Source organism: Globicephala melas, chromosome 17, assembly GCF_963455315.2.
Source record: "Globicephala melas chromosome 17, mGloMel1.2, whole genome shotgun sequence".
Classification (NCBI taxonomy): Eukaryota; Metazoa; Chordata; class Mammalia; order Artiodactyla; family Delphinidae; genus Globicephala; species Globicephala melas.
The window spans coordinates 64020575-64159712 of record NC_083330.1 but is presented as its reverse complement, the minus strand read 5'-3'; the positions used below and the strand labels follow the sequence as shown (position 1 = coordinate 64159712).

Here is a 139138-nt window from a genome sequence, read left to right as displayed (position 1 = left end):
ATATTGTATTTAAAGCCTTCTAAAACTCAACTCAGATACCTTAATTAGTAGATACTGTCTTTTGTAATGCGTGATGCAATGCAAGTCACTGAAAACGTTTAAGTACCTGTATATTCCTGGATTCGCATACACACACACGTACTCATTTTTAGTGAAGTTTATTATAACTTATTCTAGATGCATTTTTTATAACTAGGATTTTATTTTATATTTATAGCTTCTGTAATAAATTTTAAAGGTGAAAATTGCTTCTCAATGTTGTTTCTGTTTCTTAATTATTTTAAAATAATTCAGTGCAAAACAGTTGCAAAAATCTGTTTTATTACTGTGCATAATTTAAAATGCTGTTGACGCTGAAATGTGTATATTCTTTAGCTACAAAGACTAATCTGCTTCCTGTCCTTTTCATGACATACTGTCTGCAGACGTGGGAAGTAATATATCTACATTCCTATGTAGACTTTCAAAACCATGCTGAAATTGCAAACCTAGAATTTTTTTTCTCATTTTTTTGCTTAAAAGTGCAATCAGGCTATAGTAATTAGGCAAGAAAAAGAAATAAAAGGCATATTCACAGATGATCTTATATATAGAAAATCCTAAAGAATCCACAAAACATCAGTTAGAGCCAATAAATACCGCAAAGTTTCAGGATAGAATATCAGCATAAAAATCAGTTGTATTTCTGTATACTAGCAATGAACGATCCAAAAAAGGAAACTAAGAAAGCAGGTCCATTTACAATAACACCTAAGACAGTGGAAGACCTAGGAATTAACTTAACGAAGGCAGTGTAAACTTGTACACTCATGAGTAAAAAATGTTGCTGAAAGAAATTAAATGAGACCTAAATAAATGGAAAGAGATCCTGTATTCATGTATTGGAAGACTTAATGTTGTTAAAATGGCAATGTTCCCCAAAGCAATCCGCAGATTCAGTGCAATACCTTTCAAAGTCCCAATGGCCCTTTTTGCAGAAATGGGAAAGTCAGTCCTAAATTCATAACGGAACTGCAAGGGACCCTGACTGGCCAAAACAATCTTGAAAAAGAAGAGAAAGTTGGAAGACTCATACTTTCTTTATTCCAAAACTTACACGAAGTTACATTCACAAAACAGTGTGGTACTGGCATAAAGGACAGACAAATTTAAGAGCTAAAACTATAAAATCCTTAGAAGAAAACATGACCTTGAATTTGGTGATGATTTCTTAAATATGGCACAAAAAATACTCTAGCAACTAAAGGAAAGTTGGATAAATGATATTTCATCAAAATTCAAAACCTTCATACTACTTCTGCAGATAGTATCTATACTATAATTATTATATAATTATGTAATTTAATATGATACTATCTTAAAACTCAACAAGAAAAAGACAATCCAGCAACGGATGTTTCTGATGACTTAACAGTTTTGAGGAGTACTGGTCAGGTATTTTGGAAGATCTCCCTCTGTTGGAATTAGTCTGTTTTTCTCATGATTAGACTGGGATTATGGGTTTTGCAGAGGAAGATCACAGAAGTAAAGTGATCATATCAAGGTTACTTACTATCATGGTGAGTTATGACTGTTGATTGACCTTGATCACCTGGCAGAAACAGCGTTTCTCAGGTTTCTCCATTGTAAAATTACTCTTTGGGTACTGTGCTCTGGAGGAAGGTCACTGTATACAGCCCAGTCTTAAGGAACGAGAAGTTATGCTCCCCCTTCGCCTTTTTTTTTTTTTTTTTACTCTTTCTATCAGGGATCCCTGTAAGTGTACACCGTGGGATCAACTGAGATTATTTCAGTCTCACTTATCTTCTCTTCAGTACAACCTCCCTGCCACATAACACACAAAGAATACATTTTTGCTCAAAGTAATGCAATTGAGAGATTTCCCCATAATAAGAGGGACTTTATTAGGACTTGAGTGTAAGGTAACTACTTGCTGAGAGATACTATATGTGGGGGTAAAAACTCTATTTATTTTTTACTGACGTAGAGTTGATTTACAAAGTTATGTTAGTTTCTGGTGTAAAGCAAAGTGATTAAGTTATATATATATTTCTGTGCATCTGTGTTTCCTTTTACCTGGTGCCTGGAAAAAATTCATATTTATAGTTTTTCATATAAATTCATATTTCATATAAATAAATTCATATTTATAGTTTTAAAATGTATTTATATATTATTATATGTATTAAATATATATATAAGCAGAGAAGGGCAGAAAATGCTCTCACCCCTTTCCTTCCAGAGACCTTTCCTAGAAATTGTGCACACTTCCCTTTTTTATCTCACTGGCTGGAACTTAGTCACATGGCCCCATTTTGTTGAGAGAGAGAGAGAGGGAGAGGGAGGGAGAAAGGAAATAGCTGGAATTCCAGAAGCTATCTTGGACTGTGAGGTGACCTTAAAGATGGCAAGATTCAGGGACTATAATATTTTTAAATTCAGGACTTGTTGCTTATAGGAAGTAACAGCTGAAAAAGTAAGGAGCCACTGAGTCCTTGAGCACACAAGTGGCATGGTCAAATGGACTTGAAAGCTTTTCTTAGATGGTCTAGAAAAGTGACAGGCTAGAGGCAGGAAAGTCGAAAGAAAGACTTTAGAAGGCATATTTGTAAAGGCTTAGTAAGACCTTGATTAGTAGTACAGTGCATATTAAAGATAATTCCATAGTTGTATACATAAGCCCCCTGGGGATTGGTGGGGATATTCACAGTAATACAGAAAAGTTGCCAGTTTCAGAGATGAGTTGAATACAATTAAAAACATTTTGATTTTCAGGTAATATGGGGAGGCAGAAGACAGTACAGTCTTTTTATTTTTTTTTTAACATAGTTGATTTTTTTTTTTTTTTTTTTTTTTGCGGTACGCGGGCCTCTCACTGTTGTGGCCTCTCCCGTTGCGGAGTACAGGCTCCGGACGCGCAGGCTCAGCGGCCATGGCTCACAGGCCCAGCCGCTCCGCGGCATGTGGGATCCTCGCGGACCGGGGCACGAACCTGCGTCCCCTGCATCGACAGGCGGACTCTCAACCACTGCACCACCAGGGAAGCCCTCGAGAGTACAGTCTTTGTAAGTCCATATTTTGAACATAATTGTGGCAGGCTGAAAAACGGCCACCAGAAAGATATCTTCATCCTAATCCCTGGAACCTGTGAATGTTTCCTTCTATGGCAAAACAAAAAAGGAAAGGGTTCTTTAGATATAATTAAGGATCTTGAGATGGGGAGATTATTCTCGATTGTGTGGACCCTAAATGCAATTATGTATCCTGATGAAAGGGAGACAGAGGGAGATTTTAAAGAGAAGGCAGTGTGACCATCAAGTCAAAACTTGAGACATCAGGGACTTCCCTGGTGGCACAGTGGTTAAGAATCTGCCTGCCAATGCAGGGGACACGGGTTCGAGCCCTGCTCCGGGAAGTTCCCACATGCCGCTCTGAGCCTGCGCTCTAGAGCCCGCGAGGCACAGCTACTGAGCCCACGTGCCACAACTACTGGAGCCCGCATGCCTAGAGCCTGTGCTCCGCAACAAGAGAAGCCACCGCAATGAGAAGCCCACGCACCACATCAAAGAGTAGCCCCTGCTCACCGCAACTACAGAAAGCCCGTGTGCAGCAATGAAGACCCAGCGCAGCCCAAAAAAAAGAAAGAAAGAAAGAAAGAAAGAAAGAAATTGACATCATGTGGCCACAAGCAAGAAAATGCTGGCAGCCAGCCACCAGAAGCTAGACAAAGCAAGGAACAGATTCTCCCCGCATTCCTCTAGAGGAGTGCAGCCCTGCCAACATTTTGATTTTGGCCTACTGATATTGATTTTGTACTTCTTGCCTCCAGAATTGTAGGAGTTATAAGTAAATGATGGTGAGAGGGGCTTCCCTGGTGGTGCAGTGGTTAAGAATCCACCTGCCAGTGCAGGGGACACGGGTTCGAGCCCTGGTCCGGGAAGATCCCACATGCTGCGGAGCAACTAAGCCTGTGCTCAACAACAAGAGAAGCCCTCAGTGAGAAGCCCGCGCACCTCAATGAAGAGTAGCCCCCGCTCGCCGCGACTAGAGAAAGCCCTCACGCAGCAATGAAGACCCAACGCAGCCAAAACTAAAGTAGAATTAAAAAAAAAAAATGATGGTGAGAAAGAGCAACTCATCTCCCCTTGAGATGCGTCTTCCTCAGAAGATGAGGTGGTCATAGGAGAGTAAGATGAGGAAGGAAATTAAAGAGGTTCTGAATCAATTTTATATGAAGGGGAATTTCTCACCTTGGAATAGGAGTGCTACAAGTTTCAAAGCAAAAGGAAGGAGGTTTCTGCATTTTAAAAAAATGTTTGTTCAGGGAGAAGGGCATGATTGGAATAGGGCATAGCTGGCTGCTAAAATGCTTCTTCCAACTGCACTCACTAAGGGGACGAGTGACTGCCTTTTTGCTGAATCAAATGTGCACTTCTTGGTCTTTTTCTTACTCTACTTCTCAGCACCATTCTATGTGATAGAACACGTATATGTTTTGAAACAATTTTTTTCTCCTGCCTGTTGGACACTACACCCATGTGGTTTTCTTTCCAGATTCCAGAGCTGCTCCTTTTTTTTTTTTTTTTCCCTTGTGGTGGCCTTCTTTCTCTACCCTTACTCTTCATGTTCTCTAGAGCTTGGTGCCAGGCTCTCTTTTCACTCTGCACTCTTTCTCCACATGGTGTTCCTTGCTCTTAAGGCTTTGAATATCACCTGTATACTACCAACTACTCCCAAATTTATATCTCCAGGCCGTATCACTTTTCTGAACTAAAGACCAATATTTCTTAATCTTTCCCTGAAACCTGCTGCTCCTCCAGAGTTCCTTTTATCAATAAATGCCGCTAGCATCCATCCCAATGCCAAAACCAGAAACCTCAAGCTTCCTTCCCCTTCAGCTTCCAGTCCATTGCCAAGTCCTGATTTTCTGCCTCCCAAATATCTCTCAATTCTTTCCGCTTCCTCTAGTAGCTCTCTCAACCCACTGAAATCACACGCCTGTACTACTGCAAGAGCCTCCTGATTGGTCTGGCTTCTAATCTTGCCCCCTGCCATCCGTTCTCCACTCAGTAGCCAAAATATTCTTTTAAGGAACTCAAATCTGATACCATCATTTTTTCATACTCAGTGTTTCCCATTGCAGATCTTTGTTATGGCCCCTGCCTGCCTCTCAGCTTCCTCTCTCCACTCCTCCCCTGGCTCACGACACTTTAGCCACAATTAGACTTTTTTCACTTCTTTTTTCCTACCTCTGGGCTATTTCATGTATTGTTCCCTTTGTCTAGAATGCCCTTCCCTTCCCCAGTGCATGTCTAACTCCTACTCCTATCCTTTACTTCTCAGCGTGAAAGTAACTGTTTTAGAGAAGTTTTCCTGACCCCCCTCAATCTAAATGCAGTTTCCTATGTTAATCTATCATTTAATCTCTAATAGTCTTACATGACACTTGCAATTTTTGCTGTATATTTTCTACTGTTTATTTAATGTGTATCTCACCACAGATCATAGGCTTTTTAAAGTCAGGAGCTAAGTTTGTTTCGTTTTTATGATTATAGATCTAGCACTTACATAATAGGTTCATGGTTGACAATAAATAATCAGTTGACTTAATGATTGTGTAATGGATAAGCAGAGCAGAAGATCTGGGAGCAGAATAGGAAGATATGAAGTTGTTAGAAATAGAGGCCCAGGGGGGCTACGGTAAGGGGAAGCCTACGCTTCAGAAAAGGAGAGGGATCTAGCTAATAGCATCTAATTTTTAGAAAGATAAAATCAGGTTTATATTTTTAGAAGCTGCTTCTGTTAGATTTATCCAATTTCAAGGCTATAAAAAGAGCAGATTTTCACTTCAATTTGCTGGTAGTTAATTGTCCACATATTGGGCACCCTCATGAGATTGAAACCCATCTAATTAACGATTGTATATTCTTAGCTTTGCATAGTCAGAATAAAGAAACTGAATACAGAAACTGAGGTTTAGATTAGGTAATTTATTCAATTTCACACGTAAGTGGGAGAAGCAGGACTCCACTAGGTCTGTTTGATCGAAATCCATGTTCTTAGTCACTTTCCCTGAACACATACTGTAGGTGCCCTACTCATAGGCTCTTGGCATTCAACATTCTGGTATATGCCATGGTTGGCAACCTGCAAATATCTATAACCCCACCTGAGGGTGTTCTCATGATCCATGCTGGATGTAGGCTGGAAGTGACAGGAAGTTAACATCCCTGGGAATAGCTGCCAGCCACACAAAAGTAGGAGTCAGTGAATAATACCCCAGCTCCCTTGCCCCTTGGGTGGGACAACTCTGAGGTGTGTTCTACACTTTGTCTCTAAGTTCTCCATGGAGGTTGAGCCCTAGGTCTCAGAGCAACAACCTGCTTGAAACTGACTCTGTTAGCTTTCTTCCCTTCTCTGTCTCACTTCACTCCCCTGCCTGTACTTCTTGGCATCACCTCCCAAATAACCACTTACATCCTTTACTCCAAGTCTGCTTTAGGAAGAATCCAACATAAGACACTCGCTCCATTTATAAAGTAAAGGAGAAAATGTGAAATGCCCCAACAATAGCTATAAATTTTTTTTAGTTTTCTCCACTATTATTGAACCTCACAAACCAACATTAATTTCCTCAATATTTATTGTGATAGCCTAAACAATTTTATTTTCAAATTCCTTCCCATTTTAAAGATTGTCTTAGTTATCTTGTAGCAATGTTAAATTATGTTTTTACTCTGTTTTTAACAGGAAAAATCTGGAAGCTTCATGTTTAGGCTATGTAATTTTAGTATGCAAAGGTTGGAATTGAAATCACTATATTTGAGCAATCAACCCTGCCAACATCCGAGCTCTGGCTGAGAGTCAGAGAATAGCACTTAACATGCAGTGAGAGGACTCTTGGAATACTACTACCTTCAGAGCACATGCCAAATCAAAATGATTTAAACGTCCAAAAGATATGGGACTAAAACATTTAATGGATCAAAAAGTGCCAAACGTGGGTACCCTGGACATGCAGACATTGTGAGCTACAAGTACCATTGTGAAACTTCAACTGGCTTAAAGATTGACTTGGGGAGAAGGCGGGTGTTGCTCATTGCAATAGATAATGTATTCATGAAATAATTTGGAAACTGATTACATGTGATGAATCCTAATTATAGCTATTTACTGTGGTGAATATTTAAGAAAATCAGGGTCTTAAAAAAAGACACTAGCATCTGCTTTAATTATTTAGGAAGAAAAATAAGTTACCCCCCAATCTTATGTTCTGTAATTATTTTTTACATTCAGTTTACGTGTTTTATATTTAGGACCACAGCATATGTCCCTTTTCTGTTTCTTCCTTAAATTTTCCTTAAGACTCCTTCCCCAACCCATCAAGGAGAAAATGTAAATTACCACCATCACTCAAATAAATTCCCTGGTTTCTTCTGAACCTTCACCTCACAGCTGTTGCATGAAGTATAATCACTAAAGTACTAGCTAAATGAAATTGTCTATCCAAAATGACAGTTTTCTAATATTCTTATACCAAATAACTTTTCAGGAGAAGAAACAGATTATTAAACACATTTTTTTTTCCATCTAAAAATAGCTGATCTGGAAATACAACAAAATGCTAATAGTGGTTAGGAAGGGAGAAGCATGAATGAATTCTTATCTTTCTTAAGTTTCTGTGAAGTGATTATTTTATATTGTCCCGCTACTGTCTTTGGGCAAATAGTTCTCAGAAAAGTTGTTAAAAGTCTGCAGATCTTATCTGTGTGATCAGAAAGGAGGTATTCAACCTTTGGGTACATGCATAATATAAGCATAGCATTATATCACCTCGCTGGCTGCAAACTGCATACCTCTCACCCAGCTATGAAACAGGAGGGAAATGTGAAAGGAAGAAGTAAATTACAAAATACCTGAGCTACAAAGTAACTGAAAAGTTAACAATGAGAAATCCAAGCTAATTGGCCTACATTTTCAATTTATAACATTCATAATTAAAATGAGATAATGATAGTTAAACTACATTACAAATGACAAGACACAAAATGAAGATGTTATTAGGATTTTTTTTTTTTTGAGTGGTTCTGAATATTCTTCTATTAGGATATTTTAATTGTAGTCATGAGGGCAGGGACTATGTGTCTTGTCCAATTAATATTTGCTGAATTTATATATTTATGTATGTATCCTAATACCTATAAGATATTTGCTGAATTTATATATTTATGTATGTATCCTAATACCTATAAGGCATTAGGGAGATTTTTTTAAAAAAGAATGAGATATGGTCCCTGCCCCCTAAGGAATGTGTAATATGGTGAAATTACATGTTAACACACCCAAATTGCCTCATACCTCACTAAAGAATATGGGTTTGCCTTTACCTTATCCTCCATGGCACAGAAGCACAGACTGTAGGCTTCACTGTGCAGTGGAGAAGCAGAGACTGTGGAGTCAAACATGGGCTTCAATCTTCTTAAAGATGTTCTCCAAAAAAGAAGCCTTTTGTTACAGTAACATGGCAGAGACATTTACCGCTCACCAAAATGTCCTTGTGCTCCCTCACATTTCCTGTGACTAGGGCTGATCAAAGAGCTCTAAGCAGAAGTGCTATGTGTCACTTCTAAACCAAAGCATTTAATAGCTGGCAGAAATCTCTCTTCCCTCTGCCTCGGCAACCTAGAAGAAGGGTATTCCAAATGATATAGCCAAAGAGAGGAAGCAGCCTGGATCCCTGAGTCACTTTTTGGTAAACATTGCCCCGGAGAGTCACTAAGAGCTATAAGAAAACTTGATGAATAATGAATAAATCATTATATGTTAAACAGAGGGTATTTGGGTTTGTTACAGCAGCATCGCCGAGTCTGTTCTGATAAATAGAGATAATACGTTCACTTGATGATTGGTGAGCCAGTGATGGAAGAATCAGTATGAAGGCAAGACTATGAGATCTGATTTTTAAAAGCAGCCAAGGGATTCCCTGGTGACGCAGTGGTTAAGAATCCGCCTGCCAATGCAGAGGACAGGGGTTCGAGCCCTGGTCCGGGAAGATCCCATATGCTGCGGAGCAATGAAGCCCATGCACCGCAACTACTGAGCCTGCGATCTAGAGCCCGCGAGCCACAACTACTTTAGCCCGCACACTTAGAGCCCGTGCTCCGCAAAAAGAGAAACCACTGCAATAAGAAGCCCGCGCGCCACAACGAACAGTAGCCCCCACTCATTGCAACTAGAGAAAGCCCTCGCGCAACAACAAAGACCCAACACAGCCAAAAGTAAATATATAAATTTGTTTAAAAAATTAAAAGTAGCCAAAACTGCTGTGTCTTTCTGTGCTGATTCACTTCACAACAGTGAAAAAGGCCTGAACAACCTCCAGACCTAGACAGGCCCCTGTTACCCAATATTTAAACCCAAATAAACTTTTGGCCTCCACAACTTTCGGGATTTTATCAAAGCAAACAAAGACCCAACGCAGCCATAAATGATAGGTAGACAGGTAGATGGATAGGTGGATGGATAAAATCATTAGAGAAGTTTTGTTTTGTTTTGTTTTGTTTAAGTTATTTATTTGGCTGTACCGGGTCTTAGTTGTAGCATGCGGGATCTTCCTTGCAGCATGTGGAATCTTTAGTTGTGACATGTGGTGTGGGATCTAGTTCCCTGACCAGGGATGGAACCTGGTCCCCCTGCATTGGGAGCACGGAGCCTTAGCCACTGGACCACCAGGGAAGTCCCTGTGAAGCTCTTTTTTTTAAAAAAAAAACAAACACTGGACACATGCATGTCTTTTTTTTTTTAACAAATTAATTTTATTTATTTATTTTTGGCTGTGTTGGGTTTTCATTGCTGTGCACAGGCTTTCTCTAATTGCATCAAGTGGGGGCTACTCTTCATTGCGGTGCACAGGCTTCTCATTGCAGTGGCTTCTCTTGTTGCAGAACATGGACTCTAGGCATGCAGGCTCCAGTAGTTGTGGAGCGCAGGCTCAGTAGTTGTGGCTTGCAGGCTCTAGAGAGCAGGTTCAGTAGTTGTGGCGCACAGGCTTAGTTGCTCCGCAGCATGTGGGATCTTCCTGGACCAGGGCTCGAAACTGTGTCCCCTGCATTGGCAGACAGATTCTTAACCACTGTGCCACCAGGGAAGCCCTGGGAAGCTATTTTTTTAAAAAAATAATACCTGTATCCCACCCTAAAACAAATAATCAGAATCTGTGGAGGTGAGGCTGGGGCAGATGGTTTTTAAAAGCACCACGTGATTCTGTTGTCCAACCAGGGTTGAGAACTATTGCCTTAGGCAATGTGTAGGCAAAATATTTGATTACACATAATTTAAAATAAAGCCTTCATCATTGGGCTTCATCATCATCTTAATAATAAAAAAAAAAACTTCAAACAATACAGAGAATGGCCACTTTTTCACAGACTTGGAGCTTTAAAAAAGGCTTATTTATAAATGACAGACACGGAGTCAATAAGTAGTTACTAGATGCTGTCGGGACTGAAGGACCTTCTGATAAGCCCAGCGATGTTGCAATGGAAAGAACAGGCTTGAGATACCATTTATGTTGTTTATAGTGATGACTGTTTTTCTGCTGTTATGGGCTGAATTGTGTCTCTCTCTGAATTCATATGTTGAAGTCCTAACCCCAGTACCTCCTAATTTGTATCTGGACGTAGAGTCTTTGCAGAGGGAATTAAATTAAAATGAGGTCATTAGGGTGGGCCCTAATCCTATATGATTGGTGTCCTCATAAGAGGAAGTTGAACACAGACACGTACAGATGGAAGATGATATGAAGACACTGGGTGAAGATAGCCATCTGCACGTCAAAGAGAGAGACCTGGGACAAATCCTTCCCTTACAGCCCTCTGAAGGAACCACCCCTAACAACGCCTTGATCTCGGACTTACAGCCTCTGGAACTATGAGAAAAATAAATTTCTGTCACCCAGCATGTAGTACTTTATTACAGCAGCCATAGCAAACTAATATACCTGTGTCATAGCTAAAGTGTGTGGTAGGTTTTTGGTGAGTGGGTGGGAGAAATAGCCACCATGCCTCTGTTTTATTAAGAGATGTTCAGAGAGAAGATGGGGTTTTTGTAAGGTTCTTGAAGTTGAGTACTTCGAATATTTGATAGGAAGGTAGTTTTAATTAGAGAAGGCCAGGAAATGTGAATCATTGTGTCTTCTGGCTCAAAGCCTCTGTTGCCCACATAAAGCTGCCCTTTTCCCCCACAAGAGTGCCTACCCCTCCTGCCATGGCAGATTGGACTAAGCTGACCTTTCAAGAAAAGATGTGCTGGACCAATCAGATTCTCTCTTTAGATTTTGGAATTGCAACACTGAGAACCAGACCATTTAGCTCTAATGAACAGAGTTGAACAGTCATATTGGACTCCCTGGCCAAGGCCACTTGGCTGGGCCATATTCTAGAAGAGTCTTAAAAGGTGAGTCGAGGGAGGAGAGGATAAAGTAGACATGCAGGGACAAACAGTAGATTTGACTTCTTTAGCGGAGCTAGCTTGAATGGGTTTCTGTACCACAAACAGAAGAGTGTTAACTGGAACATCATGAAATCAAGAGTGAGAACCTTGAGGCCAAAGCCCTGCCCTGAGGGGCCACCAAAAAATCAGCCTAATCTCTCTTCTGTGCAGATACAGAAGATTTTCAGGCTGGAAAAACCCTAGAGGACAGCATCAGCAGCATCATGGCTACTATTTTCTGAGAAATTAAGATAAGCCAGGCCCTTTGCATGAACTATCAGCTTTTGAGATAGGGCATGACAACAGATGAGTAAAAACAGAGAGGTTAAGAAACCTGCCCTTAGTTGTATAGTTATTGTGGTAAATTGAATACAAATATGGCCACAATTTGCCCTTCCTGTATCCTCCCCCTTTGCAATGTGACTTTATAGCTGCTGTCATCAAGAGGAAGAATCTGGGCTGGCCCTGTGACTTGCTCTGGGCCAGTAGAATGTGGCATAAATGACATTGTCAGTTCTGAGGCTAGGCTTAAGAGGTCTTAATGCTGCTTCTTGATTTCTTAGAACCCTGTACATGTGAAGGAGTCCAGGCTACTCTAATGAAAGGTGAGACACATGTGGTCCAGTAACCCCTGTGATCAATAGCCAGCCGACCACTGGAGGTGTGACTGAGGCCATCCTAGATGAGTCAGCCCCTAGATGATCCCCTGACACTCGGCCGACTAACAGACGTGTGAATGAGGCCAGGCAGCTCTGGGACAACCCACCTGCTGACTGCGGATGCATGAGTGAGTCCAGCGAAGATCAGCCGAGCCACCCAGCCAACTTCACAGAGTTATGAGCTAAATAATTACCTTAGACTTTTAAGCCACTAAGCTTTGGTGGGTTTGTTATGCAGCAACAACTGCTGGTGCTGAAGGTCTGGGACCTGAACAGAAGAGCATCTGACTTCCACACCAGTGTATGCTCTCAAATCCTGTGCACACTGGAGCCTGGCCAATGCATTACCTTCCTTCTGAGAAGCCCTATATGTAGCATCTTCATTAGATTGCAGGATTGGTCTGAGTGAGTTCAAAACCCACTTTACTTTGCAGGTTACTGGGCAACTGTCTGGGCAGATTAACTTGTCCAAACCTTGGCTTCCTCATTTTGTTAACTGCGAACAATACCAACTACCTCACAGAGACACCAGGAAGGTAAAATGAGATAGTACATCTAAAGTGTCCAGAGTTTAGCAGGCCATGAGGTTTCCTGGAAGATGGAAGTTTGCAATGGGGGTGGGAGCATCAAAAATTTCTTAGTAGCTGCAGTAGAATTTCACTTTCAGTGTTGATGTTCAACCAACTGGCAGTTTTAGGAATGGAAATCTCTTCTTAGAGATACTGACTCTTGTGGGGGGAACTTCCCTGGCAGTCCAGTGGTTAAGAATCCATGCTTCCACTGGTTTGATCCCTGGCTGGGGAACTAAGATTGCACGTGCCGCATGGTGAGTCCAAAAAACACAAAAAACAACCGACAGATACTGACTTTGATATAGCTTGTAACCCTTAATTCTAAAAGAATGCAGTAAGTTTTTCCCCCAATTATAAGCTTTTTTCTAGCTCAGCATTTCTCAAAGTAAAATCTACAGGTCACTCACATAACAGTCACCAGCTGCCTGTCAAATGCAGATTTACAGCCTCATCCCAGACCTACTGAATGAGACACTCCTGGGAGCAGGGTCTGAGAATCTACATTTTAAACAAAGTGCCCCGATAATTTCCATGCACATTAAAGTTCCTCTGCTAAGACTTTTTTTTTTTTTTTTTGCGGTACGCGGGCCTCTCACTGCCGTGGCCTCTCCTGTTGCGGAGCACAGGCTCCGGACGCGCAGGCCCAGTGGCCACGGCTCACAGGCCCAGCCGCTCTGCGGCATGTGGGATCTTCCCCGGTGGGGGCACGACCCCGCATCCCCCGCATCAGCAGGCGGACCCCCAACTACTGCGCCACCAGGGAAGCCCCCTCTACTAAGACTTTAAAAACAGGGACGCAATGCGAACACATATATATGGAATCTAAAAAAAAAAAAAAATGGTACTGATGAACCTAGTGGCAGGGCAGGAATAAAGACGTAGACATAGAGAATGGACTTGAGGACACGGAGGGGCGGGGTGGGGAAGCTGGGGTGAAGTGAGAGTGACATCGACATATATACACTACCGAATTAAAATAGATAGCTAGTGAGAAGCAGCAGCATAGCACAGGGAGATCAGCTCGGTGCTTTGCCATGACCTAGAGGGGTGGGATAGGGAGGGAGGGAGGGAGGCTCAAGAGGGAGGGGACATATGTATGCATATGGCTGATTCATTTTGTTGTACAACAGTAACTAACACAGTATTATGAAGCAATTATAATCCAATAAAGATCTATTTTTTAAAAAAAGTTACATTGGAAAAAAAAACAAAAACAGACGCATTGCATGTTCTCACTCTAATATTGCTTTCTAGTTGGGTGTTCCCCTAGGGTTGTTTGTGTCCTAAGATTTTAGGTCAAAAACTAATACCTTTTTTGCAGAAGTAGTGTTGACATAGCCACTAACTTTTTGGTGGAAATAGAGTACACACCAATGAATGACCCAACCCAGATGACACCATGATTTTTTTTTTTTTTTTTGCGGTACACGGGCCTCTCACTGTTGTGGCCTCTCCTGTTGCGGAGCACAGGCTCCGGATGCGCAGGCTCAGCAGCCATGGCTTACGGGCCTAGCCGCTCTGCGGCACGTGGGATCTTCCCGGACCGGGGCATGAACCCGTGTCTCCTGCATCGGCAGGCGGACTCTCAACCACTGCGCCACCAGGGAAGCCCCGACACCATGATTTTTTTAAGTGTATCAACATATTACTCTCTGAATAAATACTGGGAAATCAGTTTTTCTTGTTTTGCATCTATAATCTTTATATATGGACTTATGCTAGTTACAGAAATAGGGGAGGAGAAGAGTGGGGAGGGCATTTACCAAAATACTAACTTGTTAACAAAATTAACTTATTTTTACTGTTCTTATCAATTACATTATTATTTTCACAAAACAAGCACTAAGAGGAATAGGAAATGACTTGACCTTAAATTGACTTTGAAAGTTTGTGCAGTCTGAACTAGCTTTAAGCAGGAATGTTTTTGTTCACCTTCTGAATGCAGCCATTAGAGGGACTTCCCTGGAGGCGCAGCGGGTAAGAATCCACCTGCCAATGCAGGGGACACAGGTTCGATCCCTGAACCAGGAAGATCCCACATGCTGCGGAGCAACTAAGCCCACAACTACTGAGCCCACGCACCGCGTCTACTGAAGCCCGCGTGCTCTAGAGCCCATGCTCCGCAACAAGAGAAGCCACCACAATGAGAAGCCTGCGCACCACAACGAAGAGTAGACCCCCGATCGGCGCAACTAGAGAAAGCCCGCACGCAGCAACAAAGACCCAAAGCAGCCAAAAAAAAAAAACAAAACAAAAATCGTTTGAAAGTAGCCATTAGAGAGAGTAGTGGGAGTATTTGACTAGGGCTAAATTTTCAGGTTCACCTAGCTCTAGTTAAAAGTGTCTCAGTTTGATGTCTTTTTGGCTGATCTGTTTCATGGTAGCATGTTTTTTAGAAACCTTTTCACCAAAAGTAGAAAAAGGAAAAATAATAACAGAAGGAAACAACTTCAATAAGTAGTGGTGGAAGTCTATTCCTCTTCAGATGACACCAGTGCTTAGAACTTTTGATTCAGAGCTTTTCATTTCCTACAAATTTTTTTTTTCACTGTTCCAAAGGTAGAAGTGGCTCTGAATAGCAAAAATTCTGTGCTTTTTAAAACCTGCTGGACAACTTCTCATCTCTAAGAGTACTGAAGTTTTGCCACACCAGACTGTGTATGACAAATCACAAAACATATGCATAAAGAAATCTAGACTCTTCTAATTGTGCCGATCCGTGGGTAAAAAACTTACTTCTGGAGCCACACAGCTGTTGAAATCAGTCATATTTACAATTTTTACAAATGAGTTTATTTTAATAAAAACAAGTTACTCTGTGAACATGATCTCTAAACAGATTTATGTGGGCTGGCACAATCTGCTATGCTAAACATATATTCATATTGCTTAGGTCTGCAACCAGTTTTTTGCTTTGGGGGTTTTTGGGTTTTTTTATTTTTTTTGTTTTTTTGAGTGGTGATGATAACAGTCTTGCTTTGTACAAGGATACAAATAATTGGCAGCACTTCAGCTAAGGACACTGTTCTCAGCACTGAGCTGTTGAAATTGTTTTCCTGGACAGAACTGCCCTCTGGGCATGGCCCTAAATTGGGAGGACTCTGGGCTGCTGGCACTGGGCAGTGAACCAGGCAGACAGCTTATAGACAGAAGAAGATGACTATAAACTGATGCTAAATAAGAGGAGGGGGAGGGGGAGGGGAGGGGGAAGGAGAGGATGGGTCGGAGGAAAGGAAGAAAGGAAAAAAGGGTGGGAGAAGGAGAGAGAGGAAGGGAGAGGTGAGATTTACATTCATTAGTCCATACCCTTAAGGGGTCTCTATGTATTTCTCCTTGATCTTTCTGACTGCCCACATTGCTTGAGGTTTTTATGCTCATGTATTTTGCTTGGTTGTTAGACTGTAATCTCCTTGAAGACAGAAATATTGCCTGACTCAGCTTTGCATCTACCACAGTGCCTGGTGCTCAAAAAACTAGTTGTTAAATGCATGAACAAAAGAATAAATTTCCATATCTAAAGTCTTTCCTTTCCTTAGAGATAAATCCTAAGCAGTTCTCAGTGGGCACAGCAGTGCCCCTAGGGGGCATATTGAAATTTTGTTGGGGCAGTTTTTGTACTGTAGTTCTCGTATTGGTGCCAGTTTTTCCATAGTGAAAAACACGTTATTATTTTTATTGATATTAGAATAGTATTTTTAATAAATTTATTTATTTATTATTTTTGGTTGTGTTGGGTCTTCGTTGCTGCTTGCAGGCTTTCACTAGTTGCGGCGAGCGGGGGCTACTCTTCGTTGCGGTGCGAGGGCTTCTCTTGTTGCCAAGCACAGGCTCTAGAGCGCGCGGGCTTCAGTAGATGTGGTGCGTGGGCTCAGTAGTTGTGGCTCGTGGGCTCTAGAGCGCAGGCTCAGTAGTTGTGGTGCACGGACTTAGTTGCTCCGCGGCATGTGGGATCTTCCCGGACCAGGGCTCCAACCCGTGTCCCCCTGCATTGGTAGGCAGATTCTTAACCACTATGCCACCAGGGAAGCCCAATATTAATACAGTATTTTAAAAGACATTACTTTCGCTTATTTCACCTTTGTATTATTAGAATATTACAGTGTTTTCTTGCAGATAGTTTACATTATCAATAAATTTAATTCCGGGAGAGTAAAGTGGTGTTAAATTTTTGTTGTGTTGAGTAATATACAGGGTGTTGAGTATGGCAGGATTGAATACTTACGTTTACAAGACTAAGCTTTGCTTGCTTCTGCTTCCACACGTTCTAGGATTCTAGCACGAAACATGCAAGTAAAAGGAAGCTTGTGTACATTGATTTCAACCATCAGGCTTTCACTTTAAGCAACTCCATGTTTTAGGATTCAAGTGGCTCAGTGGAGCGCTGTTGTCAAAGCACAGAGGGTCCGTGACTGGGATGGGGGCTGGGAATGAACATCAGGGCACCAGAGAGTTCTCACACGTCCTGGCCCGTGAATCTATGCAGAGTAGCTTGAAGGGTGAGACGTTTTCTTTTTGCTTTGGTCTGTACTTTTCTCCATTTTAAAAATGATGGGGGTGGGGGCTGCAGAGGGAAGGAGAGAGGTGGGAAGGGGCCATTTTCCCCAAAGCCTGGGTCCTCCGCTGGCCTCTGCGGGGCTGGTTCACATTGACGCCATCTGGATTTGAAGAACACAGCTTGAAGAGAAAACCCTCCAGAAGAGTGACTCGTAAGGGGGAAAAGGAAGATTTTCGGAGAGCAGAGGGCGGCTCCGTCTTGCACCGCGGTTCGAAGTGAAGTTGAACCGAACTTTTGCTGTCAGCGAGTGGAGCGGCTGCTTTTGGTGGAGTAGGAGGCGAGAGGAGGCGGGACGGCAGTTGACAGCAGGTGGGGCTTCGGGGTAGAATCGAGAAGGGTCTCAGGAAGGCGGGGCTTCTGTTGACAGTGGGGGCGGTCTCCCACCTAAAGGGGCGGGGCTTGGATCGTACTGCCGCCAAATGGGGCTTATGATGACAAGGGGCGTTTCTCAAGATCTGTTGGTGACATTAGAAAAGCGGAGCGCTCAAAGGGCAGGGCCACAACTAACTGAGGGCCGGGTGCCTTCTGCATTGACCTGAGTGAAGACCAGGCTTCTGCCAGTAGCGGGCGGAGCTATCACCGGCAAGGGGCGGGGCCACTTCGAGACCTGGAGAAGGCGGGGCTTCTGTTGACATAAGGCGGGGCTTCCGTAGACCTGGGCGGGGCTTCTGTTGACAGAGGGGCGGGACGGTTCCCTACCTCCCGCCGTGAGGCAGAGGCCTGCAGAGGGCCGGGTCGGACCCCAGGGAAGCAGGAGGGTCCGGGAGTGGAGAGCCAGGCACGGAGCGGGGTGGGGGCGCGCGGAGGGCGCGCGCGCGGGCGCACGTGGGAGGGCGTCGCCTGGGCCGGCTCTTCCCCTACCCCCGCTCCCGCCCCCGGTCGGCTGCTGGGGCGCGCGCCTCGCCTCGCACCCCCACCCCCGACTCCCTACGCTCCGCGGAGTTCGCAGAGCTTCCGAAGCCGTGAGCCGACCCGCCGAGCGGTTCCGGGTGTAGGGTTCACAGGTCAAAGTTGACTCCCTGAAGAGTGCAGCCGGTTTGAAATGCAAGATGGCGGCGGCGGGGCTCTGAGAGGTACGGCGGCCCCTGCAGGTAGCTGCGCGAGCGGGCTCCGCGACCAGCGGCCCAGGGCGTCCGGGGCTACGGGTGGGGACCGGCGGCGCAGAGTCCGCGGCGGGCCGGACGGGGGAGGGCGGCCCCGGGGCAGAGACCCCGGAGAGCTAAGCGCGCTCGGCGCGGCGGGTGGCTAGGCGGATGGGCGCGGGGCGTCCAAGTGGCAGGGACCCGGCCTTCCTGGGCCGGGATCGCCGCCAGGGGACAGACCCTGAGCCTCCTTTGCGCTCTCGGGGTCTCTGCGGCCGCGGAAGGAGCTGGGGTGGGCTCTGTAAGGGGAAATTTCAGCCCTCCTGCCTACGAGAGGGCTGAGCAACTTGGGATTGTTGAAGGAAGTGAGGACTGGGTCTCCCTAGAAGGGGGGCAGGCGCCGCAGTGATGGAACACCCTAGCAATGTTGAGGGTCCTGGGGGAGGTCGGGAGCCCTGCCCTGCAGGGGCGTGTGGCCTCGTGGGGACTTAGTCTCCCTGAGAGTCAGGAGAGATTCTCTTGCTGGAGCTGAGCGCACTGGTATTGGGGTTGGAGCCCGGAGAGATCCTTCGGGGAAGGGCTGTACCTCACTTCGGGTAAGGCTGGGCACCCATTTCGGGGCAAGACTCAGAGCTGAGTCCTTAAGAACTATATTAGCTTTTGAGGGAGCCCTGGGACTTAGGGAGAAGTTGATTAGAGAGAATGTAAATGTTATCCGTCCCTTTCAGGAGGGAGAGAGGGAGGCTGACCATGGACCGGTCCAAGCCTTAGGGCCTGAAGGGAACAACCTCCCGGTCTTTGCAGGGAATGAAGGGCTAGGAAGGAGCTGTGAGAGGAAGGGAGTCTAATGGCAGCAAAGAAGAGCCCTGGCGGATGCTCTTTCCCTGCGTATTTACACCAAAGTTCTAGGAAACAGGACTTGAAATTCTTTGTTTCAATACGTCTCTCCCCACCTCTCTGTGGGTAACACTAAGGGAAAAGCAAAACCCTGGAGAAGAAGAAGGAAAACAAAAAAGATAAATTAAAAAAAATACAAGAAAGAAAGAAAAAAATAAAATAAAGAGAAGAAAAAGGTTCCGTTGGATATCCTTAGCTTATGTTAGCGCAGGATCCAGCTCTCTGGCAGGTTTCAGTGAGAGACTCGGGTAGGAGAATTAGGAAGCGGGAGAGGGGATGGATAGAGGAGGCATATGGGGAAGAGATTGGGCAGAGCGGGAATTCCACAGGGCTTTTCTGTCATCTCACCCCAGCTCTAAAGAAAAACATGAGAAGAGGCTAATCTTTGTGGGGAGAAAAAAATGTCAGGAAAACTAACTGATAGAGAATTTGTAATGTGTTTAGGTTGGGATTGCATGTAACTTGAAACGAAGAAGCAATTCTCTTGGAGAGTGAGAGGATAGCAAAAAAGGGAAAATCACAGGATTGGGAAATAGAGTAGTTCCCAGTTAGGGAGGAAGAAGCAGCTTTATCCCAGGAATAGTGACTATTTGTTGGGTTGGAGTATATGTTTGTGTATAACCTACATGAGTGCACCTTAAGATTTGTCGGTATTGGTCACTGTTTCTCAGTCTTTGTCTGAAAGCTTTAACTTGTGTTATATGGTGCTACGTGAATTATCCTTGCTTCTGAAAAATCATCCTGAAAAAGTCGTTTGTTTTTATGCCAGTGGTGAGGATGAACAGGATTTGGTGTTAACAAAGATACTGACCCTAGCATATCTCATAGATTTTTAAAAAAAATTTCTTAAGTAGAAATTCTGACTCTTGATTTTAAGCAAAAGAAATGTGAGTGCTGCCAAAAACAATAATGCTGTAACAAGATATAAAAGAAAAAGGGCTTTCATGAATATTTTTTCCTCTTAGTTTTTCCCTTCTTACTCTAAGCATTTTAGGGCTAAGCAGACTAATTTTGTGCAAAATAAGTTGTCAAACTTTGGGTCCTTTCAATATAGAATTGATAGCATTTCATTTATCAAGGACTCTTTTTGTAGAAGAATCTCTTCAAATGCTTTATTTAGTGATCAGGATTAAAATGAAAAAAAAAAAAAGAATTAAAGGAAGACTTGGGTAACTGATGACAGCTCTGATTCATATAGATTTCTTGAACCATTCTAGTATTTTTTAAAACAGCTTTAACGTCTTCAATAGAAATGTTTTTAAAAACACATTTCAAGTATAAACTAGTTTAGAGCTGCATGTTTGGAACATTGTTATTCATGTGTGCTGTTCTTTGGTTTCCCCAAAGTGCACGTAGGTCTAGTTTTATATTCAATTCTGACCAGATTAGGCTGGATGAACCAGAAAGGCATTGCTGCCAGATGGTTTGAAAATATGCTAAGGCTGAAAACATAAATGTGCCTGTGCTGGTGAGCGCTCATTAGTAGATGTCTCTCCCTTATAGTGAGCTGATTATTTCACTGGATTGGAGGACAGTTCACGAATGATGCAGCAATTATTTCACCTTTAATGATACTTGTGTTATAAGTTCTTTTTTTCAATAAATGTGAAAAAAAGTTTTACAATTATTTTATTTATGAACTTGATAGCATAGGTGAGGTGGCTCATTTTGGAGATTTTCTCCCTTTTGTTATTATATTTCACATTGAGACTGAAAGGTGATGTTATGATATACTATACATTTTCCTTCTTGTAATGGTAAATAGGCACAAAAATGTGATATTTGGGACTTACTTAAATGGAAGTACTCAAAATTACTAAAATGATTACAAGCGTAGCTGAGGAAATAACCTTTTTATGTACATTGCAGCATTGTGGATTTGGGCTCAAAAGACTCTATTTAGGGCTTCCCTGGTGGCGCAATGGTTGAGAGTCTGCCTGACGATACAGGGGACGCGAGTTCGTGCCTTGGTCCGGGAAGATCTCACATGCCGCAGAGCGGCTGGTCCCGTGAGCCATGGCCGCTGAGCCTGCGCGTCCGGAGCCTGTGCTCCGCAACGGGAGAGGCCACAACAGTGAGAGGCCCGCGTACCGCAAAAAAAAAAAAAAAAAAAAAAAAAGGCTCTATTTATTTGAATATTAACAGTTTTGAAATTTCAGTGCCTAAGCTAGTTTTTAATCTAATATCATATTCAGTCAATTCAGGGAGGTGTCCAGAAATATCTATTGCACTGTTTGTGGTAATAGCCAGTATAGCACATTCACTTTTATGTCTAAATTTTTTCTAACTTAAAATCCTCTTAAGTCATCCTATGTAATTTCAAAAGTAATTTAAATTACATTTATTTGAAGAGAAAAAAAACTATGGCACTAGCCTTTGCATAATAGCCAGTGTTTCCCTAATATGATTGTATACTGTTGCTCTGATATATTAATAGTTGTAGTCCGTGAGTAACCAGATTTGCATGACTCAGCTGCTGATTAAATTACTAATCAGGATATACATTTGCATTTACATTTTGGAGATCTGTGTTTTATACAGTTAATTTTTTTTAATATAGATTTATTTATTTATTTATTTATTGGCTGCGTTGGGTCTTCCATGGCTGTGTGCAGGCTTTCTCTAGTTGCTGAGGGCTTCTCATTGCGGTGGCTTCTCTTGTTGCGGAGTACAGGCTCCAGGCGCGCAGGCTTCAGCAGTTGTGGCACACGGGCTTCAGTAGTAGTGGCTCGTGGGCTCTAGAGCGCAGGCTCAGTAGTTGTGGCACACGGGCTTAGTTGCTCTGCGGCATGTAGGATCTTCCCGGACCAGGGCTCGAACCCATGTCCCCTGCATTGGCAGGTGGATTCTTAACCACTGTGCCACCAGTGAAGCCCTATACATTTAATTTTTTTTTTTTTTTTTTTTGGTACGCGGGCCTCTCACTGTTGTGGCCTCTCCCGTTGCGGAGCACAGGCTCCGGACGCGCAGGCTCAGCGGCCATGGCTCACGGGCCCAGCCGTTCCACGGCATGTGGGATATTCCCGGACCGGGGCACGAATCCGTGTCCCCTGCATCGGCAGGCGGACTCTCAACCACTGCACCACCAGTGAAGACCTATACAGTAAATTTTTAAAGTAAATATTTATGTAGGTTGCCAGGTTTTGGTCTTAAAGGGTACTTAATCTTTTCAGTTTATATAATCAGTATCCCATAATGTATTTGAAAGGTATAAAGATGGTCTTATGTACCTTTGGTCTGAACAAATATGATGATATGCTTTGGAAAACAAGTATATATGAGCAGTTTAAGAGTGACGTTTTTTCAAGGGAGTAAAAACTGAGTAAACCACTTTTTATACAGGATTTTTGTTTTCAGTTTTAAATTTAGATTTTTTAAAAATCATTTTATCAAAGCTTATGTAAAAAATTAAACCATTAAAGTGGTAGACATATCATATACATATTTATCATTTAAAATAAAATAACTTTGTCATTAAATTTTAGTGATTTAATATTTCCCTTAGGACTTCTGACTCCCTTTTTCCCCTTCCTAAAGGTCTTTCTCTTTTTTTGATTGTTGTGAGGAATGAAGGGACATAGGAATATTCTGATATTTCTAAGCACTTCACTCATAATTATGTTTTTCTTCTTTACTAAGTTTATTCCCTTTTACCTTCCGATATTATGAAAAAGAAGTTTGTTAAAATTTGTCTGGGGGCTTCTCTGGTGGCGCAGTGGTTAAGAATCCGCCTGCCAATGCAGGGGACACTGGTTCGAGCCCTGGTCCGGGAAGATCCCACATGCCGTGGAGCAGCTAAGCCCGCGAGCCACAGCTACTGAAGCCCGCGGACCTAGAGCCTGTGCCTCACAACAAGAGAAGCCACCGCAATGAGAAGCCCTCACACCGCAACGAAGAGTAGCCCCCACTCTCCACAACTGGAGAAGAGCCCACGCACAGCAACGAAAACCCAATGCAGCCAAAATAAATAAATAAATAAATAAATAAAATAATAATAAAAAAAACTTGGCTGGGCTTGGACTCTACTTGGGAGTGGGGGTTGGAAAAAAAGAACACTCACTGTATTACTATGATAAGATTTATATCAGAAGTTTGTGAGTTCTATGAAACACCCCTTAAAACGTGTCATATATTAGTGATTTATCTTGAAGCTAAGGTCAGAGAAACTATGTGCATGTTGGGGTGGGGGGTATAAATTATGATTGATTAATGTCTACCTGCTAAAGCCAGCCTATTCTATCATTGCTTAATATGCTCAGAGGTATGAAATGGAAAATAAAATGGATTGTTTTGTGGACTTTTAAAATATTTTATAATGTTTCAACATTTAGCAAATTGTATGTGTGTGTGATAAGAACTCCTAGGATTTAGTCTTTTGACAACTTTCGTATATAACATAGAACAGTGTTAATTATATTTATCGTGCTGTACAGTACATCCTTAGTACTTATTTATCTTATAACTGCAAGTTTGTACCTTTTGACCACCTTCATCCAATTCCCCCACCCCCCAGTCCTGTATCCTGCCTCAGTAACCACAAATCTCATCTCTTTTTCTATGAGTTTGTTTGTTTTTTGAAGTATAACTGACCCGGAACACTATGCTAGTTCTCAACATTTAGCAAAATTTAAACAAAGACTTTCTTTGTTGTATAACTTAGTTAATACCTTAAATAAGAGTCAGAAAAATCTAATTGCAGACTTACCATGGGCCAGGAAATAGTCCAAGCACTTTACATGTGTTATTTCTTTCAATACTTACAGCAACCCTATTAAATAGGTACTATCATTAGCCCCATTTTACAGATGACGGGGCTATGGCACAATCAGGCTAAGTGGCTTATCCGGGACCACACAGCTAGTAAGTGACAGAGCTGGGACTTGAACCCATGCACTCTGGTTCCAAAACCCAAATTCTTCATCTTTATTTCCAGTCCGTCCTCTACTGCCAAAATAACTGATCTGTTTTATTACATAATGTATATGGTTGAGATGACTTATTTAATTTTCTAAGTTCACTCTATTCCTAAATTTTAAAATGATACTTTGAATTTGAGAGGTGTCCTAAAGTACTCCCAGTATCAGGACCTGAACTAACATCAGGCAAGTATGCTTTTCATCCAGAAATGCCGAGGAACTCATTTGTTGCTCCTCTAGTTGCCTTGTGCCTTTGCATGTCTTGGCAGCTCTTCTCAGAGACTCTGGTTCAGTAAAACATCTTGCAATTACTGTGTGATTTAAGAATTGATTCAAATAGGTTACCAATTTCCTATAATATTAATAATTCATTTTGGAAAATAACCTCCCCGCTTTGACAGCTGTTTCCTATCCTCTCTGCTAGTCCACATCTTGTAGATGGATGGCTAAGGAGTGTCCAAACAAGGAGATACCAGGAAATGAAATTGTAGAATCCCAGGCTGCAGACAGAACAGGATGCTCCACTGGGTCTACCAAGAAAATGCTCTTTTGCTTTTCATGAAAATAGTGTAATTATTCAGCCTAAGCTTTAACTTACCCTACAAGTATTTTACTAAAGAACTGGTATATTTACATGATTTCTCGATTTAAGTGGGCTCTTCATAAGCAATGCTAGAATAGGCTGGCTCTAGCAGGTAGACATTAATCAACATGCACCCCAACACCCATCCCAACATGCACATAGTTTCTCTGACCTTAGCTTCAAGATGAGTCACTAATATATGACACGTTTTAAGGGGTGTTTCATAGAACTCACAAACTTCTGATATAAATAATCTTACCATAGTAATACAGTGAGATTGTTCGTTTTTCACCAACCCCCACTCCCAAGTAGAGTCCAAGCCCAGCCAAGTTTTTTTTCTTTTTTTTTTAACTTTTGGCTGCGTTAGGTCTTCGTTGCTGTGTGCGGCCTTTCTCTAGTTGCGGCAAGCTGGGGCTACTCTTTGTTGTGGTGCGCGGGCTTCTCATTGCGGTGACTTCTCTTGTTGTGGAGCACAGGCTCTAGGTGCGCGGGTTTCGGTAGTTGCAGCACGTGGGCTCAGTAGTTGTGGCTCGCGGGCTCTAGAGTGCAGGCTCAGTAGTTGTGGCGCACAGGCTTAGTTGCTCCACAGTATGTGGGATCCTGCTGGACCAGGTATCGAGTCAGTGTCCCCCGCATTGGCAGGTGGATTCTTAACCACTGCGCCACCAGGGAAGTTCCCAGCCAAGTTTTAACAAACTTCTTCATAAAAGTTGTATGTAGTAATAGCAGGAATCAAAGGATAAGGTACTGAGGGAAATCATCTTCCTTAATATTCATTCACTATGGTTTTCAGAGTTTCTCTGCTTAAAGAACAATTATAAAAGTGCTTCAACCGTTCAAAAGCATTATTTACTTTTATTTAATAAGACAAACAATTATAGTTTTTACTTAATTTTCCTGACTGATTTAACAACTGTGAATAATATACCACAACATTTTTAGACACAAATCTGAGTTTTCAGAGAATTTTCAGTTTGCTTGATTTTGTACCATCTAATGCTTCACAATGCACTGATTGAAAAACCATTCAGTAGTAGCTTTCTTGCAAAAATGAAATAACCACCAGTCATTCTATTAGATATACCATATGTTTAGGGGTAGAATACCACTAATTTATTTAAGTAGTATTGGCATGTCCCCAGCATTAATGATCCACTTCATTCCAATTAATATGTAGTAGATTAGGGTACAAATATCACTAGGCTTACATGTAAACATACAAACACACACCTCCTCCCAACTCTTAGTTTAACTAAGTTGTCTATCGTAACTTTTGTATACTAATTTTTTACAATCCCCAATTTCTTCATCTCAGCTTTCATATTATAGACTGCATATATTCACCTTTTGAAAACTTTTATTGAAAATAGTACAATAGTGACTTGGTTGTTTTATAAAATATAAAGATATTTTGAAATGTAGTTTTCAGTTTTGAATTTCTTACTAAGATTGAGTTTGGCATTTCGATGATTCTTTTAAAAGTTCTGTGAGGAAATGAAATTTTTTAAAAATTACATTTATTTTTAAAAAGCCAAAGCGTAAGCTTAAAGTTTCCGAATAAGACTGAATCGTATCTAGAATAATAAAGCGATATTACTTTTTTTGTAGGAGATGGCAGATAGGTACTTTGGACCTGTTGGTAATGATGGCCTGAGCTAAACATCTCCTAATTTGAGGGGACACCCTTCTGTGTCAAAGAACAGAATGCGAAGGAAGCTATGGCAAGTATGTGTTTCATCGTTTTGGTATGGTAAAAACTCAGATACTGAATGTGCTCACTTAATATAGTGATACTATATTTGGCTAAAGTTTTAAAAGCTTTTCTTAAAAAAGCAGCAGATATATTCTTAACCCTTTTTCAAGAAATGTACTTTCGAACTTGAAAAATATAGAAGTATTGTCTGCTTTAATTTCAAAGGAAACAGCATCACACTTCATAATAAATCTATGTGGTATATTTAGAATTGAGTTTTCAATCTATTCAATACATTTGCTGACATTCACTGTGTATCAGGCACTGTACCAGGTGCTGTGGTAATAGTGGTGAAACAGACAAATGAAGGTCATGAGGGTAGAGACCTTTTCTGTGGGGAAATTGATCTAGAAATTTTACTGTTCTTTTGCCTATATCCAGAAAAATACTTCAAGACTTACAAGAACAACTTCTGAAAATATGTTTTCAGCATACAGTCCTCTAAGAATAATTACAATTATAAAATTTAAGATACTAATAATTAAATACTTTGATTTAGGTTAGGCATACCACTATTTAAATATTTGAATATATTTTTACTTAATTACTTATTATATTTTATTTACCTGATATAACTTGGCTTTTATAAGAAGCATTAGATTACATACTATACTGTTGGAAATATTTATTTAGTCCAATTGTTATTGTATATGATTCCAGAAAGTACTAGGAAAGATTCCATAACCATTAATTTGGTGGTTCACTTTCATTTTTTGTGTTCTTACAAGTTGACATTACCAATACTAATTACTGTTATCCTTCAAAGTATTTTTTAAATTAATTAATTAATTTTATTTATTTACTTTTGGCTGTGTTGGGTCTCGGTTGCTCCGCGTGGGCTTTCTCTAGTTGCGGCGAGCGGGGGCTACTCTTCGTTGCTCTGCGTGGGCTTCTCATTGCGGTGGCTTCTCTTGTTGCAGAGCACAGGCTGTAGGCGCGCGGGCTTCAATAGTTGTAGCACGCAGGCTCAGTAGTTGTGGCTTGTGGGCTCTAGAGCGCAGGCTCAGTAGTTGTTGCGCACAGGCTTAGTTGCTCTGCGGCATGTGGGATCTTCCTGGACCAGGGCTTGAACCCGTGTCCCCTGCATTGGCAGGCGGATTCTTAACCACTGCGCCACCAGGGAAGCCCCCTTCCAAGTATTTTTAAAAATTGAATGATTATATCCTGAGTGAAATAGTTAACAGTTACTTTATTTTATAAATGGGGAAGATAATGGACAGATGAATGGCTTTTCAGCCTTTCAATGATAATCTCACTTAGAATCAAGAATAGCATTCTTGTGTTAGATTGTCTGTGAAAGATTTGATACGCTTCCTTGAGAAAAGTAGGGGAAAATTATTTTCAGCCGAAAATTACTTTTGGATCATATTCACAAACTTGAATAATAAAGACAGGAGATTTCATTATAGGGCTAGTTTGTATATCACTCTCATTATGTTACATACCGACCTACATGCCAGCAGAAGGTAGAACACCAGGATGTTAGTGTCCTAGAGACCATTCAAAAAGACATTTCACTCCTCAATTCTGGGGTCAGAGCTTACCAGGAGAAATCTGTCTAGCTTAGATTCTTCTTTTAATCTTTAGCAGCGTTAAAGTTGGCTTTCTCGGGTAGAAAAAAAAACAGAGAGGATAGAGTTTCTAACCCTTTAAGCCTTAATTAGCATTAGCAAAGGGATCTTCTGAAATTAGATAATCTTTGGCCACAGTTTCTTAGATGCTGTTACTTGGATCACATTCACTCCCGTCTGTATGCACCTTGATACTTGAATTTTTATTATTTTGAGACCATTTTGGCAATTTTCTTGAGACTTATCTCTTAGGTAATAATTCTAGGTTACAGTAATTTTTACAAACGTTTGTTGTGGGTACAAATTTGGGTTGACAAATCGCTCATTTAATTTTTTTTTGAGAACTTGACTCTTGTTTCTAAATATTTTTATATTTTAGCTTTGAAAAATGCCTCAAGTTTGTAAAGACCAAAGAAAAATTTTGTAATTAAAAAAAGTATCCTCTTGGACACTTTTTTTTTGAAAAAACATGGTAGATAGCATTTGTTTTAATTTGAGTCCATTATTCTTTGTTCCTACTGTTATTTCAGGCATTCTGTGATTTTGGTGGATTTGTAACTTTTAGTTTGAATACAAACATGTAAAAATAAGTATTTTCAGCTGGCTAAACAGAACTCTGACTCAGAGAGGGAGAAGTGAAACTAAATAGAATACAGAGTCCTAAGAGTTCTCAGGATAGGTATAAATACACATTTCAAAGGATTCTTAGTTTGTATATTTTAGTTGTCCTAAGAACAGTTTTACTTAGTTGGTACTTGGTCAAAACTAACACAGTACTTAAAAATCATAGTTATCTTCTAAATGTTCTTATTTGACCCAGAATTGGCCTAAAAACAAAGTTTGTTTTTATTCGCATAAAATCTTACCAAAATAACATGGCTTTGTGGCTAACTAGGCCAATAAACTGTTAATCATTTAATTTAAAGTACAAGACAGTCAGAAAAATAGAGGCTTGGAAATTCAGTGTAGCTATGGACCTACTTAGTTATAAAATTTTTTAAACTTTTTTTTTAGCACTAAGCATAGAATTTGAAACAATTCACTAACTTTTTATAGTGTATTACATTGAGAACCTGTTTTTAAATCTCTTTAAAAATATAGAATATCATTAAAATATAGTTTTCTCTTATAGAGAAATAATGATTCTAAGTTCAAATTTGCATTTGCTATCTTTATAAGAACTGTGCCTTTTCTTCTGAATTCTACTGCAGGACTAATTCTTTGAATGAATTTATCATCCTTGTTTCATTTTTATATAGTCTACAAATTTAGATATACACTATTCACACATAAAACTGATTTGTTATGGTAGAATTATAGATATTGGTAAATATTTGTTGAATATCCATTGCTGTGTTTTAATAAATAGAATGTTTTATATTTGAGCATGTTTTCGTATTCTAGGGACTAAGGTCATTTTATTAGTAAGGATTTTACCAGTGAAAGTACTGTAAAGCGAGCACAGCTGTTCTTTATAGCTCCTCTATAAATGAGTGCTTAATGAAGTAGAATGTAGGTTATAATACACAATACACATATATTTTAAAGCTTGTTTTTTCCCCAGCAAATATTATTGGAGTCTTAATAGGCGCTGTTTGGCCCTGAGAATATAGTGGAGAGCCATGTAAGAAGAACTACTCTTAGAACTGCTCCAGATTTTTATTCTGTGATGAAATAAATTTTGCTTTCACTAAATGCTTTTCTGCAGAGAAAATTTCGTGTAATTATTTTCATGAGTTAAGAATCATGAATTGATTAAGGAGCATCCTACCCTCCGGAGAAGAACCAGTGCGCAGATAGAACCATGGAAATTGGCTTGGCCTATATCTACACCCTGGAGATTATGTGTGGTCTTGCGGGCTCTTAGAACCAGTCTGACTTCTCTACCGTGGGGCAGCAGTCCCCAAAGACGTCTGGAATACCCCTGAATGCTGTACACACTCAGATTCTTCTTCCTCCTGAAAAAACCTTTATGTAGCACATGTTTTTGCTTTAAAAATAGAAAGTAAACTTTGTTTCCAGCTTGAGACAAATGACCATAGAAATATTTTAGTCTGTTTGCAGTTTTAAGGCCTTGAAACTATTGTTTGTTGTATTCACAGTAAAGCAATATCATAACAATATTAAAGAAAACTTGTAAATACCACACATAAAAAAATTTCACCCATAATCTCATGTGAAAATTTCATTTTTTATGTTCTCATCTAGTCTTTGTCCACATCCATACATATTTTCCCATAGTTATTTTATAATCAATATACAAATTTTGTTCTGATTTTTAAAAATTTAACAGTAAATGGATACTTTACCATATTCCTTAATTACTTTTTTGAATATCTTTTTTTTTTTTTTTTTTTTTTGCGGTACGCGGGCCTCTCCCTGCTGTGGCCTCTCCCGTTGCGGAGCACAGGCTCTGGACGCGCAGGCCCAGTGGCCATGGCTCACGGGCCCAGCCACTCTGCGGCACGTGGGATCTTCCCGGACCGGGGCACGAACCCATGTCCTCTGCATCGGCAGGCGGACTCTCAACCACTGCGCCACCAGGGAAGCCCTGAATATCATTTTTAATGGCAGTGTAATGGATTTGATCATTTATTTTTTTAACGTATTTCTCTACTGAAAGAGTAACTGAAAATAGCATTCAAATATAATTATATTTACAGTGCTGGATGCATTTAGAGCATGATTTTTTCTTTTATTGGCAGACTTCACTTTAATTATGTTTTAACTGCAAAGCCACCTAGCTCCTCAGTTGTGCAACTAAACTCTAACCCTCTTTTATAGGTAAATAGTGCAAGCTTCTGCAAATTGATTTTAAGCTTTTTTGAGTTGACTTTCAAAGGGAGGATGAGATGCCTGTCAGCTAATAGAAATTTCTATATGGCAGTTTTCCTGTTTCAGCTCCACTGCACTGTAATGATGAAAGGAGATGAATTGAAACCACACCATGGAAATTCTTATTCTGTATTTTTAACCCCTTTTGCTTTTTCGTTCAACTTGTGTGCTGATTATGATTATTATTATCAACTTGTCAGCTGATTATGTTGCTTGAGAGATAGAAAGAGAATAATAGTAAATAAATGGTATTTATTTATTCCGAAAAGAATTTTTCAGGGACTGGGGGAAAAAGCATTAGTTAGGCACCTGCTGTATATCAGAGTGTGTGAAGCATTTTTATTTGATCAGCCTCTGAGGTAGGATACCAGTATTCTTATTTTCTCCAGGGCAGCCTTCTCTGCTTCTTTTCTAGAAGCCTCCTGTAGTGTGCTTATATAGTTCCCGATACTTCCTCTCTCATTGCGTTGATCATAGTTAGTCTAAGTAATTGTTTACTGCCTGTTTTCCTTGCTCAACTGCTAGAATCTGGCAGACCAGAGATGATCTGTCCTGGTCACTGCTGTAATCCAAGTGCCCAACACAGTGCCTGGCACGTGGTTGACCTTCAACAAATAGTTGTTCAGTGGATTTGTTGAACTGAAATTTTGGTTTTATAGGTGAGAAAACTGAGGTTGACATGAAGTTGATATTGGGTAACTTTTCCAGTCACCTAACTACTAAGTGACAGAGGAGACTCTAAAACCTGTGGTTTTACCCTACACCACAAAGCCTCTGTGAACTTATCCCCCTGGGCCTGGGTTTCTTCTTCCATAAAAAAATGGGACGATTGGGCTTCCCTGGTGGCGCAGTGGTTGAGAGTCCGCCTGCCGATGCAGGGGACACGGGTTCGTGCCCCGGTCCGGGAAGATCCCACATGCCGCGGAGCGGCTGGGCCCGTGAGCCATGGCCGCTGAGCCTGCGCGTCCGGAGCCTGTGCTCCACAACGGGAGAGGCCACAGCAGTGAGAGGCCCGCGTACTGGTAAAAAAAAAAAGGGACGGTTGTGCTGAGGTCCCTGCTTACCCCCCAGAACATGACTTTATAATAAGGACCACGAGGATGCCCTTGTTTGTGCTTTGATTTATTTTTAGGTTATATCATAATAATAGAATTGAGCCATTGGACCAAATCTTGAGGCTCTTTTGGAAACTCTTAGTCTCCCTTTGGAAATATGTTAAATAATATATTGACTCTGGTTTTGTTAGCAAAATGTGAGCAAACAGTTTTAGAAGTGAAGAGGAAAGAGTATTTCTCAGGTCTATGTAGTTGAGTATAGAAGTAATCCAGGTTGAGGCAACCTAGGCTACTCAAAATAATCAGATTTTTAGTCTTTTGCATTACTGAAGATTTTTTTTTAAGCCTTTCTTTTTTTTTTTTTTGCGGTACGCGGGCCTCTCACTGTTGTGGCCTCTCCCGTTGCGGAGCACAGGCTCTGGACGCGCAGGCTCAGTGGCCATGGCTCACGGGCCCAGCCGCTCCGCGGCACGTGGGATCTTCCCAGACCGAGGCAGGAACCCGTGTCCCCTGCATCGGCAGGCGGACTCTCAACCACTGCGCCACCAGGGAAGCCCCAGTATTTACATTTTTAAGGCAAAGACTTCAGACACATCTCAGAACCCATCAGAGGTGGAAGTAGGGATTGTGGGGTCCGTGGGATGGGGTCAGGAAGTAGTTTAGCTTCTATACTTCTCCGACCAGTGGCTATATTATTTAATCAGTTTTGCACTTAGGCTTCTCATAGAATTTTGTTTGAAGAAAGGGCTGTCCTGCTTACAACAAAAAGTTTGAAAACCACCATTTTCAGGAAATGTAGTTTCAAGAAAAACCCCTCTATCTTTGACTTCTGGCTGTTAATATACCCTAACTAAATATAATCTAAGATTCTATGAGAATAACAGTCACAAAATAGCTTACTCCCCTGCCTTTCAGCAATTCTCCTTCACTGTTAAAAATGTGGGTGCTGCTCATTGGTTACTGTTCTGCTTAAAGTCTTATTTGAGGAATTCCCTGTTTCTAATGAGGAAAAAATGATAAAAACAGTGGTGTTCCTTATTGAACTGAGTAGGAGAGATGGTATTATCTTAGTTTATAACATTTAGTTAAGAAATCATTTTAAATTTCAGTGATTTCTTTATGTTCCCTTAGAAATCAAAATTGTTTTTTTTTTTTTTTTTTTGAGGTACGCGGGCCTCTCACCGTTGTGGCCTCTCCCACCGCGGAGCACAGGCTCCGGACGTGCAGGCCCAGCGGCCATGGCTCACGGGCCCAGCCGCTCCGCGGCATGTGGGATCTTCCCGGACCAGGGATCGAACCCGTGTCTCCTGCATCGGCAGGCGAACTCTCAACCACTGCGCCACCAGGGAATCCCCAAAGATTTTTTATAGAAAAAAAAGAACACTAACACTTTTGAGAGTGGGGTTTGGATTGTTGATACCATTATTATTACTAAGCTGATGCTCTTTATTTTGTAATATGGGAAATCAGGACATTTAGTCTGACTTTTGGTCCAACTTTCCACCCGTTGCTTGGATCCATCAAATGGATATGTAGTATATATTTGAATAATCCCAGTGAGGAGGATCTTACCACCTTCAAAGGCAGGACATTCTCTCTTTGGACAGCTCTGTTTCCTAAAAATGTTTCTCCCTTTACTGAGTCATGGAGACCTAGTTTTGCTATAATCTTTGAAATAAACTTTTTCTCCTCAGTTCAGCTAGGACAAGGATTATGCTAGTAAATGAAAATAGTTCCAATTCGTGGTACAAAATAAGTGATACCACTTACTGTATTCATTTTCATTTGGTTTAGAATTTAGAAGCACGCCAACTTTGATTTAGCATGAAAATTGTATTTTAACTATTTTGGGTGCAAAAGTATTAAAATGTATTTGTATGAACATAAGTCACTTTTTCTTGATGATTCAAGGTCTTTCTTGTGAATTTCAGCTACATTTTCCATGGTGATGCCCTTAGGGCATTTTGAATTTTACAGGACTCTTCCTATTCATTCTAGTTCAGGTTGGGAGTAGTTTTGTGTGTGTGTGTGTTGAGGGGGGGTGGATCTTAGTTCCCCAACCAGGGATTGAACCCCGGGGCACAACAGTGAAAGCGCTGCAACCTAACCACTAGACCACCAGGGAACTCCCTAGTTCAGGTTAATAAGCATTTAGAGTCTCTACTTCCAGGCTTCTGTATGCAAAAGGAGATATAGAAATGTATGAGAAGTCAGCCAAGATAGCTCAACTGGGAGAGCTTAGATTGAAGACAAAGGAAGTTGCCTCCATCCAGAGTTTCAGGAGCTTTGCTATGTCTCAAAAAAGCTATTACTTTAAAAAAGAAGGAAAAAATGAATAAGGAAACTGGAGGTTTCGGGACAGAAGTGTAACATTCCTCTGGTACAATATGGTAAGTTCTAGACTAGAAAATAAGCCGGGGAGGAGGTTGGGCCGAGCTAAGGGGAGAAGGTGATCTATCAGGCAGATTTATAGAGAGGTCATCACACCCAGCGCACAAACAAGTGTCCTGGCACAAGGAATGGCCTGCACTGAGAGTCCTTAGAATAGCAATCGTTTTTGCTCTGTGCCTAAAACATAAAGAAATAGGAGATGGTAGGAAATTGAGGTTGCAGCCAGGATGTGAAGAGAACTACATGTGGCTTAAGGAGTTTGAACTTCATTCTTTCAGCACTGGGGACCCATCATAAGCTTGAAGTCAGGAGACTGACATGATTAGATATGTTTTACCAATTTTGATAGCATTGTGGAGAATGATTAACATAATGTTTCTGAAACTTTGATCATTTATATTCTGCCTTTGTTGCTTTTGCCATACTTGGGCATGCTTTGGGGATAAGACAGACCAGGAGGAAGAAGCGGGCATAACTGATGGATTGAATTTCTTATACACTTAGTGGTCATAGTCTTGAGTATCTGTGGCTGCTTTTATAGTTTTAAAGTTCCTCCCCTGTTAACAGATTATCATTTCACACTGATATTAGTATGCCTGCCGAAGCAGACTCTTTTTCCCCCTTCCCTTCCAATGTATAGCTGGCTAGCTGAAAAATCCAAATAAACAAGCCCGTGGGCTGACCCATGAGGTACAGTACATGACCTAAAGTGAGTTGGCTTGGAGACATCTATTTTGACCCTTAGAGGACTTTTTTCCTGGTCTGGTCTTATTCTACATCTTTATAACTGAGCTCTCCAACAACTTCATGTAAGTGAAATATAACTGTAATTTGCTTAATAGATCATAATCACTCATTTAAAAACATTTTTTAATTTATCTTAATGTAGGTGATTGGAGTTGTGCTTCAAAAATTTCAGCAGTTCAGCAGTATTTTATTTGCCAACCATAAGCTCTTTACTTGATAGCACCATGAAAAAGCTGCTAATGAGACTTGTTGAGCACAAAGACAGACTTGAAGAACCAAAAGCCATTGTTTTCAAATGAAGAATACTGAACAGTTTTAAGCCCCAATGCTTTTTAATCACCACTGAGATTTCCCCCATAACATCAGAATGGCAAGCAGGCGAAAATCCACAACACCCTGCATGGTCCTTGCCAGTGAACAGGATCCAGACCTCGAGCTGATATCAGATTTGGATGAAGGTCCTCCTGTACTTACACCTGTAGAAAACACCAGAGCAGAGAGTATCTCAAGTGATGAAGAAGTTCATGAATCCGTAGACTCTGACAATCAGCAAAATAAAAAAGTTGAAGGTGGCTATGAATGTAAATATTGTACTTTTCAAACTCCAGATCTAAATATGTTTACTTTTCATGTGGATTCAGAACATCCCAATGTAGTGCTAAACTCATCCTATGTTTGTGTCGAATGCAATTTTCTTACCAAAAGGTATGATGCACTTTCCGAGCATAATCTGAAATATCACCCGGGAGAAGAAAATTTCAAGTTGACTATGGTGAAACGAAATAACCAGACAATCTTTGAACAAACAATAAATGATCTGACTTTTGATGGTAGTTTTGTTAAAGAGGAGAATTCAGAGCAAGCTGAATCGACAGAAGTTTCTTCTTCGGGAATATCTATCAGTAAAACTCCTATCATGAAAATGATGAAAAATAAAGTGGAGAACAAACGGATTACAGTTCATCATAATTCAGTTGAGGACGTTCCGGAAGAGAAAGAGAATGAAATCAAACCAGACCGTGAAGGAACTGTGGAAAATCCAAGTTCTTCAGCTTCTGAATCGAATACAAGTACTTCCATTGTAAACAGAATACATCCAAATACTGCCAGCACAGTTGTGACCCCGGCAGCAGTTCTTCCTGGGTTAGCACAGGTTATCACTGCTGTATCAGCTCAGCAGAATTCCAATTTGATTCCCAAAGTCCTCATCCCTGTTAATAGCATTCCTACCTACAATGCTGCATTGGATAACAACCCCCTTTTGCTTAACACCTACAACAAATTCCCTTATCCAACAATGTCAGAAATTACTGTTCTTTCTGCCCAAGCGAAATATACGGAGGAACAGATCAAGATATGGTTTTCAGCCCAACGTCTAAAACATGGTGTTAGCTGGACTCCCGAGGAAGTAGAGGAGGCGAGAAGAAAACAATTCAACGGAACAGTCCACACTGTACCTCAGACCATAACTGTCATCCCCACCCACATTTCCACAGGGAGTAATGGTTTACCATCTATCTTACAGACATGCCAAATAGTTGGCCAGCCAGGTCTGGTCCTTACCCAAGTGGCTGGCACGAATACCTTGCCAGTAGCAGCACCTATAGCCTTGACAGTGGCAGGGGTTCCAAATCAAACAAACGCACAGAAAAGTCAGCTCCCAGCCACTCAGCCTACTGCAGAGACCAAGCCAGCAGCAGCAGGAGCCCCATCCTCTCAGCTTGTAAAAAATGAGACTGCAGTGGCGAACCCTGATGCGTTCGGCGTTCGGGCAAAAAAGACTAAAGAGCAACTGGCAGAATTAAAAGTTAGCTACCTAAAGAATCAGTTTCCCCATGATTCCGAAATTATCAGACTTATGAAAATCACAGGGCTGACAAAAGGAGAGATTAAAAAATGGTTTAGTGACACAAGGTACAACCAGAGAAATTCAAAGAGTAATCAGTGCTTACATCTCAACAGTGATTCCTCCGCCACTATTATCATAGACTCCAGTGATGAAACCACGGAATCCCCAACTGTTGTTACTTCACAGCAGAAACAATCCTGGAATCCTTTTCCAGACTTTACTCCCCAAAAGTTTAAAGAGAAGACGGCAGAGCAGCTTCGTGCCCTACAGGCAAGTTTTCTCAACAGCTCCGTACTTACAGAAGAAGAATTAAATAGGTTAAGAGCGCAAACCAAACTTACCAGAAGGGAAATTGATGCTTGGTTTACAGAGAAGAAGAAATCAAAAGCTTTAAAGGAAGAGAAAGGAGAAATAGAGGAAAGCAATGCAGGTAGTTCCAAAGAAGAAACTGGAGAAACTTCTCCTGGAGATGAGTCTAGTGCACCTAAGTCAGGGAGTACGGGCAAAATATGTAAAAAAACACCCGAGCAGTTGCACATGCTTAAAAGCGCATTTGTCCGAACACAGTGGCCGTCGCCAGAAGAGTATGACAAGTTGGCTGAAGAAAGTGGGCTTGCTAGAACAGACATAGTTAGTTGGTTTGGGGACACCCGTTATGCTTGGAAAAATGGAAACTTAAAATGGTACTACTACTATCAAAGCGCCAATTCAAGCAGTATGAACGGTCTGTCTTCTCTTAGAAAAAGGGGGAGAGGGAGACCCAAAGGAAGGGGAAGAGGAAGACCTCGCGGGCGGCCCAGAGGAAGCAAGAGAATGAACAACTGGGACAGGGGGCCGTCCCTCATCAAATTTAAAACTGGAACTGCAATACTTAAGGATTATTACCTGAAGCACAAATTTCTTAATGAGCAAGACCTCGATGAACTTGTTAACAAATCACATATGGGCTACGAGCAGGTCAGAGAATGGTTTGCTGAAAGACAGAGAAGATCAGAGTTAGGTATAGAATTATTTGAGGAAAATGAGGAGGAAGATGAAGTTATTGATGATCAGGAAGAGGATGAAGAAGAAACAGATGACAGTGACACTTGGGAACCCCCACGACATGTGAAGCGGAAGCTTTCTAAATCAGATGACTGAAATGTAAGTTGTAAAGCTGCGTGTGCATTCACCAACCACATACATTTAGCACAGTCACCTCGTATTTGTCATCGTCACTTTTGACGGATTTTTTCTAAAATAGTTTCTCTTATGCCTCATAAGAGGACTAGGTGCCATGAGTATAGCCAAGAGATACGATTATCATGTGTAGTCTGATTCTTGTGATGGTTATGTTTATTATGTAGAGTTTAATGTTGCCTTAATTATTTTTTATGTGAAATGTTCTTTACTTTGTTTTAAGGGAAAGTTACCCATTCTTGAAGAAGGAAGACTGGTGGGCGGGTTGGGGATTCACACATACTAAAGATAACTAAAATGTATTTCTTGCAACCCTCCTTCACTAAAGCTTCATTTTTTGCCTGTTTAAGGAAAGAATTCAAAAACGAAAACTAAAAAGAAGGGGAAAAGTATACCGAAGGAAAGTCTTACCACAGGGGTGAAGATTGCTCAGTTTTAGGAAACTAGGTGAAAATGGCTATCTCTCTTTCTTTCTTCATTGTATTGCCCCCCAAACTATTAGATTTTTAACTAGAGTTTAAAATGCTTTAAGTATTAAAATTATTCAATTTTTTTCTATTAAAAGCCAAAGGTCTGTTTTAAGCAATATATAAATTCATGTTTGCTTAGGTGGCATCTGTCTTTGAAAACTGTGATATAAATTATTTCTGTTTTAGGGATCAGTGGTAAATAACAGATTTTATATTAAATTAACTCAATTGCCTAAAATGTCTTTTCCTTATTTGATATAAAACAAACCTGCTACCAGCAGAAACACATTATTAAGTTAAAAATATCTCTCTGTAGGCATAAAAGTGCAAGTATATATGCTTTAAATTTGAAAGGTTTGGCCTGTTCCTTAACTCTTAATTCTTTTATAGATTGGATTAATTAAAATTTCACTGTAGTTGCAAATCCAGATACCTGATTTGGAGTTAGAACTTGAATTCTTAATACTTTTGGAATTCAGTAGCATAGTTTGCTTCTTTTCTACTCTCTGTTTTAGAGTGTTCTAGGATAAGACTGTACTTTTTTTAAAAACAGTGCAATTGTCATGAAGTGTTTGTATCTGTCCATCAGTCCAAAAGCACCTTGTTGTCAGAAATCACTGCAGTGTTCTGAAACAGCAGGGGAGGAAAAGAGGCTTAGACCCTCATCATGTGAGCATATTTATTATACTTACTTCCATAGCTTTTTGCATCCCTACCCCATCTGCTACTTTTATGCTCTCTTATTCTACACAGAATTTCTTTAATTCCCCCATGCCTTCCTCCCTGGTTTTATTTATTTTGTTTTAACAATTATTTATAGAGAGCTTAATATGTACCAGGCACTATTCTTATTGCTTGGCAGTAAGCAAGATATTCTTTTTTTCCAGATATTCTTTTCATTAACAGTTTTTTTTTTCAGGCAGAAAAACAGATGAGACTAAAAATGCACCTATTTTAGAATGAATCTCACTCCAGGTTATAGAGCATAATGTATCCTTGTGAGTCACAAGAAGTTAAACAGTCTTGTACGGCTTTATCCTGAAACGCAGCCCTCCATTTCCTTATGTCAGAAATCTTCAGGACAGGCTTTCTTCTGACCCAGATGCAGAAAATATTTTTTACAGGCTTTTTTGTTGTTGTTGCTAAACACAAGAATGTGCACTCGGCCAAGACTGAATCAACAAATTTGTTGCTGCAGTGAATTGTTGTCGTTGTTGTAGTAGTAAGCTCTGCAGTGATTTTGGAGGAAGTTGTAATCTCATTCTAAAAATAATGTGAACTTTGTTGTACAGCTTAGTTTGACCTTACTTTAAGTTTGTGTGGGTAATTCTTAAGTTATATATCAATACGCTAATGGACACTAGGGTCAGAAAATTCACACAAAGCCATGCATGGTTTTTTAAAAATTGTATCGTATATGTTATACATGTACTTTTGTGGTACCTATATTGGCATGCTCTAATTTTAAAATACGCAAAAGTCTAAAATTATAAAACCCATTAATTACCAAGTTATCACTGGCTTAACAAAATAATTTTTCATCTTATAAAAGGATTCACCATAAATTTCCTCTAAACAGTTACTTCTTCATTTAGATACGGTTTAATTTACCAAAAAAAAAAAAGTAACCAAAACCTTTCCAAAACAGCTACTGCAAAAAAGTGATAAACACATATGTCTTTTGCACAAGGTAGCCCCATATATAAAAGTCTTTAGATTTCATAGTCTATTATGAATACAATGAAATATATACTTCCAACTAATATTTTTTTATAAATTATTACATGTAGGTAAAAAATGTCTATAAGCAAATCTGGTATATGCAGAACATATACACTGGAGTTGCACACAAAATCTGCATTACACAAGATACATATGGCAAGTGATCTCAGGATTAATAAGCGAATACAGAGGATGTATTTTAATCGTTTTTGTTTCTAAAAGTGGTAAATGTTAAAATATGGTTATCTTTAAAATTTTAGTTTTTTATTATGTTTTTCTTTTATAGCTGCCTAAAACGTTGGAGGAGAATCAATTCTTCAACTCCAGATGTCTGGTTTACTGTGAATGGGCTCAATCTTTGATGACACTGAAAACGTTTGGGGGCATACACAATCTCAAAAAATAGGATCCAATACCCAAAAACAGTGGGACTCAATGTTGTGTCAAAGTTAAACTGCTGCAGACGGCAGAAGTCCTGCAGCGCACACAGGACACTAATTAAAACAACTTATAAGCAGTCACATTTCAATGAAGTGCATTTTTATTCTGATATGATGGAGACATTCTGATTCTTAGACTTTCTGAGGGGGTTTAATGACCACTAGAGCTTGTCCTCATATTCTGTTCAGCTTAATACTGTATGTCTCGTAAGATGGGCCTTATTGCCTGTATTCTTTGATATATGATTAAGATTATAGCTTTGAGTGACCAAACATTTTACAGAGTAAAACTTGTTTGAAGCAGGAAAAAGAAAAATCTGATTTATTTCTATGTCTCATTTCTCAGGCCCTGCACTAAGATTAAGGAGTTGTGCGTGGGTTTATGTAATTACAGCGTAAGTGAAAAACAGGCTGTGGACATATTGGAGCAAGAAGGTTTTGTGGTATCATTGGCGCTGAATGATTGGATCTTTCATTGAACACATTCATGGATACCACTATTACTACTTGTAATACTCTGTTACTTTTTTTCATTAGAAATTGAATTAGCTTTTTCTTAAACGGAACATAATCAGTACTGAAGAAGGGAAAGAAACTGGCATAAGAATTTGGATAGGGTGAAACTCTGAAATAAATATTGTACCAAAAATGTGAAAAAGAACCATGTAGTAAATATTAACTTAGTGTTTTCTTACAATCGTATAGAAATCAGAAATTTTGTACAGGTGACAGATCAGAATTTTCAAGAATTATCTTTTGGTGAAATTCTACTTTGTGTAACAACTTCAATGAATAAAGAAAAAAATTCTGAACTGATCAGAATGAGGTAAAACTTAGCTTCTCACTTATGAACATGGCAGTGTTCACTGTTAACTCTTGCCATTTCAGGAGACTGAAAGTTCCTCCTAACTCAAACTTTGTAACGACCGGTGCTGTTCATTCGTGTTGAGAAGGACCCTTTCCTTTGTGACTACAGGACCATTTTTCAAAATGTGCTTTCTTCATAGAAGAAATGTTCAGTTTCATTAGCTTTGGATTTTAAAATGTTTTTCTGAATGACCAGATGTAGTGGGCTTGGCCAGTTTATTTTATCTAATTTAATGAATAATAAATATTAAGCTCTTGTTTTTACCTAAATGTTTGTCATCTAATGAAAATGTTATGAAAAAGCCTTGACTATGCATGCTGCTTTCATTTTTATAAACTTTTCATTTTTTAACTAGAGCTTTATTAGTAATTCCAAAATGCTGCAATTTAGCTTATTTCTTCATTCAAACAGCTGGCTTTGTGGGTGGCTTTTTCATACTACTGTTAACTTTTTTTAAGAGAAGCAATGTAAAGACAGTAACGATTTAATGCACTAAACTGTTCTTTCTTTTACACGTTTAAAAACTTCTTAAAGCACTCTGTATTATAATGATTAAATTGCTCCCTTTTTTAAATCATTGCTAATGTGGTCTGAGTTTTGTTTGACAATAATTTTAATGTTTTCAAAATTTGAAATGTCAAGTATTGGAAATGAAACCTTTGAATATATTTATATTATGTTTCCCTTGCAATATGTTAACTTTGTATAACTGTAAATAACTATTAGTAATTTTTCCCCAGTCTCTTAAGACTTGACACTTAAATCTGCTCTGATGTTTGCTAGCTTTTAAATATATTTATTTGACAGAGCAAAGAACCCTCTTCTCCTGGTTAACTGTGTCCTTGAATACAAAATAAAAGTTAGCAGTGATTAGTAGTTTTCAGTGATTTTTTTTTCATTTTATTAACTGAATTTTCAAAAAATCATGGTAAAATATAACAAAAGTTGCCATTATATCCATTTTTAAGTGTACAGTTCAATGGCATTAATTATATATACAGTGTTGGGCAACAGTATCCACTATTTCCAAAACTTTTCATCATCCCAAACAGAACTCTGTAACTGTTAAGCAATAACTCTCCATTGCCCCCTCCCTACAACCCCTGGTAACTTTTCATCTACTTTCTGTTTCTATGAATTTGCCTATTCTTGATATTTCAAATAAGTGGAATCATACAATCCTTGTCCTTTTATGTCTGAATTATTTCATTTAGCATAGTGTTTTCAAAGTTCATTCATATGGTAGCATATAGCAGAATTTCATTCTTTTTTTAATAAATTTATTTATTTTTATTTGGGGGGCTGTGTTGGGTCTTCGTTGCTGCGTGCGGGCTTTCTCTAGTTGCGGCGAGTGGGGGCTACTCTTCGTTGCGGTGCGTGGGCTTCTCATTGTGGTGGGTTCTCTTGTTGCAGAGTATGGGCTGTAGGTGTTCGGGCTTCAGTAGTTGAGGCATGTGGGCTGAGCAGTCGTGGCTTGTGGGCTCTAGAGCACAGGCTCAGTAGTTGTGGCGCTCGGGCTTAGTTGCTCCACGGCATGGGAGATCTTCCCGGACCAGGGCTCGAACCCATATCCCCTGCATTGGCAGGCATTCTTAACCACTGACCACCAGGGAAGCCCTCATTCTTTTTTATGGCTGAATAATATTCCAGTGTGTATGCCCACGTGTGTGTGTATTCATCTGTTTATGGATGGACACTTGGGTTGTTGTCACCTTTTGGCTAGAAAAATGCTACAGTGAACATCAGCATACAACTCACAGTGTGAGTCCCTATTTTCAGTTCTTTTGGGTATGTATCTAGGAGTGGAATTGCTAAATCTTATGGCAATTCTGTGTTTAACTTTTTGAGGAACCATCAAACTGTTTTCCACAATTGTCTGTAGCCATTTTACATTCCACCAGCAATATACAAGGGTTCTAATTTCTCAGTATCCTCACCAACACCTTTTATTTTCAGTTTTTAAAATTATTGTTATCACCATCCTAGTAGGTGTGAAGTGATATCTCACTGTGGCTTTGATTTGCATTTCTCTAATGATGTTGAGCATCTTTTATGTGGTTAACGACCATTTGTATATCATCTTTGGAAAAATGTCTGTCCGAGTCCTTTGCTAAGTTTTTAATTGGGTTGCCTTTTTGTTGTTGAGTTTTAGGAGTTTTTCATATATTCTGGATGTTACACTCTTATCAGATATACGATTCGTAAATACAGTCAATCCTCATTTACAGATTCTATATACGCAAACTTTACTCGTTAAAACTTAACTGTAACCCCCGAATCAATATTCATGGCACTTTAGTGCTCATTCATGTGCTTGTGCATAGTGGCAAAAATATTTGAGTTGCCCAGTGTGTACATTCCCAGCTGAGGTCAAAAAAGGTGACGTTTTGCCTCTTGTTTCAGCTCTCAGACTGTAAAGAAGCATCCTTTTTGTAATGTTTAGTGCCACTTTTGTGTTTTTTGTTGGTGATTTCACTGTTTAAAATGATCCCCCAAGTGTAGTACCAAAGTGTTGTCTAGCATTCCTAAACTCAAGAAGGCTGTGGGGTGCCTTGTGGAGAAAATGTGTGTTAGATAAGCTTCATTCAGACATGAGGACTAGTGCTCTTGGCCGTGAATTCAACGTTAATGAGTAAATAGTATATATCAATATATATTTAAAAAGGTGTCTTTAAGCAAAAACACATGAAGCAAGGTTATGTATTGACTGATGAAACTTATGACCAGAAGATCCCAGGATCTTTTTAAATTAGTTAATTAATTTATGGCTGCGTTGGGTCTTCGTTGCTGCATTGGGACTTTCTCTAGTTGCAGCGAGCGGGGGCTACTCTTGGTAGTGGTGCGCGGGCTTCTCATTGTGGCGGCTCCTCTTATTGCGGAGCACAGGCTCTAGGCACACGGGCTTCAGAAGCTGTGGCATGAGGGTTCAGTAGTTGTGGCTCATGGGTTCTAGAGCGCAGGCTCAGTAGTTGTGGCGCACAGGCTTAAGTTGCCCCACGGCATGTGGGATCTTCACCAACCGGGGCTCGAACCCATATCCCCTGCATTGGCAGGTGGATTCTTAACCACTGCACTACCAGGGAAGTCCAGATCCCAGGATCTTAACCCTAGGAGCATCTGTTCAGTATTCGTGGTGACTTTATAGAACATAACTACTGTAAGTAATGAGAATTGACTGTACTTTATCCCCTTCTTTGGGTTGTCTTTTTCACTTTATTGATAGTGCACACAGAAAAATTGATGCACGCACAGTTTTAATTTTGGTGAAGTCCAGTTTATTTTTCTTTGTTGTTGCTTATGCTTTTGGTGTCATATCTAAGAATCCATTGCCAAATCCAAGGTCATGAAGATTGACCCCTATATTTTCTTCTAAGATTTTATGGTTGTAGCTCTAATATTTAGGTTAATCCAGTTTGAGTAAATTTTTGTATATGCTGTGAGGTAGGGGTCCAACTTCATTCTTTAGTATGTGGCAATCCAGTTATCCCAGCACCATCTGTTGAGGCACCTATCTTTTCCCCTTTGAATGGACCTGGCGCCCTTGTCAAAAACCAATTGGCCATATATGTAAAGGTTTATTTCTGGGCTCTCAGTTCCACTCCATTGGTCTATATGTCTAGCCTTATGCCAGTACCACACTGTTTTGACTATTTTAGGTTTGTAGTGCATTTTCAAATCAGGAGTACGAGTCCTTCAGCTTTCTTGTTTATCAAGACTGTTTTGTTTATTCGGGGTCCCTAGGAATTCCATATGAATTTGAGGGTTGGTTTTTACATTTATGCAAAAAAAGTTGTTGAAAGTTTGAATTATGAATTATGGAAGGAATTATGTTGAATCTTTAGATTGCTTTGGGTAGTACTAACATCTTGACAATATTAAGTATTCCTATATATGAACACAAGATGTTTTTCCACTTATTTAGGTCTTATTTAATTTCTTTCAGCAATGTTTTGTAGTTTTCAGTGTACAAGTCTTTCTTTCACCTTCTTGGTTACATTTATTGATAGGTATTTTATTCTTTTAGGATGTTATTGTTAATTAGAATTGCTTTCTTAATTTCCTTTTCAGATTGTTCATTGCTGGTATGTAGAAACACAACAAATTTTTTTTGTTGATCTTGTAACCTGCAACTTCTCTGAACTTGTTTATTAGCCCTAGTAGATTTCTTGTGGATTCTTTAGAATTTTCTATATATAGGAAATTCTAAAGAATCATAAATAGATGTTGTTTTACTCCTTTCCAATTTGGATGCCTATTATTCTTTTTCTTCTCTAATGGTTCTGGCTAGAACTTCTAGTACTGTGTTGAATAGCAATAGTGAAAGAGGGCATCCTTGTCTTGTTCTTGATCATAAAAGAAAGCTTTCAGTCTCACCATCAAATATGATGTTCTCTGTGGGTTTTTATTAAATGCTGTTTATCATGTTGAGGAAGTTCTACTCCTAGTTTTCTAAGAGGTATTTTTTAAAACTTATTTATTTAATTTATTTATTTTTTGGCTGTGTTGGGTCTTCGTTGCTGCACACGGGCTTTCTCTAGTTGCGGTGAGCAGGGGCTACTCTTCGTTGCAGTGCGTGGGCTTCTCATTGTGGTGGCTTCTCTTGTTGCAGAGCACAGGCTCTAGACGCACGGGCTTCAGTAGCTGTGGCTCACGGGCTCTAGAGCACAGGCTCAGTAGTTGTGGCGCACAGGCTTAGTAGCTCCGTGGCATGTGGCATATTCCCAGACCAAGGCTCGAACCCATGTCCCCTGCATTGGCAGGCGGCGCCACCAGGGAAGCCCAGCAGGCAGATTCTTAACCACTGCACCACCAGGGAAGCCCTCTAAGAGGTTTTATCATGAAAGAGTTTTGGCTTTTGTCAAATGCCTTTTCTGCATCGATTGAAATGAGCTTACTTTTTTTTAAATTAAATTTATTTATTCATTTATTTTTGGCTGCATTGGGTCTTAGTTGCTGCACGCGGGCTTTCTCTTTTTGTTTTTTTTTGTTTTTGTTTTTGGTGTTTTTTTTTGCGGTACGCGGGCCTCTCACTGTTGTGGCCTCTCCCGTTGCGGAGCACAGGCTCCGGACGCGCAGGCTCAGTGGCCATGGCTCACAGGCCCAGCTGCTCCGCGGCATGTGGGATCTTCCCGGACCGGGGCACGAACCCGTGTCCCCTGCATCGGCAGGCGGACTCTCAACCACTGCACCACCAGGGAAGCCCCACGCGGGCTTTCTTTAGCTGTGATGAGTGGGGGCTACTCTTTGTTGCAGAGCACGGGCTTCTCACTGCGTTGGCTTCTCTTGTTGTGGAGCACAGGCTCTGGGCACGCAGGCTTAAGTAGTTGTGGCATGTGGACTCAGTAGTTGTGGCTCGCGGGCTCTAGAGCACAGGCTCAGTAGTTGTGGCACACAGGCTTAGTTGCTCTGCAGCATGTGGGATCTTCCTGGACCAGGGATCGAACCCGTGTCCCCTGCATGGGCAGGTGGATTCTTAACTGCTGCACCACCAGGGAAGCCCTAAGCTTACTTTTTTCCCCTTCGTTCTGTTAACATGATGTAGTACATTGATTCATTTTCTTTTGCTGAGTCACTCATATTCCTAGGATAAATCCCACTTGGTTATGGTGTGCCATACTTTTGATATGCTGTTGTATTACGTTTGCTAGTATTTTGTTGAGGATTTTCACACTTACATTCATAAGGGATATTGGTCTATACGTATCTCTTCTTGTGATGTCTTTATGACACATGGTAAAAGTATGTTTAGTTTTGTAAGAGACTGCCAAACTATCCTCCAAAGTGGTTATACCATTTTCCATTCCCACCAGGAATGAATGAGAGTTCCTGTAGCTCCGCATTCTCACCAGCATTTGGTGTTGTCAACATCCTGGATTTGGGCCATTCTAATAGGTATGTAGCGGTATCTCACTGTTGTTTTAATTTACATTTCCTTGATGACATATGGTGTTGAGCATCTTTTCATGTGCTTATTTGCCATCTGTATATCTTCCTTGGTGAGATTTCTGTTAAGGTCTTCGGCATGCTTTTATTTTTATTTTTTTTGTGGTACGCGGGCCTCTCACTGTTGTGGCCTCTCCCGTTGCGGAGCACAGGCTCTGGACGCGCAGGCTTAGTGGCCATGGCTCATGGGCCCAGCCGCTCTGCGGCATGTGGGATCTTCCCGGACCGGGGCACGAACCCGTGTCCCCTGCATCGGCAGGTGGACTCTCAACAACTGCGCCACCAGGGAAGCCCTTTGGCCTGCTTTTAAATCAGGTTGTTTGTTTTCTTACTAAGTTTTAGGAGTTCTTTCTATATGTTGGATAACAGTCCTTTTTTAAAAAAAAATTCTATTTATTTTTTGGCTGCATTGGGTCTTCCTTGCTGCATGCAGGCTTTCTCTAGTTGCGGTGAGCGGGGGCTACTGTTCGGTATGGTGTGCAGGCTTCTTGTTGCAGTGGCCTCTCTTGTTGCAGAGCACGGGCTCTAGTTTTGTGGGCTCGGTAGTTGTGGCTTGCACGCTCTAGAGCGCAGGCTCAGTAGTTGTGGCACACGGGCTTAGTTGCTCCGCAGCATACGGGATCTTCCCGGACCAGGAATCGAACCTGTGCCCCCCCTGCATTGGCAGGTGGATTCTCAACCACTGTGCCACCGGGGAAGTCCCTGGATAACAGTCCTTTATCAGATTTGCCTTTTGCAAATATTTTCACCCAGGTTATGGCTTATCTTCTCATCCTTTTGAAACTGTCTTTCATAGAGCAGAAGTTTTTAATTTTAATGAAGTCCATTTCATCAATCATTTCTTTCATGGATTATGCCTTTGGTGTTGTATCTAAAAAGCCATTGCCATACTGAAGGTCATCTTGGTTTTCCCCATGTTATTTTCTAGGAGTTTAATAGTTTTGCATTTTACATTTAGATCTATGATCCATTTTGTGTTACTTTTTGTGAAGGGTGTAAGGTGTGTGTCTAGATTCTTTTTTTTTTTTTTTTTTTTTTTTTGCCTGTGGATGTCCAGTTATTCCAGCACCATTTGTTGAAGACTATCTTGAAATACAAAGTACCTTAGTGGAATTAAGCTCTCTTTCTCCTTGACTTCCTTTGCACTTTATATATCTCTTAAGGGGTTCATTACTTTCAATCTTGTATTATATTCAGGCCCTTGTTCATTAACTGTTTTTTACACAGGTACACAGCTGCTTTGACTGAAATAATACATTTATGTTATTCCTTCTGTCTGGCTTGTTCTTCTGACGTCACCACCACAGTTGCTGCCCCCTTGAGGCCTCCCTCATTCCCTTCCTGCTCTAGTCAATACTGACTGCTCCCCCTACATCTACCCAGCAGGTCCTAGTTGACTCTGTATGTACATCTATTTCACTAGCTTATAGCACTTTGAAGGCAGAAACCACATTTAAAAAAAAATTTTTTTAAGCTAACATTTATTGAACACTATGTGTCAAGCACTGGATTGAGAGAGTTACATGATTTATTTCAATCCATGGATGATCCATGAGGTAGATATTATTATTACCCCCACGGTATAGATAAGGAAAGCAAGCCTCACAAAGGCTCAAATTCACATACCTAGTAAGTGTTGGAGGCATAAAACATGAACTGTCTCCAGAGCTCTCACCCTTAACCACTGCCTCTAGTGCCTAGCCTTGTCTTCACAAAATTGTTGCTCAGTAAATGTTCATCAAATTGCACTGAAGATTGCAAGTTTGGGAGCCAGGAGAGAAAAAAGCAATGCCGGCTGGTTGTGCACATAGCCGGTGTTGGCAGGCAGTGTTTGTCTTTGGGGCAACAGCCTGTGATACTGGAATGAAATGATCTCAGCAAGAGACAGTACACTCCACAAGTCCTGAGAAAATTTCATTTGGCTCAGGAGTTGCTGACCTGAATAAAAGGGCATGAAATTGAGTTTTGTAGAGGGAAAGAGGAAAGAGGCCAAAATTCAGCTACAGAGTCAGATCATATGACAACCGAGGGAGTGATGGCAAAATAATGCGACATCATGGGCACCAGACACAGTAAATACAATCAAGTACAGCCAAGAAGCTTACGGGTACTGGCCACTTGCCAGATTCTGCTCCCCCAGACCACTGTCTCCCAAAAAGAAGTGTCATCTGGGACCTACCGGGCTGCACTGAATCGATCTGGTTGTGCCTTACACACACACACACACACACACACACACACACACACACACACACACACGCATAATGATTGATTGCTTAGAATGGGCTCCTCTAGGATTACCTTTTTTTCTCTAAGTTAGTTTTCTCTTTAAATTTTAACCTTCAGTTTTGAGTCACTTAGTTGGCTGCTGCATCAAATGATTCTTCGGCTTTATAGGGTCTCCCAGTGATGCCCGATGGGATCAGCACAGCCCCAGGTGCTAGTTGCTAATGCCTATAAAATACCACCCACCCCCAAAAAGGAGAATCATTTAACAGTTCTTTGGACTTCGTCTTCAAAAGTAGCCAAAGAATTCAAGTGACACGTTATCCCAGGAAATCTTTTGCAATCAGTGAACTTACGGTATAACTAAGAACATTCAGAATACTACACACAGAGTTTAGTTGATCTTGGTATAGTGGTAGGACAGCAGTGATTATAAAATGAAAGTAACATGTACATGCTCTGTTGGGGGAGACTAAAGGGAAAGAGGTGTTCGGCCTAGAAAAACATTTCTCAGTGGATTTCCTATGAAGTCAATGTGTCTTGGGTTTAACTTTGAAACAAATTTAAAAATTTAAAAACTGAAAAAAAAAAAAATACAGCCAAGAAGCTAGTAAGATGCAATACTTGAAGTCTGGGATCATTAGATCATTCGTTCTTTCAATAAACATGTGTTGTGCACACGATTTGCTCCCTGCCTGGCTACCCACCCTCCCGTCTCAGGCCACACAGCAAGCTCTGCTGCACGCTCGCCCGGCCTCGGCGCCGTGGCTCGCCTCCCACTCATTCTTGCCTTGCAGTTTTTCAGATACTCTTGCTCCAGATGTCCTCTTGGCCAGCTCCTTCTCTTCACTCCAGGCTCAGCTCTTCAGAGGCACCTTCCCTGGCCACCCTACATGAAGGAGTCCCTTATACATCATCCCTCAAATTTTCTTTGTAGCACTTAACATGGTCTAAAACTACCTTGTTCGTTTACTTCCTTGTTTATTATTTGTCTGCCCACTACAACTGAAGTTCCATGAGGGCAAGGATCTCATCTGTCTTATTTATCACTGTATCCTCCACTCTGAAAACAGTCCTTGCTTATAGCAGGTACTCAATACATTTTAGTTGAATCAATGAATGTACCAACTATAAAAATTTACAGAATATGGGAAATAAATGAGCAAGCTTAATACAGTAATATAAATTAATAAATACTTGAGAATTAGTGGGCTGGAACTCATAACAGTAATGGAAGGGTATGCTTTGCTCAAAAGAAACCAAAAGAGATGGAAAAGGAGGAAAAGCAATATTTACAAATATCCATGGAAACTGAGAAAGGGAGGTCAGAGGTAAACTGCTTGGGTAAGAAAAGGAGAGGAAGAGATGTGATTTCATCATGGAAGATGTTTTACACCTGCTAAGCCCTGTTATTCTCTATCCTAGCACTTTGCCACAACCTGTAATTAAATAATTTGCTTGCTTACATGTTTATCACCTGTCTTCCCCACTTTAATTTAGGCTCTTTAAGAGCAGGAACCATGGGTGGTATCCTCAGCCCCTGGCACAGAGCAGGCCCTCAACAATATATTGGGTGGCGCACAGAATGCAGAAGTGAATACTGTGGACCAAGTGTTTCCCTAGAGGACGAGGGGACAGTGTACAGGGGAGAGAATTCTGTGCAAACAGCTAATGATTAATCCATTTAACAAACATGGAGTGAGGGCCTACTGGGTGCCAGACACTGCTCGGTGCTACACACAGAGAGAATGACGCAGTCCCTGCGTAGAACGAGCTCACAGTCTCCTGCAGGTGATGGACAAGTGAGCAAGGGCCAAAAAGCGAGCTTGGACAAGAGCTATCCGGGATGAGAAGCGCCCTGTTAGAGGAAAGCACGTGGCACTATGTGAACCCAGATAGGGGCCATGTAGCCCAGACTAGGGGATCAGGAAAGGCTTCCAGGGAGTCAGCCAGATGGAGGGCACTGGGAGGGACTTTCCTGACAAAGGAAATGGTGAGCCAAAACCTGGTAAGCAGGGAAGGTTGCAGGATGAGGGAAAGACTCAGGGAGAAGAATCTGGGAGGCAGAATCTGGGTAGGACCAGCCTGGGTGTAGAGCAATGATTCAGTTAAGGGGATGGGGAAGAGGCGGGCGGGGATAAATTTTCAGGGGTGATGCACGTGTTCATCACCTTGACTTTGGGAAAGGTTTCACAGGTGTATACTTATATAAACTCCTCACTTTCAATGTGTGAAGTTTACTGTTCCTCAATTATACCTCAATAAAGTTGTAAAAACTAAAACACTAAAATAATAATAATGAAACAGTATTGGTTAGGTTGGCAACAGGTTGTAGATGTAGGCTTTGATTGCCTAGCTAAGGGGTGCGTAGTTAGAAAGGTGTCAGGCTTTTTCAAAGCACCTCCAACATCTCCTTTGGGCCAGGGAGGAAAGTGCTAACCTCAGACACCCATCCTTGAGGGCTGGATAAGAACTTCCTCAGGCTCCCTCTTGCCTCACAGAAGGTCTGTATTTCTGGGCAACTCCAGAAGTGCTCTGAAGACAACCAGTCTTCCCACCTTTGATTAAAGATGATATTTTGGTGTTCTGCAGGGGAGTGCCTTTGAGAGGCAGAGGTGGAAATTGAGAGGGGCCCGATACTGGGAGGGGCGTGAAGGACTGCAATTGCTAAGTACAGTGAGAACAGTCCTGTCCCTGGAAGCACCCCTAAGAGTGATGTGCTCAGGGCCTCCCAGCCAAGGCCAAGGCAAAGATCCCGGTGGTTGTAAATCCTGTAGACTACGCATCTATGTCTATTTGGCTTCCCTGTCACCTCCCAGCCCCACAGCTTCTTCTGAGCAACCAGCAAAGCACCAGAGCCTTCAGCTCTTTGAATGGAAATAATAACGTCTAATTCAGAGAGAGAGAGACAGAGATTGTGAGGATTAATTAAAATAAAGCTAATAGGTTGCCCATAGCACAACCTAGTTCGTCACAGATGCTCAATAAATGTTCTCCCCTCCCCCACTCATAGAGAGGACATGAACATGTGACTTACAACTGAGAAATGCTCCTGTCTTCTCCTTCTGCCATTTCTATCCATGCAACAGGCATTGATTGAGCTGCTCTGGGCCAAGCCCTGTCTGGGGGCTGAGTTTACAAGAGTGAAAAAGACACAGTCTCCAATCTCCAACAGTCCACGGTGTGATTAATGCCACAGTGGATAGAAGCATGGGGAAATTACAGGAAAGAGGAAGGCGGGCTGCCTCGAGGAGGTGATAGCTACCTTGCCTGGGGAAACTCAATCACACCCTTCTATCTAAATTCAGATTTTTATAGATACAAATCTATAGAAATCAACTTTTATCACTTTTATCACCATCCATACCATTTTAGATGCTTACAGAATTTCCATCTACTCCCTAACACCTGGCATTTCCTAGGTATGTAAGATATATTTAACAGTTACAGAGTGCTCTCCTCTTTTAAAAAAGTATTCCAGGGCCTATCAATTGAGGTGGTGGTTTACAAGCTGGGGTCCCAGACCCCGGGTCCTCAACAGTGATAGGGGTCTTTGAGCTGTTTTCATTATTGCCAAAGACTCAACATCAATCACGTTTAACCTTTCCTCAGGCTTCCCAGGGTCCTTTGGCAGTTACTTCTTCACTTTCATAGAATCCTAACACACAGCGAGGCAATGCTGATAGGCTCAGGCTGGGCAGAGGCTTGGATTGGCTGTTATACAGGATTTGGATTCAATTATTTTTGTAAAGGAAAATGAAGCAAGCATTGGTTAATAAATGCAGTTTTATTGCATACACAAATCCTCCACTACTCTGGGGGAAAATAACTAAAAGGGTTCTTAGTGGTAAAAAAGCTGGAAACCCCTTAGCTCAGGAAGCCTGAGTTCAAAGGGCAAAGAACTCTCTTTTACCCGTAAACTGCCCTTCCGTGACTTCCTGACCATTTCAGCAAAATATCTACCTCAGTTAGTTGTTGGGCCAGGAGGAGGTCAGAACTGGGGGCACCTCAGAACAAGAGAGGGTGGAAGTTCCAAAACCAAGGAGCCTTCAAAAAGAGAAGGCTGGAAAAAATCTCCCTGCCTGCCCTTTGCTTTTCTCTTTGCACTTGGAACAGGAATTTTGAATGAACATGTATTACTCACTCGCTGACAGGCACCTTACATGCATTATTTTAATCAATGCCCACTTCACGGATCAGGTCACACAGTGGGCGAATAACTGAACCAGGACCACGAATCCAGACAAATCTGGTGCTTGAGGCCCTTTGACACTATGCTGTATTGCCTTTTGGTAGGACAAGGGCATATTAGAATTAGGGCAAATAGGTTTACCTTCTTTAGACGTCATTGCTTCTCGGTGACAATATTATGGATACCTTTTTTCCTTCACTTTTCTATAAGTTCTAAATTTTTCCTAAGAACTTTTTCTTAATGGCTTTTCTATGGATGGATTCATCACTAGTTAATGTCTGGAGGCTGTTCTGGTGGAGCTTTCCACCAAGGATATATGAGCTGCTTCTAGATTTGGGGAGTCATCAGCAGAGAGATGGATTCTGAAAAATCAGGGAGTGAATTAGGTTCCCCTAGGGTGAATGTGTGGAGTAGAAATTTGGGTTGAGGAAAGAATCTTGGAAGACAGTTGGTGGAAGAGGAGCTGGTGAGAGTGAGGAGAAACAGGAGGAAAACCAGAGAAAACCTCCATGTCTATTACCTTCTGTGTAATATGGCACAGTAATACTGTGCTGTGGAATACTGGCCGGTATTTTGTCAACAATCTCTACCTTCTTGTCTCAAGGAACACCTTGAAGGTATAAGAATCCTAGTAAATGTTGGTGTTAGAATTCTGGGATTTAGTGTTTTTCTAGGCAGAATTAATGCTCCCTGATGGAGTCCCCAGAGTAAATCTCCATGTCCTCTGTTTTACAAGTGCGTGAATTACTGTACCCTGGTCTTTATTATTGGTGTGTCTCTTCTATGGAGACACGGGGGTATTACTGACTCAATTCTTTTTTTCCCAGCTCTTTGCCATGTAATAATTGATCCTGAGCAAGATACGTAACCTCTCTAAGCCCCAGTTTTTAATGAGAATCATCGTGCCGTTCAGAGGTTGTTAGGAAAGGATACAGTAAAATGGAAGAAAAAAAAAAAGTGCTTAACACAGTGCTAGGAGTATGGTCAATAGTGAAAAACTGGTACCTACCAGTTTTGAACAGCTACCCTGAGGCTAGTGCTTTTTGATGCGTGCACGTAAGGATCGCTCTGTCCATCTCCAGAAACAGAGAAGTCAAGTTCTGTCCTCGCGTCGTGAACCAGATAAAATCTCAGCTCAACGACTCCCAACTTGCCGTGGGCCAAGTCCCGGTCTGGCTCCCGCCCAAAGACTACAAGTCCCAGCATGCCGCTCGCTGGGCCTCGACGGCCCCGCCCCTTCCGCGTTGGCCCGCACGTGGGCGCCGCTCTAGGCACCGCCTCCTCTCGATGCTCCTGTCCTGGGCGCGCAATGGAAACCGGCTGCTGGTTGCTTGGCGGCGAGTTCGAGGACTCGGTGTTCGAGGAGAGGCGGGAGAGGCGGCCTGCACCGCTTGCGTCCTACCGCGCCAAGCTCTGCGAGCCGCAGGTGAGAAAGCGGGGCCTCTCGGCCTCATCCCAGCCCCCGGGCCTCGCGCTCCCGGGTCCCGGCCCGACAGCGCTTCAGACGCCCCAAGGCCGCGTGGCCTACCCCCGAACCCAAACCCTCCCGGCACGAGTCCTGCGTCCACGCGGACTCCCTGGTGTCCCTTCCCCTACTCGAGCCGCAGCCGGCTGGGCCCGGCCCCCTCTGCCCCCGAGGGAATCCCCGCGCCGTCGGCCATCAACTCGCACCTGGCGTCCGGCCTGCCTCCCGGAGGCTCGCTGGCCTCACGCCCCTGCTCTAAAATCTGTAGTTGCTCCCGTGGAACTTCACTGCTTCTGCTGCCGGGCAGTCAGGGCCCCCAGAAATCCAGCCCCCGCCCACTTTTCAGACCTCAGTGTTGTCTGCTCCCTGAACCGTGACGCCCGACCCACGGGCCTGCCCTTGTTCACTGAGTTCCCCCTGCCCATGTTAACCCCGTTCAGATGGTCACAATCGTTCAATTATAGACATTTCTCAAGGCGCACCTTAAATGCCACCTCCTCCAAGAAGTCTTTTCTGATTCCCCCTTCCAACCACATATTTTTGTTTTGACTCCTTTTCCCTCTTTTACCTATTAAAGCACTTGTCAGTATCTCATCAAACTCTTAGACCCAGAATGCTTAATGATCACAGGAGCGTGCGTGCTTAACTTTATGTCCTCCACAGTGCCTGGCAGTTTTTGTTCATAGTGGGAACTCCGTGAATATTTTGAATAAGTAGACTATTAACCTGGTATTCTTTTATGTGTGTAAATCTCATCTCACCAATAATAATTCCTTTTTATCAGGTAGTGTTCCAGGCACTGGGCAGGGTTCCTTGACACGTATTGTCTCATTTTTCCTTAAAACCCTTGTACTTGCAGATGTCAGGCACTCAGAAATTACTGAATTGTATGCTTGCTTTATTGCACTTACATTTTCTCCTTGCCACATGCAGTCTTTCAGAGTGACCTTTAGTACTTGATCGTGTAGACTAAAAGCGGGGAATGGGCTTTCAAAGTCATGGGGTACCGCATTAAAAAGCCACGGGTGTGAGATAGGACCCTTGCGTTCCAGCGTTGGCTTTACCGGTTGCCTTTCAAAGTGTCAGTTCCTTATTTGTCATTTGAGAAAAAATAATGTTTGCTGGCTCACAGGTTTATTGTGAGAGTGGAATGAGATAATACTTCGCCGGGTGTGGTATGCTGTATACTTATAAAGTAAAATCCCCAAATCACTTGTCATTAGAATTTACTTGGTAAATGGTAACTGCTCATAAATTCAGGCCCCATTCAAGTCCTCTTGGTTTCCCCAAGTGTAAAACCAGGAGTTTGGGTTAGAAGATCTGTGTTCCCTGCCTATTTGGTGTGGGACCAGGTGTTTTGCCTTACCAGCACTTCCCTTCTTAGTCTCACCCTTGTTCACAGCTTTTCCCTCCTACTCTTATCAGAATGGGGTATTTAAAGCCATCCCCATCTGCGCTCTTGTGTTTGAAAGCCAATTTTGCTTGATCATTTCCCGGTAGGATGATGAACATTGGATGGAGGTTTGCAGTTATTCAGTTATTGTTCAAGAAGTTGGGATTGGCTGATAATCTAATAGAGTATGTGACTGGAGAGCAATAAAGTGCAAAGGAAAATTATGGGTTCAGTATATAGGCTGTTGTTGGGTTACACAGTACTTCAGGGAGAACAGAAAAACAGTGGTTGCTAGCTTTCTCCACAATGATGAATCAGGTTAAGGAGGGAAACGATTACTAATTAACGGTATTACTAATTAACAGGGGGGCAGTGATACCCAAGCAACTCTTTTAGAAATAGAACCAAGAAATTTTGATGTGATGGTGGAACCATCACAAATGCAGTTACGTTTGAATTAATAATAGTGTGTAACTGACTTCATTCAGCCTCAGTGTGTTTTACTCTGAGTAAAAGGGAGGATGGGGGACTTCCCTGAGGTCACAGTGGTTGAGAATCTGCCTGCCAGTGCAGGGGACACGGGTTCAATCCCTCATCTGGGAAGATCCCACATGCTGCAGAGCAACTAAGCCCGTGTGCCACAGCTACTGAACCTGCGCTTTAGAGCCCGTGAGCCACAACTACTGAAGCCCGCGCGCCTAGAGCCTGTGCTCTGCAACGAAGAGTAGCCCCTGCTCGCTGCAACTAGAGAAAGCCCATGCACAGCAACAAAGACCCAATGCAGCCAGAAATAAAAACATTTTTTTAAAAAGGTGGGGGGGGGGAGGATGAGATACTTTGGAGCTGGAAAACTGGCACACAGTGCTTCTCGTCATTCGTGTTTTCTCATCTTAATGTTCTTTATGCAATAATCAAAAAAGATCTATCCGTAGGGTTTAAATCAGTAGAAAAGTGAATAAAGTATTCCAGATGGGCATTTCCTGAGACTTTTCTCCTATAGCACTTTGGCATTTGATTGCACGGAAGCCACCTTTCAGCCTTCATCTCTATTTTCTCTTTGCGTCGATTCTACTTTTGGCTTTTACACTTTCATAGTAGCACTATAATGACAGTTCTTCTTTTCTGTGTCCTCTCCGTAAAGAGTTGTCAATCCCTATTCCATCCACCCTAAAAATTTCTCTGCAGGAAAACATCTCAGTCTAAAGAACCATCGTGAACTGTGCTAGTTAAATGTAGGTTCCCAAGCATCACAACCCCAAATTGGAAATGCTGTAGATAAAACCATATACTTTTGTGTTTTAGTTAAGAGGTATTGTATTATTGGTATATTTACTACTTGTGATAATTTTCATAAAAACTGGGCCACCGTTAGAATTGTCATTCTTCTTTGTCAGGTGTTTTCCTGAGTCTTATCCTGAAGAATTATGTCTTTTTTGAGGTTTAATCAATTATATATGGGAAATTGCTTCTGAGTAGGGGGTGGAAAAGTGTAGTTTCATTCTCTATAATATGCTGTTTTCACAATTTCTAGTGGTTTTATGAAGAAACGGGGAGCAATGATGATGTTGAAGCTCTGACTATCCAGAAATTCAAAGGGGACCTGGCCTACAGACGGCAGGAGTATCAGGTAGAATTTAACATATAGAAGACTGCACTACTTGAAATGGGCTTTTGTTCTGTCCATTACAGTATATTTAAATAACAGTATACTGAGTTATGAGTGTGTTGTTTGTGAAGATGAATTTAATCTTTTGTGATATGTGTTTGTAATCTTAGAATCCCAAGTTTCTAGCTCTGTATAATTTGTTTTGTTTCCTGTAACTCCAGTATAGAGAGCTTGTTGGGATCCTTGTAGGTCTGTTTCCCCAGGTTCTGTATCTCCTAATTATGTGGGAACCTCTAGCACAGATACCTCATGGGGCCACAGGAACAAAGCACCCGAAAATGTGTAAGAAAAGGAAAGAACTAACAACTAGATTAGTTGTCAGCTTGCTTTATTTAGAGACTTCATGTCATCTTCACAAGAGTCCTGTTGTTATTTTGCTAAGGTGAAAAGGTTATACAGCAAGTTAGTGGCAAACCCAGGATTCACATTCTGGTCTTTTGGGCTCCAGAATGCTTTATTTATAGTCTCCAGCCATTTTTTCTCTACCTTTCAGAAAAAGAGTACTGACTAAAATGCTCAAGTCTTCCTTTAGTTCATTGTAGGCTCAGTTATAACATTACCTTCTGCCTAGGAAACACGTCACCCCCATGACTGAATTCTTTTTCTACTGTGTTTTCTGCCTTTCTTTTCATCCCTTCCCTTCATTTTCCTTTATTTAACAAATATTTGCCAGAAAGCACTGCAGGAGTATTCCAGTATCTCAGAAAAACTGCCATCTACGAATTTTGCCATGAAAAGGGATGTCCAGGAAGGCCAGGCTCGGTGTCTCGTTCACCTGGGGAGGCACGAGGAAGCCCTGGAGATTGCTACAAACTTGGTGAGTGGTTTCTGTGCGTATTTCCATTTGCTTCCCTAGGATGGCTGAATGGTTTATTTTGTAAAAAACAAAACAAAACAAAAGACAACTTGTTGCAGCTAAATCTGTGTGTTTGGATAAGCAGAAGAAAATTGTCAGTGGTGGAAGAACTTTATTATGATGAACAGTTTGGAGGTCTAGACATAATCATTTGCTTGTAATATTTTTTCCTGTGTTATGCTCAGAATTTTTCGTTGCCTGAAAATCTCACTTGCAAAGGTGTTGTTTTTTTTTTTTTTTGGCTGTGTCTGGTCTTAGTTGCGGCATGCAGGATCTTTCATTGAGGTGTGCGGACTTCTCTTTAGTTGTGGTGTGCAGTTTTTTTCTCTTTCTAGTTGTATCACACAGGCTTCAGAGCATATGGGCTCTAGTTGAGGAGCGCGGGCTCAGTAGTTGCGGTGTGCGGGCTTAGTTGCCCCGCGGCATGTGGGATCCTGGTTCCCCGACCAGGGATCGAACCCACATTCCCTGCACTGGAAGGCAGACTTTTTAGCACTGGACCACCGTGGAAGTCTCACTTGCAAAGGTTTTTACTCTTGTTAGGAGTAAATACTCAGAGTGGAAGGATTATGTGATGTGTTTTCTTCTTTAGGTGTTTTGTTGTTGTTTAGATTTTTATTTTCCAAAATTTCTACAATGAATATATATTACTTTTATAAACAGGAAAAAAGTTTACCAGAAAATGACTAAATATCATACTAGGCCAAGCTTAATCCTTTTTATTCTTAAATGGAGTCTGCAGAATTTTTTTTAAGGAATTTAATAAAAGCAGGGTTTTTTGCAATTCTATATCCTGCTTGTTTTTGTTTTCAGATTAAAGCACCTATAGTTTTTAGTGTAAATTTTATATGGGGACAAGTCTAAGTCGACCAGTCCTAGTTTATAGATGACCAGTTTTCTTCCTCAGAGGGACTTCATGAGGCACTGAGGCTCTGATCTTGAATCCTGTGGATCTCGTTGACCAGAGGTCAGCCTGAAGTACGCAGCCAATTGAGTTGTCCTCCTCCGTTTCATTAACTAAGAGAAATCCCACAATTTGCTTGCCGGGGTTCATTGCATAGGACCTCAGCCTCTTGCAGTGAGAGGAACCCTTGGTGGTAATTGTCTTCGGAACATGGAAAACAGCTGTGTTTTGTTCACTCTTTTTCTCCCCTCTACTAATTGTGGGTTAATTCTTAAGCTGGAAGATAAGATTACCCTGTTAAGGAAGCACATGGCATGAACACAGTGAACTTGGCGGGGTTTAATGGTGTTCAGTCTCCCTGGTCTGAAAATTAACAGCAACTTTGGTTCTTTCAGTTGCTTTTTCTAGACATCAGTCACCCATCCTTCCTCACTGTTCTGCTCTCCCATCGCCTCTCTCTTCCTCACATCATCTGCATATCACTGTTGTGCTTTGTCTCCCCCCCCAGACCACCGAAAGCAGTGACAGGTGGATTAGTGTCAGGGGCTGGACTGGCTCTCTGGTTCCTTCTAGCTTAGTGAGTCTCTGCTGTTGTGGCTCAGAGAAGGATTTGTTGCCAGCAGATGCCATCCAGAGCTTGGGATAGTTACCAGGCAGGAGGAAGGACCAGTCAGAACACCTTCACCTCCTCTGTCAGGACTTTGAGAACTGGTCCTTGGGCTGCTGGGCATCCTGGTGGGCAGGAGTGTTGGGGAAGAAATGGCAGCATAGGCTAATAGGTCTCACCCCTTTCTTTGGGTCTCTTCACATGATCTCAGTGGAGCCTGCCCATTTGCATGGTTTTCTCATTTCCTGATGCCCTGTGTTTTGTTTTCTTTTTCCTTACTTGTAGGCCCTCTTCTTGTTACTCGCTCCGGCCCGTTTCTGGGTTTTGTCCCAGTGGTTATTGCCCCCTCGTGCTCTGGAGTGGGCAGGTCATGACCCAGCATTGAACAAAACACAGTGAGTCTTGGAGTGCCCAGCAGGATATGAACATTTTATGCTCACAACTTCTACTGAAGTTTATTCACCTCTCTTCTTAATCATTTTTGGATAAAATTTGTAATGGAACTTATTTCTTTCTTTTTCTTTTATTTTATTTTGGCTGCCAGTGCAGCAAAAAATTTGTTCTTCGTTGCTGTGTGCAGGCTTTCTCTAGCTGCGGCGAGCAGGGGCTACTCTTTGTTGCAGTGCACGGGCTGCTTACTGCAGTGGCTTCTCTTGTTGCAGAGCACGGGCTGTAGGCTCGCGGGCTTCAGTAGTTGTGGCACACGGGCTTAGTTGCTCCACATGTGGGATCTTCCCTGCCAGGGCTCGAACCCATGTCCCCTGCATTGGCAGGTGGGTTCTTAACCACTGCGCCACCAGGGAAGCCCTGGAACTTATTTCTTAAACAAATAGTTTAAACATCTTATAGCGGCTGATAGGCTCATGTGATAAACTGTGGTAAGGAAACTGCTTTTTGACAGTTACTGACTTTTTTTTCCATTTATCACTTCACAAACATTTATTTCAGTCTTACCATGTGTGCAGTTCTGGGTTCGGTGCTAAGGAGACAGAAAACCATGTCCATACTCTGCCCATACATTGCTGACCTAGTGTCTAGTGGGAGAATCCTAAGCCAGCTAACACGCGTCAGCTCTTCTGAAGTACCTTTATTCTGTGACTTCTAGTGGGACCGATCGTAGCTCTGCTACTTACTAGCTGTGTGACGTCAGGCAGCTTATCTGACTTCTCTCTTAGGACTCAGTTGCCTCAACTATAAAATGGGGATAGTGGTAGAGTCTATTTTAAAGGATTGTCTTGAGGATTAAATGAGTAAAGCACTTAGAGTAGTGTCTGGCATATGGTAAGCACTCTGTAAATGTTAACTCTCGTCATCGTCATTGCATTATAGAAGGAGTTGCAGTACTGTGCACACAAACTCGTTTAAATGGAATGTAGTTTCCAGAGAGTTCTTTACTAGCTAGGCCATCAAAACCATGGTCTGCGTGCTCCACCCTACCCCACCACATACTTGCTTCCGCAATCTGAAAATGTTTGTAAACAGTATAGAGCACTATAGACTGTAGAGGAAAGGTGGCGTTTGCTGTAGGTAGTTTATACGCGTTGCTTTCACTATTATAAATAAAAAACATAAAGATGTATTACTCAACAGTTATTAGACATCTGTTATGTCTGAGGTGCTGTGCTCTACTAGGAATTCAGCATTGAACAAAAACTTCTGGAACTTAATGGTCTCTGGGGAAGGACAGAATACTGAACAATAGTAATAATAAAACCAGATCAGATCTGTCATCGGGAAGGTATAGTATGACTGAATAGGTTACATGAGGCTTTATTTCCTGTCTTTTCACTCAATATATGAATACTTAGAATCCTCCTCAAGCTTTCACTCACTGGTCAGCCAGTTTCTTCCAGCTGCATGCTGGGTAGGTTTTTTTTTGTTTTTTTTTTTGCGGTACGCGGGCCTCTCACTGTTGTGGCCTCTCCCGTTGCGGAGCACAGGCTCCGGACGCGCAGGCTCAGCGGCCGTGGCTCACGGGCCTAGCCACTGCGCGGCATGTGGGATCTTCCCGGACCGGGGCATGAACCCGTGTCCCCTGCATCGGCAGGTGGACTCTCAACCACTGCGCCACCAGGGAAGCCCCATGCTGGGTAGTTTTACTCATATTTCTTGCTCAGTTCTATGCAGGGGCTTGATCTGAACACTAGTAGGCCAGGTTTTCCTTAGACTTAAAATGAACTGAATCTCTACAGACTTTAACTTAGAAAAAGGAGGCTTGTTTCCCTAACCCACAGGGCTTTTGCCATTTGGCAAGTTAGGCAAGAGGTGATGGCTCTGATTAAGGAGACTTGAAAAGGATTTTCTGATCAGAAGGAAACCAAGCAATCCCCTCCAGCCAGAAATAATTGGCCCTGCTAATAGTTACCAGAGAGGGCATTTGGATTCAGTTATGCATCACGAAACACTGAGAGCTGCAGGGCCATCCTGTTTAGGATATCTAGGCCAAGTAAAATTTGGAAATAGAGTCCATTTGAATCCTCAAGGAAATTACGATTTGGATTTTTAGAAAGCCTGGAATATTAAAATGGAACCATTAGCACAGGGTATAAAAAAGTTGGCTTGGGTCTTTCAGATATCTGGCTGAAGACAATAAAGATTATAATACAAATGGAAAATAAACCGACACAGAGGTTTTTGGTGCTGAACTTTGCCAGGCCACTATCACCTGGATTATGTGACTGTTGTGACATTAGGGTGTTTGGGAATGACTGGTGATTATTTTGTTAGGTTAGTTTATATTTCTCTAGGTTTATGGTTTTGAACTGAGATCTATTGAAAAATATTTAGTTCACCCTACTTGTGTGGCTACTTGTCATTTATAACATGTACAACTTGGATTTTTAGGCATCTTCATTTTTATATGGGAAACATTCCATAGTTTAAACTTCCTAATCTTTTTTTTTTCTCCTTAGGAGAATAAGGCAACTAACACAGACCATTTAACCACTGTGCTCTACCTCCAGTTTGCTATTTGTTCAAGTTTGCAGAACTTGGAGAAAACAATTTTCTGCCTACAGAAACTGATTTCTTTGCATCCCTTTAATCCTTGGAACTGGGGCAGATTGGGAGAGGCTTACCTGAATCTGGAGCCAGTGCTTGCAGCATTGCTTGCGTCATCTCAGAAACAGAACAGTTTCACCTCGAGTGACAAGGCTATCAAATCCTCTTGTCCCCACTCAGGAAAAGACTGTCTTTTGTGTTTCCCTGAAATGTTGCCCGAGAGCTCTGCGTTATCTGTGGAAACGAGCAGTGGTAATAACCAGAAGAATGAGAAAGCTTTAAAAAATATTCAAAACTGTATGGCAGAAGAGAGAGCAGCAGTGTTGCTAGAAACTCAGATGAAAGCCTGTGCCTCTTTTATACGAACCAGGTAAGCTAAGAGTGAATTAAACACACATGGTGCTAACCTCAGAGTAAAGGTTTTATTTTTCTAATTTTAAGCTTCTAAAAATTCTAGGCCACACACTTAGTATATGTTTTTAAGATTTTTCCCATGGTCTAGATAGAATCCTTTGAATGCATCCTTTTAGCATGTAAGATTTAAAAACAAAACTATGTTTGCTCAAAAATACAACTTGTATCATCACTCAAGATAAAAGGTTAAAATTGGCAGCCATTAAAATTAGGAAAGAAAATTAAATGTATAAAACATTGACAAAGGGGGAAGCGATACATACATATATATTTTTTTAACATCTTTATTGGAGTATAATTGCTTTACAATGGTGTGTTAGTTTCTGCTTTATAACAAAGTGAATCAGCTATACATATACATATGTCCCCATATCTCTTCCCTCTTGCATCTCCCTCCCTCCCACCCTCCCTATCCCACCCCTCTAGGTGGTCACAAAGCACCGACCTGATCTCCCTGTGCTATGCGGCTGCTTCCCACTAGCTATCTATTTTACATTTGGTAGTGTATATATGTCCGCGCCACTCTCTCACTTTGTCCCAGCTTACCCTTCCCCCTCCCCATGTCCTCAAGTCCATTCTCTGGTAGGTCTGTGTCTTTATTCCCGTCTTGCCCCTAGGTTCTTCATGACCTTTTTTTTTTTTTTAGATTCCATATATATGTGTTAGCATATGGTATTTGTTTTTCTCTTTCTGACTTACTTCACTCTGTACGATAGACTCTAGGTCCATCCACCTCACTACAAATAACTCAATTTTGTTTCTTTTTATGGCTGAGTAATATTCCATTGTATATATGTGCCACATCTTCTTTATCCATTCATCTGTTGATGGACACTTAGGTTGCTTCCATGTCCTGGCTATTGTAAATAGAGCTGCAATGAACATTTTGGTACATGACTCTTTTTGAATTATGGTTTTCTCAGGGTATATGCCCAGTAGTGGAATTGCTGGGTCGTATGGTAGTTCTATTTGTAGTTTTTTAAGGAACGTCCATACTGTTCTCCATAGTGGCTGTATCAATTTACATTCCCACCAACAGTGCAAGAGTGTTCCCTTTTCTCCACACCCTCTCCAGCATTTATTATTTTTAGACTTTTTGATGATGACCATTCTGACCAGTGTGAGATGATATCATTGTAGTTTTGATTTGCATTTCTCTAATGATTAATGATGTTGAGCATTCTTTCATGTGTTTGTTGGCAATCTGTATATCTTCTTTGGAGAAATGTCTATTTAGGTCTTCTGCCCATTTTCGGATTGGGTTGTATGTTTTTTTGATATTGAGCTGCTGTAAATTTTGGAGATTAATCCTTTGTCAGTTGCTTCATTTGCAAATATTTTCTCCCATTCTGAGGGTTGTCTTTTCGTCTTGTTTATGGTTTCCTTTGCTGTGCAAAAGCTTTAAAGTTTCATTAGGTCCCATTTGTTTATTTTTGTTTTCATTTCCATTTCTCTAGGAGGTGAGTCAAAAAGGATCTTGCTGTGATTTATGTCATAGAGTGTTCTGCCTATGTTTTCCTCTAAGAGTTTGATAGTGTTTGGCCTTACATTTAGGTCTTTAACCCATTTTGAGTTTATTTTTGTGTATGGTGTTAGGGAGTGTTCTAATTTCATTCTTTTACATGTAGCTGTCCAGTTTTCCCAGCACTGCTTATTGAAGAGGCTGTCTTTTCTCCACTGTATATTGTTGCCTCCTTTATCAAAGATAAGGTGACCATATGTGCGTGGGTTTATCTCTGGGCTTTCTGTCCCGTTCCATTGATCCGTATTTCTGTTTTTGTGCCAGTACCATACTGTCTTGATTACTGTAGCTTTGTAGTATAGTCTGAAGTCAGGGAGCCTGATTCCTCCAGCTCCGTTTTTCTTCCTCAAGATTGCTGTGGCGGGCTTCCCTGTGGCGCAGTGGTTGAGAGTCCACCTGCCGATGCAGGGGACACGGGTTCGTGCTCAGGTCCGGGAAGATCCCACATGCCGCGGAGCGGCTGGGCCCGTGAGCCATGGTCGCTCAGCCTGCCTGTCCGGAGCCTGTGCTCCGCAACAGGAGAGGCCACAACAGTGAGAAGCTCGCGAACCGCAAAAAAAAAAAAAAAAAAAAAAGATTGCTGTGGCTATTCGGGGTCTTTTGTGTTTCCATACAAATTGTGAAATTTTTTGTTCTAGTTCTGTGAAAAATGCCAGTGGTAGTTTGATAGGGATTGCATTGAATCTGTAGATTGCTTTGGGTAGTATAGTCATTTTCACAATGTTGATTCTTCCAATCCAAGAACATGGTATATCTCTCCATTTGTATCATCTTTAATTTCTTTCATCAGTGTCTTATAATTTTCTTCATATAGGTCTTTTGTCTCCTTAGGTAGGTTTATTCCTAGATATTTTATTCTTTTTGTTGCAGTGGTAAATGAGAGTGTTTTCTTAATTTCACTTTCAGATTTTTCATCATTAGTGTATAGGAATGCCAGAGATTTCTGTGCATTAATTTTGTATCCTGCTACTTTACCAAATTCATTGATTAGCTCTAGTAGTTTTCTGGTAGCATCTTTAGGATGCTAAAGATCCTAGTATCTCTATGTATACTATCACGTCATCTGCAAACAGTGACAGCTTTACTTCTTCTTTTCCAATTTGGATTCCTTTTATTTCTTTTTCTTCTCTGAGTGCTGTGGCTAAAACTTCCAAAACTATGTTGAATAATAGTGGTGAGAGTGGGCAACCTTGTCTTGTTCCTGATCTTAGTGGAAATGGTTGCAGTTTTTCACCATTGAAGACGATGTTGGCTATGGGTTTGTCATATATGGCCTTTATTATGTTGAGGAAAGTTCCCTCTGTGCCTACTTTCTGGAGGGTTTTTATCATAAATGGGTGTTGAATTTTGTTGAAAGCTTTCTCTGCATCTGTTGAGATGATCATATGGTTTTTCTCCTTCAGTTTGTTAATATGGTATATCATGTTGATTGATTTGCGTATATTGAAGAATCCTTGCATTCCTGGAGTAAACCCCACTTGATCATGGTGTATGATCCGTTTAATGTGCTGTTGGATTCTGTTTCCTAGTATTTTGTTGAGGATTTTTGCATCTATGTTCATCAGTGATACCGGCCTGTAATTTTCTTTCTTTGTGACATCTTTGTCTGGTTTTGGTATCAGGGTGATGGTGGCCTCGTAGAATGAGTTTGGGAGTGTTCCTCCCTCTGCTATATTTTGGAAGAGTTTGGGAAGGATAGGTGTTAGCTCTTCTCTAAATATTTGACAGAATTGCCCTGTGAAGCCATCTAGTCCTGGGCTTTTGTTTGTTGGAAGATTTTTAATCACAGTTTCAATTTCAGTGCTTGTGATTGGTCTGTTCATATTTTCTATTTCTTCCTGGTTCAGTCTCAAAACGTTGTGCATTTCTAAGAATTTGTCCATTTCTTCCAGGTTTTCCATTTTATTGGCATATAGTTGCTTGTAGTAATCTCTCATGATCCTTTGTATTTCTGCAATGTCAGTTGTTACTTCTCCTTTTTCATTTCTAATTCTATTGATTTGAGTCTTATCCCTTTTTTTCTTGATGAGTCTGCCTAATGGTTTATCAATTTTGTTTATCTTCTCAAAGAACCAGCTTTTAGTTTTATTGATCTTTGTTATCGTTTCCTTCGTTCCTTTTTCATTTATTTCTGATCTGATCTTTATGATTTCTTTCCTTCTGCTAACTTTGGGGTTTTTCTGTTCTTCTTTCTCTAATTGCTTTAGGTGTAAGGTTAGGTTGTTTATTTGAGATGTTTCTTGTTTCTTGAGGTAGGATTGTATTGCTATAAACTTCCCTCTTAGAACTGCTTTTGCTGCATACTATAGGTTTTGGGTTGTCGTGTTTTCATTGTCATTTGTTTCTAGGTAATTTTTGACTTCCTCTTTGATTTCTTCAGTGATCTCTTGGTTATTTAGTAGTGTATTGTTTAGCCTCCATGTGTTTGTATTTTTTACAGATTTTTTCCTGTAATTGATATTTAGTCTTATAACGTTGTGGTTGGAAAAGATACTTGAGACAATTTTGATTTTCTTACATTTACCAAGGCTTGATTTGTGACCCAGGATATGATCTATCCTGGAGAATGTTCCATGAGCACTTGAGAAGAATGTGTATTCTGTTGTTTTTGGATGGAATGTTCTATAAATATCAGTTAAGTCCATCTTGTTTAATGTATCATTTAAAGTTTGTGTTTCCTTATTTATTTTCATTTTGGATGATCTGTCCATGGGTGAAAGTGGGGTGTTAAAGTCCCCTACTATGATTGTGTTACTGGCGATATCCCCTTTTATGGCTGTTAGTATTTGCCTTATGTATTGAGGTGCTCCTGTGTTGGGTGCATAAATATTTACAATTGTTATATCTTCTTCTTGGATCGATCCCTTGATCATTATGTAGTGTCCTTCTTTGTCTTTTGTAATAGTCTTTGTTTTAAAGTCTATTTTGTCTGATATGAGAATTGCTAGTCCAGCTTTCTTTTGATTTCCATTTGCATGGAATATCTTTTTCCATCCCCTCACTTTCAGTCTGTATGTGTCCCTAGGTCTGAAGTGGGTCTCTTGTAGACAGCGTATATACGGGTCTCGTTTTTGTGTCCATTCGGCTAGTCTATGTCTTTTGGTTGGAGCATTTAATCCATTTACATTTAAGGTAATTATTGATATGTATGATCCTGTCACCATTTTCTTAATTGTTTTGGGTTTGTTATTGTAGGTCTTTTCTTTCTCTTGTGTTTCCTGCCTAGAGAAGTTCCTTTAGCGTTTGTTGTAAAGCTGGTTTGGTGGTGCTGAATTCTCTTAGCTTTTGCTTGTCTGTAAAGGTTTTAATTTCTCTGTCAAGTCTGAATGAGATCCTTGCTGGGTAGAGTAATCTTGGTTGTAGGTTTTTCTCCTTCATCACTTTAAATATGTCCTGCCTGTCCCTTCTGGCTTGCAGAGTTTCTGCTGAAAGATCAGCTGTTAACCTTATGGGGATTCCCTTGTGTGTTATTTGTTGTTTTTCCGTTGCTGCCTTTAATATGTTTTCTTTGTATTTAATTTTTGTTAGTTTGATTAATATGTGTTTTGGCATGTTTCTCCTTGGATTTATCCTGTGTGGGACTCTCTGTGCTTCCTGGACTTAACTATTTCCTTTCACATATTAGGGAAGTTTTCAACTATTACCTCTTCAAATATTTTCTCAGTCCCTTTCTTTTTCTCTTCTTCTTCTGGGACCCCTGTAATTCAAATGTTGGTGTGTTTAGTGTTGTCCCAGAGGTCTCTGAGACTGTCCTCAATTCTTTTCATTCTTTTTTCTTTATTCTGCTCTGCAGTAGTTATTTCCACTATTTTATTTTCCAGGTCACTTATCTGATCTTCTGTCTCAGTTATTCTGCTATTGATCCCTTCTAGAGAATTTTTAATTTCATTTATTGTGTTGTTCATCACTGTTTGTTTGCTCTTTAGTTCTTCTAGGTCCTTGTTAAATGTTTCTTGCATTTTGTCTATTCTATTTCCAAGATTCTGGATCATCTCTACTATCATTTTTCTGAATTCTTTTTCAGGTAGACTGCCTATTTCCTCTTCATTTGTTTGGTCTGGTGGGGTTTTGCCTTGCTCCTTCATCTGCTTTGTATTTCTCTGTCTTCTCATTTTGCTTAAGTTACTGTGTTTGGGGTCTCCTTTTCGCAGGCTGCAGGTTCGTAGTTCCTGTTGTTTTTGGTGTCTGTCCCCAGTGGCTAAGGTTGGTTCAGTGGGTTGTGTAGTTTTCCTGGTGGAGGGGACTAGTGCCTGGGTTCTGGTGGATGAGGCTGGATCTTGTCTTTCTGGTGGGCAGGACTGCGTCCAGCTGGGTGTTTTGGGGTGTCCATGGCCTTATTATGATTTTAGGCAGCCTCTCTGCTAATGGGTGGGGTTGTGTTCCTGTCTTGCTAGTTGTTTGGCATAGGGCGTCCTGCACTGTAGCTTGCTGGTCGTTGAGTGGAGCTGGGTCTTGGCGTTGAGATGGAGATATCTGGGAGATTTCCGCCGTTTGATATTACGTGAAGCTGGTAGGTCTCTTGTGGACCAGTGTCCTGAACTTGGCTCTCCCACCTCAGAGGCACAGCCCTGACACCTGGCTGGAGCACCAAGAGCCTGTCATCCACACGGCTCAGAATAAAAAAGGAGAAAAAAAAGAAAGGAAGAAGGAAGAGGATAAAATAAAATACAGTTATTAAAATAAAAAAAATAATTATTAAAAAAAAATTTTTTTAAGTAATTAAAAAACAAAAAACGGACAGAATCCTAGGAGAAATGGTAAAAACAAAGCTATACAGACAAAATCACACACAGAAGCATACACATACACCTTCACAAAGAAAGAAAAAGGGAAAAATACGTATATATCGTTGCTCCCAAAGTCCACCGCCTCAATTTTGGGATGATTCGTTGTCTATTCAGGTATTCCAGAGATGCAGGGTACATCAAGTTGATTGTGGAGATTTAATCCGCTGCTCCTGAGGCTGCTGGGAGAGACTTCCCTTTCTCTTCTTTGTTCTCACAGCTCCCTGGGTTCACCATTGGGTTTGGCCCCGCCTCTGTGTGTAGGTCGCCTTCAGGCTTCTATTCTTCGCTCAGACAGGACGGGGTTAAAGGAGCAGCTGATTCGGTGGCTCTGGCTCACTCAGGCTGTGGGGGAGGGAGGGGTACGGCTGCAGGGCGAGCAGGCAGCAGAGGCCAGCATGAAGTTGCATCAGCATGAGGCGCGCTGTGTGTTCTCCCGGGGAAGTTGTCCCTGGATCCCGGGACCCTTGCAGTGGTGGGCTGCACAGGCTCCCAGGAGGGGAGGTGTGGATGGTGACCTGTGCTTGCACACAGGGGAAACGATATTTTAAAGAAGGAATTTTTCACTCACATTCCACAGAAAGCTACCGAAGAAGGAAATCTGCTCGTGTGTTCAAATCATTATTAATAACACAGATAAACAACGTTTAATTCATTCTACAGGGAATTCCCATGGTTCAGGGACTCCCATGGTTTTGGATCCATAGCGTATAAGAGTTTAGGGAGAGGGGAGAGTACACTGGACCAGTTCTGTAATTTATGAGAGAAACAGACTCTCTTAGGTCTCAGATAATACCAAAAAAACATAGCATTGGGTTTTGTTTTGTTTATTTTTATTTTTTTTTAACTCTGAAGAATTCAAGAAGTATTGATGTTAACAGTGAGTCTTACTGAAAAGTGGTATCTATTTGGCAGATTTTAAACTTCCTTCAGCGGATGTTTATTTAGCATTGCCTATATCACTTTAATTCAGAAGTGCATTGAATGACATCTGGGTTCCAGGCACCTGCTGGGGCCTGGGATCATAAAGATCATCAAAAAAGAGTCCCTTTCCTTACACTACTCAGTGTATTGAGGAAAACATATGTGCAGTCGGTGACCAGCAGCACAGGTGCTAAACAGTGTGTCAGTGGCAGAGAACCCTTCAGGGACCAGTACCTGGGAGCTGTGCAGAGTGGCAGGAAGAAGGACCTCCACAGATGGAATGGGGCTCCTGGGAACATTTGTCAGTTGTGTAGATGAATGTACTCGATGTTGTGTATACATTATTTCATTTTAACCCTCACCACTCTCTGGGGGTACATGTTGGGATCCCAGTGTACAGACTGGGGAGCTGATTTGGAATCATGCCCAAGGTGGCGCAGCTGTGAAGTGCTGCCAGGATCTGGACCCAGATCTTTGACTCCAGAGCCTGTGTTCTTGCCAGGATATCTTGCGAGAGAGAAAGCACGGCCCAAGGAGTGGAAGGGCTGGTGTAGCATGGTGGTGTCACGTGGTCCGGTGCAGTGAGAGCAGCTTTGGTGGCAGGAGACCGAGAGGTGGGCTGTGGACCCTGAGACCAGAACAGCGTCATGAGCAGGAGGCAGGACCTTGGAGTCAGATCCCATTTTAAGGGACCTAATAAATCGTTGTTATTGAGGGAATTAGCCTGGACTTCTGCACTTGTTCACTCACCGTCTGACCTTGCACAAATTACTTCAGCTCTCCGGTCTCCAGTTTCCTCATCTTGACAGATGGAGAAATGGGGGAAATGCCTACTTTGTAGAGTTGTGAGGTTTAAAGTATCTGAAGCACTTATTGTAGTATGCATTGTGCGTAAACATTTGGTAAATGTTGTACTTCTGCTGTTTTGTTTTTATTAGCACAAGGTGTTAAATGTCATCTTAAAGAGTTTGGTCCTTATGCCGAAGGTCTGAAGAATATTTAAATGTTTAAGTGGTGTGACAAGAGCTCGGATTTCGAGGGAGATCTGGTGGCTAGGAGGACGTATTAGAGGAAGGAGTCTGGATCCAGGGACACAAGGGAAGGGGCTGTGGACCAGTCAGTGGATGGTGCCGAGGCCCTGACCTAGCACAGTGCGCTGAGAATCACAAGGGGAAATGGATGGCACTGAGGGTGGAACAGACAGGACTTGGTGGCGAGCTGAATGTGTGGGTAGGCCGGGGTGGGGAGGGGAGGACAGGAGGGTCAGACAACCCTGAAGAGTCTGCCTTGTGCGTGAGGGCGGATGCTGGTGCCTCCACTGAGACAGGACAGGGCTGGAGAGCAGAGCGGATCGAGGGTGGGAATCCAGCTGGAGTTTTCCATTAGACGTGGGAGCTGAGCTCAGAAGAAGGGAAGTGTAGAGGTTGAGCTCTAGGAAAGATCAGCGATCAGATGGAGTGAGAAGCTTTGAAGGCGAGAGGTCTTGCGAGACCTTTGAGAAGGCACTTTCAGTAGCGATGCGGTGACAAGGCAGACTGCAGAGGACTGAGGGTGAATGAACATGAAATGGAGGCAGCAAGGGTAAGCTGTATTTTCAGGTAACTTCAGGAGCGAGAGAGAGAAAGCAAGGACATAAAGAGGCCACGCGTATAAGTGCCTCCAGAGGCCAGGTAAGGTGATGTGAAGAGTCAGAGTGAAGGCCAGTGAGGTCATGTTCTTTTATAAAACTCCAGCGGCTTCCCATTGCACTTATGTAAACTCCACGTTTCTTTCCGTGGCCTGCAGGGGCTTATGTGAGTTGGCCCTGCCTGTCTTTTTCTCCTCTTTCACTACAGTTTGTTTTCTTCTTGGCTGTGTTCCGGCCACAGAGATCTTCCTGATTTCCAGACTCGGCAAGCTGGTTCTTCTGGCAGGGCCCCCTTCCCCTGGCCAAGCCCTCTTCCCGCCGTGAGCCTGCGGCTGGCTGCTCACCATCTGAGCCTTAGCTTGAGCGGTAGCTCAGAAAAGCCTTCCATCACTGCCCTGTCTGAGGTGGACGCTTCGTCCACCCTGTCTTGAGTTTTTGTTTCATAGTCTTCGTCACTGCCTGTGGTGATCTTATTTGCTTGTGCTTTGCTCTCCTTCTGTTCCTTGAGGCAGAAACCTGTCTGTTTTGCTCACCAACGTCCCTCAATGCCTAGAGTAGTGTGGGGGGCATTTCTCAAGGCAGGAAATGAGTGAACAGGAGAGCTGAGTGCTTCTGGACGTAGCAGTGAGGCCTGAGGGGAATTGGAAAAATCTGCAGTCAGCATTTTAGAAAACAGAGAAGAGCAGGAGGTGTGGGAGGAGAGAAGAGGAGACCAGGCCAGGACCGTGACGGGGAGACCGGGGTGAGCCAGGTGCAGAGTGGCCCTGCGAGGGCCGTGGAGGGGATGGCCCTGCTGTGGGTAACGGAAGCGTGCTAGAGATCCTGTTAGTCCTTGAGGCCCAGGGAGATGGAAGGGTCATAGAGCACCGACTTCAGAGAGCTACATCCTGACACTTCTGGGAGGAGCCTTTGATGGGGAGGTTTGTTCTTTTCACTCTGCATTGTTTGTGCTTTTCAATCACTTGACTTCTACAGGAAGCTCTTTTGAGGCTTGCTCTGTAAAGATTCCTTTGAGAAGTTTTGGTCTATGAATTTTAGAAAAGATAACTCTCCAGTGTAAAGTTGGGCAATTTGTTGAGAGTAAGGAGCTTTCAGGATTCAAATGAAGGTGAGGACCTTCTCTTTGGCCGAGTTGGACTCACATCCAGCCCAGTTCCAGTGCTGTGTATGAACATGTCCTCACTGCTGTCCTTTATGTGAGCCTACACATTGGGACTTTCTGTTTTTCAGGCTTTTGCTTCAGCTCGCCCAATCTCAGCAAACATCGTTTGCTTTGGAGAGGAACTTAAAGACTCAGCAGGAAATTGAAGCTAAAATGAAAGGGTTCAGCTTCAAAGAAGACACTTTGCTGTTGATAGCAGAGGTGAGTGTGTCCTCTAGGGTTTATGTGAAACAAAGTATCATAGATATTTTTCCTGGCTCGGAGACCATTTTTTAAAAAACAGGGCCAAATCGCGTCTTCTGAAGGACTTCTGTCTCCCTCCTTTACGTGCCTTTTGATCACTTAACCCCCGAAAGTGGCCTCTTCATCCCCTCTGAGCAGTAGCGTGCTGTGAGGCAGGGGCTGTGTTTCGTTTACTTGTCAGTGCTTGTTAGTACCTGCCTGCTTGAACATCAGAAATGCCCGGTAATTGATTTGTGAATGCTGAATAAGTGAATGAATGAGTGACTTGACATTTGGGCAGCTCTTTTGTCTGTTTTTTCTCCTGTTCATCCTCAGAACAGCCTGGGGGATGGGGGGAGCTGGAGTGAGGCTCATAGAGGCTGTGACTTGCCCTAAGGTCAGATTTTAAGTGGCAGAACTAGTTTGGAACCCATCCAGCTCCAAGTCCATTTTCTTTCTGCTCCACCCTGTTACTACTTTGATGGTTGCAGAGAAATTCAGATGTCAGGTTTTTTTTTTAACTTGGTCTGTGGCAGTTTCTCTCTGAACTCAGAGAGTGATTGCTGGAATTAGATAGCTCTGTGGGGCCCCTCAAAAATTTAAAAATGTCTTATCTTTTCAGCTAGATTTTAAGTTCCTTATCAAGTGAGACATCCTTACAAGGTGTCTTAAACATCTTCATATTCTTCCCCATGTGTGACTGGAATAGTAGTCCTCTGCCTGGAAAATGCATGGGAAATACCTGCATTTAAAATAGCTTTTTAAAAAAGAAATGTCTGGGCCCTCTTTGGGATGATAATGTACATTTCATTTTGTGCTGTTACTTTTACTTAACATTGTGACATGAGCATGACCCTGTATCCTTAAATATTTCTTAATTACATACTTTTTTCTTTTTATAGTTGTTTTATTTGAATTAGGGTCCATATAAGGTCCACATACTGTGTTTGATTCTTTTGTCCCTTACATGTCTTTAATGTTATAACAGTTCCCCTTCCCCCTCTTTTTTTTTTGGTGATAAAAAATATATCTAACATAAAATTTGCCATTTTAAATTGCTGTTGAGTGTACAATTCAGTGGCGTTAGTTACATTCACGATGTTGTGCAACCACCAGCACTATTTCCAAAACGTTTTCGTCGCTCCAAATAGAAACACTTTAACCCTACCCCAACCTCTGGTAACCTCTAATCTGCTTTTTGTGTCTATGAGTTTGCCTGTGCTAGATATTTCAAATAGTGGAATCATACAATATTTGTCCTTTTATGTCTGGCTTATTTCACTTAGCATAATGTTTTCAAGGTTCTTCCATATGTATCAGAACTTCATTCCTTTTTATGGCTGAATAATATTCCATTGTGTGTGTGTGTACACATACACCCCACATCCTATTTGTCCATTCATCATCTGTTGATGGGCACTTGCATTGTTTTCTACCTTTTGACTTTTGTGAATAATACTGCTATGGACATTGGCATACAAGTATCTGTTTGAGTTCCTGATTTCAATTCTTTTGGGCATCTACCTAAGAATGGAGTTGCTGGGTCATCTGGTAATTCTGTGTTTAACTTTTTGAGGAACTGCCAAACTGCATTTTGTTTTATAGGCTGATATTTTTACCTAACATTGTGGTATGATCATGACACTGTATCCTTAAATATTATTTGAGTGCATAATTTTTAATGATTGGATAGTAGTCCAGTTACAGCTTTTGATGAGCTATCATTTATCTACTTAAGTCCTATGTTGGACATTTAACAAATATTCAGTACCGACTTTAATAAGTCTTTGCAAAAAAAAAATCAGTTTTTGTGTTTGTTTTAGAATAGATTACTGGAAATAGAATCACTGGGTTAAAGTATATGAACATTTTAAAGCCTCAAAGCATGTTTCCAAATTGTCATTGAGAAAGATTGGTTCCGGGAATTCCCTGGCAGTCCAGTGGTTAGGACTCTGCGCTTTCACTGCTGAGGGCTCGGGTTTGTCCCTGGTTGGGGAACTAAGATCCTGTAAGTCACGCGGTGTGGCCAAAAAAAAAAAAAAGAGAGAGAGAAGAAAGGTTGGTTCTGTTTATATATCCTCCAGCAGCATATGAGAATACTGATTTTCCTTCTCCAAACCTAGGTATTAGGTTGAACCATGTGAAATTGTCAATATTCAATCATTTTGACCATAAAACCAGAATTTTATATTGAACAACTTAATATTATTACTTTTTAAAATCTGTACTTTCATTGGTAAAAGTAGTGCTTTTTAATATTACTGTTTATTTGATTACTAATAAAATGAACAATTTTTTCACACATTCATTGGCCATTTATATTTTGTGAAATACCTAGTCATGCTTTTTCTTCGTTATTTATATGTTTCTGCTTTTCTTATTAATTTTAAGAGCTCTTTCTACACTAGGCTTACTAACCTTTTATATGTTGTTTATATAAATACTGTATTTATAAATACAGTATTTCAGTATTTTCTGAAGTTTATGATACTTTTGATATATAGAAGTTTAAGTTTTTATTTGGCCAAAGACTTCTGCAGATTTTTTGACACCTGTGAATGATATACCTGCCGAGCCTGCGTTTTGGAATATTGCATTGTTTGAGTATTACTATTATTCCATTCTCTCTCTTTTTTTTTTTTTTTTTTGCGGTACGTGGGCCTCTCACTGTTGTGGTCTCTCCCGTTGTGGATCACAGGCTCCGGACGCACAGGCTCAGTGGCCATGGCTCACGGGCCTAGCTGCTCCGCGGCATGCGGGATCTTCCCCGACCGGGGCACGAACCCATGTCCCTTGCATTGGCAGGCAGACTCTCGACCACTGCGCCACCAGGGAAGCCCCTCTTTTTTTTTTTAGTTAAAAAAAAACACTTTTGGTGTTATACCCCAGATTTTAAAATACTGTATTTCATTGAGTCCAAGCAGTCATCAGTCATTAAGAGACATAATTATTTGATGTGCCACTAAAAGAAAAACAAGATGCTCTTTACACTGTGACACACCAGTGGGTATAAGATACATCTTGATTTCAGAAATGTTAAAATACAAAACCAAAAATTGTCTTTGAATTGATGAAAATAACATGCCTTAATAAATCCTGACAGTTGCTTGCTGTTCATCCTGTCAGCTCTAGCCTCAAACAATAAGTAGTCTTTGAAGATTTAAAGCCAGTGGAACCTGTTCTTTGAGTGGGTTTCTAATCCGTTATAATTTGAGTATTCATGGACACATAGGACCTCAGGGTTTGTAGGAAACCTAGGGACCATCTAGTCCAAATCCAAGTGACAGATTCCCTCTACAACATCCCTGCCAAATGGCTCCCTAACTTTTCATGCCGAATCGTGGGAAATGTTTTGGGACTTAATTTTAGTTCACTGTCCTTTACCAAAGGTGGGCTGATCACTTAGCGAGTTCAGATGCAAGCTTCTTACAAACTTAACTTTGTGGGTGTCTTGTCAAAGAGAAGCTAACGCAGAACCTGGACCTGGATCTGACCAGTAGGGAGCAGTATTGTGCCTTCAGAGTGCGGGCATGCTCTTAAGTCCCTGAGGTTGCTGTGGTAACCTTTCTGGAGGGATGGAGTCTCTCTGTATCAGGGAAGTGTGGACTCAGCTACTTGCTGCTCGACTGTTTGCTGCCTTTGACTTCTTTGGAGAACTTCTAAGAGAAGGGATCTGTGCTCTCTACACAGCAGCAGTTACATTCTGTGCACGCACTGCTTTTCTGTCGTTTACAAGGAGGAAGGATCACTGGTGGTGCATATTCTTGTCAGCTGCAGGTGCTCCATATGACATAAGAAGGTTGACTGTCTCTCCCTGTAGCCTGAACGGTACTGCTGCCATGCTAGTGCTTTGGTGATTTGTTTGCTCAGGGGAAGATGAGACTGGAAGTAGGGGATGTTTTACAAATGTGGTCTTGGATCACTGCTTCTGAATAAACATCCTTTCGATATGTTGAATTGCTAGAGTTGTCACCTAGCTGCTAAAGAAATCCTCTGTACGAAATCATTTACACTTGATAAATAGCGTGGTCTTCATCCCATCATTCCGTGTCTGCTTCCCCTGTTATTGGGACAGGGTTGGTTTTTTTTTCCCCTCCTACTGCAGGTTATGGGTGAAGATATCGTCCCAGAAAAAATAAGAGATGAGGTTCACACAGAGGTGAAGTGTGTTGGCCCTGCAGCCCTGACTGCCTTGGTGATCGCGTCTTCGAAAGAATTTGAAGACAAGTGGTTCAGAAAGATCAAAGACCACTTCTGTCCCTTTGAAAATCAGTTCCATACAGAGATACAGATGTTGGTTTAGTGGCCCCTTTCAAAACAGAACAAAACATCTTGTATTAATTGTGCTGGTTTACTTCAGACAGAATCCACTGCTAATCATGGAATATACTGAATTAAAAACAATTATTTATGTCTTATAAAAATGGCTTCTCTCCCAGCTTATTTCTACTGTGTTCAGTTTTTTGGTTTTTTGTTTTCTTTTTAGATTTTTGTCATTCACTTACGTGAGGCCTACTGCCCCTTTAGAAGATAATCTGTTGGGAAAGTGTATAAAAGAGACTTACAGATTTTATTGTCTTTTAAAAACAGTTATTGTATTATAATCAGCGATGTAAGTATTACGTTGTTTAGGTAAATTCATCAAGAATGACCAAGAATGCTACAGTGTGATAGTAAACCATTTCCAGGAAGGGTGCCTCGAGGTCTGCGAAGGCTCTGAGACTTTACCACACCTGTCAGCCCGCGCATTAACCTGCCAGTGTCATAGATGCTGCAGGAGACTTGATTACTCGTGGCCCAGGGAACAGGATAAGCTTCAGCATATTTGTATCAGTTCCTTTGCCTCCAAGTCCCAAGGCACGTGACACACATGAGCCCAAACGAAAGAGTGTACGTGCAGTGGGGTGCGTTATAGGAGAGGAACCCTGAGCTTAGGAGATGCAGATCCTTTATAACGAACAGTAAGCAGGCCTGCCCTGTGCTCCAGGGGAGAACACTCTCTCTTTTTTAAGGGTGTTTACTTTGCAAGCATTGTTGAGAAGATAGTCTGGAATGAAGGGCTGTAAGTGCCTTGCTCACAAGATGTACAGAAACACGAGACCCATGGAGCTCTGTCTCAGGTGATTATCCTCTCCTTTCAGCCACATCATCTTCAAATGCAAAAGGCTTACTTGAATTATCCAGGGTGGAAGAGCTCCCTTATGAGAAGTGAAATTTAGTAATAGACCAAAAACTTCATCAAGTGTTGTCCCACATAACTTTTTTTTCCCCCGTGGCTAATATTTTATTTTCTTTAAAAATGTTTATGGGCTTCCCTGGTGGCACAGTGGATAAGAATCCGCCTGCCAGTGCAGGGCACACAGGTTCAAGCCCTGGCCTGGGAAGATCCCACATGCCGCTGGGCAACTAAGCCCGTGTGCCACAATTTCTGAGCCTGCGCTCTAGAGCCTGTGAGCCACAACTACTGAGCCCATGTGCCACAGCTGCTGGGGCCCGTGCACCTAGAGCCCGTGCTCCGCAACAACAGAAGCCACCGCAATGAGAAGCCCACACACTGCAACGAAGAGTAGCCCCCGCTCGCCGCAACTAGAGAAAGCCACACACAACAACGAAGAACCAAAAAGCAGCCAAAAATAAATAAATAAAAATGTTTATGCCTTTGTAAATTATTATAATTACATTTCAATGTTATATTCTTTTTGTTAACATCTTTATTGGAGTATAATTGCTTTACAGTGGTGTGTTAGTTTCTGCTTTATAACAAAGTGAATCAGCTATACGTATACATATATCCCCATATCTCCTCCCTCTTGCGTCTCCCTCCCACCCTCCCTATCCCACCCTTCTAGGTGGTCACAAAGCACCGAGCTGATCTCCCTGTGCTATGCAGCTGCTTCCCACTAGCTATCTGTTTTACATTTGGTAGTGTATGTATGTCCATGCCGCTCTCTCACTTTGTCCCAGCTTACCCTTCCCCCTCCCTGTGTCCTCACGTCCATTCTCTACGTCTGTGTCTTTATTCCTGTCCTGCCCCTACATTCTTCAGAAACATTTTTTTTAAGGTACTATATATATGTGTTAGCACATGGTATTTATTTTTCTCTTTCTGACTTACTTCACTCTTTATGACAGTCTCTAGGTCCATCCACCTCACTACAAATAACTCAATTTCGTTTCTTTTTATGGCTGAGTAATATTTCATTGTGTATATGTGCCACATCTTCTTTATCCACTCATCTGTTGATGGACACTTAGGTTGTCTCCATGTCCTGGCTATTGTAAATAGAGCTGCAGTGAACATTGTGGTACATGACTCTCTTTGAATTATGGTTTTCTCAGGGTATATGCCCAGTAGTCCCACACAGCTTTTAATTTTTTTTTTTTTCTCAGTAGAGGGAAGAAAATTCCAGCCCTGGGCAAAAAGGTGAAGTCATCAGGATTTCCCATCCACTTCACCAGCTCGTTTCTCCCTTTCCCAGGCCCCTTCCCAAAACAGACGAAGGTCTGGTTTTGTTTGTAGTTTGAGACTCTTTTAGTATGAGTGAGAGCATGACTAGCAATTGCAGGTTTAGTCATTTATCTCTAATGTGAAACAAAAGACTGTATATTTAACAGGCATTTCAATTTTTAGGAACCATTAAAAAGTATGGAAACCCCTTTACCGCTCCCCACTGCCCCCCATCCCTTCATTGAGTCATTAATAATCACTTACTGGGTCCTGTTAGGGGACAGGGATTGTGTGGTTGCCATGGAGACACTGGTTACTGTGGAGTTGATGGTCTGGTTGTGGGTGGCCTGCAGGATAGAGCCCAAAGGGACCGTGGTTGCCAAGCCCTTCACGACACAGCCTTTGGCTCCCAGGGGCTTCTCGTCTTTCCCCACTCCCAACCTTTGAATGTGCCCTATTTGTCACCTTTAAGCTTTCAGGCCGGCAACTCAGCCTGGAACCTCTCCCCACCCACTGCCCTCACGTGGCTAATTCGTATTCGGCTTACAGGCCTCCGCCTGGTTTCAGCTTCCAGAAGTCTTGATCCCCAAGTGGTGGTAGGTCTCGCGCTGCTCTTTGACCCCTGTATTGGCCCTTATTATGCTGTCTTGTCATAGCCTGTTTGTTTTCCATGAGACGCTTTAAACTTTGTAAAATCAGGACTGTCTTGTTCATATTTGTATCCCGAGGGCAGAACACCTGGCATCTCGCCAGATGTTTGTGGAGAAGAATCCCTGAATTAATCGGCCAGCATCTTTGTTTGCACAAAAGGTTAATACCTCAAAGGTCTGACAGTGCTGAGGCAGTCCGCTCAGAAACGTTGCCCATTTCTCTTTCTGTAGCTGAAAGCCCTTCCTCCCGTTCATCTCAGCCTCCTGGATATGCCCTTTTCCCTCGTAATTTCTCTAGGTTTCCCGTCTCATCCTAATCCCCTTCTAACTTTGCCCAGACCTCTAGCTTGCAGCCCCTTGGCTTTCCTCCCAGACCCACTGTCAACGCTGTCCTGCACCGCTGAGTGGTCTCCGTGGATCTGCCCACACCCTCACTTCCCGCCGCACCTCACTCTCCTGGCAGCAGCGCGTCCACCCATGTGAGAACCCAGCCTCCTGTACCCCGATACCGGAGCTGTAACGCAGGACAGGAGAGGGCAACCCAGGAAGCCTGGGCATCTCTGGGTGTCATCACACACAAGTCATCTTGATCATTTCCAGCACAGATGGTGAAGGTAATTAACTGAGCAATGATTATGGTAAAGACGTCTTGAGCCTGCCTCCTAACCCCACCCTCTTGTTGGTGAATGAGTCACTCAGAAGGTGAGCAAATGTGAAGCACAGAGATGTCTGTCTGCCCTCCAGTGGGTGGGGGGGGCACCCAAGGGCAGTTCTTGCCTCTCTTGACTCAAAAGGCCTGTCTTCAGTGTTTTCTCCCAAGGGGGCATGACCATGCCCAGAATTTGAGCTGTTGAGAGTCCTTTGTCTCTCATATGCTGACACCACTGCAATCTTATACTATAGCCAAAGAGATCTTATACAAATAAAGATTGCTCTCAGAGTCCTTCAGTGATTTCCCCTGAGGCCTGGGAGGCCCTGTGTGGTCTGGCCCTGGCCCACTTCACCCCAGCTCACTCTGGTTTCTTCTCATGTCTTTGAACTCGGCAAGTGTCCTCCCACCCAAGCCCTATGCCCATCCAGTTACCTTTACTTGGAACACTCCTCCCTGTGGTCCCTCAACCCTGCCATAAACTTGCCCTTCCTACAGATCCCAGCGCAAAGGTCACTCTCAGACAAGATGATTCTGAGTCCAGACTTGCTCAGGTCCCCCCTTTAAATGTTGTCAGAGCGCCTGCTTTTTTATTCCCCCCGCAAGGTGCTTAATGGAATTGTAATTGAATATTCTTTGTATGAATCCTCCTGGCTACGCCATAAGCTCCAGGACTGTGTCTCTGCTTTGCCCCTTCATGGCGGAGCTCAGCTTCCTGGACGTGCCGTGACTTCTGCGCAGTGCTGCTTTGCTGGAGCCCCAGGCACTTGAAGAGACGGCCTGAAGCCCAGTGAGCCCGCAGCCAGTCCGTACAGAGCTCCACTGCCAGCGCCACAGGTGCCCCCACCTGTCTGTGAGGTACCGCATTTCAACATGAAGATGGGCTTCATTTTAGGAAAACCTAGGGTAGAAATCTCTATGAAACAAATCCAAGGCCGCTGTTTAGAAAAATGATTATTTTAAGTAGCAGCTTTCTAGTGCTTTTGAAATTTCATCTATAAAAGTAATTTATACACGACTTTCCAAGGTCTTAATCGTGAAAACAAACAAGCAAACAAAAACCAGAGAGGATTATACAAAAGAATTCAAAGCTCGAGAAACAATGGTCCTGATGAGTCACAGCCTAGGGCTGCTCCAATCCTGTCTTCGTGATCGAAGTGTCTCCACCAGGTGACTTTGCTAATGAGGTCAGAGAAATAGGACAGGCATTTGTCTGCTTGGGGCCTACTGTTCCTTATCCTTTCCTCCTTCCTCGGCACAGAATGACTTGGTCACTTAAAAGTTTGATGTTGTGTCTGCTCAGCCCTTGAGCTGACGACCACCCTGCCCCCCATCTCTGGGATCTCTGGGAACCTGGCAGCCATATTTGTCTTCACTGACCCTAATGATGGGAGAGAGGAAGCAGGGTTTACCTGACCTAAGGTGAGCCAGTCAGGATCTCCCCTAGAGATGTAGAAATGAGTCTTCTCGTGTCTGAAACTGGGTCAAAACTGGGGGGTGGCTGTGTTTGCCAAATGGAATGGGGGATAGACAGAGCAGGTCTGCAGAAAGAGGATGAAAGAGATGCCCAGAAAGGGGCAGAGGGACAGTCTGCTCTGCTGCCTCCTGATTCCAGGCCCTTCCTGTTCTGTAGGCCCAGCTACAGTTTTGGTTGAGGCCTCCACGAAACACCTGGAGTGTGGCAGGCGAAATAATGGCTCCCAAAGGTGTCCTGGTCCCCCAGGGTGTCCCAGCCTGTGAATATGTTAGGTTACAATGCAAAGGGGAATTAAGGTTGCTTATCAACTGACCTTAAAATAGAGAGTATTACCCAGGTGAGCCCAGTGTAGTCACTGAGATCTTAGCAAATGGAAGATGGAGTGTATTAGGACTTGCCAGAGAAACAGACCCTATAGGTCTGATACAGATGCATGTGAGAGGAGATTTAGTATAGGAATTAGCTCAAGTGGTTATGGAGGCCAAGAAGTCCCACCAGCTGCCTTCTGCAAGCTGGAGAACGGGGAAAACCAATAATACCATTCAGTTGAAGTCTGAAGGCCTGAAAATCAGGGGGCTGATGGGGTAAGTCTTGATCTGAGTCCAAAAGCCCGAGAACCAGGAGTGCCGATGTCCAAGGGCAGAAGGTAGATGTCTCAGCTCAAGCAGAGAGCGCAAATTCATCCTCCCTCTGCCTTTTTGTTCCATTCAAGCCTTTGACAAATGGATGGTTCCCACCTGCACTGGGGAGGGTGATCTTACTTAATTCACCAGCTCAAATGCCAGTCTCCTCCAGAAACACTCTCAAGACACACCCAGAATAATGTTTTAGTAGTTATCTGGGCATCCCTTAGCCAGTCAAGTTGACATAAAATTAGCCATCACACGGAGGCAGAAGGAGTGGGTCAGGGTCAGAGAGATGCTGTGCGGCTGGCTTTGAAGATGGAGGAAGAGGCCATGGGCCAAGGAGTGCGGGCGGCCTGTAGAAGTTAGAAAAGGCAAGGAAACATTCTCTCCTAGGGTGTCCAGGGGGGAACACAGCCCTGCTGATGCCTTAATTTCAGTCCAGTGAAACCAATGTGGGAATTCTGAACTAGAAACTATAAGGTGATACATTTGTGTTGTTTTGTGCCATGATGTTTGTGGTCATTTGTTACAGCCGCCATCGGAAACCAATATACAAAGTAACCTACCCATAACTTAAGATTGCTTGAGCTAGGTTCAGTTTCTGCTACTTGCAACCAAAGAATCCTAGTATGGACCACTTGGGTCCTTTCAATCTTGGTTTTAGAATAAGACATTGTGTCTCAGAAGGCTATTTCTTTTTTAAATGACATTCTTTTGTAAAACCTTGATAGAGCATCGCTGTAGGAGATACCAAAGATAAGACACAACACCTATTTTTTTTTTTTAGAATTTATTTTAGCCATCACCTTTCTCCAGAATACTTCCTGTCTCTCTAAGTCTCAGTTTGGATCCCTTTCTACGCGCCCCCTTAGTACCCTGTGCTTACCTGTGACATTCCACTTGTGACACGTTTAATTTTTCTGTCCTTTTCATTAGGCAGTGAGCTACATGAGGATAGTGACAATGTCTCCTTTCTTTCCGAATCATCAAACATAGCCCTTGATACATAATCAACCCAGGGCAAAAGCTGAATGATTTTACTGACAGTAAGGCAATCTCTATAGAAGCTGGAGGGAAATGAGACTTTGAATGGAATCCCTAGGGAGAAGGACCACAGAATTGCTTTATCCTAAACAAAAGGTGCAGAAATTTTCCTACTCAGGTGTGATCCACAGGTGAGAGAGAGATTGTAAGTAAAGAGTCTAAGCTTTGCTGTGAACAAAGACCGCTGGGTGTGCTAGAGAACAGTAAGGTTGACAGAGAACCAAGGACTTAAGGTCATTTCTCATGCTTTGCATGGCTAAAGGGGATCAGTTTTCTCCTAGTAACTGAGGTTTTTTGGTTTTGTTTTTTTAAAAAAACAAAGTTTCAGAATATCATTGATCTGTTCTTATAACTGGTGTTAGTCTTCAGAATTGGAATGACTTGAATCAAATGGTAAGGACTTCATTTCTGATTTCATTAGTAATTACCAGGAATTCATAATTCTGTCTCTGGCAAGTCATCTAATAGAGCCCAAGTTTGTGGAAGGGCCTTGGCTTGGTATCGTGGACTGAAAAAGCTTGAGAAATTCATCTTTTTTTTTTTAATTTTTATTTTTTTATACAGCAGGTTCTTATTAGTTATCCATTTTATACATATTAGACAAGACCTATTTCCAAGGAGCTTCCATCTCTAGTAGACGTAATAGGACATCCACATAAGTGGCAAATAAGGGTCAGGAGGGAGGACTTGACAGCGCAGGAGTGCAGAGGAAGGGGGTTTTCACGAAGGCGGTAACATCTGAGCTGGACCTGGTGAGGGGATGGTTTGTAGCAGCCTCGGCAGAGAATGGAAGGCAGGCCCGCGAGGTTTCGCAGTCGAGGGATGAGAGCAGCCAAGGCCTGGAGGACATGAAGGCTGGTCATCCAGGTTAGTGGGTGTGAAGGGATGTGGTGGGTAATGAGGCTGGGCGGGTAAACCGGTGTCAAATGATGGATGATCTTGAGTGCCTGGTAGGAAACTTGACTTGGCGTGGGATATACTGAGCTATGAAAGGTCTCTGAGCCCGGGAATGGCTGGTTTAGGGTTGTGCTTTAAGCCGATAAATCTGGTTTCACTTTCTATGTGTTAAACAACCTTTCAGCTTCGTGCAATATGTGTTTTCTGGGTCTAGGAGATAACGAGCACTAACGTGGAGGGTGGAGGTGAACTCAAGTCACTGAGAGCTCCCAACGCTTTGGGGAATCCACACTGTTGTGGAGTTTGTTACCCTGAAGGGCTTTCCCACCTGGAAAAGGCCAAACTCTTGACAGCTTTGCCCACTGCCCCTCCTGCCTTGTGCACAGGTGAGTCCTCCTTACTTTCAGGTCTCAGCTCGATCTCTCCTTCCGCCTTCATTCCCTTGTAGACCCAGCAAACCACCGATCAGGGAACTGCAAACGCTGGAGGCAGGGAGGCTCTTGGCACCATCACATAAGCCCTCTGGGAGCTGCGACACCGCTGTTTCCACCCATGCGGGCTGCCCAGCCCCTGGCATACTGGGGGACAGGGTTGGGGACAAGCGTGTGGTTAAATACATGAATTCAGGCCCTTTGGGAATGGAAGCCAGGGCTGGCCTCCAAGGACGGGGGACAGAATCATTCAGCCAGGGGACTCTGAACTGGATGCTGCTTCATACCGTGGCCACAGGGAGGGCTCCCAGAGCAGCAGTGCTGGTGTGCCTCTCACAGGAGCTGCGCTGGGAGGACAGCACAGCTGTGGGCGTTGGGGGGAAAAATCGGGGAGCCGGCCCTGGGACCTTTCCACTTTAGGGCCGCCGTTCTCGAAGAGCAGCCGGCCACCAGAAGCAAGTGCTGGCTCTGCTGGTAGAGAGGAGCAGTTTGTATTGAGAAGGGCCACCTCCGGAGGCCCAGCTGAGGTGACGCAGGTGCCCGCTGTCCTGCAGCGCGGCCGGGGAGTGTGCGGGGGCGGAGGGCGAGCAGCTGTAGGTGGGTGTACAGAGCCGGGGCTCCTCTGGCCATGTGGGCCGACACGGGAGGCCTGCCTCTTATGCCTGATTGTGTCCCCCTAAAAGGCATACGTTGAAGCCCTAACCCAGTACCTCAGAATATGACCGTATTAGGAGATAAGACCTTTAAGCTCCTGGCACCAAAATCTGTATTAGTCAGGATTCTCCAGAGAAATGGAACCAATAGGATGTGTGTATCTATAGCTGTATGTGTATCTGCATCTCTGTGTCTATATTATCTGTCTATATCTATAGCTACTTATGTACAGAGAGATTTATTATGAGGAATTGGCTCACACAGTTGTGGAAACTGTCAAGTTCCAAGACCTACAGGTTGAGTCGGCAAGTTGGAGACCCAGGAGAGCCAGTGGTCTAGTTCTAAAGACCAGCAGGTTCAAGCCCCAGGAAGAGCCAGTGTTTCAGTTTGAGTCTGATGGCAGGAAAAACCTATGTCCCAGTTTGAAGGCAGTCAGGCAGGAGGAACTCTCTCTTATCTGGGGGAGAGTCAGCCTTTTTGTTGTCAGGTCTTCAGCTGATTGGGGAGGCCTACCCGCGTTCGCAAGGGCAATCTGCTTTACTTACACTACCATTTTAAATGTTTATCTCATCCAAAAACACCCGCACAGAAACACCCAGAACAATGTTCGGCCAAATACATGGGCACCCCATGGTCCAGTCAAGTTGACGCATAAAATAAGCCATCAAAAGTCCATCCTTTGTCAACTTCATCTCCTTAAATTCATAATCCAATTTGACTGGTGTCCTTATAAGGAAAAGAAATTTGGACACACACAAAAAGACACTAGGGGGCTTCCCTGGTGGCACAGTGGTTGAGAGTCCGCCTGCCGATGCAGGGGACACGGGTTCGTGCCCCGGTCCGGGAAGATCCCACATGCCGCGGAGCGGCTGGGCTCGTGAGCTGTGGCTGCTGAGCCTGCGCGTCTGGAGCCTGTGCTCCGCAACGGGAGAGGCCACAGCAGTGAGAGGCCCGCGTACCGCAAAAAAAAAAAAAAAAAAAAAAAAGACACTAGGGATGCATATGGACAGAGGAAAGACTACATAAGCACACAGCAAGAGGATGGCCATCTGCGAGCCAAGGAGAGAGGCCTCAGGAGAAACCAGTCCTGCTGACACCTTGATCCCAGAGTTCAGCCTCCACAACTGTGAGAATATAAACGTCTGCTGTTTAAGTCACCGAGTCCGTGGTATTTTGTTACGGCAGCCCTGGCAAATAAATGCACTCTCTTCCAAACAAGGGATGTTCCCATCCCCTGAGAGGACTTCTTACTCATTTCTTTTTCTCTCAGATACCTTCTATGCTTATGACCTTTTGCTATAGATTGCATGTTTGTGTCGTCCCAAAATTCTCATGTTGAAACATAATCCCCAAGGTGATGGTGTTAGGAGGCAGGGCCTTTGAGAGGTGATTAAGTCATAAGCATGGAGCCCTCATTAGTAGGATTTGTTCTCTTAGAAAAGAGGCCCCAGAGAGCTAGGTTGTCCCTTCCACCATGTGATGACACAGTGAGAGGTGACCACCTGCAAACCAGGAAGAAGGCCTTCCCCAGAACCCAACCATGCCGGCACCCTGATCTTGGAGTCCCGGCCTCCAGAACTGTGAGAAATGTCTGTGGTTTAGAAGCCACCCAGTCTTTGGTATTTTGTTATAGCAGCCCCAATGGACGGGTCCTCACCATTTCTGAAAAGTCAGGGGAGAGGCCTGGCTTGTGCGCTTCAGGATCACAGGGAAAATGAGGTTCAGAGAGCTTGGGCCTTCCTCATTAGCAACCATTTCAGTGGGTGGGTCTAGAAACTCTGTTCTCAGAGCCCAGCCCACCGGCCTAGAAGGTGTCTGTGTGAATTTGCCTGGCGCGGTGAGCAGGCAGTGGAGGAAGGTGGCCTTGGCAAGCACACTTATGAGAGCTGGATTCCACCCTCCGCTCACGTTTGGCCTTGTGCACACACTGCAGCCTCACGCTACGCCACCTCCTCTGGGCCTCTCTGTCCACTCAGGCTGGCACATCATCGTGTGGACACCCTCACTCACCACACCCTGCAGAGGAGTGAAGTATGGAGCCCCTGGGAGGCAGCATGTCTATCTCAGTGGATATGCAGTGAGCAACCAGGGAAAAAGGTCGTTTATACTCGTACGTGTGTCTGCAATATTTACATTCTCTGATGACAGTTTTTCCTCTTCAGGAGGAAGCTGAGAAAATGAGTGACAGTTTCTCTGTGTCCAACAGCTTTTTGGACTGAGTCCAGAAAATGAATCATGTGAAGATGCGGCTCTAGCACTTCTAGGCCAGGCCAGCAGGGCCAGCAGAGGAGAGGCAGGGAGCCCAGGTCAAGGTGAGGGCGAGTACAGGTCACCCTGGGGTGTCTGAATGTTTGACCCCCTCAGGAGCAAAGCTCCTTGACCAGTCAGTTAGCATCCATTGTGTGCGGGACCACCCATGGGGGGCCTCTTACAATACAGATAGGGAGATCTGGTGAGGACCAATGAATGCCACAGATCATTTCTAGGAGAGGGAGGCCTGAGGGGAAGGGATGCTCATTCCAATCAACACCCCAGTCCTGGCTGATAACCCTACAGGTGGGTAATAGTATCCCTGATCCCTGGTTGGGGACTGTGTTTCCACCGTGTCCCCCCGAACATGACCATCATACAATTTCATTCTCTTATGTTCTTTTTTTGGGGGGCAGCGCCTCGCGCAGCTTGTGGGATCTTAGTTCCCCAACCAGGGATCGAACCCGGGCCCTCGGCAGTGAGAGCGCAGAGTCCTCACCACTGGACCACCAGGGAATTCCCATTCTCTCATGTTTTTCACGGTGGTGGTTCTCATGGGCGCCGCCCCCAGCTGACTCTGGCATTCTCCAGGACAGATGTGAAGCTGGGTCTCTTTGCCTGTTGCTGAAATCTGTTTGGCACACGGTGGGCACTCCGCTGCTGTCGTTGAATTTCACACTGTAGGAGAAACTCTGTACGTCTCAGGATGGCCCCCAGCAAACAGGCCTGCCAAGGCAGTTGCAGGTGTGAGTCCCGCCTGGAGCAGAATTAAAGCTGGGCAAAACTGGGTTTGGGAGGATTGGAAACTTGGATAAGGACTTGCTTTGGCTTTCAAGCGCTGCCTTGCCAGGTGTGTAAAAGCCACGTAGTCCCCAGGTGGAAATAATGTTTGGGGACAAGAGCCCAAGGCTGGGGGCCCTGGAGAGTCCAGTCCCACAAAGGAACGGCCCAGCCTCACATCAGTGGGTCCCAAGATTTTCTCAGTCAGGCTAGGCTGGATCATGGTGCAGTAAGAAACAGCCCCAACTCTCAGTGGCTTAAACAGCAAAAGTTTATTTCTTGCTCATACCACTTAGCCACCGCAGGTCAGTGCGGTAGGCGTGTCCTGTTCTTTGTAGTCTCCTAGAAACCTGGGCTGGTGAAAGGGGCTCCATCTTGAGGTAAGGCCATCTGCACCCAAGTGCTTAAAAGCTGGAAGCAGTCCTCAACACTTCAGCTCGCATTCCACTGGCCAAAGCCAACCAAACCTAACTTCCCGGCCGGCTGGGATCACGAGGAAGTGACAAGGTGCTCAGCGGAGGAAAAACAATACTCGCAAACCCCTAAGACGACCGCAGAGGGGAACCTGGCCGGTGGAGGAGGAGGGCTTGTTCTGGCTGCAGACCCCCTCTCCACCCAGACTGAGCCGGACGTGGGGACAGAGCCCACCTGTGGAGCTCTGGGCACCCCAGCAAGCTTTACCTTCCCAAAGCTTTCTCGTCAGGCTGTGAAATCAAGCTTAGGACACTCCACAGCCCTGGTCATTCTAACCTCATGACAGCGGTCATCAGGACCGGGGTTTAAAAAACCTTCAGGAGGGGCTTCCCTGGTGGTGCAGTGGTAAAGAATCTGCCTGCCAAGGCAGGGGACACGGGTTCGTGCCCTGGTCTGGGAAGATCCCGCGTGCCGCAACTAAGCCCGCGCGCCACAACTGCTGAGCCTGCGCTCTGAAGCCCGGGAGCCACCACTGCTGAAGCCAACGTGCTGCAACTACTGAAGCCCACACGCCTAGAGCCCATGCTCTGCAACAAGAGAAGCCACCGCGTGAGAAGCCTGCACACCTCAACGAAGAGTAGCCCCTGCTCGCTGCAACTAGAGAAAGCCCACATGCAGCAACAAAGACCCAAGGCAGCCAAAAATAAATAAATAAATGGATTTATTTTTTTTAAAAAAAAAACAACCTTCAGCAGCCAAAGGGCTTTTGGTGTTATTGTTGGATTTTCAGGAACTAAGGAATAAAAAGGTGAAGTGAGGACAGAAACACAGTTTAAAACAAAAGCAAAGATGCCTCTGCCTCTGCCTCTGCCAGGAGTGTTGGACAAATACAAATAGGGCTGGGCTGCAGGGAGATGCCCTCTGCAGAGCACGACTCGGGATGCCATGTGCATCAGGATTCAGAGGCCACCAGGAGGAAGGATTGTCCCTCCAGCCTCCGCAGCAAAGGCAAAGCTTCTGAGCCGGAGAAGAGCAACAGGAAGACATTTGCTGAGACGACTTGGTGGCAGTGGAGGACATGGAAACCAAAAGACATGTGTGGGGCTTCTGCCCCTGCTTCTCTTGGACTGAAACAGCCCAAGTCGCATCCCTCGCCCCAGCCATACAGCCTTGTTCCTTAGGTCTTGGGTTACCTGTCGCTTCTCTGGGAAGTGTCCCCTGGCCTCCCAGGCTGGGCTGGCTGGCCCTCCTTTGTGCTCCCTCAGCATCCTGTGTTCTTTCTACCCCAGCAACGCTGTGGCCTTAGCATCTATTACCACCCCAGCAACAAACAGGACGTGCTGTGACTGAGAAGGAAAGAATGATGAGACTGGTGAGGGGCCTGGATCTGGAGGTAGCTGACTACGCCTGGGAGCTGCAAGGTCAATGCGGGGTCCTCATTGGTTGCTCAAGGCTTCCTGAAGCACTGCTGCAGGGCCATTCCCAGATCTGACAGCTCAAACCCCTGGGTTCCAGCCCAGACTCCAGGGACCTCCAGGCCAGCCCAAGGCTCTTCAGAGCAAAAACCTGAGCTGCCAAACTGCCTTGTCCATGTCCATCCGCTAGATGCCTTGGTTTGCTCCACCCTTGGTGGCCACCCTTTCAACCAGCCACACATAACTTACAGTGGCAGGTTCTGGGGCCTCATCCCTCATTCATCGGGCCAGGGATACTCTAGTATTATGCTCTTCCAGGGAGGAGGAGTTTACCTCCCCTCCCAGAAACATCTAGAATGTCCCCATACTTTCTCCTGAATCTGTCTGTCCAGAATCTCTGGGGAGCAGACCACCCCTGGGCACTGGGACACAGGAGTACCTTGGTCACACCTACCCCCTGCCTCTCAGTGCCTCAGTTTATCCATATGTAAAACTCGGGCTGCATCAGCCCCTTCTCACATTACAGAGATTTGGAAAATGTTAATATGAAAGCACTGGCTGCTCTTTGGAGAAAGGGGCTCTATTTTCATGATTTTGTCCTCTAGCTCCCTGCCCGCCACCTCCCTGGAAACTTCTGGAATGTGCTGCATAGGCCATACTAGAGAGGGGAACCCAGGGAAGTGTGGGGGTCAGGAAGCGAACCGTCTGAGGCCTGGGAACATTCAAACACAGGCAATGGTTTCGTCCAAGTGCCTTTAGTTCAAAGGGCCACTGATTAAGGTAGGGTCCTTGAGCCAGAAAATCCAAGAATGCCCAGCTTTGGCCCTGGGGAGGTCAGCTGGAGGAAGGGACCCTTCAGAAATTCGGGGAGGCCTGTAGAAAGGGCCTCCAGGTGTGGGCCACCCTGGGCACCAGGCCAAGCTGCTCGACCTGCAGCCGCGTAGGCCTGTAGCCGTTGAGGTTGCTGTAGAGAGCAAACAGGCCATCATGGGGCCTCGGGGAGAAGTGGGCCTGTGAGGTCAGGGCCCTCCAAGGGCCATGATAGGGCTGGAACCTAGGGGCCAGAGGTGGGTTTGGGGCCAGGGGGCTGCCGGGCCCCGAGGACGTGGACAGACTCCGGTTCTGGGGGTTGCTGCCTGTCGACAGGCTGCTGAAGGGGTTGGAGGACGTGCCGTCGCTGCTGGAGCAGCTACTGCCACTGAGGCGGCCGGGTCGGGGGCCGGGGGCTGCTCTGGGCTGGAGGGGTGCGGCCGGCCTGGGCGACTTGAGGCCCATCACGGGCTTGGAGGAGGCGTAGAGGTGGCAGAACTCCTCGTCAAACAGCTCCACCGCCTGGCCCGTGAACTTGGAGAGGATGTTTCTGTGCACATGCCCACAGAGCCAGGTGAAGCTGGAGGCGAGAGGAGAGAGAGTGAGGGCTGGGGATGGGGAGGGCTTGGGCACCCTGCGCCCGAAGGGCCACTAACGCGTGCCCACCGCTTCTCCGCGCCGGCTGCTTCCACCCAGGCCCAAACCCTCCCCTCCCACAGATGGGAGAACTGAAGCTCAGAGACCAGCAAGTGTTTGCAGGGGAGTAGCTAAGATGCAGAGTGAATCCGGGCCTCCGGTCAGTGTTCCTTCCTGGTGCGCAGATTATGGCCCCTTAGAAGATCCCTGTGGAGGCCCAAAGGGGCCGAGTGCCAGTGTCCCCAGTTCTGTGCTGATGTGAGTCACCAGCTGCTGGGGCCTTAGCGGCTCCACCTGTGACAGGTGTGACACCTGCCTCTTCTAACCAAATAGGTTAGCAGTCTGGGGCTGCTCCTTGGAAGGAAGGGCTGTATTTCCATGAAAAGCTGAAGGGTGTAGCCCGGTTTTCAGGCAAATGGGCCGGAAGGGGTGCGAGTGGGGGGAAGACTCCTGTGCTCTTTGGGGGATGGAAAGGAGAGCACAGGGGTGAGCCCACAGGATGGGAAAGATGCCGCATCAGTGGGCTTGCCCAGACACCCACGGGAGGCCGCCCTTAAGCAGAGGCCTTGGCCTTCTCTCCATTTACACATTTTAAATGGAAACAAAATGTTCAAGGCATTTGTGTGTTACCTTTTATGATTCCCTAATTTAAACAGATTCCTTTCTATCTCTGATGGGAAACTCCCCTCATCACCCCACTCCCCGCAAAAAAGCCTGGTGGCAGCACAGGAGACCCACCAAGAACATCATTTGAGAGATTCCTGGGTCCCTAATACTGTGGACCTAGGCGTGGGGAGCAATGAGGACAGCATGGTCAGAGGGGGACAGGGTCACTGTGGGGGACGGAAAGGACCCAACCAAGAGTCTCAGCCTCCAGCCCCCAGCCCCCAGCCCCCAGCCCGCGTGTCTTGCCACCAAAAGGCGGACCCAGCTTCTGGAGTCCCCTGCTCTGTGAGGCAGGGCAGGGCCCACGCAAGGCCGGAGCAATCCTGGGAAGAGCAGCGAGGCTTTGTTTAAACCTCACCTCCTGCCCGGGAGCCACCCATGCACCCCAGAGAGGTGAGCAGCTGATACCGTGCCTCTGGCCAACCAGGTGATGGGGAAGGCAGCAAACTCTGGGACAGCCGGACTCTTGGCTACACGAAGAAATCAATCGCCCTGTGTTCTTTGGAATCAGGCTAGATTAGAACAAGCAACTGCATGCTTTCTTAACAAAGCAGGTCTAGGGGACTTCCCTGGCGGTCCAGTGGTTGAGACACCCTGCACTTCCACTCCAGGGGTCATGGGTTCGATCCTTGGTCAGAGAACTAGGATCCCTCCTGCCACATGGCCCCCCACCCAAAAAAAAGGCAGGTCCAAAGGTGCCCTGGCAGTGTTTCAGGGCCCCATGCACCCTCTGTGCCCCTGTGCCCCTTGTGTATCCCTGCACCACCTGAGTGCCATCCCCTGACCCTGCTCGCTGCTCATGGGTTTCCCTCCTCTACACCCCACATGTCCATTCATCCTGTGCTCTAGCTTTTACACTTTCTTTTATCACCACCCATGGTAAGAATTACATTTTATTTTTATTGTTTTTTGGCCCTTAAGTACAGATAGTTGATTTAATCATAGTTGATTTAATCATTAATGAGACTCACTCTCATCATTGATCTATTAATGGCCCATTTACATTTCTGCAGCTTTATTTTATTTTTTGGCCACGCCAAGCGGCTTGTGGGATCTTAGTTCCCCGGCCAGGGATTGAACCCGGGCTCTTGGCAGTGAAAGTGCAGAGTCCTAACCACTGGACCACCAGGGAAATCCCTTTACTTAGTTATTTTAAATAATCTAATAAGCACCTATGAACCCATCACCTAAAATAAAAAGCTAGCATTGACAATAACCAGCATCTAATCACATGGTCCCTCCTAGGAACCCATCCAGTTTCCCCCAAATAGAGGAAGTCATCACCCAGAAGCCTGTGTCATGGTTCCCAAACTTTCCTTTTTCTATAGTAAGAAAAAGTTTTCTATACTCTTGAAAGTACCGTCAGCCCTCCATATACTCGAGTTCTGCATCCGACGATTCAACCAACCACAGATGGAAAATATTCAGAAAAAAATTTTCCAGAAAGTTTCAAAAGGCAAGACTTGAATTTGCCCCATTGGCAGCTCTTTACATAGTATTTACGTTGTATTAGGTATTATACGTGATCTAGAGATGATTTAAAGTATTCAGGAGGATATGGGTAAGTTATATGCAAATACTACACCATTTTATATAAGGCACTCGAGCATCCTCAGATTTTGGTATCTAAATCCCCCACAGATGTGGAGGAACAACTGTAAATATTTCTATTTTCGTTGTTTTTAACATATATCTTTGGGGATTAATCTTTGGGGATTTTTTTTCACTTCAACATTGCAGTTTATCCATGTTATCTCTTGTTGCTGTACTTCACTTGTCTTTGACTGTTGTATGATATTCCACTGGGGGCTATATCCTGGTTTATTCATACATTCTCTCATTGAGAGGCATCTGGGTTGTTTCCATGGTTCTCCTGTTGTGACCAGTGCTTCTGTGAACACTCTTATACCCGTCTTCTACTGTCCTGCGGACCCGTTTCTCTTGGAAATACACCTAGGAGTGGAATTGCTGGACAAAGCTAGGTGAATGTTCAGCTTTAGAGAAAATGCCACACTCTTTCCAGAGTCACTGTGCCGATTTGCAATCCCATCAGCAGGGTAGAGATTTGTAAACGCACTCTTTGTACTGTCAGGCTTCTTACTGGCTGGCCAGAAGTTTGCTCAGCTTTTTCTGTAAGATGCTATGGAAAAACCTAAATGAACTTTTTGGCCAACCCAATTTTTTTTTTTTTTTTTGCTGAATAGGTATAAAATGGTTAACTCATTCTAGCCTTGATTTGCATTTTGCTGGTCACTGAGGATGCTGAACATCTTTTCCTGTGTTTCCTCCCCGTGAACCGCCTGCTCTCACCTCCCCCACCCCCACCCCACACTTTCATTGTTCTGTTTCTTTTGTGGTTTGTGGGAGTTCATTGTGATTCTTGACACTAATCTTGTCAGGGCATCATGAAAACCTGCTCCCAGTTTGTAATCTGACTTTTCACATTCTTTGAGCTGTCTTTGAGGGAACCAGAGTTCTTAATTGTAATACAGTCAGATTTAGCAATCTTTTATAGTTAATGCTTTTTTGTGTTCTGTTTAACACAGAGCGGGGGCTATGTTAAGTCACCTAATCCTTATCCTAAGGTCTAAAAGACATTCGTCTATATTTTCTACTAAGAGTCTTAAAATTTGTTTTTGACATTTAAGTTCTTTTAATCTATTAGGAGGTGATTTTGTGTGTGTGCACCGCATGTGTGAGTGTGTATGTGTGAAGTAGAATCCACCTTCTCACATGGAGCATTTTTTTTTCCGGTTTCACCTTTCCCCACTGCTCTGACATGCCCTGTCATGTGGGAATCTGTGTCTGGGCTTTCTGTTCTGTTCCATTTGTCACTTTGTGTGTGTCCTTCACGCAATGCCACATTGTCTTGGTTACCACAGCTCCATCTGCAAGGGCAAGTCCGCCCTGCCTGTTCTTCTTCAGACTCATCTTGGCTGTTCTTGGAGAAATACATCTTATTGATACACTGTAACCTCCTCACATACACAGATACGTACATAACCTCACAACAATCTCCAGAACATCCTTTACCTCAGTGCTCTGATTACTTTTGTTCTGTCCTATTTCATTTTTGAAGAATTCTGGGGATCAGCCACTAAATCAATTTCATAGACAGGGATGCACAGTTTCAAAAGTTGTATTCCTCTAGCCATACTGGATGGCCAGGACCTAACATGAACATCCATTCATTCAACAAATATTTATGGTCATGTATAAACATACCGGCACTGTATTAACTGTACTTCCTGCCAGGAAGCAATAGAAAAGAAAACAGACCCAGCTCAGGCCCCGACGTCATCTTTCTTAAATCTTGGCTAAACAAGTTCACAGAAAAGGTCTCTAGGGAATGATCTGGAAGCTGCCTCCGGCAAGATGAGTTAGCAGGGTAAGGACAACAGGATTGAGCTGTCCAGCAAAGGGAATAAACGGCAAGTGTAAAGACCCTGAGGCATGAAAGACCTGGGGAGAGGCCAGTGTGGCTGCAGCACAGAGGAGGGGAAGAAGAATTCTGCTAAGACAGAGGCCGCAGTAAGAAGGTGGATTTTTTTTCCCCCCTAGGAGCAATGACATGCATCGAAGGATTTTAAGGATGGAAGTGATTTGATCTTGTTTGTGTTTAAAAATCTTTCTGTTCCTGGTAAAGCCCAGGGTGGCAGCAGGGGTCAGGGCAGGAGTGGACTCAGGAGCCCGTTGGAAGGCCATGCTGATATCATGCTGTCGCTCATGCTGTTGCAGCTGCCTGATTTTGCACCTCACCCCCGCCCCAAACTTCTTCATCCTCCAAGCCTCAATCCAGCCTCCTGGACCTGCCGGCAGAAGTGGGAGCTCCCTCCTGGCTGACCCCAGAGCACTTTCTTAGCTCATGCTGATCTTAGAGCACACACCATACCGCACCCTGTGGTCATTCATCTACATTTCCTAAGGAGAGAGAGGAGTTCTGTGTCCCCAGCATGTGGCACAGCCCTATGCTGGTGAGACCCTCAACAAGAGCTGAAATGTTGAAATGCACACCCTCCCCACTCCCACCCCCACGACTCAGCCAGAGAAATGGACAGAGCCCTTCAGTTTGGGAAAACTGTGTGCAACCAGAGGGAGGGGCCCAGAGACAGGTGGACTGAAAGGATGGGGTGAAGGCTTTTCTGATTGATTTTTTGTTTTTATTGGAAACAGCTCTAAGGGTCCCAGGGAAAAGGATCCTCTGAAAGGCTGGCAAACAGATCACCTTTGAATGTTGAGAGCAAAAACATTATAGTTGTCCTGCCCTCCCTCCAGAAGCTGGATTCTCCACAGTTCCCAGGAATGGCCCGGCATGTCTTCAAGCCCACTGCCACCCTCCTCCTGGTACCTCCCATATCAAGCCCGACCTGGCCTCGGCAGGCACTAACGAGCTGGAGATCCTAGTCAAGGAAGCTGGTGACCCTGACCCAATCACCTAGCCTCTCTGTGCCTCAGTTCCCATCTGTCATTTAGAAGAATAATGCCTCCCTCAAAATGTCACGAGGATTAAGGGACTTCCCTGGCTGTCCAGTGGTTAGGACTCTGCACTTCCACTGCAGGGGGCATGGGTTTGCTCCCTGGTTGGGGAGCTAAGATCCCGCATGCCATGTGGCAAGCCAAAAAAAAAAAAAAAAAAGAAGTCACGAAGATTAAATCCTTACTAAAGGTCTGATCGCACCTGGCCCAGGGCCTGGCACAAAGCTCAGCAAGGTGGTTATGCTTCCTTCTGCCCCTTCCAAGGGCAAGGCCACCCCAGCATTATGAGCTCAAAGGGCAAATACAAATGAAACCTGAGAGTGTTAATTCTCCTTATTGAAAATAAGAGGAGAGGCTTCCCCCCTCTTCATCTCCTTTCAGAATTTCTTTCTCTGTCCTTTTCAAATGTATGGAAATCTTTGTAATGGCTAAGTAAGCCACTTGCCAGTCGCACAACTGGTTGCTCAAAGATGGGGAAGGGGAAGTGACCGCTTAGTGGTGGAGGGGCTGTGGATGTGTCATCCCCACGTCTGTGTATGCCGCTCTGACAAAAGACGTTATTTTGAGCTGAAGGAATTTGAGAAGCAGGTGCAGGAAGGACTCTCTGGCCTCCCCCTTCTCCCTGAAGCCAGTCACAAGGCCCTCATGTGAGAGATGCCCTCCCTGTACCCAGAGGAAAGGAGCATCCTTATCTCCAAGGGCAGGGGGACTCAGAGGGATCCGAATGGACCAGCCTTGCTCTGTTTCCCCCAGTAACTACCCTTAGCTCTTCCCTTTCGTCCTATCACGTTTTACCGTGGCTGTCCGTTCTTCATCCAACCTCATATAAAAACACTAAGGTTTAACCATTTCTTTGGGTCTTCATTTCCTTTTGAAGGCTCCTGTGTCACGTAAAACTTGTATTAAATAGACTTGTCTGCTTTTCTCCTGTTCATCTCTCTCTCACCAGTCCATTTTACAGGGCCCCAGCCAGAGAACCGAGAAGGATATTAGAAAAAAGTGTTTCCTGGGACTTCCCTGGTGGTCCAGTGGTGGCACGGGACCACTGCGCTTCCACTGCAGGGAGCACGGGTTCGATCCCTGGTCAGGGAACTAAGGTCCCACAAGCTGTGTAGCCGAAAAAGAAAAGAGTTCTTCCTCCCCGTACAATGGGTGCGTGGTTTCTTTGGGGGCAATGGAAGTGTTTGGAGCTAGATAGTGGTGATGGTTGCACACACTGTGACTGTACTACGTGCCTCTGAATTGTACATTTTAAATGGTTAATTTATGTTATCGTGAATTTCACCTAATAAAAAAGAGAGCGAGAATTCCTCTGCTTTGACTGACCCCTCCCTCCAGGCTTGGCTCCTGGGGTCTGGGGCAACTGCCCAGGCCCGGCCCTCACCCTTGCCCTCCAGGTGGTGAACTCGGTCTAGTGGTGCTTGGTCGAGGTCAGAGGCCTGATGTAGGGTTTTAGGCTGAGCTCCTGCCCTGAGCTTTATGTGCTTGCTGCCCAGAGGCCTTTGTCCCTCTCTAGGGAAAGAACAAAAGGCTGATAAGGTGGCTTTGGCCACTTGGGGAGGGGAGTTCAGCCCCACCTCAGCCTCTTACAAACAACCAAGGGCTGGAGACAGGGCCTGAGAATCAGAAGCAGGGGGGCTCCTTTTCCACAGGTGCCCCCGGATGGAGCAGAGGATGAGGGGAGAGGCTGTGGGTGGAAACAGACGTGGGCTCAGTGGCCCCAGGACACTGGAGGTGTCCCCTCCGGGCTGCCTCGTCCCTGAGCCCCCTCCCTGCACACTAGTTGTAAAACCTCAGCTCTTCCCCTCGCAGAGGGACAGTGCCTCCCAGCTTCCTTTACTGCAGCCTGTGAGGTGGAGGCCACAGGCCCTTCGCACAGCTGAGGAGAACAGGCTCAGGAAGAGGTGGAAATGGGGAGCCAGAGAGGGGCACCCTGGCGCCATCCCAGGCCCCCTTCCCTCCCCTGGGTTTGTTATCGGTTACCCGCCTAGTTCGAGCAGAGCTGCAGGAGGGAGCCCCATCCTGTTCCATGCCTGCAGCAGGCCTGGTCTGTATCTACTAGGTCTCTACATAGCTGGTGAGTGAATGAAGGAACAGAGAGGTGCAGTGACTTGCCCGAGGTCATCCAGCCAGGAAGCTGCAGAGCTGGGAACTGAACTTAGCTTATCTATCTTCTAGGCTGGGCTGCTGCCACTTCCCGTCCCTAGTGCCAGCCTGAGGTCCCATGAAATTTGGAGACACTTCTGACAGGGAAGTGGAGGAGGGGCCAGGAAGCTGGTGGTCAGGGGCCACAGAGGGTGACGCTTGTAATCTTATCTAGGACATGGTGACAGCTCAGAAAGCCCTGGCAATTCTGAAGTGAGAGGAGGGCTGTCTCGGTGCTCTCCAGCCTTCTCGGGGCCCACACACCCTCTCCCCCAGCCAACGGGGCGTCGCCCAGGCCTGCTCTGCTGGGCAGCCCTTCACGACCAGCGTCTTCTCAGCCCACACCCTTTCAAGTCTTGCCTATTACGTGTCCCTTCCCTTGGGGCTTTGGCTGGCTGATAGCAACCGCTTACTGAGCACCTACTGTGTGCTGGGAGCTACACTAGGCTTTGCAAATTTTATCTCGTTGAGTCTTAACAATAGTCTGCAAGGGGAAGTATTGTTATCCCCATTTTACGGATGAGAAAAGTGATGCTAAAAAGAATTGCACACTTTAAATGGGTGAAGTATCTGACATGTGAATTACATCTCAATACATTCACTATATTAAAATAACCAAACATTTTAAAAATAAAATGGGGCCCCCATACACAACCAAACAAATCACATGGCTTTAGAATCACACCTGAGAGATCTGAGGAGGGAAACAGGATTTTATGTCCTATTGCCACGCAAAGGGAAACCAAGGCACTTGGAAGTGTCTCCCTACCCCGAAGTCCTCCCAGGAGGGGCCCAGATTTTCCCCTTTCACGCAGGCTGGTCCTGCCTCCAGCCTCGTGTATATGATGAGCCCCCAGCTCCCCCAGGGCGTTGCCGGTGGGCCTGTGGGCCTTGGCCTCCGCAAAGCCCCGACAGAAGGTGAAGCGCAGCGCTCACCTGTACGATCCGCACAGCACGTATCTCCAGTCCGAGATGATGAACTTGTCCTGGATTTGGCCGGCGAACTTCCTGCCTGACTTGGCGCAGTACACCTCTCCTTCCACGCTCCGGATGGAAACGTTCTGTTGCAAGGGAAGTCAAGGTATCCTCGCTAATTGTGTACCCAGAGACACACACTTGCCTAAGAAAACATCTGGAAGGATGCTTGCCAAGAGTAGAAGGGTTATTGCTAGCTGGTGAGATTGTGGGCCATTGTTATGTTTTCCTTGGCTGAATTTTCTAAATTTTCTTCAATGTCCTGACATTATTTGAGTAATGGGGGAAAAGAAAAAAGAAAAAGAAAAGAAAAGAAAGGGGAGATGGTAGAATTCAAACAAAGCAGAAAGTAGAAGGAAGATGCGGGCCTGGTGTCCACAGAGCCCTCAGTCCAGGCTCCCATGGCCCACAGAGGCCTGGCAGGCCCAGCTTCACCCTGTAAGTGGCTTTAGTGACATGAGTCCCTGACTCCAGGCTGGTCAGAGGGAAGGCCCAGTGCAATCAGAGGGGGCGGCTTTGTGGAGACCTCAATGGACCCTAGATTGCTGTAAGAAAAGGTGTGGCCACAACCCAAATTGTGGCCCTGTTTGTCCCTTTCCTCCCCAGTGGCACCCGCTGCTCCAGCCCTCAAGCCAGCACCCCTGGAAGCTGAAGAAATGAAAGGCAGGTGAGGCAGGGGGCTGTCAGAGGCCAGTGGGACGCTTCTGGTGCCGAGAATGCCTGCTGGTAGCTGGACAGGCTCTGGGAAGGGGTTGCCCAGCGCCTCCAACCACTCCTTCCAGCCTCTCCACAAGCTCTGGGGGTGGCGGGAACAGGGCCACGTCCCACTGTCCCTTGGGGCAGCGGGTGTGGGCCACGAGGACAAGGCCCGCACTGACTCTCTAGACCTGTTTCGATGGCCTCATGCTGAGGCCGTGTGATCCACGTTACGTCAAGCAGACCCAGCAGTCGGGGGACCTGAGGCCTGTGGCGACCGGAAGTGCCTGGACTCAGCTGCATCCCGGTCAGTGTGGAGGGGAAGGGAAGGAGGAAGGCGGGGAGGTTGGGGTCTCCCGGGGCTGACCTGCCTGAGCTGGGGGGCAGTCACCAAGGAAACCACCTGTCAGCTGTTCAGCTGGGTCTGCTTGTGAAAGCTGTGGGCGGTTTCACGTTAGAGCTTGAATTAGCTGCCCCAAATTTGCCGTGACTAAGTGAACCCTCATCTCTGGGTTTCCCTTCTCCTTGCTGGAAGAAGGAAGTGAGGAGTTTGGTTAAGTCCAAGAGGATCAGCATCCTGTTGGGGCCGTGGAGCCCTAAAGATGCATCCCACAGGTCCTGGATGTCTCACTGCCCCAGAAGTACACCCACTGGGTCTCCTCAGCTGAGGAGAAAAGGCAGAGGTTGGGCCCCTTTATCCTTCCCAGCCCCCAGTGGAGCTGTGTGAGGTCAAAGGGCTATGAGCGGGAATGATGGAAATCTCTTCCAGGCCAGGTCCTAAAAACATCCCTCAGAATCCTCCCTCCCTCTCTCTCCCTGTCACTATGTCTCGGGGGCCGTGTATTCCTTGTGGTGCAGCTACAAGGTGAGGGAGGACCGTCTGAACTGGACTTCGAACAAGAAAGGAATGTGTGTTAAGCCGTTGAGATGGAGGCATGCGTTACCACAGCGTAGCCTATTCTATCCTAACACAAAATACCTTTTACACTGTCACGGGACCCTACCTTGAGGTGACTGTCAGAGATCTGGGCTTTGTCACACATCTCCCGGAAGAGCTTCACGCCTCCCTGGTCCAGGAGCACACAGACGAACACCCCGCGCTTGTTGGCCGCCTCTAGGATGTCACAGAAGATCTCCACGTCTGTGAACACATCCATCAGGATGGCCAGGACCTGGGCCAGGGCAGAGGGGTCGGACACCAGAGAGTCAGGGCCAGGTGCTGACTTCTTTCAGACAAACCCACTCAGTCCCAGCCGGCCTGGGAGAGCTGTTCCCTTTGCTGCTGCGCTGGAGCGGGGAGGGTCTGACAGGGCAGGACTCAAGGAGGGGCGCAGAGCTGCAGTGTGGGCCCTGCCTCTGTCCTGACGTCATCTTTCCAGCCCCACCACAGATCCTCTGGCCTCTCCACCCACTGCTGGCATGGAGAGTGCAGAGGAGAAAGGGGAGATGAGCAAAAAGATGAGGCGGGGGTGGGGTGGGGGGGAGATGAGGCCAAGGGGAGGTGGCCTGGCAGGGTCACAGGAGAGGGACAGATTTAAAGTCACAGGTTCTCAAACATTTGGAGCTTTAAGACGCTCTAGGGCCACTGGCTTTCAAATGTTTTTAAGCCGTGGAATCCTCGCCTCAAACGAAATCCCTGTGGAGACCCCAGGGGATATAAACTAGACTAGGCTGAGCTGCCCCAGTGGGATGGAGAAGGGAGTCCAGCTCAGCCAGCAGGTACTGCATCCTCCATCATAGCAGAAACTTGGGGGGTGGGGGGCCCTAGATAGCCAACAACGGGGAGAGACGTGTGTGTTCCTGCCTGCCAGGCACCCCTCCTTCCTGCCAACAGCACCCCGAGCTCACTTTATTTTATTTTTGGCCTACACCGTGCGACTTGTGGGATCTTAGTTCCCCAGCCAGGGATAGACCCCGGGCCCCCTGCAGCGGAAGCACCCATTCCTAACCACTGGACCGCCAGGGAACTCCCCCAAGCTCACTTGAAGGAATTACCTCTGCTCCACCATGCATGTGCTTTGGGTGGGGTTACTGCCGTGCCCTGGATTGGGTGTGGGGGAGGCACACTGAAGCCAGACCACTGGCCACAGGGATTGGCCTAAAGGTGGTCACATGACATGTTATCCTTATGGGAGTCAGCCCAGGACTATTGCTGGGACTCCTGGGGAAAGGAGGCATTCCTTCTACTGGGATTGCTTAGCTAGTAGATTATAAACTACAGCTGCTGGCAGCCATCTTGCCCCTTGTGGGGACAGCTTGCCTGAAAGCAAAGCCGGATCTGGAGAAACCAGGGCTAAGAGGTGGAGACAGATGCCCAGCAGCATCCTTTCGACATCTGATTTCAGTTACCCCTGAAGCCAATCCTACGCTTGACTTGTCCGCTGAGGACGTCAATGCATGGTCCCCTTCTTAAGCTTTTTGGGGTTACTTTCTGTGATGTTGTGACTTATAATAAGAAATGTATATTTGGTCTTCATATCAGTTTCTGGCACAGAGCTCCTAATACCCTGGGAATTTCCAGCCTGATGAGAGCTGAGAGCAATAAAGGGGTCTTTTGTTATGTTCATGAGGAGACTTTCAGACCTAAGGGCATTGGCACTTAAGGATGTGGAGCTCTTTGCCAGGAGGACCAACCTTGTGATCAGAGGGTTGGAACTTTGAGTCTAACCCCACAGCCTCTGCTGGAGAAGGGAGGAGCTGGAGGTTAATCAGTCACCAATGGCCAATGATTTGATCAATCATGCCTACGTAATGAAGCTCCATAAACACCCAGAAGGAGAGGGTTCAGAAAGCATCTCGTTGTTGGACACGTGAGGGTTTAGGGAGATTGGTGCACTCAGAGCGATGCACTATGCATCTCTTCCCTCTGGCTGTTCCTGAGTTATATCCTTTTATGATAAACCGGTACTCTATTAAGGAAAAAGTTTCTCTGCTCTCAGCCACTCTAGCAAATTGATCAAACCCAAGGAGGGTGTTGTTGGAATCTCTAATCTGTCGCTAGTTGGTCAGAAGCACAGGTGACAGTCTCGGCTTGCGATTGGCATGAGTTGAGTTGTAGGACACCCAGCTGATGTCCAAGAATTGCTTGGTGCTGTGGGAAAGGCTCCCACACAGTGGAATGGAACAGAACCAGAACTCTTTGTCACTCAATCAAAAGTCTTTCCTAGTACCTAAATTGTGGTGTGTTGAGAAGTGGATTATTAGGCAGCCAGTAAAAATGATCATTATAATGGTTACATAGAAACTATAGGACTTCCCTGGTGGTGCAGTGGTTAAGAATCTGCCTGCCAATGCAGGGGACACAGGTTCGAGCCCTGGTCCAGGAAGATGCCGCGGAGCAACTAAGCCCGGGCACCATAACTACTGAGCCTGTGTGGCACAACTACTGAAGCCCGTGCGCCACAACTACTGAAGCCTGCACACCTAGAGCCCATGCTCCGCAACAAGAAAAGCCACCACAATGAGAAGCCCTCGAACCACAATGAAGAGTAACCCCTACTCGCTGCATCTAGAGAAAGCCCACGCACAGTAACGAAGACCCAACGCAGCCAAAAATAAATAAATAAATTTTAAAAAAAAAGAAACTATAAATCACGGTGAAATGTTAAAGTAAAACTTGCTGTTTAATATATGCTCAACAAATGTGCATTAACAATTAATGAATTAAGTGAAAAAAAAAAAACCAAAGCACAAAATGATAGCATGTCCATTATTATTGCCAGCAAGGGAAGGTGGTGTATGGATAGATGAGTGCAAAGCAAAAACTAACAGTCATATTTGGATGGGGGACTATGGCGATCTTTTCTTCGACATTACCTGTAATAATAACGTTCAACCACTTTTCTACTAATTACAATAAATTTTTTTGACCATCCACATCTGGGAAGTAGCAAGGACAAGAAGAGTGTCATGGAGGCAGGTGAAGGAGATGGCTGGTACTCACTCGGGGCTGACTTTCTGCTCAGCTGATGTGGGTGTCTGGACCGGGGACGGAACTGCGAAGAAATTGCTCACCCTCGGCTAGAGGTCACTAGAGCTAGAGCTGCTCTAGTAGTGAGGCCCCTGATCCTTTAGAGCCATGGCCCTGTTAACACACAATTAGGTATATGTGCACATTGAAGCTTATGGCACCAATAAGGTCCTCTCTCCTGAAAGATAACTGCCTCCTCATCCAAGGTATTGGCAAAAGAGACAATGCTCTCTCCCCAGCAGGTCAGTAAATCCTCCCAGTTGTGTTCCAGTGAGTCTTCGTTGGCAGAGACAGGGCTGGTAAGCAGGTGACCGATTGACAGAGAAGGGGAGAGGTTTGCAAAAAACCCAGCGTCCTGACTTAAGCGATGCTTGGAAGGACAGGCTCATGATAGCTAGGTTTATCTTGTTTGCCTCCTTTTGGGATTGCCTCCCAGCTGGATCGATTCAAGGCCAATAACTTCTTGCATCCCCTACGTGGGCGTTCTACCTCGCAGGGTGTAGTGTGTTGATCAATCAGGTCCCAAAAGATATGTCCGCGTCCTAACCACCAGAACCGTGGATGTGACCTCATTTGGAAAAAAGGTCTTTGCAGATGTAATTAAGATTCTCAAGATGAGATCATCCTGGGCTTTCTGGTGAACGCTAAGTCTAATGACAAGTGTTCTTATAAAAGGCCCTCAGAGGAGAGACAGGGAGAAGTGGATAAGGCCATGTGAGGACGGAAGCAGAGACTGGACTTCTGTAGTCACAAGCCAAGAATCACCTGAGCCACTAGCAGCTGGGAGAGGAGGGAAGGATCCTCCCCTAGAGTTTTTCGAGGGCGTATGGCCCAGCTGACACCTTGATTTTGGACTTCTGGCCTCCAGAACTGTGAAAGAATACTTATCTGTGTTTTGTTTTGTTTTGTTTTAAGGGTTTTTTTTTTTGATAAATTTATTTTATTTTATTTTTGGCTGCGTTGGGTCTTCGTTGCTGTGTGCGGGCTTTCTCTAGTTGTGGCGAGCGGGGGCTACTCTTCATTGCGGTGCACATGCTTCTCATTGCGGTGGCTTCTCTTGTTGCGGAGCACGGGCTCTAGGCGTGTGGCCTTCAGTAGTTGCAGCACGTTGGCTTCAGCAGTCGTGGCTCCCGGGCTTCAGAGCGCAGGCTCAGCAGTTGTGGCACGCGGACTTAGTTGCTCCGCGGCATGTGGGATCTTCCCAGACCAGGGCTCGAACCCATGTCCCCTGCATTGGCAGGCGGATTCTTAACCAATGTGCCATGAGGGAAGCCCTTATCTGTTGTTTCGAGCCACGAAATGTGTGATAATTTGTTACGGCAGCCCTAGGAAACTAATACAGAGCAGTAGCACATAATCCAGGGGAAAAACGATCTGGAAGATAGGGAACTTTAGCTCCAGCTGTGGCGCTAGTGGAGGCTAGCTGAGTGCCTTCGGACAACTCACTTACCATCTCTGGGCCTCAGTTTCTTTACCTATAAAACATTGCACGATAGAAGAGCATTAGCTGTCATGTAAGTTGGGTCTAACCGTAAGCCCAGGTAATATAAACGGAAACATATGCAGAAGTAAAGTGTGTCGTTAAAATATGATTGTGATTTTTATATGCATTATTCTTGAGCAAGTGTGGATAATGTTAGAATACCAGCATGAGAGAATGTTGTTTTAATTCAGGTTATGGGAGACGGTTAAAATTAGTGCCCACACCACTATGGGCATAAAAAAGGAACAGAGTAGGGTTCTTATTAGGGCCAATCAGACGGCCCAGCCCAGAGGTGTGGGGTTGGCTGAGAACAGGAAGGAGGTACTTCCCGTGCTAAGGAAGGAAGTTGGTCTGGGAGCGCTGCCTGGCCGGCAGGCTCTGAGAATCTGGAGTTTCAGTGAGATGGCGGGGCCCAGCCAGGGGGCTGCTGGTCAACTAGGGTGATACCCACAGACAGGGGTCATCCTACGGAGACCTCAAATTCTGGCTGAGAATCCCTCACTACCTGAGCGGCAGACGTGAGTTCCTCATGGGCTGGAAATCCTGCTGCTTTGGGAAGGGCAGGGGGCAGGAGGGGAAAGAGGATTTGGGTCCTGGTGGGACCACCAAGCATGTTGGGGCCAGTTGTTGGGGGGCACTTAGCACCCCAAGGCCCAGTTTGTGCTTCGATTGCTACTCTTCCCTCTTTCTCTCCTACGTGCTGATGCTTCGTTTTTGAGCTTGCTTTTGGTGGATGAGTAATAACAGCAGCAACTCTTTCTTTCTTTCTTTCTTTCTTTTTTTTTTTCTTTTGCGGTACGCGGGCCTCTCACTGTTGCGGCCTCTCCCGTTGCGGAGCACAGGCTCCGGACGCGTAGGCTCAGCGGCCATGGCTCATGGGCCCAGCCGCTCCGCGGCATGTAGGATCTTCCCGGACCGGGGCACGAACCCGTGTCCCCTACATCAGCAGGCGGCCTCTCAACCACTGCGCCACCAGGGAAGCCCCCAGCAACTCTTTCTTGAGCACCTACTCTCAGCCGTATGTTCGTCCCCTGTAACCTTCACGGCACAGTTACCCTGGCTTCCCGGGTGAAGAGCCAGGAGTGCAGAGATGTTAAGTAACTTTCCAAAAGCTGGAATGCGAGGAGATGCCCCAGACCCCAACCCAGAGCCATGCTCCCAACTGCAGTCTACTGCAGGCCTAAGAGAAGGACTCTGATCTCTGCTTACATCAGATACAGCCTGTCCCTCCTCTGCTTGTGGGTTAGGATGGGCCAAGTAGGGAGAGTCAAGCCCTGGGAGGGTTGGGGGACCCCAGAGCAGAACTCAAAGAGAATGTGGACAGAAGAAGGGAAGGGGGCCCAGGTGGACCCTCCCCCGTCACCTATCTGCTGACCACAGTGCGAGGGGGCCAGCAGCCCTTAAAAAGGCAGCAGTGAGAGGACCATCCCCCTGCAACCACATGTTCCCACCTGTTTGTGTCGCCTCTGGGTGTGCCTGGCGCTCCCCTCCCTCACCGCCAATCTGGAGCAGTGACAATATGCCAGCGCTGAGCCCCGCCTCCCAGAGGGGGAGAGGGACTTCCTCTAGGGAACTCCCGTGGGAAGGGAGACAGGCCAATCACAGATCCCAGGAGGACGCCGGGGGCGCAGGGAGCATCTCTGCTGGCCCTTGGGGGCCGTCCCACCCCACTCTGGCAGGACCTAGATGGGACCTGGGCCCAGAGACCCCACAGGCCTGGCAGGCTAGACCCCTCTCTCCCAGGTCTGCCCGTCCCTCAGCGGCCCTTGTCGGGGGAACAGCCGGAGACCTCGCCCTGGGGACCCTGGTGGTGTTCGAGGCCCTGGAATCCCAGTTGTCAGGCATGAGGCAGACCTGCTCGTCAGCTCCCTGGGGGCGCAGTAGGGGTGGGGGCAGGATTGTGCAGTTCCTGCTCAGACTTCTTGCTGTGTCCCATACCTCCACCCTTGTCCCTTGTTCAGCTGCTTCCAGGGCAGGGGCTTGGCCTGAAAAGGTGGTCCTTGACACCTAGGGGTGGGGGGAGCTTCTTTGGGACCTTCTCACAGCTGCCCCCTTGGTCCTCTGCATGCTCACCCCACTCTCCCCCTACCTCCCCAGAGAACTGAATAGATTTTTCTCTGTGCAGTGAAAGGGAGAGGGAGAGGGGATCGAGCAGGGACAGGGGGCTTGCCTGCTCAAGTTCTCCACCTTTTTGGTCTTGGGACCCCTTGACACTCTTAGAAGTTACTGAGGCTCCAAAGGGCTCTGGTTTCTGTGGGTCATAACTACTGAGACTTGTCAGATTAGAAACAAACAGAAAATTCTTCGTGTTTATTAGTTATTTTAAAATAACTAATATTCCTCACTTAAAACAATATTAAGCCCATTACATGTTAACATAAATAACAATTTTAAAGCAAAAATAACTATACTTTCCAAAGCAGCAGCAAAATGAGTGAGCAGAATGGCATCCTTTTACAGTTTTGCAACTCTCTGTGGTGTCTGGCTTACCAGGAGACAGCTGGTTCTCACATCGGCTCCTGGAGCAATCTGTTGTGATGTGTTGTTGGGAAGGAGATATATAAAGATAATCCGGCCTCACACAGATAAGTGGTTAGAAAGGGCAGGACCTCACAGACCCATTGGAAGGGTTTTGGAACTCTCAGGGATCCTGGACCACACTTGGAGGATGGATAATTCGTGTTTTTTGTTTTCTGTGTTTTATGACACTTTGACATCCCGGCGCCAACTGATTACTAGAGATCACAAGCACTTCGACTAGGCGCAGCCTCTGATATGCTAACCGAGCAATCCAGAGCCATGTCCCAAGCCTCCTTTATCTGACTCTCCAGCATCCAGACAGTATTTCCCTGCCCATCCTAAACCACCCCAGTGCCAGCTATGGGACAACCAGGGACCATAGGTGGCCCAGAGCCTGCTAGAATTATTCAAAGTAGCCAATCCTAAACTGTTCACCTGGCCCTGCCTCGCCACCCTGGTGCTCCCCGTGTGGCCCTGCACAGTGTGTGGTGCCTCCTGCTTCTAGGACACTGTGAGCAAAAACCTCCTCCTCCCTGACAGTCCTTTCCATGCCTCCCTACCTCCAGGTCATCCAGACCTCTCACTCCTCTGTATCTGACACACCCTAGACCTGGAATTCCTTTACCTCCCTTCTCTGCCCAGCAAACTCTTACTCAGCCGTTGAGACTCAACTCAGAGGCCACCGCTTCTGTGAAGCCTGCCTTAGTCACCCTCCCGTCTGCTCCCCGGCACAAAGCGTTGCTCAAGCCCAGCACTGCCATCCACCAGTGTCCCCTCTCTTCCCACCTCTCCCCCAAGGGCAGGTGGCTGGAGGGAGGGAGGCCCCTTGTTCTGCTCTGCCATCCTGGGTTCAGGGCCTGACCAATGACTTTGGCTTTGTGGAATAAAGGGATGAGAGCATGAAGGGAAAGAGGGAGAATGCCTGCTCCTCAGGGAGCAGAAGCCGCTCCGGGAGACGCCCAGCAGGCTGGCTCCATTTGTGCCTCTGTCTTCTCTTCTTGAGGGGGCTGAAGCCACAGGAGAGGGAGAAAACAAACCCCCTGTCCTCCCTCTGTGTGGACACAGCCTACTTCCATCTACAGCCTGTGGCTGGGGATCCAGCCCCCTCTGGCATCTCTGTGGGAACAGGTCACTGGTCACTCCTGAGCCCTCTGTGTGTGTGTGTGTGTGTGTGTTGTTGTGTGTGTGTGTGTTGTGTATGGGAATGGTATTGCAAACTGCCTGCAAGAGTCTGACAGGTAACAAGATGGGTGAAGTTCATCATGGCCTGGGACAAGAGGGAGTGGTGGGGACTGCCGCAAAGGTGACCCACCCAAAGAGGTGACCTCAACTCAGCGCCAACAGAGCCAGGTCTTCCGACTTGCTAAGAGGAACTGGAAATTCTTACTTTCAGGTGAAATCTTCTGATTTTTAAGTGTTGTCCTAAATTTGTAACATACTGTGTTGATAAAGCAAAGGACAGCAGCAGGCCTCAAGGCCGCAGAGGTGAAGAGAGAGAAGCCTCTCTAGGTGGGGTAGGGGGAAGGGGAAGCGTTCAGCCTGGGGATTGTGACAAGCCCCAACCTGGCTTCTTTCCAGGGAATCTCACTCACCCTTTGAGCCGCAGCAGCTGCGGCTGAGAATTTCGCCAACACCATTGGTTCCCCGCCCTCAGGCGAGCACTGAACTCCAGCAGAGACCAGAGGTAGCACACTTAAGAACAAGCCCTGGGAGCTGGAAGGGACCCCTTAGTCCAGTGTGGGATCTGGGGCCTGGGGAGGTCAAGGGACTTGCCCTGCGTTGTGCAGCCCACCCCAGGCAGTGTGGGCACTCCTGGTTGCCTGCCTGAGCCCACCTGTCAGTTCCTGATGCTGCCTTGCCAGGGAAGCATGAAATGCTGCTCTGAAGTAGCCCAGCAGCGTGAAAAGCCAATACTCCACCCCTTGTCACCTTCTATTTTATTCTCCAGAGCTCCACTCCCTCCGTCCCGTTTGAGCACAGCTTCCCCCCTCCTGGTGGCTTCTTCTGGAGCCATGAGATTACACACACTATTAGACACGGGAGGGGATTCTGTCATGAGAGTGGGATCTCAGCAGAAAATGAGCTTAAATATCAATTTGCCCATTTTTGAATTCTTTTAAGTGGAACAAACTAAATAATTTTAGTGATGAGAGAGACCCTTTGCAGATGACACTGAGTCCTTTCCTTGGGGTCCACTCTCACCCCTGCCCCTGCAGCTTCAGGAGGTGGAGGGGCACCTGTACCCCTGTGCTGAATGGTCATTTTGTGCACCTGGGTAGAATGATCTGGGGTGCCCCCCGCCAATTCCCCGGGGGAGCAGGCAGCCCCTGTGGGCCTGCAGTTCCAGGAGCATTGGGAGAACTCCCGGCCAAATGCCAGTCCCGGTGCCTGAAATTCTGCCAGCTAAGCTCTGGCCTTGAAGGATTTTTCTTCTTCTAAAGTCACTTATTAAAATATAAACACTCTGGGGAGGGAGAAACCTCTGCTGCCTCCTCTGTCTCTGCCTGACCACAGGTTGGATTCAAGCGCTGCACTGAATTTGTGGGCAGACAGGTCTAAGCCGAGCCTGAGAGGAAACAGGGCGAGTTTGTGTCCCAGTGGAGTGGCCGCTTCATTCAGAAATACAGAAGTGAGGCACCTCGCCTAGGCTGGGGAACTCAGGAAAGGCTTCCTGAGAACGGGACTTCAGTGCTGGGTCCTGAGGAGTAGGTGTTAAGGGAAAAGCAGGGAAGGTGAGGGGGCTCCAGGCAGAGGGAACGGCATGTGCAGAGGCCTCAGGACAGAACCTGATGTGTTTGAGAATCTGCAGGTCACTCAGGACTGAGTGGCAGGGGGTGGAAGGGGAGCTGGAGAGGCCGTGAGCCATGCTACGGAGTCTGCTGGTCCCACTGGGGGCAACTGGGAGCCACTGAAGACTCTAAGCAACGAAGGGACCAAGTTAAATTTGAAGTATAGAAAAAGTGTCTACAGCAGCTTGGAGACTAGGTGGTCGGGCTCAAGATGGAACAGGAGGGTCAGATGGGAAGCTATTGCCGGAGTTCCAGTGATGGGTGTTGGTGGCCGGGACCCAGACTGTGACAAATGGGATCAGGAAATCAATGATCTAGGGCAGGGCAGAGCGTAACATCCCTGGCTCCATCCTAAGCTCCAGTCACCTGGACTCCATCCCTTAGAGCAGGACACATCCCTCTCTCCTCTTCTCCACCAGTCCCCCCACCCCATGGCCAAGGAGACGCAGACTCCGCCATCGCTACCTGGCTGGTCCGGGTGATGCAGCGGCGGATGAGGTCCCTGATGTTGTTGCGCTTGTCCGTCTGGAAGTACACGGTGACGCTGGACTTTTCCTTCAGGTAGGGCTTCTCAGCTGAGGCCCAGGTGTGCAGCAAGGTCGGCTCGCTGCCCTCTGAGGCCACAGGGAAGTAGGTACTTGAGGCCACGGAGCAGGAATCGAGTCCCTTGGAACCTGCCGTGGCCTCTCCTGGGGGCTCCGGGGCAGAGGGGGGCTCCTTGGCCTGGGCCTGGATGTACTGGACCTCCACCGAGGACAAGAAATCCACCTCGCCTTCCTGGCTGAGCACCCGCCAGTAGGCCTCGGGACCCCCATCCAAGAGGGCATCTGTGGCCAGCCGGGCACTCTCATTGTCACTGAAGTCAGCCCTGGCTGGCCGGACCCACTGGCTCTTGACCTCTTCCAGGCGTTTCTGGATCTTGCCCACGTGTCTTGCCCCGCTCATGCTGCCCTGTCCCTGAGTCGTGTAGGGGGCAGCCGGCACCCGAGCTCTTCCTGATGTCAGGGGCAAGTGGGCCACACCACCCAGGAGGAGCGGGGCTCACAGCACTTCTGGAAAGCACCCACTCCTAGCACTGGTGTGCGGCCCGCATCCAGGATTACCTGCTCCAAGGTAATCCTGCCCTCCTGAGCAATGCTTCACAGGAATCATCACCCACTGCCAGGGGTTGGTTTATCTCTGAGCGACACCCGCCCTGCCCGCGGGCCAGGAGGGCTGGCTCTATCACGCCTGGGCACACTCAGCCCTGGGAGACTTCTTCTCCTCCCAGCAGCCAAGGTGAGCCAGCTTTCCAGCTTGTTGTGCAATTCTCCCAAGACCCTCAGGCCCCATTTACAAAGCAAGCAGCCTCTCCCAGCACAGTCACCGCTGTGCCTCAGGTCCCCTCCTGTGCTCCTCATTTCAGACGCCAGTTGGTTCAGAGACAGTTTCCCTGATGGGCCCCTGAGATCTGCCATCCATCCTGTGCCCATGTGAGGAGGGAAGCTGGATGCCCCCCAGGCAGCACTGTTCACCAGGCACTGCTCCTTTCTCTTGGTAACACCTCCAAGTTCCCAGCCCTCCCCATTCTCTGGAAAAGCCTTCTTTCCCATCTCTCTTCCCTTATTGTGTTTGCAGCGGTCATGCTTGAACAGAACCCCCAGAGAGGTTCCATTTCTGGGGCCGGCGCTGATCTGTTGGAAGCGACGGCTGCTTGGAATACTATCTGGAGAAGAATCTTCGGCTGTGTCCGGGCCCACGGACCGATGGGATCAGTCTGTCTTGGTGCTGGTGGGGCAGGTGGCCGCAGGCGTGTTTGAAGTAGATGAACTGCTAAGGGAGGAGCCACTTTTTCTTTCCAGGTCAGGCCATGGTCAATTCCACGTCAATGGAATGCAAAACCTAGAGCCCTGATGTTACTGAATCAGGTCTGACTGCTTGACGCGCAAAAATCAATATTCCAGAGAGAGACAAAAGTTGGTGAAAAGGAAAGCTGCCTTTAATCAGAATGCTGGCAATCTGGGGAAATGGACCCAGTGTCCCCAAAACCCACCTCCCAAAATTCTGCTCAGCCGTGGAGTTTGTAAAGGGAAAAGGGGAAGTAATCTCAGTCATTGACGTAGGGAGTCAGAGTCGTCGCCATCCCTCCCCGTGTGCAGGCTTGTCGGCTCCTTGTGATTCTCCCTTAGGTGCTCTCTTGTTCACACAATTTGTTCGTGAGATTGCTGAAAGAAAAGCTAGGGAAGAGATCTGGTCATCGGCTGATTACTTTATCTTCATTTCTAATTTGATCTATGGAAAGAACCAACAGATTAGACAAGGTGTGGTGTGATCAAAAGATTTGAAAGGTGTGCTAGGGCCGGAGGTGAGTAGGGCATAGGGCACCTGGTTTGAGGTTAGTGACAGGACAAAGGGGCCTCCTGCAGAGAGCTCTTTCCTGCCCAAAGCTGCTTACACGGACTGCCTTTGATTGGGTTCTTCCAGAAACAGACTAGGATTCGAGTACAAGTAGCTAACTGGGAGGTGATCCCAAGATGCTCTGGTAGGGGAGCAGAGGAGTGAGACAGGAAGGTGAGGGGAAGCTGCTCGGGGCAGGGTACGTTAAGGAGCATGTCACCATTGTGGACATCTGGGATTTATGAACATCTGTGGGAACGTCTGGGCTCTGGTCCTGCCGGGGACCTCCAGGAGACGGTATAGAATACATCTCAGACTTTTCCTACCCAAAGGCTGAGAAAACTGCAGAATCTATCTACCAACCCCCACTGATCGTTGGTCCAGGGCTGCTTCTGGGGCTGCATTAGTTCCCCAGCCCTACTGGCCGGTTCTGTGGGCTCACCAAGCACAGCCCTGGAGCCCGAGAAAGCCTGCAGGCAGAGGTCACAAGTGCAAAGGACAAGCTAACGAGGTAAGAGCGGGGCCCTGACAATATCTGCTATGAGAATTATGGCAGGAAACTAGGATTGAGTGGTCTTCAAACAGCTGGCACGTGGTAAGAGCCAGATGCCTCTCTGCGGCACATCTATCTACTCTTTGGAGGACAGTGCTATATATAAGCATCTGTAACCCCACAAAAGCTGTGGAGGGAGGCTGTCTGGAAGTAGAGCAGTGTTTTTAAACGCACAGTCCAAGAAAGAGAAAGGGGATTTAAAAGGGATTTCTTCTCTTTTGAAGGATATAGAAGGAATCTAATTCAAGACCTCGGGCAACCTTCCCCTTATTCCACTTTATCTCCTTCCACAGGGCCTGGACCCTTGATGGGGACAAAGCTAATACCCTCTCTGTCTTTGGTGCCCCTGGCTCCGCACGCCCTCCCTTCTGCCAGCTCCCTGCTTGTGCAGATTGACTTCACCTCTTGCCCACATTCTCCTTGGACCTTCCCTCCTCTCCATCTCCTCTGGGTCCTCAGCCCACTCTCCAATCTGTCATCAAATCCAGTCCCCAGTCTGGTGAGGGGATAATAATCCGTGGGATTTGCGCTGGTTCCCTCCGAGGCTCAGAAGCTGTGGATGGCTCGCAGTTGCCTGGCACGTTGAGCACCAAGTCTCGCGCCTAGCCTTTGGGGCCCTGCATGTATGTGACCTGTGTGAACATTGCAGCCTGACCTCTCCTCCACCTGGCCGTCATCGAGTCCTCCCTGCACGCTGGCTCTCTGAGCTAAGGGACACATGGAGGATGAGGCTTCGTCTCACAGATGAGGTAAGCAAGTTTCAGAGAAGTTGAGTAACTTGCCCAGCTAGTAAGTGGCAGAGCCCGACACAGTCCCTCCAAAGCCAGTGCACTTTCCACTGTGCCAAGCTTCACCCTCCCTTCCTTTCCCCGGTCCCTTTCCACTCTCAGAACAATCCAAGTCCTCTTATCAGTTCCAGAAAGTGTGTATGGGAGAAGGACAGAAGTGGGTAGATGTTCTGGGGCTCGCCTTTCACCTGGGCCTGATTCTCTTTGGTAGATGAATAAATGATGGGAGGTCCCTCTGAGACAGAGGCAGGTCTCCGTGGCCTGTGGGGGCCATTTTCACTAGTCTACTTGCGCAGTAGCTATCTTTTTTTTTTTTTTTTTTTTAAAGACTCTTTGAGTGGAACTTTCCCCTCAAGCTGCTGGAGGAAGAAGAGCCCTGCTTCTCCTGTCCCCAGCTCCCTGCCCTTACGCAGACCCCAGGGACTCTATCAAATCCTTTAGAATAGACAGCAAATGCAGTCTCTGTGTGCTGTCCCACCTTTGCCCCCGTTCCTGCACTCCTGGCAGACGTTACTAGTTGATCATAGAACTTCTTCCCTGTAAGCTGGGAACCATCCCCTCACTGCTCTCTACGGGGCTCAAAGAGAAGTTCTCACCTAGAAGGAATCTTGGATGTACTGATGAGAAAACCGTACATCCAAGATGTACTAATGAGAAAACTGTTGCCCAGAAAGGGAAAGTGACTGTTCTCAAAGTCACACAGCTGGCCAGTGACTGTCATCAGCGTTGGCCCTCCCCTCCTCTGCAGCCCCAGCCATGTGAAATGTCATCATTCTTGCTGGGTCTGCTGGCTGAAATAACAAATTTCTCCCCTGGGATTGCACTTCTGGACCAGGAAGTCTGGCCAGCTGTTGAGCCACATTGTCATACGTTGAGAAATCCTTATCAAAGAGCCTTTGATTCCAGGCGCTGTGGATTATGGACAACTTACTTCCCTTCTTCCATCCTGTGACCTGAAGTGTAGTCTCTCTGACTCGTGAGGATACTGACAAAGAGGTAAGGAATGAGAAGCCAGTCTCCTGTTAGCAAATGAGTGGTGTTTGGGGCTTCCTGAGAATTCCATTTGTCTAGGGCCATGCTTCTCAACAGGGGGCGATTTTGCCCATCTAGGGGGGGATGTGGCGGTGTCTGGAGACATTGTTGGTTGTCACAGCTTGGAGGGGTGATGAAGCCACTGGCATCAAGTGGGTATAAGCCAGGGATGCTGCTGCACCCTGCAGTGCACAGGACAGCCCCCACCATAAAGAACTATCTGGCCCCAAATGTCAATAGTGCTAAGACTGAGGAACCCTGGCCTAGGGCCCGGGGAATGACTAGTGACATGACTGGCCCTCGCCCATGTAGGAGGTCCAGTCCCCTGCCTTTGCTCAGCCCGCCCCCTCAGCTGGAAGTCCTTGCTTCCCCCAACACAATTTATTCAAATCCTTCTCTGCATTCAAGATCTCTCCCGATTCCCATCTATGGGAGGGAGCCTTTCCCGACTATTCCTAAACAGCCTTAACTGCTTCTCCTCTGAGCCTACAAGGTGCTTCTAGAACTTGTCTCAGTCAGTCTCGTACTAGTGATGGGTGCACTTCCCCATCTCCCACTGCATTTAATTCCTTGAGTGGTGCAAAGTCAAAAAGCTTCCATGCCCTTGGAATCAGGCACAACTGTGTTCAGATTGTGCCTATGATAATATGTGACCTCAGGTAGGTAACTTAGAGGACCTGCCTGAACTTCACTTTTCTGTCCATATAACCACAGAACACTTTTGGAACACGTCCTAAGTACCAGGTGCTCTTCTACGTGCTCTACGTGTGTAAACTCATTCAGTCCTCACAGCAGCCCTGTGAGTAAGTGCTATTATGACCAGTTCTGTTTCATGGATGAAGGAAACTGAAACACAGAGGTTACCTGACTACCAAGTTCACTGGCCGGGAAGTGGCTGATCCAGGAGCCGCAGGCGGGTGGTCCGGTCCCTCTGGTAACCACGGTGCCTTCTGCCTCCTTGACGGGATGAGCCTCAGAGGGTGTGAGATCTAAGGGAGAAGGCCTGTGTGATGAGTGGTCCAAACTTGCCCAGTTTCTGCTCTGCTCCTCAGCCTAATACAGCACCAATATATCTTCCGGAATATTGTCGATATTATATGATACACTGCATCCTGTCACAGCCCTGCAATGTCTTTGTAAAACCGAGGCACAGGGAGGTTAAGTAAATTCCTCAAGAGCCCAACTGCAGAGCCTGGATTGGGTTTGTCTCCAAAGACCTGGCTCCTATCTGCACCCAAATTCTGTAATTGCTGGTGTAAGTGAAAATCTCCTCCTCTAGACTGTGAGCGATTTGAGGCGGGGGACGGGACAGGTTAGGCACGACTTAGCTTCCCCAGCGCCTCTCCCGCTTTGGGGCTGCACGTGGTAGGCATTCAATGAATGTTTGTTAGGTGAATAAACGGCTCAGAGCTCCTGGGGCAGAGGCCCACTTGCACAGGCAGAAGGTGCTCAGATAGGATTCCAGAGCTTGTCTGTGGGGCAGCCGGGGCCTGAGAGCTTGGGCTGTGGGCCCAGGAACCTGGAGGAACAGGGCGCCTGTTTGAGCTCCCGGAGCACCTGCCAGCCTCTCCCTACCACATCCCCATCAAGGCCTGCAGCAGCAGGAAAATTGTACGCTTGCATTACCCAGCGACCCAAGAAGTGCAATTAAGTTGAAAATTAGTTGGCATAATTAATTAGACGGGTAAATAGCTCCCTGTCAACACCAATCAATCCATTCTGCATATAATCAGCTCAGTGCAGGCAGGCCAGAGCTCAAGCAGCTGCTGCTGCTGCTGGCAGGCCAGGGCCTAGGGTGGGAGCAGAAATGGGACAGGGTGTCCAGCCAGGTACCCTAAACCCACCCCACCCTCAGGTCCTTCTACAACTGCTTTTCATGGGAGCAGCCTCCTGGCGAGTCCATCTTCGGCACCCAGCAAAGCCACAGCTTAACTCCCAGGAAGCCACAGCTGCAAAGTCCCTTTGCTCCCTCAAGTTTCCTACTTTCGAGTTCCCGGTCCATTGCTCGAGGTTTCTGACGTGCATAAAAACCACAAAGAGCTCCCTTTTCTTGGCTAATAAATTTGCAGATGCTTTTTAAAAAATTAAAGTATAACTTAGATGCAGTAAAATTTACCCTTGTTACTGTACAGCTTTATGAGCTTTGAGGAATGTGTACAGTTGTATAACTGTAACCGAGCAGGACCCTACAGGGTCTTCCTGGGACAGACCTCCCCATGTCCTCAACCTCCCTTTTGTTTGTAGAAAAACTTTAGCTTCCTAGGCCTTCCCTGAGTTCCAAAGAATAAATTTAATCAGAGAAGTGATAAAAGGCAAAAGCAAAGGAAAACAGTCAAGCAAGACAAAATAATAGTTTAGCCATTGTTTAATGGCTAAAGTCAAGGACATCTAACTCCTCCTCAAGGACTATAGAGAATATTCTGAGCCATGTCCTTTGAGCCATTTAGCAGATACTGAAACCCCCATCAGGTGGAAGGGTTAACTGTATGCTGCCCACAAGCACATAGACCCCAGACCAGTTGGAACCAGAAGGTTGATGATGTTGACTCCCGATTACCTCACCACCAACCAATCAGAAAAATGTCCACAAGCTGACCACACACCCTGCAACCCCTCTCCCTCATCCTATCGTTATTTATTTATTTATTTATTTATTTTGCGGTATGCGGGCCTCTCACTGTTGTGGCCTCTCCTGTTGCGGAGCACAGGCTCTGGATGCGCAGGCTCAGCGGCCATGGCTCACGGGCCTAGCCGCTCTGTGGCATGTGGGATCTTCCCAGACTGGGGCACGAACCTGTGTCCCCTGCATCGGCAGGTGGACTCCCAACCACTGCGCCACCAGGGAAGCCCCCACGTCCTATCTTTAAAAACCTTTCCCTGAAAGCCATTGGGGAGATCAGGTCTTATAAGCAAGCACTAGCTGCCTGGACTCCTTGCTTGGTGCCCTGCAATAAACGCTGCCCTTTCCTTCACCACAACCCAGTGTCATTGGATTGGCTTTACTGGGTGTGGGTGAGTGGACCCAAGTATGCTTCAGTAACATAACCAGCAGCATGATTAAGATCTAGAATCCTTCCATCACCACACAAAAAAATCCCCATTCCCTTCTGTAGTCAACTGCTTCCCCCACCCCCAGCCCCTGGCAACTACTGATCAGTTATCTCTCCCAAAAGTTTTACCTAGGGACTTCCCTGGTGGTCCAGTGGTTAAGACTCTGCCCTTCCACTGCAGGGGGCATGGGTTCAATCCCTGGTTGGGGAACTAAAGAGCTCATGTGGTGTTGCCAAAAATAATTTAAAAATAATAATAAAATAGAGAAGTTTAAAAAACAAACATCAAAAACCTCAATATTAAAAAAAAAAAAGTTTTGCCTATTCCAGAATGTCCTATAAATGGAATCATATAGCGTGAGCCTTTTGAATCTGGCTTCTTTGTCTTAGCATAATGCACTTGGGATACATTCATATTGTGGTGTGTGTCCCTGCTTAGCTACTTTTTATGGCTGAGTCATGTTTCATTGCATGCATGTACCACGTCTTGTTTATCCCTTTCCCAGGTGAAGGACATTTGGTTGTTTCTAGCTTGGGGCATTTATGAATAAAGCCACTGTAAATGCTCATATAGAGGTTTTTGTATGAACATAAGTCTTCATTTCACTTAGATAAATACCTAGGAGCAAGATTGCTGGGTCTACGGTAGGTGTATAGATAACTTTATAAGAAACTGACAAACTGTCTTCTAAGATCCTGTACCATTTTACATGCCCACCATCCATGTAGGAGACTTCTGGTAGCCCCATATCTTTGTTACTGCACAGACTTTACAAAATGATGACATCCAGTGCTGGCGACAGCAGGGCCAGCTACATAATTTACGTGGCCCAATTCAAAATGAAAATGTGAGCCCCCTTGTTTCAAACAAAAGGAAAAAGTGCCATTAATGGTATTAAAATAGAAAGTTTTTTCCTTTCTTCTGTAGTCTTTCTCTCATCTTCTCATGGTATTTTTTTAAATTTGCTATTTAATGTTCTAAGTAAAGAAAAACTAAAATTAAAAATTATTAGCATGAACTTTGCCATTTACCATTTATTTTTATATTGTGCAACGCCATTTTTTAAAAAGACTTTTTTTCTTTCTTTATTTCTGGCCGCAGCTTGTAGGATCTTAGTTCCCTGACCAGGGATCAAACCCAGGCCCATGGCAGTGAAAGTGCTGACTCATAACCACTGGACCACCAGAGAATTCCCATGTGCAAAGCCATTATAAATGCAAATATGAGAGCTTTTAACTTGTATGTAGAATCACTGAAATTACATGGTCTGTATTTCATTTATACATGCATGTGTATTTTGTTCTTATCGGAAAGTGGAAATGCTGCAGGTGGCCAAATGATCAGAACCTGCCCAAGGTGGCCATTGGGCTGCCATGTGAATCAGGGCTCTCCCTCCGAGCTGGGCTGGGAAACTCTTCCTCTGGTTTTTTTCTTCTGAAAATAACTCTATTGGCTTTTGCTTTTGTTTTGTGAATATTATGGGTTCATTATAAAAATTTGGGGAAAACAAGCAAAAATAAATAAAATGCATTAAAATGAAAGAAAAAAATCAAACATCTTCCATAGCCGCACCATTAGACATTGTAATTTTTTAAATATAAATTTATTTATTTAATTTTGGCTGCGTTGGGTCTTCGTTGCTGTGTGCGTGGGCTTTCTCTAGTTGTGGCGAGCGGGGGCTACTCTTTGTTGTGGTGCATGGGCTCCTCATTGCGGTGGCTTGTCTTGTTGCAGAGCATGGGCTCTAGGCACGCGGGCTTCAGTAGTTGTGGCATGTGGGCTCAGTAGTTGTGGCTCGCGGGCTCTGGAGCACAGGCTCAGTAGTTGTGGTGCACGGGCTTAGTTGCTCCGCGGCATGTGGGATCTTCCTGGACCAGGGCTCGAACCCGTGACCCCTGCATTGGCAGGTGGATTCTTAGCCACTGCACTGTAATTTTTAACATTTTCTTGTGTGTTGTGGCAACAATGTAGATTAGATCCTGTAGAACCCACTGCAGTCTCCCTCTCATGTGCTTTCCCATGGCATCCGGGAAGCTCAAAACTCTTTTTCCCAGGCCTCCCAAAAGCAGAGCTCTGCATGGAACCCAAGCTCTGACAGGCAGCAGCATCCTCACATGACTTGGAAGGTTTTTCTGTGGCAGCAGCTTAAGCAGACAGGAACACTGATGCTAGTCCAAGGCGTCAGAGGTGGAGAGCGGTGGCAGCAGGAAGGCTTCCACTGGAGCAGTCCATGGTGGGACTGGGCATCTTCCCGGCTGGGTTGTTTTCTGTAGCATCCAAGTGTGGTTCCCTAGGCCTCCTGGGAATTTTGTAGTGAACTAAGTCTCTGCAACAAACCTCTTTCTACTTAACCAGTTAGAGTGGATTCTGTTGTCTGCAATGAAGAACTCAACCTTTGGGTCTCAGCTTATCTTTTATTGTCTCCTTCATAGCACTTACCAAAATATGGAATTGCCTTGTTTATATATTTGTTTACCTACTTAGTGGCTTTTAATGAGGAGGAACCAGTTCTGTCTTGTTCACCACTTTGATCCCAGTGGCTGTCCCACAGCAGCACTTGGTAGCTGTCTGTTGGGTGAAATAATTGGTCACCTTCCAGCATCCCTTACCCCAAGAGAGAGCAGAGACGCTAGCCTCACCACTTCTGCGGACCAAGTGGGCTGTATTCCCTCTATGCGTACAACTGCTCCCCACTGCCACCAACACTTGCTGATTGCCTCTTTTTGCAGAGAAATGCAATGTTGTAGAAGATTCCCACTTGCACCCCTCTTCGTTGCTAGTGACTTAAAAAGACTATAAGGATGAATCAGCTCACTGTGGCCAGCTCCCTGCTTCCCTTCAATGAGCAAAGCCCTGCTCTGTGGTGAGTATACGTGTCTGTGTGTGATAGCTGGGGACAGATTTCTGAATAGAATAAGACCCACAGACTCAGGAGGGCAAACATTATATCATTCATTCATTCCACAAACACGTACCAAGTGCCTCCTATGCATGCATGTGCAAGGTGCTGGAAGGGATCCAGACCTCCCAATAAATGCCCCTTTGTAATCAGACTTTCTCCTTTTGGCCATCAGACTGTCACCTAAATTAGTTGAAGTCTCTAAGCTTTTAATTATGAGCCTGATAATGCAACTTTCCCATGGCGTTGTGCAATTTCAGGCACAAACCCTACGTTTGAAATACAGGTGCAGGAATAGATGTTAGTGACATGATTTGAAAGGATTACTGTGCAAGCAGCCCAGCCCCTGGATGCCTGCCGACTTCAGGCCGGAGCCACGACACCCATGAGCTCTGTGATGAAGGTGGCCTCATGGCTCTGCATCCCAGCACTGCTTGGGGTGCCAGGACATATACCGTGACCTCTGCCATTGCCATTACACCTGCTGGAACTGTGGGCAAAACCACTGCCCTGTTCCAGGTCTGAACCTGGAAGGGGCAGGCCCAGTTCCTTGTGGCCCCAGGGCTGCTGGGACCACACCTACCGCCACCTGTCTCACCTGTCAGAGGGGGTGGGGTGGGAGGGCACTGAGAGGTGAGTGCTGTAACCCTTTCCTCTCCTCTGGCTAGGGGACCTCTCTGTATGTGGAGCATGGGAGATGGACCTGAATGTGTTTCTGGCCAGTTCATGGAAAGGCCTGCTTGGTTATTGAAATCAGAGCCTGCCCATCTTTGGAACTAGGAATGAGGTCTTTGATCAGGCTAAAATTTGGGGATCTAGAAATGAACCCACTGCAGCGTCTGCCCTCAAGGAAAGACAAGCAAATACAGTAGAATGTGAGAAGCCTTTTCTGTCATCATCAAATGCTCTAGGGCCCACCATGGGCTCTGCAGAGCCTATAGCATGACCCCCACTGTGGCCATGCCTAGAGTCCAGTGGGAAAGACGGCAAATGAAAAGTCATGACATTGAGCTGGGATGAGTGTTAAGGTCAGAGAAGCAAGAGCCAGGAGTGTAGAGGGGGGGGGGGGATGGGGGGGCTGACCTAGCCTGGGGTCAGGAGGCCTGTCTGAGGTCCCGACAGGTTGGAGGCATTAGCTGGGGGAGGTGGGAGGGAATGGGTGCCCCAGGGGTGCAGGGGTTGGGTGTGTGCTGGGGGGGCACAAGAGTGGGAAGAGGTGAGCCCAGAGGTCAGACCCTGGTGGGAGGGAGCACGGCAAGAGGATTTGGGTCTTTATCTCATGGATGTGGGAGCTACAGAAGCTGTCACGCGGACAGAGAGGAGGCCAGACAAGCGTTTTCTGTGACGGCTGCCTCTGGCCTCAGTGTGGCAAGAACACAGCCCCTCAGGGAACATCCTGGCAGTCAGGGGCGAGGCCCTCTTCCTCCTGGGTGCTCTGTCAGCACGGCTCAGAGCAGTGACTCTCAGAAGCTTCCAGCAACAGGCTGACTCATGCGGTGGCGGCCGCTCGCCCAGTCAAAGATGGAGCTGGAAGGGCCATGGCCTGGCGCTGCCCGGGACAGATGGCAAAGACGTGCCAGCTGCTCCCTGCAGGGCGTTTCTGAGGAAAACCCCCTCCCGCCCCATGCGCGGCCTCCGCTGCCTCCCTGAACTTGCCCAGCTGGCTGCGCCCTGGCTTCTGGCTTGTCACAGCCAGAATAACCAGATGGGACCTGTGGGCCCGCGGCCAAGCCCTGCCACGTTATCGAGTCCTGGCTGGGAAGGAGTCAGGTCTGGGAAATCTCTGCCCCCTCTCAAAGCACCGTGGGAGAATCCACACCCCAAACCGGTCCCTTCTCTCCAGCCTCCTTCCTTCCCCAGTAAGCTTTCTCCTTACTTAGCCTCTTGACTCCCTCTATATTTTCAATGTTTATTTATTGACTTTTGTAAGCAGAGGGAACTGGAAAGGAGCTGAGAGTCACAGTGAGCCTGATTCTGAAGCCCACTCACCCCGACTTCCCTCCCACTGGACCAGTGACTGCGGGGGACTGTGCAAAGACCGTGGGCTGTGGTCAGGTCGGGTGCCACCCACAATCTGGCTGTGACCCCTGCCAAGCAGATGGAGACCATGACCCGTGGGGGAGGATGGAAGTGCAGGGAGAGGTCAGGGGTGAAAAGAAAAGCTCTTAACAGCGGCAACTGCCCTAGCACAGGCAAACGCCCAGAACCTCTGGTCTTCACCCTCAGATAAATGGAAAATTCCTCATGTGCTCCCTGCGGGGTGAAACAGCAAACCCACCTGAATCCAGGACAGAACAGATTTTTCAGCTGCCTACAAGCTCCTCACATGTCCATTGTTAAAGGTGTACAAGAATGTTCGCTACAGTAATTGTTACTAATTGGGAAGAATTCGATGTTCTAGAATTAGAAGACCTAGAGCAGCTCGGGCTGCGAGGACAAAGTACCACAGGCTGAGGGTGGAGGGGTCAGGGGTGGGGTGGGGCTTAAACCACGGTAATTTGTTCTCTCGCAGTTCTGAAGGCAGGAAGGCCGAGATCAAGGTGTTGGAAGGGTTGGTTTCTTCTAAGGCCTCCCTCCTTGGCTGGCAGACGGCCACCTTCCTTCTGAGTCTTCATCTGATCTTCCCCCGGGCAGGTCTGCATCCTAATCTCCTGTTCTCAGAAACAGTTTCACTGCAGTTACAAAGAACAAGGAAGATCTATATGTATTGACAGGGAAAGAGTTCCCAGCTTATTGTTAAGTGGAAAAAGTAAGTCACTGGACAATATGATACTGATATCAGTGGTTCCCTCTGGAGAGGTAACAGGATTGGGGTAAGGGTGGGGTGAGGGAGACATTTATATGTGTAAGTCTGTGCAGAGATTGGATTATTGTTCTCAATTCTTCACTCCCCTCCTTGCCCTGGCTTTGCAGCTTCTCCCCTGTGGGCTGGGTATATCTCCCTGGCCCGTGGATGTTGAACTTGGCCGGGTGACTTGGTTTGGCCAATAGAATTTGGATGGAGGTGCCCAGAGCAGAGGCCTTAAATGTGCTTGCTTGGTATAGTTTGGTCTCTCAGGCTTCTGTGACCCTCAGTGAGAAGAAGGCACCCCAGGAAATGGCTGACCACGAAGACCACAGTCTTTAAGACTGACCTTCCTGCTGCCAATGGAGACCATGAAGACATGACAAGAAGGGCTGAACCGAACCACAGCCTGGCGCTAGCCCAGCCGACAACACACCTGTGAGCAAGAAAAATACATGCTTACCTGGAAAACATTATGCTGAGTCAAGTAAGCCAGACACAAAAGGACGAACATCGTACGATCCCACGTATATGAAATATCTAGAAAAGGCAAATTCACAGACAGAAAATAGATTAGAAGCTACCAGGGGAGGAGAATGAGGGGAGAGAGGGGAAAGAAGGGCTATTACTTAATGGGCACAGAGTTTCTGCTTGGGGGGATGAAAAGGTTTTGAAAACAGATGTTATGATAGTTGCACAACATCGCAAATGTACTTAATGCCACTGAATTGGACACTTAAAATGGTTAAAGTGGTAAATTTTGTGTTATGTATATCTCATACCACAATTTTAAAAAATAATAATGTAATATACCAAAAATACATTGAATTGTACACCTTACTTTTAAAAATATTTATTTATTTTATTTACTTATTTTCCTTAGGCTGTGTCGGGTCTTAGCTGTGGCACACAGAGTCTTTGCTGAGGCATGCAGGATTCTCTCTAGTTGTGGTGCGGTGGCCTCGCAGCATGTGGGATCTTAGTTCCCTGACCAGGGATTGAACCCATGTCCCCTGAATTAAAAGGCAGATTCTTTACCACTGGACCACCAGGGAAGTGCCTGAATTATATACAGTTTAAACAAGTAAATTGTATGGCAGGAGAATTATATTTCAATAAAGCTATGCAAAAAGAAACCCACATTGTTTAAGCCATTAAGTTTCGGGTGATTTGTTAAGCAGCGCTTGTGCAGCACTAGCTGACTGATACAGTATGTATGCATGTGTTTTATAATGAGCACATATTATTTGTGTAATAAAAATATGCAAAATCAGAATTTATCGGGTTCCCTCTGAACAGGCCCCTCTTTTCTGTTTTCCTGCCCAGTGGTGGCACCAGGGCATTTATGGACATTACTCCTCTAAATTTGGAGTGACACTTTGCTTCTCTCTTTATTCTTGGCGGTAACCCAGACCCAAATCCTGGCCGTTCCTGTAGACTGTGTCTCCACTCGGCTCTGCAGCATCTCCCAGAACATGTTTTCATCTCCCTTGGCCTGGATTGTTTCCTGGCTTCCCAGGTGGTCTCCCTGCCAGGGTCTATCCAGGCCATGGGGGAAGAATAATTTGCAACCTGTTTCCAGTACGTTACTCTGCTCAGCCAGCCCTGAGCCTGCCTCTCAACACACACACACACACACATACACACACACACACACACACACACACACACACACACACACACACGCTTTTCATCTGTAAAGAAGGCTTACGACAGCCTCTGCTGCCCATCAGAACAAATCTAAGCCCCTCAAATGTCACCTGGATATGCACCTCAGGGGTACGATGTGATGATGTCCCAAAATTGATGAGCTGGAGAAAAAGCTGCTGTAGGCGGTCGGGCCTCTGCTCCCTTCCTGTCTCTCCTTCATATCTGTTCTTTCTCCACCTTCAGGATTTTATGGAAGATGAGAAAACCTCCAGTGCTGCAAATAAAGGGAATGTTCAGTTCAAAACATTGGTTTAGAAGTTGAGAACGTGAAAGACGCTAATGACTAATTGTAGTGGCTTCTAATTCAAAACTGAAAGAGGACATACATAACCAAGGCGATGGGTAAGAGATGATTGTTTAGAATATAGCTCAAAATTGTTAAAGGAATTGAGTTTTAGTGTCGACACAAAGCTCTCTCCATCCTTTTTTATTTCTTCATATGAACAGAGTGTCTCAACATTTACATCTATAAATATGGAAAATAGGAACAGAATTAATGCTGAATCCCATCTCATTCTAGAAAAAGGGAATAGCTAGCCATGCAGACATGAATTAAGTGGAATTAAAAAGTTGCATCCATCTCATGGATATTTGTTTCAGATTTTCCATTTAATAATTATTCTTCAAAATCATAAATATATTTATGATTTTTGATTGTGTACTAACAAAAATAGTGATGTCAACTTAGAAGAAAAATATGACACAAAACCTTATGGTCACAGGAAACAAAGTTTTCAATTTATGTACATATTCTTGCCGCTGAGAGGCAAGTTAGGGTGCTCAGTAACAGACATTCAAACATAAACTATTATATGAAGATAAAATGCTGGGGGTGGGAGTATAATGGAAATATGAGTTCTGGGGTGAAAATAAATGTAAACTTAACAAATGTTAGAGACGCTTACTCATGAGTATTTAAAATAGATTATGGTTTGTATGGAATCCATAAGGTATTTCGATTTCATTGGATGCCTGGTTAAAAAAAATCATACATGCAGTTTTATTTTTAGAAAATCAGCATATACAATCTACTGGAAATTACATCCTTTGAATTTACAACGAGAACGTTTAGATACAAATTTAGCATTAATCGAGGAGGTGTGTAGACGCTTCTCAAGATTATTGTAGGAGGTGCACGTGAGGAAACACTTGCGGAAACTGCTGCTGGGGGTGAGGGATGAGCTGGTGAGAGCCCCGCGCCGCGCCGTGGTCCGACTCGGGACGGAGCCCCGCCTCGCGTAGCTACGAGCCGCTCGAACTTGGGCAGGTCGCCCAGCCTCTGTGAGTCTGGGTTTGCGCATCGGTGTGTGTAGTGCAGCGGTAACACCGGCCCCCTCCGGGTGGTTTACCCGGCAGTAAATGAGCCGCCGCCGTGTAAGCGTTCAGCCTCCATTCAGCCAAGTGAGGGGGGGAGGTGGGGAAGGGAGAAGCAATCCTGGAAGGAAAAGGGGATGAGATTGCTCAGAGCAGGTGACCTTTGACCTGGCTGAAGAAGGGCAAGGAGGAGATCCCGGCACAGAAAAGGGGCCTGATACGGGAAAAACCGTGTCAGGCGGAGGGAACAGCCCTCGCGAAGGCCTGGAGGTGGGAACTGCTTGCTCCAGGAGCCCCTGCCCCCAGCCCCCGGCGGAAAGGGACAACCTGCCTTCACCCGGCCACGGTCACCCATCACTAGACGAGCCTGGGGGTCGCCACCTGCAGGAGCCTCTGCGCCTGCGACCCTGATGGGCACGTAACACCGACCACTGAGCCCTTTATTTAGGACTCAGGGCGCAGCCAGCCGTCGGGTCCCTCCAGCGTATCCAGGAGGTGCTCAGTGGGGTTTCTGTATCTGCCCAGATTCTGCCGCAGCTTGGGCTTCCTTGAGGCAGTAAGGAAGTCAGTCAACGCTCCCCAGGCCTGGAGACCTGGGTGAAACTGCCGCGACACTCCCTGTTTGCCGTTCTCGGGGTCCCCGGATTCCTCCGTGCGTGTGTGCTGGGGGCGGGATCCCTCTGCCTGGGCCTCTGTTCTCCCGCACCTGCCGGGCGTCCTGGGGCCCCAGCAACCTTAGGCCGGAGCACACTCCCTCGGCCGGGTTCCCGCAGCGGAGCGTGGGAGGGAGAGCTCCCCCAGGGTTGGGTAAGTTTCATCCAATCTGCTAGGCCCGGGGTCCAGGCAACCTACGCCGTCCGCGACTCCTCCTAACGAGACGGGAGGACGCCGTAAGGTGCCCACCCCTTATCTGCACCGACCTAACTCCCAGGGGTCTCTCTCCAAATAATCCGCGCTCCCCCGCCCAATGTTCTCTACACCAACAACCAGGAATTCTGGTGCCTGCTCTTAAGATAATATTATTTTTCACCTTCTTACGCTGATGTTGTGAGTTTCCCTCTTAATGGGTGATTTAAAAAACACTCCCCAACACTTCATAATGAAACATTTTCAGATAAACTGAAACGTTGAAACAATTGTACAGTACGGTGAATATTCGTACATCCACCTCCTAGACCTACGTTAACGTCTCGCTACTCTCGCAGTCTCCCGAATCTCTCCCCACTTCTCTGTCCTTAGGTCCGTCAGGCTATCAAACCGTCTTACCCTTTGAAACACTTCAAACTTGCAATCGTCCAAAGCCCTTCTGTTAGCCTGCCGTTGGTTGGAGTTCAGTCTTAGTTTACATTTTTAAGGTAAAATTTACACACAGCGAAATATACAGATTTTAAGTGTGCCTTCCTCTGGTCGATTTTAGATGGTACATGGAAGAGTGCTTTTTATTTTAATATTTATTTTAACGTGTATTAGGTGAAAAATAAACATCTGTTTTCCACTTATAATAGTGACAAAGTTTCCTTTAACGATGAATGTATTTAAATGAGCTGATACAAAGGGCTGGGGGTAAGAGAGGGGAGAGGGCTTCCAAGATGCTGAGGCTGCGACCCGAGTTGTCGTTTCCAGAGCGGCGGACGCTTCTATGAAGGGTGGTCTCAGCCGCCGAGCTCCGGGCAGAGGTGGGAACTTGGAGCGTCATAAGGGGCTGGGCACCCGACTGGATCTGGGGATCTGCGGTGGGGCCGGAGTAGTGTGCATTGTGTGTGCGCGTGTGTGTTTTCAAATCATTATGCATGTGCGCCCCGACTCCAGTTGTTTGAGGCTGAGAGTGTCTCTGTGAACGCAGCACCCAGCACAAGGCCGGGGACACGGTAGGTGCCCAAGAAGTGTTTCACGAGATAACGCATGTGCAAACGCTTTGTAAACAGTCTACAAAAATAAGAGTTTACAACAGCAGGAAGAATCCCACGGCCCCGGATCCCCAGTACTCGGCACATGGGGTCCGACAAGCCGCAGTGCTTGTTGATTGATAAATAGACCGGTAGGCGGAGGAAGACCGGAGCGGCGTGGCCGGTTCAGCCAGGGCGGGCACTGGGGTCGGCAACTCCTGTGTCCGGGATCAGGGACTCAGCGGAGAAAATGAAAACGTGGTTTTCTGAGCATGCGTACTGGGCCGCCGCATGAGCCTCATTATCATTCTCCGAGAAACGACTGGTAGGTGCCTCGTTAGCGCAGTAGGTAGCGCGTCAGTCTCATAATCTGAAGGTCGTGAGTTCGATCCTCACACGGGGCACGATACTTTTGTTCGCGCCAGCTCCTTTATCGTCCTAGAAGGATAGGTTTTACTTGCTTGTGAGGGGATCTGTAGACCCTGGGCGTCCGCGCTTTTCCGCCCTGGGGTCACCAGCGTATTGGCATAGCCAACCCGAAGTACCGAGGCGGGGCATAGTCGTTGATGGAAGATAACCACTCTTCTGCTCCGCCGCCCTGACGGCTCCGGCGTTCTGGGCCCGGGTGGGAGGACTGGAAGGGAGGCCAGCGCCTGAAGACGGGGCGGCAGGGGGTGGGGCATGGGGTGTGGGCACGTGAGGAAGACTAGCGCGCGGCGGGCTGGGGCCCGGGTGAGCCCCTCGGGAAGATCCCCACTCTCACCACCAGCGTTGCGGCCCGGGTACCCAGGAGGTGCACTCACCCTGCCGTCCCACCCTCCACCAGGTGTCCTACCTTGGCCCTTGAGCCCTGATGGTGGCGGGAACGTGCACAGCCCTGGGTGAGGGGAGGCCGGGGTGCTCGAGGTCCAAGAGGACGCTGAGGGCGCCGCTGCCTGCAAAGCCACCTAATGGAGGCCCCAGGGCAGTGCCTGGAACCCAAAGTTTCCTGGGGAGGGTCCTGATTATCAACACCTGGCCCCAGGGAAGGGTGGGTCTAGGCAACTGTGGGGAAGTGGGCGGCACCGTGATGAGAGGCCAGACAGTGCACCGCGCTGAACACCTTGGTGAGGAGTTTGGGCTGCAGAGCTTTGAAGTGGCAGAAGATCGGTCTCGGGGATGGGGGTGTTAGGGAGGTCATGCAGGCAGCAGCCCGGCCTAACGTGACAGGGGCTGTGCTGACGCTGCATCTGAAACAGTTGCTGCATTGCAATGATCACCCGTGAAATTTCTGATAATTCAGTCATTCTGAACAGGTCAAATAGCAAATTAAATTGAGATGTGATGTAAAAGAGAAGAACCTTCGTGTTCTGTTACAAGTTAATCACTAAACGGATGTTGCCTATAAGCTTAAATTATACATAACGGCCCATCTCTGGGAACCCTGCTTCCTAGGTAATGAGCATTAAGCTGAAATACCTTTGTTTAACTCACAGGAAACATCCTGACCAGGCCCACCTGTGCATGACTGCAGCGAGGAAGAAATTAACACATCCCCTCCGGAGGCTGATGGGAACCAGGAAGTGTTTGACTTTACTTCCCACCCCAAACACACACTTCTAGTATAAAAGAAGCCTCAGTTCTAGCTCAGATAAGGTGGTTCTTTGGGATACGAGTCCACTGTCTTCTTGGTCTGCTGGCTTTCTGAATAGAGTCGCTATTCCTTGCCCCAGCAAGTCCTCTCTCCATTTATTGGCCTGTCCTGCCTTGCTACTCCTGGCTAGCTGGCAGTTGGGGGATTTGGGGGTAAGGCCCAGCAGCTGCTGCAACCGCTTGTCCTGAGGATCTTCCGTTCAGAACTCCCCGAAGCTGCACTGACTGCCCCAGCGCTTGGCAGTTGGAGCAAGGAATCAACATTTGGGAGCAGACAGGCTCCATACAGGGGGGTAAGTCACTCTGGCTGTGTACAGCCAGGAGCTTTATTTCCTCTCCATTTGGGGTTTGGGGAGTTTTCTCTGGAATAAGCCAATTTGTATTTGAGTGGGGTACCCTGTTGGAGAGAGGAAGGAGTTGTTGGACTTTTACCTGATTTGTGAACTGGTTCATTTGTTTCTTTGGACGCTAGCATTTGTGTTTGGGGTTTGTGTTTTGCTCGTCTTGAAATTCTGTCTTTAAAAATGGGAAATGGGGCTTCCCTGTTGGCGCAGTGGTTGAGAGTCCTCCTGCCGATGCAGGAGACACGGGTTCGTGCCGTCCGCGGCTGGGGCCTTGAGCCATGGCCGCTGAGCCTGCGCATCCGGAGCCTGTGCTCCGCAACGGGAGAGGCCACAACAGTGAGAGGCCCGCGTACCGCAAAAAAAAAAAAAAAAAAAAAGGGAAATATTTCAACTATTCCTAAAGAAAGTCCTCCGAGGTGCATTTTGGATAAGTGATCTGATTACAGCTATGAACCCATGGGTGAGGGGAAGATGACATTTTATTGTAACAATGTGTGGCCACAGTACCTGTTAGGATCTCCGCAAGGGGTTTAGGCAGGGTTATCCTGGGACCCTGTGCACCATGTACTGCCACCCTTGCTGTGTTAATTACTTCATTTATGATCCCCTTATGGTCTCCGGTGTCGTTGGTATATGTAAAACCTCAAGACCAAACTTGAGGGTTTACTTAGGATTTTCTGTTTGTCCTTTGCGTTTTCCGTTTCATTTTGTTTGGTACTATTTCTCCATTTACAGCCAAATCAATTTTGTGATACTTAAAACTTTTGCTGATGTCAAATGGAGGAAAGGAACAGAAAAAGACAAAACCAAAACCTGTCTGTTCTTGTCCAAGAGAGGGACATTCACAGGAAGAAGAGAAAGGTTCTACTTGTTTCCTAACATCACCAAAAGCTACAAATAGAAATAGAAGTGTCTTTTCCATTAATATTAGTAAAAAGGGTTTAGCCATCTAGACAGGTGACCTTGATTTGTCCCATTTGCCAGAAACCCAATCTGAATCTAACCTCTTCTGTAACTGATGGGTTTTACACTGTTGGACCTGATTCATGGGTGAAATTTCAGAATGGTAACCATGAGGTCCCTGTGTTTGTGTACTTGTACATGTGTTATAGATGTGTGGCATTGCCAAAATTAATTTTTAAAAGAGCTCTATTTAATTGGCTTAAAGGAAATTAAGCACTTATATAAATACTCAAAAATAAAAGAAACTGGCCAGAATGAATTTCGGGTTCACATGATCTAGGAAATATTCAGTATTGAATTAATATCTGGTATTAATTAGCTTGAGCTTGTTGGTTTGATTAATACATACCTGTCTTTAGGGTCATCAACGTTAAGTATAATACTTTTATTGTACTTAGGTTTAGTAGAAATGAAGTAAGACCTTATTATTCCTGTTACAAAGTTTGTCAGCAAGAAAAACAACAATATGACAAAGATTTTAAGTAAATAAAATAGAGGTAAATGAGGTAAGACTTTAAGGTAGACTCTATAGGAATAATTATGTTTTGGGAATGTCCATCTAAAATAGTCTCTACAGATTTTCAAAACTTGAAACTAAACTAAGTTAAATGAAGAGAATTCATTGGGTCGTTTCGAATAGGATAAAACATTAGAACATTAACTTCTGGGCAGGTCTAAACGTACCTACTTTCGCCCTCTTAGGAGAGGAAGACTAAAGCAAAAGTTTGTCAGTCAGGAAACTCTGGTATGACAAAGAGTTTACTATTACTTGCTTTTTGGTTTTCGCTAAAGATTAAGGTTTTAAGGTTAAGAATTGTGACGGAAACACTTCAGTATGCAAAGATACGGGATGTGTGTTTTCAGCAAAGAAGGTATGAGGAATGAAAATGCATTTTGTTAAAGGGAAAAGGGTGGTTTTGTCCTAGAGCTGGTTGTTTCTGAATGGAAAAGAAAATGAGGAACAGATTAACATGGATACAGAAAGTTGTGGAAGGTTTGTGGAGGAGGAACACTGAAAGAATTTTGTGCATAGTCAGGACTGGCTAACGTAAGATTGAAGCTAATTAAGAAAATGAATCTTAAAGGTAAGGTGGTACAAAACCTGAATTTGGTTCTCTAAGAGGACAAAGTTTTCTTAAAATATTGAACTGCTTTTTTAAAAAAATTTTTTAAATTTTATTTTATTTTTTTATACAGCAGGTTCTTATTAGTCATCCATTTTATACACATCAGTGTATACATGTCAATCCCAGTCTCCCAATTCATCCCACCAGCACCCCCACCCCCAGCCACTTTCCCCCCTTGGTGTCCATATATTTGTTCTCTACATCTGTGTCTCAACTTCTGCCCTGCAAACCAGTTCATCTGTACCATTTTTCTAGGTTCCACATACATGCGTTAACATACGATATTTGTTTTTCTCTTTCTGACTTACTTCACTCTGTATGACTCTAGATCCATCCACGTCTCAACAAATGACTCGGTTTCATTCCTTTTTATGGCTGAGTAATATTCCATTGTATATATATACCACATCTTCTTTATCCATTCGTCTGTCGATGGGCATGTAGGTTGCTTCCATGACCTGGCTATTGTAAATAGGGCTGCAATGAACATCGGGGTGCATGTGTCTTTTTGAATTATGGTTTTCTCTGGGTATATGCCCAGTAGTGGGATTGCTGGATTGTATGGTAATTCTATTTTTCGTTTTTTAAGGAACTTCCATACTGTTCTCCATAGTGGCTGTATCAATTTACATTCCCACCAACAGTGCAAGAGGGTTCCCTTTTCTCCACACCCTCTCCAGCATTTGTTGTCTGTAGATTTTCTGATGATGCCCATTCTAACTGGTGTGAGGTGATACCTCATTGTAGTTTTGATTTGCATTTCTCTAATTATTATTGATGTTGAGCAGCTCTTCATGTGCTTCTTGGCCATCTGTATGTCTTCTTTGGAGAAATGTCTATTTAGGTCTTCTGCCCATTTTTGGATTGGGTTGTTTGTTTCTTTAATATTGAGCTGCATGAGCTGTTTATATATTTTGGAGATTAATCCTTTGTCCATTGATTCATTTGCAAATATTTTCTCCCATTCTGAGGGTTGTTTTTTCGTCTTGTTTATAGAGAACCAGCTTTTAGTTTTATTGATCTTTGCTATGGTTTTCTTTGTTTCTATTTCATTTATTTCTGCTCTGATCTTTATGATTTCTTTCCTTCTGCTAACTTTGGGTTTCGTTTGTTCTTCTTTCTCTAGTTTCTTTAGGTGTAAGGTTACATTGTTTATTTGAGATTCTTCTTGTTTCTTGAGGTAGGCTTGTATAGCTATAAACTTCCCTCTTAGAACTGCTTTTGTTGTATCCCATAGGTTTTGGATCATCGTGTTTTCATTGTCATTTGTCTCTAGGTATTTTTTGATTTCCTCTTTGATTTCTTCAGTGATCTCTTGGTTATTTAGTAACATATTGTTTAGCCTCCATGTGTTTGTGTTTTTTACGTTTTTTTTCCCTACTGGGTCATCTTCACTATCATTATTCTGAATTCTTTTTCTGGAAGGTTGCCTATCTCCACTTCAGTTAGTTGTTTTTCTGGGGTTTTATCTTGTTTCTTCATCTGGTACATAGCCCTCTGCCTTTTCATCTTGTCTATCTTTTTGTGAATGTGGTTTTTGTTCCACAGGCTGCAGGATTATAGTTCTTCTTGCTTCTGCTGTCTGCCCCCTTGAACTGCTTTTTGTAATAGATTGTGAGTTTCTTTAAATGATCTGTATTTACCACTGAGATCTTTTATTATCACTGGTTAAGTGAATGAGTATTGTTTCACAGTGACCTGTGATTCTGTTTGACCAAGTGTTTTAAAGCTTTTTGACATTTTTGACAGACTTCCCAAAGATCAAATTCTAAATGGAGTTCATTTGACCTCTAGCTAACTTTGAGGTCTTCCATGGGGTCCCTGGAACACCTCAAATTATTTGTTTCTCTCCATTTCAGAGAGAGGAATATTAAACTAACTAGGCTTATTTGGTATGTTAAATTACATGGGAAGCATTGTCAAATAAGTGGTGATACAAGCTAAGAAGTTTTATCTTATGGGTAAACATTATTAATATACACATTCTAGAAACTATATGGAACTCCTACAATTCTGGTATATCCTAGTAAATGATATTGGTCATAATTTTAGTAATTATCTTAAATTGTTGTATGTCACAGCAGTAACCAAGTTTCTTTTCAATTGCACTGTAGTCCCAGTTTGCCTTTTGCCAAAGCAAAAAGGCATCCTTTCAATGGTTAGAGATGATCAATTGCTATCTATGGTTTTACAGTGGCTTTTGAATACCTCTATAGCTATTTTGTGAGGAAGCAGGGAAGAATGATGAAGTCCTTTATGTGCAAGCATTTGTGTTATTACATCATGGAAGATAAGAAGGGAAGGGAATAAGAGTGAGGATATGTTGCTTCAGACCTTAACTCCTCCGGCTCAGCTAACTGTCCCATCTACTCTGGCCATTATGCCAGTATATCCACCCTTTCCACCACCTTCCATGCCTGTCTAGCCCCAATTCCTGACACTGGGGCTCAGGACTGCCCCTCCTTCTAGGGATCAATTAGAAAAGCCTGTGTTAGCTTCTGGGGTACAAGGACTTGGTCCCATGATCACCATCTAAGACCCAATAGTGTATCCAATTTGGGCCAGAAGCCACTCCCAGGGCAGGGAGCTTTCCATTGCTGTTATCTCATACAGGGGGCTAAATGCAAACAACCAGGCAGCTGGGTTTCTCATCCTTCTTTAACTGGAAGGATCACACCCCTCCTTTATAGGGAGGATCCTCTACACCTGAAGCCCACTTGACAGGATCCACAGCTGAACCAAATTAGGACCACAATGAGGGAGGAATGCCCTTATTAGAGCACTACTAATTAGTATATCTTGGCAGGGCTTTGAAAAGGGGAACCAAAGCAAAAGAATTTGAATAAAATTAAAGAAATCCAGCAAAACAAATGAAGACCTCTCTGAATTTTTGGAAAGGATTTGTTAAGCCTATAGACGTCATCCTAATGCAGATCCCAAGACCCCTGAAAATATTAGAATGATAAATTTGACCTTTTTTGGAGGGGAAGGAGGGGGCAAAGTGCTTCAGATATCAGGAGAAAGTTGCAAAAACTAGGTGGTGCATTTGGAATGAACCCTTCTCAATTGGTAGATGCTGCTTTTACAGTGTTCAACAGGGAACACCAGAGAAAAGAAGATGCAAAATGAAACGCCACGTTTTTGACACCAGTGTTGGATTCCCAGAAGGCGAGTAACCGAAGAAATAAGCCATCACTATGGGGGAGAAACAATGCACTTACTGTAAGGAGGAACCA

The 139138-nt window shown here is 45.1% G+C and overlaps 3 protein-coding genes and 1 non-coding gene across 35 annotated transcripts; 3 read left to right on the top strand and 1 right to left on the bottom strand.

Moving 5' to 3' along the window:
• The first annotated feature begins 18003 nt into the window (after positions 1-18003).
• Positions 18004-42213, top strand: ZHX1 (zinc fingers and homeoboxes 1). 7 transcript variants are annotated; one of them, XM_060287101.2, is made up of 4 exons: positions 18004-18349; positions 26363-26479; positions 35249-38098; positions 41655-42213. In XM_060287101.2, exon 3 carries the CDS (start codon positions 35474-35476, stop codon positions 38093-38095), a length of 2622 nt encoding a protein of 873 aa, XP_060143084.1. In that variant the 5' UTR covers positions 18004-18349; positions 26363-26479; positions 35249-35473; the 3' UTR covers positions 38096-38098; positions 41655-42213. The 7 variants fall into 7 exon arrangements, with proteins under 7 accessions (XP_060143084.1, XP_060143083.1, XP_069900077.1 ...); XM_060287100.2 differs by having other exon boundaries at positions 41113-42213; XM_070043976.1 differs by lacking the exon at positions 41655-42213 and adding an exon at positions 38485-39520.
• Positions 42214-55262: 13049 nt separating this feature from the next.
• C17H8orf76 (chromosome 17 C8orf76 homolog) lies at positions 55263-128176 on the top strand. 26 transcript variants are annotated; one of them, XM_060287116.1, is made up of 10 exons: positions 55288-55421; positions 58385-58480; positions 59193-59336; positions 63799-64256; positions 74388-74520; positions 115060-115283; positions 116151-117120; positions 118066-118155; positions 123972-124105; positions 126075-128176. In XM_060287116.1, exons 1-7 carry the CDS (start codon positions 55305-55307, stop codon positions 116188-116190), a joined length of 1212 nt encoding a protein of 403 aa, XP_060143099.1. In that variant the 5' UTR covers positions 55288-55304; the 3' UTR covers positions 116191-117120; positions 118066-118155; positions 123972-124105; positions 126075-128176. The 26 variants fall into 26 exon arrangements, with proteins under 26 accessions (XP_030731587.2, XP_060143099.1, XP_060143088.1 ...); XM_060287105.1 differs by having other exon boundaries at positions 115060-116329; positions 116665-117120; XM_060287110.1 differs by having other exon boundaries at positions 115060-117120; positions 126776-126890; positions 127217-128176.
• FAM83A (family with sequence similarity 83 member A) lies at positions 93132-114387 on the bottom strand. Its single transcript, XM_030875722.2, has 4 exons — positions 113908-114387; positions 103685-103852; positions 101946-102070; positions 93132-93666 (listed from the first exon to the last, which is right to left on the bottom strand). The coding sequence occupies exons 1-4, from the start codon at positions 114385-114387 to the stop codon at positions 93132-93134; spliced, it is 1308 nt and encodes a 435-aa protein (XP_030731582.1).
• Positions 128177-132167: 3991 nt separating the features above from the next.
• On the top strand, positions 132168-132240 carry TRNAM-CAU (transfer RNA methionine (anticodon CAU)). The gene has a single exon. It is a non-coding gene; the product is annotated as a tRNA-Met (tRNA).
• Positions 132241-139138: the final 6898 nt, after the last annotated feature.

Coding starts and splice junctions, on each gene's coding strand:
- ZHX1 (XM_060287101.2), top strand. CDS start 35,474: ATGGCAAGCAGGCGAAAATCCACAACACCCTGCATGGTCCTTGCCAGT.
- C17H8orf76 (XM_060287105.1), top strand. CDS start 55,305: ATGGAAACCGGCTGCTGGTTGCTTGGCGGCGAGTTCGAGGACTCGGTG. Junction 55,422..58,384: donor CCAAGCTCTGCGAGCCGCAG/GTGAGAAAGCGG, acceptor CACAATTTCTAG/TGGTTTTATGAAGAAACGGG. Junction 74,521..115,059: donor CTTTGCTGTTGATAGCAGAG/GTGAGTGTGTCC, acceptor TTGTGTTTGCAG/CGGTCATGCTTGAACAGAAC.
- FAM83A (XM_030875722.2), bottom strand. CDS start 114,387: ATGAGCGGGGCAAGACACGTGGGCAAGATCCAGAAACGCCTGGAAGAG. Junction 103,853..113,907: donor GCATCACCCGGACCAGCCAG/GTAGCGATGGCG, acceptor GCCCTGGCCCAG/GTCCTGGCCATCCTGATGGA. Junction 102,071..103,684: donor TCTCTGACAGTCACCTCAAG/GTAGGGTCCCGT, acceptor CCCTTGCAACAG/AACGTTTCCATCCGGAGCGT.